This window comes from Drosophila sechellia, chromosome 3R (assembly GCF_004382195.2).
Source record: "Drosophila sechellia strain sech25 chromosome 3R, ASM438219v1, whole genome shotgun sequence".
Lineage (NCBI taxonomy): Eukaryota > Metazoa > Arthropoda > Insecta > Diptera > Drosophilidae > Drosophila > Drosophila sechellia.
Window position 1 is genome coordinate 24573326 of NC_045952.1, and position 126856 is coordinate 24700181.

Below are 126856 nucleotides of genomic sequence, written 5' to 3' on the forward strand. Positions count from 1 at the left end.
GATTAAGAGCTGAAGCCATTCCAATAAAGTCCATCCTCTGTTTGTAGCAACAAAGTATCTTTGATATTGGGGCAGAATATTTCTATAAAATCGCCTGTGTTTTATCACAACAAGAGTTGCCTTCAATCTTTTGAATATCCTTTGCTGCATCAACAGTCCCAAATTATTGAATTACTTCCAGGAAACTGACCTTTATGGCCCTGGGCGATTCTCCCAGTTCCTCGTATCGTTTTTGGTTGACTCATGCTACCGCATTATTCGGCCTTATTATGCACGGATTGTGTCGATCTAATTGTGTTTTGGTCCTTTAGTTTTTCGGTTGACTCATTGCCCCCAGTTTTCCCTCTGATGGTTGTTTTTTGTGTTCGTTGTTTTTTTTTCTGCACTTTATTGTGTGCCCACGTGCAGGGGCAAAACAAATAAAAATAGTTAACCATTTGGATGGGAAACCAAAGCCCCGCTGGGGGTCTTAAATTTTGGCTGCCCCTGCAGTGGTTTTTTTCTGGGTTTTCGGTGACTACTGTGGTGCCTTCTTTTTCTCCAGCACTTTTCTATCTTCCAGGGAAATCTTTGGACGAACACGTGCACTGATTTCTTATCTCAGCTCGATCATTAAAGGTTCCAAAACTGTGGATTAGCCCGACGCACACAAAAGCGGAGAAAGAGGAAAAAAAATAAAATAAAAATAAAATCAACCTGACCCTGGCTGTCCATTGTCTCCCTACCAAGTGTTCAAAGGGGGGTGGGAATGATCGTGTTTGTACACGTGACGACCTCGTTTCGCTCACAGCAGGGTGTTACGATCGAAACTGTGGCCCCGTCACGTCCCTCGTCGAACCACCTATCCATCCACCTAACTATCCATCCAAAACCCATGTATCTACCATAACTACTCATAGTGCGGCAACGTGATCAACTTGCGAACGTGAAAATTTCACACATGTGCGTTCGATTGTCGGCGGGAAAAGCCCACCGATCATTGAGGCCTTCCCTCCTCCACCGGTTTCCGCAGGTCCAGTTACACCGGACAGGACCTTCCACACCCACGCCGACCGCCGAGGATGTGCTAACTGCCCGAATCTGTTACGGTATTTCCGTTTACATTTTCCGTGGTCAGCAGCGTGAACATCAAACGAGGCGTGCGAAAAATTCCGTTGAACGAAAGATGATCCCTGCACTTGAGTTGGACAGACGAGCTAGATGAGCTAAAGGGACTTAGTCGGAGCCATGTGCACAACCGTAAGCATAACAATAACGAGGAATCTATAGATAGATAGGTTCTAAGGAACTGAGATAATACGAATACTCGATAGCTTGAAATCGAGCTACATATTATATATTATCAATATCAAGGTGTTAGTTTTATAGAAATATTCTTGCCTTATAAGTTTAAAACGATTTATTTTCATATTATATTCTTTCATTTCCAACAAAGAAGATATATCCAAGTCTTCTTCTTCGATCTTATATATGAATAAGAGCTGGCGGACCTACGTGTCGGTTTCTTTGGTTTTGTAATGATAAAATAACACAGACAGTAATCAGTGTGGTGATGCACCACACATGTGGGGTCCTTTGGATCATCGAGTTACACAAAGACATTGCACTTGACACGAGACAGGGAGACATGTCTTCTTATTTTTGGATTTTATTTTTTAGTTTACAAATTAGTATGTGCGATGGTATGTCGCATATGCGGGAGGCGAGTTCCAGGAATGCCGTGGCCATTGTCATTGTTGGTTTAGGATATCAACGATCCAAGCCTCAAGGAGTCCCGTTCCTCGATCCCCGCCCATCACTCAGCACGCACGTGCAGGGCACAAAAGCGGTCGTAATTGACGGTTTAACTCGATGTGCCCGGAACCTCCCCTGGCTGACAAAAAAAAGTCCCAAAACGATATGTGAGCCCTGTCCAGGGGTTCGAGGGGTATGCAGATTCGACAACACTTTGCAACACGTGCAACACCACAGTGTTAAGCTGTTGATCGAGGCGCAGACAGGTCTGTGTCTTTTTTTGTCTCCGGTCCTCGGGGGCGTCGCTTGGCCAGGGGTTTGACTGGGTTTATGGCCACAGGACCTCCTACTTGGACCCGGGGGAGTTCAACTCTTCGTCGAGGAGGTCGCAGCTGGGTTGTCAAGCACGGATCTTGTTTAGATCGATCATCAGGTGGGGGAGGTACTGCCTAATGTGTGTCTTTTACACAAAAACTGTGGAATTATTCTAATGAATTGCCCAACAAGGGTAATTATCTTTCAAAAGAACAGCACAATAATCTTGAAAATCTTATATCTACACAGAATAGGATTACTTTTACTTGACATTGTCTCTGTAAATATATTCGGAATTACAATTACTTGAATGTTCTGCAAAGTTTATTTTACTAACATCTAGCCCATATCTAAAATCTAATCAAAATCTACAACACTCGTCTATATCATCATCATACAAAAATAGTCCTTTGATTCGATATTTTCTCTTTGTTTAAGATTTATGACAAATAAATCATATTAGATTAATAATATACCTGCAAGCCGAAGACCACAAAACCAATTGGAATCTTTGCCTATGATTTTTGTTAATTTTAGTAAATAAATAGACCAAAGTATTTAGGTTTTTGTGTGTTTTGTATTTTATAACTATTAAAGCTGTTTTTGTTCTCTTAAAATATAATCCTTAATAAACTAGTAAAGCTTGAGGTGTGCTTATGATCTAGGTAAAGCTGTTATCACATGGTTAACGATTCAATTGGAAGACATGATTCGTTGCAGCAGAAGTTGCTGGTGGAAGACAGGATTCAATGTCGATGCTGAAGAAGATTCCTCAGCTGGAAGACTGGATTCGATGTCGATGATGATGGTGATGGTGATGGTGATTTACCAAGGGCGCCACATGGTTTCTTCGGCTGGCTTGGGGCTGGCGGCGGATTGGGAGTCCTCGTTATCGCTGTGGTATCCCGAGGAGGCGGGGCTGAGTGGGCGTGGGGTGGAGGTTGGAACCGAAGTCTGAACTTGATCGGCCTGCAGCATGCGCTGGAACTCGACGCCCAGATGGGTCATCACTGTCTTGCCCACATCCACACTCATGGCAGGAGTGCAGGCCATCACACGGGAGATCTCGCTGACGGCGTTCATGTAGCCATTCTTGAAGCTATCCATGGGAAGTGGGGAGACCGGCGCCTGCTGCTTGACGACCTGTTTGCGCATGAAGACGAGTGCCGCCTCCAGCATCTCGGCCTTGTCCATTCGCAGGATGGCATCGTCGGCCTGGAACTCGGCCACCAATGTCTTCAATGTGTCCAAACACTTGTTCATGCGGGCCCGGCGCTGGCGCTCCAAAAGGGGCTTCTTCACCTTCAAATAGTGCTGGGTCTTGGAGACGAATGTGTTGCTGTTGTTGCTCTGTGGTGCCATTTTGTAATGTGTTTTTTTTTTTTTTGTTTTGGAAGATTTGTAGAAATGTGCTGAGCTGATCTGAACTGCTTGCAGGATGCTGCTCGAATGATGCTGGATTCCTCGACTGCACCGGCTTTTATACCCGCAGCAGCCGCAGCAGCAGCAGTGTGGAGAAGGTCCTTTCTGGAGGACCTGCTACCTGCGAGCACCGTGAAGATCTCGAAATCTTATTGCTATGCTGTGCGTGCGTGGGAAAGGAAACCAAGGAAATCGTTGTGCAAAGACTGAGTTTTCAGGCTGCTTTCCTTGGCTCCCTTTGTGTGTTTTATTCCTTTCAATTGTCTAGCCAAGGAGTGTGGGTCCTGGCGACGCATTGTAACTGCAATTAAACCGTAAAATGCTGGCCAAGACGTGGGAACGTGGTGCTCAGAATTGGGCCCAATTCTCTGCGACAAACTGATTCGGTTTGGGCCAGCCAATGAAAATCAAACTCGGTAAAATTGTAATTGTCTTGTTGTGGCTTACTGATCATTGGATCGCTGAAAGGAAAGAAGGAGGATCGTTTAGATCCTTTAGCCAGTTACATAACTAAGTATGGTATGTTAAAGGTGGATGTAATCATGTTCTCATACAGAAAGTACTTAAAATTTTAAGGATTCGTCATCTGCTCATGCAAGTAATTATAAAATCCAATTCATTACAAACAAGCACTTAAATATATGTTCTAGTCATGGTTTTTTAGGGTCCCTTCACCATCATCGCTGCCCCATAAATCCTGACCCAATGCTCGCCCGATCCCCATGCACACTCCACTGACAACCCTTAACGCTAACCCCAATCCCCATCCCAGATCCAATTCGAATCCCGAGAAAGTGGCTGTCACCGTTGTTAGGGTCTTGAGGGGTCTCCCGGTTTGTTTTGCTCGATTTTCATATCGTGAGAACCGCTCGAGACGCGTCGTGTGTTTCCCACGCGATGTGCACACCTGCCATTTAAGACGCTTATATGGTTACGATTACAGGCACGGATACACGGAAAGCCAGCGAGACACAGATACTCCACACAGACAACCACTTGGCCGTAAATACACAGAAGCAACAACCAGATGAGGGCACACATTTATCTGTCGGCACACATTTATTGCGCCGGCGCGACGCTTATTATCAGTCCAAGTAGCAATCGTCGTGTGACTGACTGATGCACTGACGGATTGACTAAACTGCTCGACTGAATGACTGCCAGACGGACTGACTGGCTGACTGACTGACTGGCGAACTGAGAAACCGACTGATTACTGCCTGCTTTACTTTAGTTTTTCACTCTTGTCGCCGTCATTGACGATTGTTTAATTTAAATTGCCGGCTACCAGTCGGCGGGCTTAATGATTATGGCCGGGCCCATAGCCAGAGCCAGAGTTGCCATCCAAGTTCCGTGGAACTTGTACGCAATAGTTATTTGTACTTTACGACATGGGCTAATTGAACGAACGCACCCGCAGAAGAAGTTTAACGAGCAGTCTGTCATTGATTGAAGTGGTGAATGGAGTTGCGGGGACGTGGGGATTTGGCCTGCCAATGGGCAATCAAATCATTAACGTATCCAAGGTGAGTGAGAATCCCCAGTAGCAGTGGCCAGCCAACTGACAGCCACTGGATGGATTTCAATGATACCATCGCCTGACTTACATCGTCCGTTCGTGGGCCAATCCTTTGAGGGATTTATGTATGCCGGTCCACCAGTTTGTTTGTCAGGTAAATGTCGCCGGCAAATGTTTGCGCAGCCATAAATTAGCCAGACGATAAGTGGACAATTGTTGGCTGACATTAGCTCAGAGCCCCCAATCCGTGGGATGCTTAGAATAATTCAGAGTTAGCTTTGTGAAGAATGGCCACTTCCTGGTGTTAATGCGATTGTTCTGGCATTATAATACACATCATGGGAAAAACACCCAAGAAGTTAATGGAAGGGGAGGGTCTTCAGCACTTTTACATTGCAATCAAGTACCGATTTCTCTTGTAATATTTTTGGTTTTTAGTTAAATGATATTATAATTACTAATGCTTTTATAAATTAACTCTGTCTAAATGTGAATACTTATCCTTCTTAATTAGCAAAGTATATCTTATCTAAAAGGTGTTTTCAACAGAAAAGATACCCCTTTTATTATTATCTCTCTATAACAATACCACACAGTCAATCATTCTAATCGCTTACCATTCAAACTCAATTGACTCCCCGCCAGCAATCAACCTCAAACCCACATTGCAGCTCGTGCCGAGGAACAACCCTCGTTCGAATGTCCAACTCCCAAACCCTGGCCCACAGACAACAAACACTCAAGAATTATGAACCCATATAAGTTGAATTAAAACGCTATCAAAAGACGCCACCACATGTGAAAGCACCTTGCTCTGGCGAGGATTAAATTTGCATCGGTGCTCCACACACGTGACCAACCGACGTCCAATCAGAGGAGCAGCACTTGTTCTCCGCCACGCGTTTGGCCCACCGTCAAGCTTTCCAGGCATAAAAGCAAACATCAATCAGGTGGAAAGCGATTGGGAAGCCAACGCGTGACCCAGCGGCGGGCGAAGCAATTAACCAAAGTTGAATCAACTCGGCAGCAGCGGCAGGAGCAGCAGCAGCAGCAGCAGCAACAACATCAGCAGCAAGTGCAATATGTGTCAAAAGGGGCAACAGCAACGGCAACAGCAACACCAACAAGAAGCAACCACCACCACCACCAAGGCAACGAAATGAGCGGGGCTGTGGCCTAAATTGCAAACAGCTGCCACTCGAACCGTGGGATACTTTTTCCCCTAGCCTCAAAAAATCGAGATATACGCTCAGGATAGGGGAAGGAAGGCCCTTTGCTGTCGAACCTTATCCATGGGAACCACAACTGCTCAACGCTCTCAATATTTATTCTGTATTGAAATGGAAAAAATGAGGATGGTTCGAGAAAAAAACAAAAAACCAAAGGGATGCACCACCGGGAGTGGGGGCAAACGAGATTATCCTGCACGTGTTGAGCTTGCTGCGGGGTTCCTTGCGCTGAAAGCGTGGCAGGCGAACGTTGGGCTGATACTTGGGATGTTGTTGCTGCTGCTCCTGCGCGGAGTTTGGACATGTGTCCGCCACATGTGGCACTTGTTGTGTTGGGTGGTTGGACTTTTGGGTGGTGGTTATCTGGCGGGCTATAAAAGCGCGGCACTTGCCATCAGCCCACAACAGTTGCAAATCGAGAATCAACGCGCTAAGAACTCTTATCTGTAAAGTGATACAACACTCTTGTCATAACCATGTCGAAAGTAAAGAACTTATTGGCCAAAATGCTGCAGCGATTTGGCAAACACAGCTCACATGCCGACAGTCAGCGGTACGATAGCCTGGAGGAGATTGCCCAGAACCAGGCAAACGAGAGGATGTTGAGGGCAACTCAAGTGGGATTGGAGGAGCACCTAGTTATCTGCTTGGAGACGGAAGCGGGCAGCTTCTACTGGCACTCGCAGTAGCGGCAAACGGAGGAGCAGCAGCAACACCACCTGCACGACCAATCTGAAAGGAATCATTGCTGAGAAGCAAAACATCCGATTTCGAAACTGCTAGCATGTCAACAACCGCAATTATAGTAAATAGTGGAGAAAAACCACCTGAGGAACGCTAAAAAGCATCAATAACTACTATTATTAGTAGGATCTTCAACGTCGATAACTATACAGCAATAAGGAATACTTCGGTTGAAACACCCAACTGCAATTATTATTGCAATGTCAACCAGCCACACCTCAAGTAGCTAAAAAGCCAATTGCAACATGAGTAATGACTAACCACGAAGCAACCGCAAAAAATTGCCAATAAAATCTACAACACCTTGTCAAAAAGCGAGAATATTAACAACCGAAACAGTAGCAGCCACATGAACAATTGCAGCAATGTCAACAGGGGCAACATCTCAAGAAATCAAGCATCGATGACAACAATAGCAGGCACCACAACAATCTCAACATCATCCAAAGCCACAACACCATGGGCCAAAAACCGGTAGTTAGATGCGACCAAAGCGACTGAATGGATGGATGAATGAATAATACAAGACATATCATTCGATGAATGAATGGAGCTGACGATCGATCGATCGTGCGAATCGAATTGCGTGCCAGCAACAAGCATCCAACTAGGCCGAAGGATGCCACTCAGACATCGTCTCCAGCTGGAGACCCTCGATGGTTGCCAATGATCAGTAATAAATACATTTGTGATATCAACTCAAGCTAGTTAGTGTAGTATAAACGTTATTACCTTATAAGAAAATAAATTAAAAAGAAAATCCTTTAAAATCATCGCTGTTTGTTACGTGGGAAGTTGGGTTGTTAGCAGGAAAAGCAACCAATTGGATTCTAATCAAGCGTATGGCTTCGTCAAATATTTTAGGCGGCTTAAAACAGCTCTTCAAAAAGGCTTTGAACACATATTAATTAGATCGATTGTTAGCTTGTTATATTCACCTTCCCACATTAACTAATTGAAGTTTGTTAGAAGAAGAAAAACCTTACCAAACTAACAGTGTAGCTAATTGAGATCTAATTATCAAATCAACCATCTTTTAATACCTTCGAATTGGACATAATCGGATTAGATTATAAAGAAACACTTTTCTATATTAAAATTCCAACGAATCCAAATGCAAATCAAAGCCAAACCCTCTTAAGTTGAAAATATCCCCGCATATCCGGGGCATGAAAGCCTAATCGCAGCAAATGATAATCGCCGCCCTGTCATTCCGCACAAAATGATAATTTCCTGTCGCCGATTCTCAAGCTCCAGGCCTGAAAAAATTAAACTCTTTTTATTTATTTTTTCTTTTTTTTGCATTTCATGCGATTTTATTGCGCATGCGTGGCGCGCAGCAAGCTTCTGTTGGAGCCCTTTGGCTTTTGTTTTTAGCTGCCCGCGTCTGTCGCGCGTTTGGCGTGCCAAGCATGCGCACACACATATTCAATTACACGGCAGCAACATCGGCTGCCCAGCAGCAGCAGCAGCGATTATAGCGATGCATTGACAATAAGCCAACCCCGATGCGTGCCCAAATGGTTGCCCCTACTTAATAAAAAGTGGAAAAAACAACAACAGCAACAAGAGCCCGGAGCTGGCCATGTGCAGCTCGAGAAATTTTCTCACAGTCGCCAGAAAATTGTAACGGCCCGTTGTTCAGCACACTCTCAGCACGCAGTGCAGCGCACACACTTCCTGCCGCAGCCAGCGTTCCTCAAACCGGCCACGTATATTGTTTATATAGTTAACGAATGCGATACATTTAATCTTTAGTGTGTGTCAATTTGCCGTACAGACATTTAGTTTGCATGTCCCTCGTCGATCCATCGAACAATCATCCCTTTTTCTGGGCCCTGGGTCCCACGATGATGATGTCCCGACGTGAGCAGGAATACCATACGCGTATATGTATGCCACTTAGCGATGGACGATCCCAACCGATGCCATCCGAAACGAAACCCAGGGCCCAAGTGTTCAACAGAAGCTACAATTCAGCATTCATAATTGACAACAGCAGGAGCGAGGGAGAGGGCGATATGTGTAGGGCCCACGATGGACAAGAAAAAATTAAATAAAATAAAGGGCAGGTGGTAGTTTTTTCAGCACTACCCGTGACTCGCACTAGCAGCTCGGTCAGATTTACAGTGGTTCGAATGGAACGAAAATTGTGTGAAAATATTTCAGGGTTTTGTCAACATCTATACATGCTTTTAGCTAGTTGATTAAACTACAACATGTTTTATTTTTTTAGGAATTTCTTTAGAATGATAACCTGACAAGAACATCTTTTTCAAATATTTCTTTTATTCACCCATCTGGGCATAGTTATCCCATACATAGAGATTCTGTAAAATGCCACCTTCACGAACCTTAATTTTTTCCAAGACTCAGGTTCCCACACACCGTCACAGCTAACAAAATTATCCGTAGCAAGTAGAAAACACCTTCCACAAAAGTCCCTATATTCGGACCATATACTCCTTGAAAAACCCCTAGGAACAAATGTATCTTTCTCGCATAGCAGATAGTTTAGGAAAAAATTCTTTACAAGTAGAAAGACATCGAGAAATCCGTAAACACTTACACTAAAACCTGTAAGTCGTAAAATTGCACGCATGTTCCGTTCGGTAAAACCCCAAAAATTACATCCGAAAACTCACATTCTCACGACTTTGAACAGAGGTTCTCAAATTAACCGTAGCAAGTTGAGAACAGGCAACAAAAATCCGTAAGGTACTGGTTTCCAAACCTGCGAGTCCTAAAATTTCACACATCTTCCCCTCGGAAAACCCCATTTCCGACATCCCAAAACTCGCATTCCCACGATCCCTACAAAAATTTCTAAAACTTTGTCTAGCAAGTAGATAACAGGATGCGTAAAATCCGTGAACCTTAAACTTCACGTAGTTGGAAAAGCCTTGAAGACTTCATTCAAGCAAGGCACCCTCAAAATTCCCGCATGTGTTTCATCGGTTTGGCCCACTGTGCCATGTGCATAAGGGCTCGGAACTCGGAGCTCGGACTCGGGACTCGCACACGGGCTACCTCCGATTATAACTTATAACACCAACGAGCGAGAAAAATCTTGTGGGAAACTTGAGGGCAAAGTGTTTCCCACGATTCGAATGTCAGTGGAAAGGAAAACAGAGAAGCAGCATGTGCAACCACCGTCGCACCACCACCACTGCACCATCGCATCTTCATCCCCTGCCGAGACTCACTTACACCGAACACCAGCGGCCACAGCAATAGCACTGAGAACATATTTGAAGTTCGAGAAAATTTGTATAGTTTTTTTTAAATCACTAGTGGATTTCGTTTATTTATTAAGAAATACAATGCCTACAAAGTGCACAAATTAATTTTCTAAAGTGTATTGCTTAATTCTATATTAACTACTTTTTGCTTTATAAAACAATATTTAAGTACTGTAAATTAAGACCATTCAAGACCATTAGTAAAATATAATAATATAATAATAATGTAATATGTATATTTAATATGTCTTAAAAACGTTCTACAAAACATTTTATTCACTCAAAGAACTATAGCTGCATTAATCACATTACTCATACTATTTTTACCGCAGGTGTGCTCCAAACTTGTTTGTGGAGAAAAACCCACCACCGAAAATGCAGGCGAGAGGATCGTGTCCCAGTGACTGAGTAAAAGTAGTTTGCTCCGCAGGTGGTGGTTCTTCGGAGGCTCCGCAGCTCTCACTTCTCTCTTTCTCCGAGCGGCGTGCGCTGAGCACGAGACGCTCTCGCGGCGGCACGTGCATCTATAAAAGCAGCGGTAACCGGAGACGAATGCAACATTTCGAACGCAATCGTCTTGCAGTCAACATCTCAGGATAACCTCCTCCGAAAGATCGAAGAAGTTCTTCAACAAGTCGTTCTTCCCGTTACCTAAACGCAACAAATAAACAAAACAAACACACAATGGCCACCAAATACGAGATGTCGAAAACCTATCAGTACCGCAAGGTGATGAAGCCCTTGCTGGAGCGGAAGCGTCGTGCCAGGATCAACAAGTGCCTGGACGAGCTCAAGGATCTGATGGCCGAGTGCGTTGCCCAGACTGGCGATGCCAAATTCGAGAAGGCCGACATCCTGGAAGTCACCGTTCAGCATCTCCGCAAGCTGAAAGAGTCTAAGAAGCAAGTTCCGTCCAATCCCGAACAGAGTTTCCGTGCTGGATACATCCGGGCAGCCAACGAAGTGTCCCGCGCCCTGGCCTCCCTTCCACGAGTGGATGTGGCTTTTGGAACCACACTGATGACCCATCTGGGCATGCGTCTCAACCAACTGGAGCAGCCCATGGAACAACCGCAGGCCGTCAACACACCACTCAGTATCGTCTGTGGATCCAGCTCGAGCTCCAGCTCCTACTCCAGTGCTAGCTCCTGCTCCTCCATCAGTCCCGTTTCCAGTGGATATGCCAGCGACAACGAATCTCTGCTCCAGATCAGCAGCCCCGGACAGGTGTGGCGTCCCTGGTAAACAGAGATCCACTTGGAAGGACTGAATTCCCGACGGGCAATCACGCAATTGGAACCGCAGCTTTAGGAAAAATGCTTTACAATGATACTCATTTATTTGTTACGTTACCAAGTTTTAGGTTTCTAAGTTAAGTCTGTGATAGGGCACGCTTTATTAACTTTTGTCTTAAATCAATCGAGCAGAAGTCAGTTTTTTACTCTACATATATACAAATGTTTACCAGCTAAGAGATCTCAAGAACACAACATGAAAAGATACAAAATGAAAAACTTAAATACAAATCAAAATATGAAACTAATTTATGCTATAATCTTATTATTTGGGGAATTTCTTTTACAGCACAATCCAATGGTGCAACTTGAACTTGGATATTTTCCTTTAAATTCCAATAGGAAGAAGATTCCTCTGAATTAGTTCATTGAACATATTTAATGTTGGTATACATGAACTTTAAGGTCCAATTTAATGAAATCATCGTGTGCACTAGCTAATTTAGTTTTTATTTCCATAAATTATGTTCATTATCTTAAAGCCCATCATTATCTTAAACGAGCTATATTAATAACAAGTTTCAATAACAGTTAAACATAATAGCAAAACATGCTCCACTAATGTGCACTTAGTTGTCAAGCATGCATTTAATAATAAAAGGGAAATTATTCCATATTTTTAATGGTCGTTATTTTACATTTCCACAATGTGCTTATCAATATTCTATTAGGGTAACTATTTTGTCAACAGACTACGAATAACATCAATACAATAACACAATACAATACATTGTTATAAACCCCAAATGCCGCATTATAAATTTTCCACCAATAAAAGGCCAATAAGGATGGTCAAAAAAGATACATATGAGTTTCACGTCTAGATTACTTAATGTACAATATACCCTAATATATTTAATCCCTCTAAATTTGTCCTTTTACAATTAATCACTTAAATTACATCACCTATTGAGGGTTGCAATAGCATTACGTAAAATGGCTAGGTAAGTATTCAATTCCAAGTTCATACCACATTATTAACCTCTGACACCCAAATAATATAAGAAGTGAGAGCATCCCTCCCCATTACAATAATCAATGACGTTGTTTTCCACCCATAAAATGTCAATATTAAGAACCCTCAAGATTTCTAAGGGAGATATACAAATCCATCTCAATTATTAAGTGAGGAAGTGTCATATCCTAGGCGGTTGCAAGGGAGGGACACAAATACCATAGGTAAGCATCGAGGTCAGAGGTCGATTAGTTTCCTATTAGAAAGTTAACTCCAAAGTGCAATTATTCAACGCAAGAATCCCATAATAAAACCGCCTAATATTATTATTAAATTTAGTATTTAATAACTGCAAAGATAACCATTGTATCCTTTGATTACATTAACAATCAATAAAATATTACTACCTATTAGAATGAGTCACACATTCAATAAACCATATTTTACATATGTAAAGCTAATCGAAAAGTGTTCATCAATTAACCGGTGAAAAATTACTAATTACCAATTAGGGGGTTGCAGGGAGTCAAGTATGTGCATCCCATAGGTAGGCATTCCGGCACAAGGCCCACCTCACCTCACCCTGAACATTGAGTACTCAACCTCAGCCACGAGTGTGGCACGCGGGGCACACTTTCTGCGCCCGTTTGACCCACGTCCCCCTGCCAACCACCCAAAAACCCGAGATCAGACAGCCCAAACGATGGAACGATCGAACAACCAAGGCGACCCGGCACGAAGCCAATATGCCACATCCACTAATTGTGTCCAATAAACACTCGTCGACGGGGCACTGTGGGAACGGAAAGAGGAGATCTCAGAGTTCGCAGTTCGGAGGTCGGAGCAGGAGTAGGGGCTTATACAATCATCGTCTGCTGGCATTGATGAAACAATAAGCGAGTAGATGGCACGGCAGGATAACAATGCCAGAGCGGCCCACGCACAACCAGATCGTGTCCCCTGCCCCTGCTCATCATCATGCTTCGATCCCATGTACCCATATATGAACGTTCCCATTCCAAACACGACAGGATGAGGCAGTGAAGTATGCATTAAGGATAATAACACCGGCCCAGAAAGCAATGCGAGCAGCCAAAAACAGCGACAGCTGCAAAAATGTGCCCTGATCCTTAAACTCGAAAAAAAATGAGAAGCGGAGCGGAGAGAAGCATGTGGCCAAAAGGGAAAACAAACGAGAAAAAATTGTGTGAGAAACTTACTTTCAGCTCGGTTCCCACGCCACGAGCCACAAGGATTGTCCTCCGTCCTACGAAGTTGCAGCTGTTCCTTGTGAAAGAGACGGCAACAGCGGCTTTCAGCCGTGCGAGCGAAAGAGAGGGCAGGAAAGGTGCGTATCAGAGGGTGGATTTCAGGGACCAGGGAGCGGTATAAAAGGACGGGACTACGCTGAGCAGAATATCACTCACGATTACGCCGTCGAGCAGGCAACAACAAGCCGAAAACAAAATTTTTCAAAAATTTTTAAAACTACGTAACCTACTACCAAAACAAAAATGGAATACACCACCAAGACCCAGATCTACCAGAAGGTGAAGAAGCCAATGCTGGAGCGCCAGCGACGTGCCCGCATGAACAAGTGCCTGGACAACCTGAAAACACTTGTCGCCGAGCTGCGAGGTGATGATGGCATCCTGCGCATGGACAAGGCCGAGATGCTCGAGTCAGCGGTGATCTTCATGCGCCAGCAAAAGACACCAAAGAAGGTAGCTCAGGAAGAGCGATCCCTCCCCCTGGACAGCTTCAAGAATGGCTACATGAACGCCGTCAACGAGGTGTCACGTGTCATGGCCTCCACACCTGGCATGAGCGTCGACCTCGGCAAATCGGTGATGACTCACCTGGGACGCGTCTACAAGAACTTGCAACAGTTCCACGAAGCACAGTCCGCCACCGACTTCCTCCAGAACGCAATGGACTGCTCCTCAATGGACAAGGCTCCGCTCAGCCCCGCCTCCTCCGGATATCACAGCGACTGCGACAGCCCCGCCCCCTCACCACAGCCCATGCAGCAGCCCCTGTGGCGCCCCTGGTAAAAACAAGGGGTTAAGTGGCAGGAAGGTAAAGGTGGAGTGGCAATGGAAGAACCAACCAACAACGCATCTGTGATAGCCCAACTGTGATGGCAACAAAATAGCAAAATTAAAAAAGCAATTAGCAAAACAATTAAAACAAATATAAACCAATTTAAACGAATATCAAAACAATTTAATTTATTGGGTTCTTGGGAGGGGGAAGTATTTACAGAGCCCTAGTTGGTGGCAATTGGAATCCTTATTGGTAATACCAATTAGGAAATATCAATTAATATATTTCTGCTCTTCATATAGAAATTAATATTGGCAATGACCGAAATGAAATCCATTTTAATTTACTTAAAATAATAATTTTAATATACAGAGGTGGTCAAAAGTATTTTCACTTTTCACATTTCACTCAAATGCACTTTGTGAAAATAATTTTGACCATGACTGTATTTCATTTAAATAAAAATATAGTTTAAGAAAACTATCACTGAAAGTTTTCAGAATTGGTAATGTGCTTAATGGTTAACAAGATTAAAATTTGCAAATCAGATTAAATAATAATACACCAAATAGTTATTTATTTATTTATTTGAAAAAGCGCGCCAACTATACTTAGAGAGCATGTACAGTACTAGGTAACGTAGTTTTTGCGGAACTTTTTTCACTTTTTATTCAAGATCATGGCTAAAAACGACCGCTAGAACTGAAACTATTTAATTAGTTGTTCTGCAACCGAAGTGTTTGTAAATAAATTATTTTATATGTATAAGTTCATTAACATTAGGCTTAGTATTTCGCAGAGTGTAACTAGTTCGATTACACGTGCAGCGCAGACACTTCCCAACACTGGCGCATGCAACACTGCGCCGCCTAAGCGAGTGGCCCGCGATGGGAGCCCCTCGATACATCGATAGGCGATAGCCCAAATTGCATACCTGAGACCGACGCGGTCTGTGTGTCGCGGATAAGAAAATAGGAAATTATAAATAGAAACGGGCCGTGCCGATGCCCCAAAAGCCACCCAGTTGCCAGCTGCCCCAATCGGCGAGGATACCAAGTGCTACCGAGGTGAAAATCAGCGTGCCGAAATTGTTGCAAAAATATTTGAGGCGAGAACGCCATTTACAAGCCGCGTTTGTACAGCGAGTGCGCGTGTAGTAGAGCCGGAGAGAGAGCCGCTGCCTGTGTGTGTGCCTGTGAGAGAGCGAGAGAGCGCCGCCGCCAAAGCTGCCCAACACATACACGAATGTCAGACACTTCGCGGTCGGTCGGCAGAAACAGGCAATTTTATACGGGCGAAAAGTTACAAAAAATAATTTACCCACTTTTCGGTGGCGAAAACGAAGAAACTGTAAAAAATGGACCAGAGATTTAAGTGCAAAACATAGAAACATCTTGCGATAAAGCGTGCTAATCCGGGGCATAAAACTGGTACTGCCATTATCTCGCTTTTTTTAATTGCTTTTGTTTATTTTTTGTATAGGACACAGTATAATTTTTCTTTTGCGCTGCGCGTGTGAGTGAGTGTGTGTGATTTGGCCACTCGCTAGTTTCTATGTATGTGCCCGTATCGCCGAACAGAGTTGCCGCCTCCAGGGCAAATCATAAAAAATATATTGGATGTACAATTGAAAAATATTGAAAAGGGCCAATCAAGTGAATTATATGCGGATACGCTGAAAAATAGCAAACAATAAACATCAAAGAAAAGTGCGAACTGTGTTTCTGCTGCTCTGCGCGATTCAAACGGCATGGCAACCCTGTTTAATTGCAGTCTGTCTGTATATGTTCGCATGTTGTTTGTGCGGAGTGTGCTGCCTTTACGAAAGAAAAGTGTTTTATATTCATTGGATTAAACCCGCCCCGCTTAACTGCACAATCGGATTAGTGCGTCCAGCGGCCCCCAAAAATCGAACAATGATTTTGCGTAACAATTTCATGGGCCACATGCAACTGTGCGCTTGATTTTTCGGCGGTAAACACTCACACTCGTACCCTCGCTCCCGTTTTCTGCGCCAGTGTGCGTGTGTCTCGCTGGCTTCGCGGGCCTGTGTGTGTGCGTGTATGTACGTGCGTGCGAACGTATCGAAAAAAATGGTGCAAAAATATGAAAAAGCATAACTAAGCAAATATGTTGTTGTAAAATTCCATTCGCAGGATATGTAAAATGCGAAGTAGCCCGGACATGGAGAGCCACTAAGTGCCGGTTCCATTTGCGGGAATACCAATAAAGCGGATCAACTGCCATCGAAAAATATTATAAAAAAAAAAAAACAGAAGAAAAAGAATAGCTAAGAAAAAACAAGTACCATAAAACACTGGCAAGCAGATCTTAGTCCACGTTTTGCGAGGAGTTTCTGTGCAGGAGTGGAGTGCTCAGGGATAACCGGAAGGAAGGAAGCGGCGTGCGTAGCAGGAGGAGCAGCAGGACTTCCGCTCCGGCAAATCGGTGTCCACCTCGGAACTATCGCTCTTGATCTAGCCGGCAACATACCAGCCTAACAACATGTATCCCTCACCGGTGCGCCACCCCGCCGCCGGGGTAAGTTCACCCGCCAGCGGGTCCCACCTCTGACCCCGAATCCGTGCTAATTGTGTTTATGTCTCTCTCCCCCACGCCGCGCCATGTGCCGCCCACGCACGTAACACCAACCACCTCTATTCACGTCCAAATAGGGACCACCACCTCAGGGTCCAATCAAGTTCACCATCGCCGACACACTGGAACGCATCAAGGAGGAGTTCAACTTCCTGCAGGCGCAGTACCACAGGCAAGTATCCGATGGAATAATCTAAACACACGTCAATGTTTACACATGTAAAAATTACTCGAATCATATTTACAAGGGATATACAAGGCTTATCAAATTGGAAATACTAGGCAAATTATAGTAAAGATTTGCAAGGAAATATTTGCCTTCATAATGACATTCTCTGCAAATGTCAACTTTGTAAATGATATTTAAAGAAAAAACGACCAAAAAAAATTTAATATTGCCACTATTGTTATTTATTGTTATTGTTATTATTTTACTAGCCATGTTATGATCAGTAGTACGCAACAGATAAAAGTAAAATTCTTCACACTTTCAAATAATCAAATGGCATAGTTTTCATGGTTTAAGCAATAGGCATTTATAGAGATTAGTCTCCAGAATCAAGTTGAGGTTAAACCTATTAGAAGCCTCTACAATAACATGCCCCAAAGAAATCACATTTTAAGCCTTCGCCTTAGCCGCCATCGTATCGAAGTGTGCGAGTGTGAGTGTGGATGCTGCGTCTGCGTTTTGCGAAAAGTAAAACAAAAAGCTGAGCAAACCGGTTTGGCGCGCCATATGCGCCGCTGTCATAGGATTAACCTGCGCCGCCCAGCCGCAACTCAATGCTCCATGCTCCATGCTCCACAATCGCCGCTTCCTTGCGTTCTCGAATTCAGTTCGCTTCCGTCGCCCAACTAATTTGCCCGTTGATCACTTTTCCTGTGAATTCCAGCATCAAATTGGAGTGCGAGAAGCTGTCGAACGAGAAGACGGAGATGCAGCGCCATTATGTTATGGTAAGTCGTCATGATCCGCAAATTATCGAGATCCCTTAGCTAATGCCACGGCTTGCCCTCCAACTTTCAGTACTACGAGATGTCTTATGGCCTTAACGTGGAGATGCACAAGCAGACGGAGATCGCCAAGCGGCTGAACACACTGATCAACCAGCTACTTCCATTCCTTCAGGCCGACCACCAGCAGCAAGTGCTGCAGGCGGTGGAGCGGGCGAAGCAGGTTACCATGCAGGAGCTCAACCTGATCATTGGGGTAAGTCGATCGAGGACGGATGATGGATTCCGCGGCAGCAGCAATACGGTTTCAGTCATTCTCAGATAGACACGAATAGGGGCATGGCCGATTGGAAACGCGGTTGCCACAACGGAAAGGGAAGGAAATCTAATCCGTATTTAGTTTGCAGGGTACTTTGTAAAGCAGTCTTTCAAAGAATAACAAACATCTTGAAAATTGTATACAAAAATAAGCAATCGAACGTATTGGTACATATGATACTTGGGGGCTTATCGTAAGCATAATTATTGTGAAGATCACTCCTTAAAGTAGGAGCCCTTTAGTGGAAACTTCGTTTCGGTTTAGTTTGTTCCTTGGGCCGCATTTGATTTGAGTTTGTTTTTCTACTTCCTAATTTGTTATGATTTCGCATTCGTCCAATCCAATCCAAACAACGTTGTGCAGCATCAGCAGCAACATGGAATTCAGCAACTTTTAGTAAGTTTGTTTCGTTGCAAGTTAATTTCTTATTGTTTGTTTACTGTTGCCGTCTGCCGCTGCATCCGCCGAATGTGCCACTGCCACAACTACAACAACTGCTCCAGTGCCTCACTACCTCCTCTTCCTTCTCTGACTGTCAACGTTTATATTATTTGAATAACGCTTCAAATGCCGCCAATTGTTGTTGCTGTTTTTATTAACCCCAGATGGTCTTTGCTTATGAATCGAATGATAAATAAATAAAATTTTGATACAAAATAAAAATAAGGCAAATACCATTTAGTGTTAATGTCGTTGTTGTGTTTACACACATATGTACACACATTTCAATTTTTCCCACTAAGCACGATGTTCATTATTCCGAAAGCCAGCAACGCGCACGCCCGATTTCATACGATCTCATGGTTCCATTGCAGCAACAGATCCACGCCCAGCAGGTGCCAGGCGGACCACCTCAGCCGATGGGCGCACTGAATCCGTTTGGCGCCCTGGGCGCCACCATGGGCCTGCCACACGGACCGCAAGGTCTGCTGAACAAACCGCCCGAACACCACAGGCCGGACATCAAGCCGACGGGTCTGGAGGGGCCAGCAGCCGCCGAAGAGCGATTGGTGAGTACCACGCCCTAGATCATAATTCTGCATATTTCGAGCTCATTTTCATGCTGATCTTGCAGCGCAATTCGGTTTCGCCGGCCGATCGTGAGAAGTACCGCACACGCTCGCCGCTGGACATCGAGAACGACTCGAAGCGTCGAAAAGATGAGAAACTGCAAGTGAGTATCGAGCTTTTTTCGGTGTTAGCATTATACACTGGTAGTATCATAGATCATCGCGTTGATGGTGATTGCCATTACCGATTATTGTCATCTCATCTGAGCTGTTGCTGTCTCTCAACTCACCAGAAACTCAATTCCGTAGTTTACCCATTGTTGTTGTTCTAATTCTGCTAACACTCTACCCCAAAATCATGCTAAACAAAACCAAAATTGCTAATTTATAAGAGACAAAACAAAAACATCACGATCTAATGGTGCCTGTTCCGGTTTTCAATTTCTAGTAGTTGGTTTAAGGTGTATCTCAATTGTAAAGCTAACCATCTTTTTAGTAAGAAGATGCCTTATAATGATTTACTTTATTTTCGATTTTAAATTTCAATAGTAGCGTGGAATTTGTATAAACTATATACATTTTCTATGCTATTAACTGGTTTTATTTCTTTGATTTTATTGGCTTACTTAAAGAAGGAACACTAATCGTAACTTCATGGTTTGTTTGAGTTTTTAAATTGTTAACCATGTAAAATGATGTGAAAACCAGAACAGGGCCTAAAATTTAGCTACTAACTATTTCTATTGTGGTTGTTGTTATTGCTGTTGTTCGTTGTGGGTTTTTGTATGAATTTTGATTTATATTGTTTTTGTGTTTTTTTCAAAATTATTTCCAGGAGGATGAAGGCGAGAAAAGCGATCAAGATTTAGTCGTAGATGTTGCAAATGAAATGGTGAGTTGAGTGTCGGCCCAGATTCAATGCAACCACTCCCAAATTTCCCCAAAAAAAAAGAAACAAAACCACACCTTTGCTATTACATTTATCATCAAATGCGAAAACAATACTAAATGCATACATGTGCCTTGCAGGAATCCCACTCACCGCGTCCCAACGGCGAGCACGTGTCAATGGAGGTGCGCGATCGGGAAAGCTTGAATGGCGAGCGCCTGGAGAAGCCAAGCAGTAGTGGCATCAAGCAGGAACGGCCGCCCTCACGCTCCGGCTCCAGTTCTTCACGTTCCACACCCAGCCTCAAGACAAAAGATGTGAGCAAAATGTCAAATGTCAAACCCAGAAAGTGTTGGAACTAATTGAATCTCGTTCATTTAGATGGAAAAGCCTGGTACACCGGGCGCCAAGGCACGCACACCGACACCGAACGCCGCTGCTCCGGCGCCAGGCGTTAATCCTAAACAAATGATGCCGCAGGGACCACCGCCAGCCGGATATCCGGGTGCACCGTATCAGAGGCCGGCCGATCCCTACCAGCGTCCACCGTCAGATCCAGCCTATGGACGACCGCCACCAATGCCGTACGATCCGCACGCCCATGTGCGAACCAATGGCATTCCACATCCCTCGGCCCTAACGGGTGGAAAGCCGTAAGTTATTTATGTCAATTTATGGTCCGAAAAGTAGACTATAGGAATTTCGTCGTTCATTGTTATTAAGTTAAGCAATTTAATGTAACTGATGCAAATGCATAGTAGTCTATTGGAGATGATAATATTGTATATTATTGCTCTTTCCCCTAACGTTGAACGTCACTATCGATCACTATTAAATCACTATAAAATTTTACCCGTTGCAGTGCATACTCTTTCCATATGAACGGCGAGGGTAGTCTACAACCGGTGCCGTTCCCGCCGGACGCGTTGGTGGGCGTTGGAATTCCGCGGCACGCCCGGCAGATCAATACGCTGTCGCATGGAGAGGTCGTCTGTGCGGTAACCATCTCCAATCCCACAAAGTACGTGTACACGGGCGGCAAGGGCTGCGTCAAGGTATGGGACATCTCCCAACCGGGCAACAAGAATCCAGTCAGCCAGCTGGATTGTCTGCAGCGCGACAACTACATCCGCTCGGTGAAGCTGCTGCCCGACGGCCGTACGCTGATCGTGGGCGGTGAGGCGTCCAACCTGTCCATCTGGGATCTGGCCAGTCCGACGCCTCGCATAAAGGCGGAACTAACATCGGCGGCGCCCGCCTGCTACGCTCTGGCCATTAGCCCTGACTCGAAGGTGTGCTTCTCGTGCTGCAGCGACGGCAACATCGCCGTGTGGGACCTGCACAACGAGATCCTGGTGCGCCAGTTCCAGGGCCATACCGACGGCGCCTCATGCATCGACATCAGTCCGGATGGCTCCAGGCTGTGGACGGGCGGATTAGACAACACGGTGCGCTCCTGGGATCTGCGCGAGGGTCGCCAGCTGCAACAGCACGACTTTAGCTCTCAAATATTCTCGCTCGGCTACTGTCCCACAGGTATGATGACGACTTCCTTACGAGATAAAATCATCAAGAAATAACAATTTGTATTATCCTTTAGGCGACTGGCTGGCTGTGGGTATGGAGAACTCGCATGTGGAGGTGCTGCACGCATCGAAACCGGACAAGTATCAACTGCATCTGCACGAGAGCTGCGTTCTGTCGCTGCGCTTTGCCGCCTGCGGCAAATGGTTCGTTTCCACCGGCAAAGACAACCTGCTTAACGCATGGCGAACACCCTACGGTGCCAGCATATTCCAGGTAAGCACACATACTCATCGTATTAAGGGAAATCCTCATTAAAATGATGCACATTTTTCAGTCGAAGGAAACATCATCCGTACTTAGCTGCGACATATCAACTGACGACAAATACATTGTGACGGGTTCGGGCGATAAGAAGGCTACTGTCTACGAAGTTATTTATTAAATTCACAAAACCATGCAGTTTTTTCATTTTGTAATAAGCTCGTATAGTTTTTATTACAACAAAAAGCGATTAACTACAACAAACAACATGTTCGAAATCATGCAAATAACAACAACAAAAACAACAACAGCAGCAGCAGCATCGGCAGTAAAACGAAAAAAAAAGAAAAGAAAAGCGGCAGTAGCAACGCATCAAAAAGCGAAGCAAAAATGAAAATTCTATAATATATATACAAAAAAGGAAAACTAAATTTTAATCGTAATTGTAGCTACTAAGCCTAATCTAAGTCCAATAAATAAAACAAACCAAGTTGAACACACACAAATTGCAAGTAAACAAGAATTCAAGTAAAATGAGAACCAGAGCGAAATAAAATGATAATGCATGCGAGCAACAGAAACGAGTATGTTATAAAATTAACAAAATGAAACCGAAAACAGAAACAGAAAAAGTCGGCGATACCTACCTACGTTCATCTTAACATAAAAACAAATAGGAGGATAAGTGGAATAGTCATTGCAATTGCAGGAGCGTTGAGATTATGATTACCAGCTGAGCAAAAGGAGTTAAATACAAATACGATGCGAGTGCTTTTAGTTTGTTTTATGTGAGCGTAAGTTTTTGTAATTTAGCTGACAAGTCAGACAGCGAATGCAACAACAAATGTAATTTTAAGTTGTCAGTTTCCTTACCTCCCAACGCCCCTCCAAACACACACCACACACAAACACCCACACGAAAAACACATTTGCATAAAAGAAGGTATATATATATATATATATATAATTATAAATGAATATACTTAGTAAGCATTTTAGTTAAGAGTTTTACATTATAAATTAAACACGGAAACCACTTTCGAAACACTCACTCGCATTGGGGGTCAGTAGTTAGAAGCTCGAGCAGTCGGCTTGCTTGTATGTAATTTGAGAAAATGTGTAATGAGTAAATCGAGGAATTAATTGTGTGAATCAAACTCAACTCTTCAGAACCAAGTGTAAAATCCTATATTTTGAGCAGCTAAAACCAACACAGAGAGAGCCGCATCAACAACCGAAACCGAAAAGTAGAACACAGCTAAATTGTTTAGTGTTTAGAGTATATATGAAAAAACAGAAAACGAATCGATTTATATATATTTACAATTATATATATAATGCGAGCGGCGAAATTGTAATAAGCAAGAGATAGAGTGCAGCACACGCTTCGATTTTTAATTTTACAAATATTATTATTATTGTGGTTATATATGTATATAATTATATTATAAATAATTGAAGCAAAACGAAAAAATAAAAAATTATATGTAATCGAAAGTAAATCCCACGGCCTGCATCTAAAACACATCGGTGGTGTAGACGCTGCGCTGGCGCGGCACTGGAGCACCCTGCTGGCGGGACATTTTCGTGTGCAACTCGCGCAATCCCTCGCACTGGCGTCCAGAAATCTGTCGGAACTTGTCGATGGCGATGGGCAGCAGATTGTCCACCAGAAAAATCTTGTTCTTCATCACAAAGTTGGGCTGCAAAATGGCATGCTTGAAGAGATCGGTTTCATTTAAGCTGCTGTCTAACTTACATCCACGGCCATGTCGCTGGGCGGTTTTAACGTATGTTGGGCAATGAACAGCTCTTTGAGAAGCAGTTCCAGGCTCTGCAGCAGGGTTTCGTACTTGGCCAGACATCCGCAGTACTCGGTGAGCTGCAGGAAGTGTCTGATGAAAACCACTGTCGACTGTGTAAGATTAATCCAGGTGTCGCCCGTCGCCTGGGCTCGGACATCGATACCCAAGACATCGAGCTCCAAAAGCAGACGCTTCAGATTCGACTTGGTCTGTAAATTATACGGCTGCCAGCTCTCCTCAGTGCGACCCACGGAGTCCAGCAGTCGCTCCTTGGATTCCTCTATAAGCGACTCGAGTGTAGTGCGCAACAGACCTTCCAAATGATAACTGATGTCCAGCCCGATCTCTGTGAGCTTTGTCGAGGGCTTGCGCACTCGCTCCACACATTTGGCCACCGACTCCAGGGAGGTTCCCTTGGTCAGGTAATGCTTGATCAGTTGGCTGGCAAAATATTGCAGCTCCGCATTGCACCAAACCACGAGCGCTGCAAGAATTAGATAGTAGTAATACTTAAATGTTGACAGAATATGAATGAAGCTTACCGCTAACGCACGCCGGTTGCTTCTCAAAGGCAGTGAGAAAATCACAGGCCACCTGTGTCAGGTCACAGAAGAAGAGTTCCGATATATCCGCATTATTCCTGCGCGCCTCCCGTTGCGCCACCCGCAAACTGACGGCGCAGACCTTCAGCAGAGTGGCACTCGCCTGCCGATAGCGACCCATCTCTACAAGAATCTTAAGGGGCCGTTTGGCGGCTCTCAGTGCGATCTGCAGATTCCGATTGTGACTGTTGGACAACTCCTTGAGCAGCACATTGATCAGCTTGAGCTCCTGCTGCTTCACCTTGGTTTCAATGGCATCCGCTAGTGGCAACTTCTTCCGGTTCTCGTTCCGCAAGAACTCCTGGGTTCGCTTTATCAGCTCCTGGGCATCCTCGAAATGTCGCTGGGCTACCAGGGTCTGAATCTCTTCACTGGCCGTGCTTAGCCACTCGGGCGTCTCATCCTCCAGGGATTTGGGCTCTCCGGGACTCTGGGGTGTGGTTTCCTTTTCCGGCGTCGTAGCTTTTGACTGCTGTTTGGCCCGAGTTGGAGGCTGTGGCGCCTGGCCCTTTTTTGGTTTCTTTTGCTGGTCGAAGCGAAAGGCCTCTTCGAGCTTCTCGATCCACTCCGTCTTCCCAGCAGCCGTGATACTTTGGTAGATCTTGGAACCATCTGGAGTGATGATATTAATGGCATTCTTAACGCCATCCAAGTCCTTAATGTTTATCACGGCTATCTTCTTGGGGTCGTACTCGGTGAGGAAATCCAAGCGCCTAGAAAATATTACTATTAGTTTTTGCTATATGCTTTTTGCTATATAGAAAACCCTACTTATCATGCTTCACTTTGCAGACAATCAGTACATCGTTGAAAAGGAAAAAGAAGACCCTCTGGATGGGTCGGTAATCATTGCCGTCCAACTCAATTAGAGCTCCCTCGTTGAGGAAGGTCTTACCCTCCAGATTGCCATTGAAGCCCTGGACCATTTCCTTGACCGCCCGCGTGGCATGACTATTCTCCAGATCCTCCGTCGCCGTAGTGCTCTCCGCCTCCAAACTCTCTGCCTTCAGGTGAATGGAAGTCTTGCCATCCGTCATGGTGGCCAGAATATTGCGCTGCTCAATCAGAATGTGCGACAGTTGATACATTTCCGACTCGAGATCTGCGATGGGAACATATTAACATAAATGTATATTGATATTGGGGGGCGTAAGGTACGTGATATCTCCTTGGCCGTCTGTATAAACTCCATATAGTTCTTTTTGCATGTTTGCTTGAGCGTTGCGGCCGTCGTTTCGTTGTAGGCCTCGATTTCCTTTTTTCGCTGCTGCAAATCGCTGCCACCCACACATTCTCGTGTCAGGTCCTTGGTATCTGGGAATGATGTACTTATTAGTACATATTTCTAAGGTCTATATTCCTAGACATAGGAATACTTACATTTTTCTACGCTAAAATTAAAATCGTCGAACTCCTTCATGATTCTGATTGGAATGTAAACTGCAGCTGACGCAGAGCCATTCACAACGAACCGCTGCTCATGAGTGTCGATTGTAAGGTTGCTGATGCGGTAAAAAATGTTATGTTTTCACTGCACTTTTCACTGAATTTATATTTTTCATTTCATTAATATCACTCTTAATGACATACAACTTTTTGCGATTTCAACATTAACAATAATAAGAGTACAGGCCAAAAATTAAGCATTATCTACTTGAATATTAATATTAACATGGATAAAAAACTGATTGTGGAAAAATTTTAAGTAAATGACAAAAACCCCGCCATTGGAAGTGATATAAATCTATAAATCTATAACATTTTTATTTAGTCTTAAGTAATAGGAGACAACTTAATTAATATCAAACCTAAATAAAGTTTACTTCGAACTCAACGGATACGTCAAAGATCTGTTTGAGATCAACAAATTTATTCGCATTTACATTTCGGATTTTCACTTTAAGTATGATTAGGTGTTGAAGCCATGAAAACTTTTTTTTCGAACTGAACTTTGAAATATAAACGAAAACGTCGAAGATCTGTTAAAAATCAAGAAGACATATGTTTATACTATTTATTGCTAAGTGTAATAAATTAAAATTTATTTTCCACCTGTTGCTAACTCACTAAGTTGAACAGCTCTTACAAAGTGCACCGGCAAAGCTTCTTCTTCCCACTAGCACTATTCGCATGCAAGCGCCAACACGCCTTGGCCACCTTAAAATCGCGCACACCCTTCGCTTATTGTTTTGGTTGATGAGTAATCTTTAGGAAACTCCGTCATTCTTCGTAATTAAATCTTGCAGTTAAGATATCCTTAAACATGGACTGGCTATTCGGCAAGAAGATCAGCCCCGATGAGATGCTGCGCAAGAATCAGCGGGCGCTGAACAAAGCGATGCGAGATCTGGACCGCGAGCGGATGAAAATGGAGCAGCAGGAGAAGAAGATCATCGCGGATATCAAGAAGATGGCCAAGGAGGGTCAAATGGATGCCGTGAAGATCATGGCCAAGGATCTGGTGCGCACGCGCCGGTATGCCAAGAAGTTCATGCTGATGAAGGCAAACATCCAGGCGGTGTCCCTCAAAATCCAGACGCTCAAGTCGCAGAACACAATGGCACAGGCCATGAAAGGTAGACATTGGCAGTGTAGCTGATTCACCCGCTTATCAAGCAATTATGCTTACCTTTCAGGTGTCACGAAGGCCATGCAGAACATGAACCGCCAGCTGAATCTCCCGCAAATCCAGAAGATCCTGCAGGACTTCGAGAAACAGTCGGAAATGATGGACATGAAGGAGGAGATGATCAACGATGCCATCGATGACGCCATGGAGGACGAGGGCGATGAGGAGGAGACGGATGCTGTTGTGTCCCAGGTGCTGGACGAACTGGGTCTGCAATTGGGCGAACAGCTGGGGGACCTTCCTTCTGCCTCCGGTTCCCTTTCCATAGCCGGCGGCGCTGGCGCTCAGAAAGCACAGGCTGTGGCCGCTGGTGGCGTTGGCGGCGGTGGAGCCGCCGGCGGTAGTGGAGTTGGTGGAGGCGGCGCTGGTGGTCCGGGAGCTCCCGGTGGCAGTGGTGCCTCATCGCCCATGTCCGATGCCGATGCGGATCTTCAGGCGCGCCTGGATAAGCTGCGCAAGGATTGAGCCGCTGCCAAGAACCACTGCCTGTCCACTTTATGTAAGAGCCACCACCCGTTTGTATCTCCCAGAAGCGAATGTTGTATTAAAGAGAATGCTTGTGATTTTCGTTCCCTGCGTGTTTGAAAAATCGATGAGTAATTACCATTTACAAGCTATAATGGGAAGAGCTAGGTAGTTCTGCAATGGCACAGCCTGGCTACAACAAATTCGCAATACTTGTTACTTTAGAGCTATGCAATATTCGGTATTTTAAAAGATTTGTACATTTCATGCCTGTCTTCAATAAAATAAGAAAAAGGAATTCATTAAATCATATGTATATATATATATATATATGTATATACATATATTCAGCTTTAACTATAAATGCAAAATTGTGTTTATCTGGATAAAAATAAGTACTTTTTCAATTTAGTACTATTAGGTACTATATAAATATGTAAAACACTTAAAAAATGAACATGGCACTTGTATAAATAAGAAAACTTGTTTTAAATGTCATAATGTGAACAGGTGATTTCATTTATTGTTTATTGCTCTTCAACGTTCCTAAATTTTAAATAGTTTTCAATCCATTTGCTTTAGATAACATATAATTCCAGAATAACTTTTGCCTCTAGCTCCAATTTCTACTTGATATTAAGGTATACTATACTTCATGTGTATCTTGTATCTTATCGGAGTGAAGAAAAAGTACCTTATGCATTACTATTACAAGCGTATATATTTTTTGGGAGGGTACAAATGAAAGGTAAGGATAGCACTACACACATAACCGGAATATGAACAGGAAAACTAGAAGCCGCTGGCCACCAATATCTTTTCCACCTCCCCGAACACCTCTTCCGCATCCGGACTGGCATCGATCCGCTTCACCTGGCCGGCGCCCTCGAAGAACTTGATGATGGGCAGCGAGTCGTTGTTGTAGGTCGAGATGCGCTTCTTCAGGCTCTCCAGGTTGTCGTCCGTCCGGCCGGAGCCGCTCTGGCCGCGGCCCAGACACCGTTTGACGCACACATCCTCGGCGCAGTCGAAGAAGAGGACAAACTGGAAGTCCACCTTCTCGGACATCTGGCGGTTCCAACCGTCCAGATTATCCTGATTGCGGGGGAAGCCGTCGATGAGGAACCGCGACTTTCCCGACGCCTTCATGGCGTTCTCCAGCAGCGAACACGTGACCTCGACGGGCACAATTTTGCCATTGCGAATGTAGTCCTCGATGAGGTTACCGAATTCGGAGCCCTCCCGCGACCGCTCCTCGCGCAGGAGATCGCCGGCCGAGAGATGGGTGAATTGGAAGCGATCCACGATCCTGGAGCACTGGGTGCCCTTGCCGGCCCCCGGGCCGCCCAAAACAAAGACAACCTTTGGCTTCTCCACGCTCATGATTCCGATATTGTGTTGTGGGGCTGTGGAGGTGGTGGTGATGAACCTTTTGCTGGCCTTGGAATGTCGCAATTGCTGCTGCGTCAGCGTTGATGGTGCGAGACCGACTCCTGGTGAACCGCAATAGTTGGCTACTGCTCTTAACGTCGTTCGTGCCAAAGCCCGCCACATTGACGACTGAACTGGAGGCAAATTGAATGCGTTGTCTGTGTATATGGAGTGCCGCCTGCAGTACACCTCACCACTGTTTTCCACTGGAAACGTAACACCCTGTGACGTCACGCACAAGCGCAGCTGTTCGCGGGCGTTCGTTGGGCAACACTGGGGCCGGCTTTAGCGGGAAGCGAAACAATTTGAATGGCATTTTATGCAGTTTACTTCCGGTTAGATATTAAATAAAATTTAAATAATTTTGTAAACATAACAAACATACGCTTAAACATGCAGCTTTGCAGAGTTGGTTTTTATTTTTTTTATTATCATGTATATTACCTGCTAAATAAGTCTTAAATTAGCTGCGCTTGGTTGTTTTGTATCAAGTCGGCCACTAGTTGGTAGGGAATAATATGCTGGGAGCCGGCCGCCATGTCCACCTCCTCATCATCGACTCCTACGATCACAGCGGGCACTGGAAAGCAAAAGAAGAGTTAAGCGGTTAACTTAATTATATGACAAAAGGTTATTACCCGCCACATTTGCCTTAAGAAAGACATGGCTCATCAGATTCGGCGTCACAATCCTCTGCTCCGCCTCTCCTCTCTGCTGGTTGGGCATGTACTGGGTGGCTACTTTGTGGAAGTACTCATCCACATTACTGGCAAACTCCTGGGCGAACTTAGTCTCCTCGGGAGACAGACGTTTGTCATCCGGCTCACGGCTCTCCTCCTGGTTGAGGATGTGCTGCGTGAAGGTTTCGATCTTCTGCAGGCGGCAACGCAGATAACTGGCCATTATGTAGCGCACCCTCTCCAGTTCCATGGAGTGCACCACCGCTCGGAAATCGTTCTTATCCAGATCGCGCATCTGCTCCTCCATGTGGGCCACCTGGGAGACCATCAGCTCCAGCATGTCCGTCTGGCTGGGCAGGATCTCCGGCGCACACATTTCATTTATCCACGCGGTTTCTATGATTTCCAGGACCTAGCGATATCAGGGTAATTATTTGCGTTTTAAAGAGCTCCGTTTCGATTTACCTTACCTTCTGAGCTGTAATCTGTTCCATATCGTCATCATCCTCATCCTCCAGTCCGGCGCCATCGCTGACATCGATTTCTAGCTGGGTTTCGGGCACGTCTTCTACATCTGACATGGTTTTATTTATTTGTTTATTTTGCAGATTTTGGCGCAAATTATGGGAATCGTTGGGAATGTCACTCCAGTACTACTGTTGACGTTTTTCATCACTGTTTCGTTTGCTTTTCCTCCGTGTGAATGGCACGTCTAATCGTTATCGATATCACAAAAGCATGCGATGGCAGCCGCACAACAAACTGAATTCCAAAAGAATTTTCGAGTGATTGTAGAGAAGATCTTCAATCACTGGCAGGATCTCCGGCTGGCGGTGGAGCATGGCATGGGCGGACGCAATGGCCAACAGGTTGTTGCTCGTATACCCTGAAACCGTATCCTTTTCTAACCTTATCCGAATGTCCGTTTTCTAGGTGGCCATAGAAATCATGGACTACACCTACCAGTACTGCGTTTCCAATGAAAATATCACGCAGGGCGAACTGGTGGAGGTCCTGGAGGAGCTGATGGACCAGGAGTTTAACACACTCTGCGACGACGACTCCATTCCGGAGATCTGCCGGAATCTGCTGCGCTACAAGTTGATGGCCCAGCAGAACCAGTATCCGCAAATAGAGGCTGAATTGAGTAAACTTCCTGCTGGCAAGGAGTGGCTGCGTCCGGATGTTAAGATCACTTACACGCCCATCGATGGGGACTCCTCATCCGATGAGGACATGGACGACAGCGACGAGGACGATGATGAAATGGGCCAGGGCGACGAGGAAACTCCCAGCGGCAGTGGTCGGATGACGCGATCGCAGGCACGAAAGCAGCAGGCTGATGCGTTTGTGGAACCGGAAGACGGCTGGACCACCGTGCGAAGAAAGTGAATTTTGTGGGGTTGATTAAAAAGAAACCTGCTAGTTTTTTAGTTATAATACGCTGTATTTACTTCCTGGAGGTCCAGAAAACGCAGTGGTGCAATAGGTGCACGTGTCACAGGTTGGTGGAAAGTCCTGCACAGGTTGCAGTTCACTGGAGAGGCCTTCTTTGATGTGGAATCCTGGCTGAGCTTGCCTTTTTGCAACTGCGACCAGGAGGTGAACTCTGTCCCTTTGGGCAGTGCCAGCTTGGGATCCACCACCGAGGCAATGGAATCAACATCCACTGTCATCGAGAGATTTATGGCAGGGTAGATGAGGAAGGCAAAGAACCAGGCGAAGACCAGCACCAGAAAGGGCACAAATACGGCGAAATACTTGTCCGACAGATACGAGTGCAGGCCAAACTCCACTGGCAGCAGGGCCCAAGTCACGTAGATGAGGAAGAGGACTGTGAACAGCATATAGAAGGCGAAACCATAGACCGCCCTATGCGGAGTCGGAGCCGGAGTGTGTTCCGGCATCGTCGTTGCTCTCTGGGATTAGTTTATCTTCCTTGGAGTCTCCAAACTGTTTGATGGTGTCCTGTAACAGAAGCAGGCACTCGAAGAAGGAGGTGATGGCAGTGCGCAGGCTCTTCACTTGATCCGCCTGGAAGTACACAACCAGGACATCGTTCTCCAGGCTCAACGTTTTTTTCACGAAATTCCGGCGCGGCTCCTGGTCGACACTGACGACTTTGTAGGCGATCTCGGCCAATCGTGGCGTCTCAAACGGCACTCTTATTATGCTGATGAGGCGAATATTACTACATTTATGTTTATTTCTTTGGTAAATGGTAAAACTTACGATTCATTTGGTTTATTTGCAATTTGTGACATCATAAAAGTTTTAACCAATCTGAAATGCTCACATGTCAATGGAGAAACTGAATGGCAATTTGTGAAGAAGAAGCAATCACCGGTTGTTTATCTCGCGAACAGCTGATTAAGGAATTCAAATGTTTAAAAATGAACACTCTTCATAATCACACTTGTTTTAAATTAAGCGCTTAAGTTTTTGAAATTATTAACAATGCGATATAAGCTGTCAATTAAAACGTTAACTTCTTCAATTTGTGGTTTCTTTATTACAAAAAAAGGTGTCCCATATCATTGCTCCAAACAAATCCTTCTGGTAAATGGTTACTTCTTGGACTTGACGACTCCTTTAGGAGCGCCTTTGGGAGCAGGCTTCTTGCCGGCGACCTTGGCACCTGGCTTTCCAGCCGTCTTTCCCGCGGGCTTCTTGGCGGCAGCCTTCACCGGCTTCTTCTCCACAACCTTCTTGACGGGCTTGACCAAAGCCTCGCGCTGACTCTTAAGAGTCTTGACGATCTTCTGCTCCTCAATGAGGAAAGCGCGGACGATTCTCTCCCGCAGGCAGCTGTGGCACAGAACACCTCCGTAGGTCCTGGAGACGGTCTTCAAACGCTTGGACATCCTGGGACGCTCGCTGGGCCGGGAGGGGGTGATGCCGTGGAGCTTCTCCTTGCACTGACCACAGCGTGGCACAGTGGGGTTCTTCTTCACGTACTGGTACACCAGACGGCCTCCGGGAGTGCGCACACTGTAAACAAATGGAAAATCCTTAGTAATCGAGAATATACAGCATATCCCCTGCTACTCACATGCGCCTCTTGTTAGAGCGGGTGTTGTACGACAGACGTCGTCTCAGAGTCAAGCGTTGAACCATTTTAAAGCTTCTGAATCCAATTGACCACCCGGAATAAACGCCATTTCCAAGGAATTCATGGAAAATAATACAGAACAAAGACGAAACATCAGAAGTGCGTTTCCACTACATGGTAGCTTAGTTTTGCATGGCAATTAACGCCACTAAAGCGGTTTTTGCAATCAAAATAATCATTACAATTAAAACACAAACCTCTCCGGAAATCAAAAGAAGGAAGAAGAGAAGCTAGAGCTGGAAGAGAAATCGATGATATTATTTGCTATCGATAATTTAAAAACATTTATCTTGAACACATTTAACTGACACAATATATATTAATTAGTACCAAATTCAGTTGTTCATTCGTTTTAGTAAACTTTTTAGTATGTAAACTTCCAAAAAGTACAAATATGCTTTATTGGAGTTTGTGCAGCCCTGACCCGCCACTTTAGTTAAATTTATCGATAGCCTGTTGATTACCAAACTTCCATCTCTATTGCTTAAACACGCGGCTATTTTGTAAATAAAGGAGTCTTCTTTCGGTTTTTAACCAAAAACATGAGTTTTCTGAAACCCAAGACCCACATAGAAAAGGGCGATGTGGTCATCCTTTACTTGAGTGTCAGTTCCATGCATGCAATCGAAGCGGTTCCTGAAATAGTGAACAAAAAGGGCGAAACAATACTGCATATTTTTCAGACCAATTATGGATCGCTAAAAGTTGAAAGTAAGTTAAAGTTATAGATTTAACGGATCCTGCTAATCTCAATTCCTATTCCAGATATCATCGGCGTGGAGTATGGTAGTAAAGTGGAGCTCTCCAAGGGCTGGGCCCATGTCCTTCAGCCGACGCCGGAACTCTGGACACAAACACTGCCCCACCGCACGCAGATTATTTACACGCCGGATATTAGTATGATTATCCACCAGCTGGAGGTCCGACCCGGTTCCGTGGTGGTTGAGTCGGGCACGGGATCGGGATCTCTATCGCACTACTTTCTAAGAGCACTGAAACCCACTGGCCACCTGCACACCTTCGATTTCCACGAAGCTCGAGCGGATCAGGCACGCGACGAGTTCCGGCGACATGGTATCGCTGACTTCGTCACCGTCTATCACCGGGACGTTTGCAATCTGGGCTTTGGCGCGGAACTGGACGGAAAGGCCGATGCGGTCTTCTTGGATCTGCCCGCGCCCGATCTCGCTGTGCCGCACGCCTTCAAGGCGTTGAAGCTGTCCGGTGAGTGGCCAACATCGCGCTGACAACTAGTTGTCAGCGCCCTTTTGCGGGCAATCCGGCAATCAGGCGGATATGTTGGGTTAACTGGGATGACCAGGTACATTCACATACATGCATTAAAGCGTCGAAATGTGTACACTAAATTGTACCTAGGAGACAACTTTGTTTAGACCGCTTAGGGTAGCTTAAGTTTTAGTTAATTAACAAAAACTGACTTCCATTTTAAAAAGAAAACAAGGGCTTAAGTGTACCTAATTGGATAAGAGGTACCATACTGCTTTCTATATTGCAACACTGTCGGTCGGTCAGTCAGTTATCCATCCAAAGAGCCAAAGATCCAGTCAGCTAGTCAGTCCGGCTGCCATTTCACCGTGTTTGACATTGAATGAGCCCGCTTTTGACACTTGATGCGGCCAAGGCAGGCTGACCGGGTGAGTTTGTCATTAGGCGGATGGGAGCTTCCAACGTACAGCAGGCTTGCACCAAACCTAGGGTGCTACTGTATTGGAGGCACAAACAAAATGTGAGGCATATCCAATACCAAATAGTTAGGGAAAGCTTGCCCACCAATATATTTAAATCTTATTAAAGCTATAATATAGTAATTATATTTGAGGTCGAGCACAAAAGGCAACAAAAATGTATAACCGGATTTCCAATTCTCTTTCTTTCCAGGAGGTCGTTTCTGTTCGTTTTCGCCCTGCATTGAGCAGTCGCAGCGCTGCATCCAAGAGCTAACCAAGTTGGGCTTCAACGAGATTGTTTCCTTGGAGGTGCTGCAACAGGAGAACGTGGTTAAGACGCGCACGCTGCCCGTCATCGATCTTGAGTTCCTTAAATTGCCCAAAACCGATGAGACGACGACGGCAACAAATGCCTTGGAGAGCAAGGCGCCAAAGGAGGTGAAGAAGTACCTGACCTCCAGTAATCCCCAAACCCTGCCCGGTCACACGGGCTTCCTCACCTTCGCCACTTTGCCACCAAATATACCCAAGGCCTGATGAATAAACTTGAATTTACTTTTATTTGACCCACGAACCACGAGCTACATCATTCGTCGTAGGAGTAAGAGTAGGAGAACTCCTCGAAGTACTTGCGTTCGCTGGTCTTTACAGATCCGCAGTGGTAGCATCGATGCGGATTTACTTGCTCCTGGGTCTTTCGGTTCCAGGACTTTCTCTCGGGCGCCCAAGGAGTTCGCTGCTCGGGTATGGCCACCTCGGTGCGTTCCGGATTGCCGCTGCAGGTGGGACACCGACCCACAACCGCCGGTTTGGGCAGCATGCCATAGATAAGTGGTCCCGGCGGTTGTTTTCCGTAAATGGTGACCACTTCCGGGAGGCTGGAGTACGGGCGGGTGGCAAAAAGCTTCTCGCGGTTAAGAAAACTGAAATAATCAGGTGAGCAGATGTAAATGAGTAATAAATACTTAAGCTCTTAATCAAATCGGCTCAAATTTAAGCTCATTATCAAAACCATTGACGTATTTAAACAAAACCGAATAACAATCATTTGGAGTTCGGCTGATTAGAGAAGGCTGCTCACTTGGGCCGCGGCTCCAGCCACAGATTGTTGATGCGCTTGGTGCGCATGATGTCGCCAAGTTTCTGGAGGAGTCTCAGGTTCTCCCGCTCGATCTGCTGCTGGCGCTCCCGCTCCACTTGCTGCTTCTTCCACTTGCGCTGTACGTGCTCGTGGGCGCGCGGCGAGTGGGTGTCGATGGCTGGGCGGGCGGACATGACCTTCTCGCGGTGCTGGGCGTACCGCAGTTGCTCCCACGGCTGCTGCAGCAATTTGTCGCGTCGTGAGATCATCTTCGGTGGTTTTCGGTTCTCGGAGGGCAGATGTTGATGTGCTAGCGCTTTTGCTTGCTTACTGTTTAATCCGGTTGAGTTCCGCTGTGTTTGCCACAACAAACAAACAAGTGACGATGTGCGTCCATAACAACCTTGCCAGGACAACGTACCCTCGCCGAATGTTGCACCATCATGCTGGGATTAAGTTCAACAACCAAACGGGCGAACGGACGCTGGAAACGATGAACCAAGAAGTCCAGGCGACGGCGGTCGCTTTGCTCAGCTGTCCGCCGAGTTGTCCATCCGCGCAGAGTGACATCTCCAGTGACTCTTGACTTGCAAATTTGCGGGCCAGTGCGGTTGTTACATAATTCTGGGCCGCTTCTGTTGCTTGTTAGGTCTCTGCCCAGTTGCCCAGGATTTCTGTGTAGTAGCCGCTCTCATCGAAAAACACCGGACTTTGGTGTGGCGGCAAAAGTTCCTTTCTTCTTTGTTGCTGCTGCCGCTGTTGCTGCTGTTGTTGCTGCTCCAACTGATGTTGCTGCTGCTCATATGTCAACCGGCAACAACTGGTTGCCGCTGCTGCCGCCGTTCTAAATACTCCTCGTTTAGTGTTTTGATGGATGTTAAGTGCCAGCACCATATTGAATTCAATCAATTTGCATCGATGGCAGTCAGTGGGTTCTCGGTAGTCATTCAGTTTTTCCTATCTTCAAAGTGCTTGCAGCTCGCTTTGATCTGGAAGTCCGGAATTTCATTGCTCCTCTCTGATTAGCTAACGATATAATATTGATTGAAAAACATATACTCCACCCATATGCTGGGTCAGCCTATTAGTTTGTAATAAATAAATATTCATTGTTTATTATCAAAGTCTTGCCTTATGACCTTTTACGTTCAATTGAATTTACATTTTCAGATTTTAGATTAAGACAATGTGTTGTGACACGCAGTTTAAAACTAGATTTGAAAATGACTTTAAATGAATTTTATTAAATTAACTTGCCCCTTTTTAGATTCGATAATTGTTACACTGACACCTTGTGCGTTTCTCTTATAGAAAAATGGGAATATTCCTGATCTCTTGTAACAATTGAAACAAATTTGAATTTTCCACGGAGATCTGAGTGCTCTTTGTACTTATTATAAGCTTGACTTATTTTGCATGGAGGTGGCCTCCTACTATTTATCCCCCTGCCTCCTGCGAGCTGACCAAACTGATCCAACCACTTGCAATTCCCCTCGATCCTGTCAAAAAAGCCGAGTTCGGCGCAATTGTTCTCGTTTGAAGTTGATTAGCCCCCCGTTGCGGCCAACAAAATGTGTCTATTGTGCTCGGCTGCAGCGGCCAATCGGTGAATACTGCGTGAGTTGGCAGTATTGGGGAAATTAAAGGGTCCACGCCGCATTATTGGTAAGTTAATTGGAAGATCGGTAATTCGATAGCCACAATGGCAACGTGTTGCTTATCACAGCTCGCCTTGTTAGACGCTGGGCCATTATAAGTGGGATTATCTTGTTTGATGAATCGACAACTGTTACGAATTTCCACCATTCAGCTCCGGAGGGAGTCTCATGGGTCGTCGCTTTTCACCTTTGGCCGACATCGAAATCGAATTCACAATCGCTGACCGCGCCGCTTGACTCGTCACTAAACACCTGCTTAGTTGTGCATAAATTTCATTTGCTTATGATTATTTTTATTGAAAGTTTCCTCGCAAAATGCCATATAATTGTGCCGGCCTGGCTCTGTGGTCCCGCTGATGGGTGTGTGTGTGTAAAGTGTGTAGTGTGCAGTGTGTGTGTTACCAGGGTGCAGCCTTACGCCCGCCAGCAATATGGCCAGTTTCTCACCTTTAGAAGCCGGCCCCAAAGTCTCCGATAGCGAGGGACGAGCGCAAAATTGATGGCAGCGAGTGCCGCTTTGTGAGTTCTGGAATAGTGATTATGGGGATACCCTTTAAAGGTATTTAATTCAATAAAAAAGTTAAGAAAACAATGCAATTTCTATAGCTAGCAACCTAGCAACGTTAAATATGTGTTGTTATATTTCATGTTATTATACATACAAGAGTAATTAATATAGAAACCGCTTTTGCAATTTTTAAAATTTGATTGGCTTGCAGTTAACAATAATTACTACTCACTACCTATACTTATAAATGAATTTTACAATTATACCACATATTAGAAAGTGCATATTTCGATGTGCGAACAAGGTTAATAAAATTACTCCGCACTCTTTTGGCTATTTAAAAACATATATCGATCCGAGGTATGGCAATTCCCATTTACCCAATTTTACAATTGACCCGATAAACCTGGCTGCATTTAGGGAACCCTTTTGTTTTGATTAGCACTCCGCACAGCATACAAAGTGTATACAGAGGGTATATGGCGATCTGGGTCCTGTCCATTTATTACAACATGAGCCGGCAAACGGCCACAACTGCGGAAAGTCAGTTGAAAACTGCGATTTGCTGTCAGCTAATAATAATAATTTCAATATTGAAAATACGTTTCCTTAGTTAGGTACGACACTAAACGATTTCGCCCAGTCGCCCGACGACGGCGGTGCAGCAGTGCTAAAAGTCAGGCAGACAATACCTGCACCACCAACTGCACCACCGACTGCACCACCGACTTGCAAGTTGACCGTTGGTGGGGGCGTGCTATTTGCTGCCGCTGCTTCTTCCACTCCGTCTACCCCCGTTTTGCTTTTGGTTTTCGTATTTCTTTTGCGGACAGGTGGTGTGTGGTGTCGATGTTGCCCGGATCGTCGACTTTTGGCTCAGACTGTGTGTTGCCCATCGCCCAGTGCCCATTGCCCGTTGCCCGTTGCCCGTTGGTGTTCAATATGAGCCACAATTGAGGCATTTAATCGAGCATCTCTTAACACGCCTTGGAATGTTGACTTATTATTGGCCCAGGCAGCACCATTCGCGAACCTCCCGCCGCATCGTCCTCAGCCTCCGTATCTGTATCTTTACGCTGGTGGTGTTGCCAGCAAATGTATCTGGCGGGTCTGCCATCCAGAGTTGGCCAGCCGGAGAGACTTGCGTCGGTGTCAGGAGTCTGTAGTTACCTCACAGTAAAAGCGTTTATCATCATTAGACTCAATCTAAAGACGTTTTCGGCCGGGGTTATCATGTTGATTATGTTGTGTGAAAACAAATTACATTTCTTCTCGCCCTCGCGCGTTTTAGCACCACTTGGTGGTTCTTTTTCCGCTGCTGGCTAATTACGTAGATGATCGCTGATTTCAATTGTGCTTATTGACAAACCAATTGGCCAATGCCAATGATGATTTTTGCCTTGGCTTTGGCTCTGGTGAAAGGAAAGCCTTTTCCTTGAGCCGTGAGAAAAAAATATAGCAAAGTCGAACAACAGCGGAAAATATTTCCAATTTGCTAATGGCAATAATTGTTTCTACGTTTTGTTTTTACCTCAAGTACCAATACTTGGCTATAAATTGTTCTTTTATTTTTTTTTATATTTTGCTTTGCACAGCTGTGTTCTATATAGTTGCTGTTGTTGCAAGTGCCATTGCCTGCAGCTGCAACAACAACAGCAGCAACGTACAACTGCAACTGCAACGGCAAGAATAACTGCTTTAGCAAGGTTAAGTTGGGCCCTGACTGCCTAATTGCAGTGAACAGCAAAGTAAAAGTTATGCATTTAATTCAGACACCATGTTTATGAAAAGAAAATTAAATATTTACATAAACGAGTGTTTAGTGTAATTATTGTACTTGAAAATACCATTTAATAAATGAATGTGCTGGTTTTAAAAAGAAAAGAATAACAACTGAAAATACATACTACATTTACAATTATATACAATAACTTGTTAGTGATTTATATTTACAGCTTTAAAATTTTGTAGCTCAGTGTAGTTCATTTGTCGTGGCGTGGAAAACCGAAAACTCCAACTCCAATAAACATTTTATGCACTTTTAAATGCAATGCTTTATTGTAGTTGCCCCGATAACGTTATAATTTTTTTTCAGATTTGTTTCTTTAGATTTGTGCCACACACAGCCGGAGTAGAGAAACACAAAAGCAAATATAGTGGCACCAGGGTCAATGTCGCACCTTGAAGCTGCAGCCAATATATAGATTTTGAAGCCGATTTTTTTTTTGTCACAATTTATTGCATTCGGCTTGGAGTCGAGCATTTGCCATTTTTATGTGTATTATTTTATTTGCCTGCATCTGTGTGGCTCGACCATTTTATCTTGTCAACGCAATCGCCTATGAGTGTTTCTTTTTAATTAATTAACAACAATCGCATGGGTGTCAATGGCATGCTTAGGTGGCATACTTGGCTCCCATGGACTTGGATTTTAGTGTCCTCGGAATGTCGAAAGTGAGTGGGGGATAATGCTCCTTCTGTGCTCAATCCTAAGCACCGAAAAAATGCACAAAAAGTTTCTCTGGCACAAAACAACTTTGAGCTATGCAGAAACTACAACTCAACAGGTATGCAATGCCAATCAATAAACTTTCGCACAGAGAAGCCGCAGGCAGCTCAATTCTCAATTCTCGGGGCTTCATGAGAACTAATTGAGCCATTTCGAGGTCTATGATAATCGTTTTTGATGCAGCAGCCGGCTAAATCCAACTGGCATCCAAACGAAGCCAACGCCTTCACATTACCCAAGAGTCAGACTATGTCAACTTGAAGGTACACAGTAAGCAAGATTTAAATTTTAGAAAAATCGGATAAACAAATAAAACTTTATGATCTAAAGAACATTAAACAATTGATCGTCATTTACATTTATAGTTTTATAGTAAATTAGCATTATTTTAGACTTTTTTTTACAGTGCCCAATAAAATTAAAGTTTTGTTTATGAATGGAATTACACGACGACATTTAGATGGCCAAAAGAGCAGCTTGGCCGAGCCAACGCAGCTGGAAATCGAGGGGCCGCCGACTCGGCTCAGATTCACAGACACTTCATCTAAATGTCAGGCCATATCTAGCGACACTCGCAACACTCGGATTCGCACTAGCCGGGGATCGGATTGGTCTTTGGTACTGGGACCTGGACATCTCTCGGTTACTCCGGTCTCCGGTTGTCGGCTCTCTTTGGCGGCTGCTTTGGCCAAATCAATTGAGCCGCCTTCCCCCATAAACGAGCCAAAACAAATGACTCCGACTTGCCTCTAGAGGCTGCGACTGCGGCGGAGACTGCGCTGCTCTTGGGACCCGGGGCAGCTGAAGATCATTAGTATAATTTAAGTAAATTAAACGCAGCGATTAGGTTCGGGATACAGCGGTCTGTATCGAGTGAAATAAAACCAGGCAGGCAGGACGGACGGCAGGCGCAACAAACGGCACCAAGTATTCCCCAATCGCCGTTGTCGGCAAAATGCTTGTGTTTATTTAAATTTATTGTAACATTTTCATTGGCGATTTCAATTTGTAAAACAAGCGAGCAAACAAGCTGTTAAAATATAATGATTGGCACCAGTGGAGATGCAGTCGAAGCCGGAGACGGAGTCGGGGCAAATCGGACTCCAAGATGTGGGTTAAACTGGCCGCATATGCTTATCCGATTCCCGGGAGATGCTTAAAGTGAATTTATGCGGCGTTTAAGCATTGTCCGGCCAAAGTATTTTCGCTTTATGATTGCCATGAGCAGTCGAATGCATAAACCATTTGGCATTGAAAACTATCGGTTAGCATACATTGTCTCTTTGGTTTTCCTTTTATTTGTTTTTTTTTTTTTTTGGCCAGCCAGTAGAGTTGCGCGCTTTTTCCCACACAGACAATGGGCCAAAACGGCGACAACTGAGTCTGGCTTGGTCGGTCTGGTCTCGGGGCTTGAGCCTTGTGTCTGGGATCTCTCCGCATCGTGTGCAATATGAGGAGCGATGCTGAATCGACTCCCAGTGCAACTGCAACTGCAGCAGCGATCACAAAAGCTCGCAAGGAGCCAAACGGAATTACCAGAGCAGGCTGCGGAACAATGCCGAAATGCAGGCAGTTCAATTGAATACAGTGGGTCACATAATCGTAAATTTATTTGAAGCCACCCATCTTATAATTAAAACCTTTCTCATCTCAATAACATCAGTTGTATGTCTTTTATTATTAGTAGCAGGTGGTCGAAGTTGTACCCTAAAGTGCGAAAGAAGGATAACATCTAGATATTTTATATTTTATTGAATAACACTCGAATTTCATGCAATATATATAATAAATTCAGTAAACTTTCTCTCATTTCCCAGTCTCTAACCACTGTGCCATAGCAATTGACAAAAGCCTCGAGTACTCCGGCACCAACAGAAACAACAACCACTGCAGTGAAAAGAACAAAAAGCGAGTAACAAACAAATAAACAGTCAGTAGAGTCAGACACAAACAGCAATTCATATTTGCTCTGATTTATATGGCGTCTAGAAGTTTTCCATTTTTATTATGTATCATTATTATTATGATTTTTTCCCAGGCCAAAAGGCTGTAGAGCAGACTGGCTTTTTTGTGCCCTGCTGGCCGGTGTAATCAATCAGCTGAAGGAGCTGCGGAATGGTAGAACTCCCGGGCTGGTTTTCGGTTAAGGATCTCTCTGTTGCTCTCTGTGCGCGAGATGGGCGAAAATTAATGTTCTTTAATTTGCAAGTTTGTGTCCTAAGTCTTTCGTTTCGGCCTGCCACACACAGGCTAAATTGAAGTCGAAAGGGGGCGGAAGGGGAAGGGTGGGGTTGCTTGGGGTTGTCGTAGCCGCTCTTGCTGTTGCTTTTGTTGTTGCTGATGTTCCCCAGAAATGTCATTAAAGCGCCACACAGATCTTCGTTGCGGCTGGGTGTGCAAGCGCATTTTGATCTCCTTTGAGCCAATGTCAATTGCTGGCATCGCCCGCGGATCGCTGAGACAACAGAATAAGATCTGCATAGCTTGATATTCTAATTGCTGAAATTGTTTGCCGCAGACAAGTGTGCTTGTGTGCGGGCTTGTGGCAGCCATGCCCAATGAATAATCATTGAAATCCGTTCGTTGACAAAAGCAAACAACAGCCAAGCGACACTAAGAGAAATTATCTCTTTAAAATTGTGGTAGGGCTTTTTTCTTTAAGAAAGATTTCCTTTCTTGAAAGTAATCTTGTTTAATTCACAAGTGGGAAAATTCTAGCAAAAACACACATATTTTTCTGAGTACCTTTACTAATTAGTTAATTAGTTTATATGGTAACTAGTTGTTGAGTATAGCTGTAGGTACTTTATTGCCCAGTATTTTCCATATATTTATGTATGTAGAAGTAATTTTTTATATACATTTATGTAGATCTGCTAGTGTCAATTGGCCAATGATCTGATTTTTCTGCGTGGAGGACAAAAAATGGGATGCCTGCGCTACATGGCCCTGTGCCTCCTGCCTCTTTTGGTGGTCCCTGCCTCATTGGCCTCCTCATTGTGTCGCACTGATCCAAATCGCATCAAATTTTTCGCTGCACTCGTTTTCAGCTCAGTTTTGCTGTTCCCCTCGATTTTTTGTGCCTGGCTGGCTGTGTCTGCGGGTCTCCTCCTTGCTCTTTGCGCTTTTCAATCAGATATGAAAGCTGGAGCGCGTCTTCGCTGTTGTTGTCGCAACGCAGCTTTACTTTACTTAAGCTTTTTTTTTTTCTCTTTTTTTTGGGCCTGTGACTTGATTTTCTTAATTAAATTTTTTGCTACGCCGCTGCCAAGGCTATTCCCGATCCTCCGGCTCCTGCCGATGATGATAATGGGGGTGGGGATGATGTGTGTGTTTTATAAGTCGAATGTTGTTGGCTCAGTCGCTGATTTGAGGCCCTTGATAGGCTGTGCTCGTTGTTGCCGCAGTTAACACACTCCCACAACAATTCCCTTCGCCAAAAGTGCATTCACAAATTTGGCAAAAAACAAAAGCAAAAACGAAGCGAAAAAAGCCACCAAAATCAGCTTCTTTTGCTGCACAATCTTAGGAGCCATTACGTGCACTTGGCCGCTCAACAAGAACTTGAACCTCATTAACCCATCAGCCACCCGAAAACAATTTGACCCGAGCTCAACTCCAACGTACTTCCAGCATCCAAAGTTTTAGCTCGGTTCGATGCCAGCCAGCATTATTTACATCATCATTCACAATAAAATAAAAGTGCACACGCCCACTTAAAAGGGCCCCATAAATTGTATGGAATAATCAGTTTCAACATAATTTATTGTAATTTACGAGTGTCGGCTAAAGCGGGCCACAAGTATATATATTTTTATGTGCACAGGCGTATAGCACTGACATTGCCAGAAGAGGAGTCGCCTGGGCTTTTTTCTTTATAGAGCAGCTAAATGCTACAAATGAAAATCCTAAACGAAACATTGAAAGCATCTTGATAAGAAGCCGAGAAACGGCAGGCGAACATTACCTTTTTTTGTTTAGCTGAAGGAGAGCCAAAGTTGAACTCCAGACAAAGTTGAAGTCGGAGTCGATTTGAAGCCGAGCGTGCAAACACCTTGGAAAATCCATATTTCATTGCCTAAAAATATTTTTGAGGGCGCTGCTTCATCTAGATGGGTTTTTGAACTTCTTCGAATTACATATCCAGTTTCTACAGTTGGGGCCATTGTAATTGAAACGATTGTTTTGGCTTGGCTCACTTATATTTCCCTTTTGTATCAATCACTCAATAAAAAATCAACGATCAATCAATATCAGCCATCGGGCGAAGCAGATTCCCATCGAAAGTTGGGCTTTTGTTTTCGAACCATCCGCATACTCGTTCGAATACCATTTTCAATCAGAATTGAAATGTCAGCGGATAATAAACTTCAAGTGTCAATGCGATCGCAGATTGACAAGTCGACAGACCGAATATCCTTTTCCTTTTACTCCTATTATCGCCGTTTCGCAATCGTTCAAAGTTTCATCGTAGCTTCGTCAATGGTCCTCGTATCTGTATCTCTATTTCTGCTTTTCCGATTTCATTTGCAGATATCGTCGGTTTGTTTTGCATACGATTGTTAAGCTCATTATAAAGTGGCTATTTATAAGGCGGCACAATACAAAAAGCTTTGGCATTGGCGTTCGTATAAATTGGAAAATTTCACTTTCTTGTTAAGGTTGAATCACCTTGTGTTGCTGTTGGGTTTTAGAAAAGGGTTTAAAGGGAAATATTAATTGTTATTTTCCGACAAATATTTTAATAGTATAGTTAACTTCTTATTGATTTTGGGAAACTCCCCTTTTCAAAGGCGTACCAATTTAATTTGAAACTCCTGCAAGCTCGACTTCATTTAAACATCAAGCAAATAGCTGGTAATTTGTCTAGCAACTAACTAAGCTGGCAAACGGTAAAGCTAACATTTTTTCTCTATTTCAGCTGATAGATCACTTCAGTTGAAGTATTGGCAAATATTTGCTTGTTTACTTTGATTAAATTTCGACGTCTAAAGCGCTTTCATTCTGCAATTATTCAGCGAGCGTAATAAGTCTGAAAAACCTTCCATGTTGACTGCAATTTCTGCGAGTTCAAAGTGCTTAGTAGTCTCTGGAAAGAATTGCAGCTTCAGCTACACAGAAAGAAAAGAAAATAGGTTTTTGGTGGTATTAGAGAATATATATGTATTTTTGGTGGTATTAGAGAATATATATGTATCCCCTGTGAAATTTTCGGAACTATCTGGAACTATTAATTGTTAATAGAATAATAATAGGACAACTAAATATAAAATGTACTTTGACCTATTTTTTTTTCGGTGCAGACTCAGGAATTTTAGCCCTCTCCAGAGTTCGCTAATTTGCCACTGAGTGGAGGACTTGACTGGGGAGTTTCCTTTTCGTTGACCAGGTCGCCGCGCATCTTCCCAGCGTAATTTAAACTAAATCGGTTCGCTGGCCGAACTGCGTAGAGCACCGAAAGATCCCCATCCGAGGTCTGGCCCAGTGTAATGGCTAACACGGACAGGGAAGCCACACACACACTCAAACACACACATGCGAATAGAGCGGCTGCGGTGGGAGCCGTTGCATGTGCAAAAGTTGGCCCCGTCTTTCGGCTCCGTCTTCTCGTAATAATCAATTATTTCTGTGTAATTTATGGTAATGTTCAGTCATGATGGATTGACTGCTCTAATGTCGCTCTAAATCTTTGTAGCTCGCTTGCCGGGGTACGCTTACCAGCCATCCTCCATAGTCATCCCACTGGAGCGGCCCCAAAAGCCAGCCAAATCCAAAACTAAAACCAAAACCAAACCAGAGCAGAGCATAGTAGCTCCAAGGAGAGGAGATCTGGCCCAGGCAGGTGCAATTGCTCAGCGTGGAGAGATGTTTCTGCGGCGCACGGGTCTCCCACTAAAGGCTGGCCCGGCTGTCTGCCACAGAGCCGAACTCCAAACAGCACGGCAGGTCGATGAACAGTGGGTGTTAACGGTCAAATATTTTAGGGATTAAAAGCAGTGCAAGAAAAATCGTATAATGTTTAATCTAAATTTGATATTTATTTTTGATTATTATAGAAGGAAATAGCAATTCCCTACTTCTCCTACTTTCAACTTCGTTTAAAATATTACTCACTTTGAGAACTATTTAGCCCATGGTGCAGCTCGCTTCTTTACTTCCGTCACCTCGCCCCATCTCCAGATGCATCACCTTCCCGCAGAGGTAATATGTAGCATATGTTTTAGTAAGTTTTTTCTTGTATTTTGTTTAATGGCAGCTTAGATTACACTGGACTCCGATGGGCAGGTGTGTGGGGCATGGGGAAAAACAGAGCTTCGCATGTTGACTTCAGCTTCCAACGGATCGTCGGAATCCCCACCGGAAAATCTGAAGTCCCCCCTGTGCCACCACAACAAGCCCATGTAACCGATGTTTAAAATTGCTCTGTGATTTTCGTGGCGAAATTAATGTTAAATAAGCTTTTAGTTTATGTCCCGCCACAGCGTTGATCAATTTCTCAGTCACCTGGTCCTCTTCTTTTCTAGCTGGTTTTCATACCGCTGCTTCTTCTTTTTCCCCTTCTAAGCCTCGTTAGGTGCAATGGATGATTGGATTTGTGGCTTGTTTATGTGTAAATTATGCTTGTACACATTTTACCCACAATTGTGTATAAATTATAGACGAATTATTATGTTTGCTGTGCGGCTTTGGTGCGGCTTACATATTAATATAGCACCATAAACCGCCTCCTAGCATTTGAAATTCAAACGATGGTAAGAGTGTGTAGTGAATGGCTTAAAATCGAGTTCCACTGTGGCCTAAATATTTTGTAAGAATTAAAAATGTATTTTAGGTTTATAACAAAAAAAATATATATAATATTTTTACCTATTTTATAGCCCATATAGCCTGGCTTCTAACTTGTAGGACATCCTAATGGTCAACTATTCTTTCCGGCTCTTTCCTTTAGTTACGACTTTCATCCATAGCTCTTGGTGAGGGCGGAGTGGAATATATTTGGCTTTTAAGAGCTGGGCATTAGTTACGCTGGCAATTGCTGTGAATAAAAATGATTTGGCATGCAGTGGCAGAGCGAAAGCACCGAAATCTCCTCGAGGGCCTGCTTAGTAGGTGGTTTCAAGTTTGCAGAAAGTAAATGGTTAGGGCCTGGGAAAGATCCATAGAAAATGGATCTTTGAAGGCCTCGGGCTTGGAAATCCTTAAGCTCGCCTTGGTGTTATGCAAATACCTGGGGCAACATCATCGCCACCAGAATCAGCAGCAGAACAGCCTGCACCACCAGCACCACTCTGGGCACCACCCTGTGTGCAGCACAATGGCTACCGTGCGCGTGCAACAGAACACGTACAAAACAGCAGCTGTTTAACATTTATTTGCCTATTTATTAATTTCATGTAACATTTTTTCCTAGGAAAAGTTCCACAATGCGAAATCAAAGCCAAAAGGCAACAAGCTCGACGCATTCTCTTGACGCCAGGCAGTCGCCTCGGGCTTGCTTTTGGCTTTTGAGTTTTGGATTGGGACTGCGACTTGGACTGGGCTTGGGTTCGGGTTCGGGTTCAGTTCCAGGGTCTTCGAATTGTCCAAGCTATCCAGCCGGGCCAACTGTTTTGGCCCAAGACAATAAGCCAAAAGCCTGGGGCCTTCGGGAGGGACTTTTTGCCATACTTCTCCCACTATTTGACTCGGTCTCCGAGCTCCTGCGACTGTTTATGTTGCTGCTGCGACTGTTGCTGCTGCTGCCACAAAAAGTGTCGTGACCCCGGCCAAGGCATTGCATTTGGCCAGGATTGTGGGAGGCTTAAAGAGCAGGAGGAGCTTGGAGGAGCTGGAGGAGGTCGGCGGTAAAAAAATTACATGTTGTTCCTGTTGAAATGTTTGGTTTTGTGCGCCCAGCAATCCCATTGTCGTCGACGTTTATTTATAAATTTCTTTGCGTTGTTTACCTTTTGAAATACTCTTCATATTCGGGTAACTAATTTAATACAACTTAACCAAGATTTTTTACATTCTGTATACGTAAAATAAAAGAGATCGTATTTCAAATATCTGGAGCATATGTTTTGAAAATATGTTTAAAGAATGAAAAGTTATTTAGAAAAAAAAAAAAACAGTTCAATTGATTAAATGCATATGTCTTCCCATTACAATCTTTCAAATTTCATATATATGTACCTTTTAAAGCTTTTACTCGATTTGGTCTTACTGGTAATATTAAGGCTCTAGGGGAAATGTGTAACAGTCCTCGTGCTGCTCCTGCAGCCTCAACCAGGAGTCGTCGTCTCCTCGGCCGTTGTCGCTTACATAAGCATCCCCCTGGCTAGGACAAAGGAAATGCAAAAATGCCAAAAATCGCACAACTCAAAAAAATCGTATAAAGAATGAAACAGGCAAAGCTGAAATACAGAAAACGCGAACGCGAATTCGAATTCGAGTTCCTTGCACACAAAACGATTCTGGCACCCATGAAGAGCAGTAGTGGCCGATGGATTTGGGGAGCATCGGACGGGAGGATCATCGAATCGGCCTGGGCGGGTGGTGATCGTGGCACATTTGCATACAATGAGGCCAGGACTGCGGCACACACCCTACCCCTCTCCACCGTGGCAACTAACCCCTCGCCACAGTGCCATATGTTATCTGCGACTGTGACCTACACCAATATTTCTGAGAATGCTGCTGTTGGCCGACGTCGTCGCCTGGAAGTGTGTCGTCGTCGTCCAGTGCCAGGTCTCCATCTGCAGCTTCACTTGTACACGGTGAGAAATTTATAGAACATGCGTAAAATACGTACGTTGAATTTAAAGAACCTAACATACATATATTTAAGATTAGAAAGATATATAGATATAATTCTTTTTAGCACCCAGGAATAAATACCTTAGCTATGTACTTTGCTGTAGAGAATATGTTCTTTGGATTTGAGGTCCGATTGGGATGGCTTTTTCTCCAAGTGCCTTCTTCCATATCCAGCTAGCCAGTCACATAGCCAGTCAGTATCTCAGACAACCGACAACGGACGACGACGAGGAGTCATTCAATCGCGCCAGCTGCGGCGTCTACATCGTCAGCGTTCCGTTCCGTTTAGCTTAGGGTTTTCACTGCTCTCTTGCCTTTTTGTTTGCTTTGTATTTTTCCTTATTTTTTTTGTTGGTTATTTTGTTGGCCATTCTACTTACAATATTTGTTGGATATCACCAAAAGATCTCGGCAACAGCAGCCGCAGCCGAAAAAAGGAGCCAGCCTCCTCAACGGGCGACTCTCGAGTGGGCCTGTGTGTGAAATCCAACTGTCTGGCGTCTGTTCTGCGTCGTCGCCGAGGTTTCATCGAGGTTTCATGGGTTTCATGGGTTTCACGGGGGTTTCAACGGCGGTTTGTCGTCACCATGAAGTGGTGCCTCCAGTACGAGTACTTTGAAATTGAAAATGTCTATGAATGCTACCCAAACTTGGAGCATTGATGTGGGGGGAGTGGCTTTCAGGCTTAAATTTTCTTTTTTTTCCGTTGGTTAGTTTCTGGGCGAAAGCGAATGATTCGAATTCGGCTGGTAGTTCAGAGTGCAAGGCATTAGTGGAGGACCCAGGAAAATCATGACATTTTCCCATCGCGTCATTATGGTAATCATGTTATGATCACTGATCAACAGACACATTGCTGAGATATTTGCTTTGTTTATGATATGTGTGGGGATGTGGGTCAAGTGAGGCTCATTAAAAGCCTAATGGGCTTATATTGGCACTTTAAAAAAATCTCCCATTTTTGGTAAGTACCTTTTGTTTTTAAGATGGAAAAAGTGCACATTTTCATGCAAATAAGTCGCAAAATACCTAAAAGTTTACGACTTAATCGGAATTTATAGAGCTTAAAAGTTTATTGGCAATAGAAATTATATAATTGCCCATTAAGCAATCACTCATTGTGTGCAGGTTTTACAGTCCCCCTTTGAATGACATAATTTATTCTTCCCACTAAAAAGAAACAACTTCTGGAATTTTCTTCAAACGAATACACTTTACAAGTTTGTTTATTCAATAGGCAAAATACGAAAGCACAGTAATAAATATGTGTATAAATAAGTGTTTAATAAATAAAATAATATAATTAACCTAGATTTAAATGTAGATGCACATACATATATCTGCGGAGTTACGAGAACGCGAGATACAGAAATACGAATGATCGTAAAAAACTTTAAGCACGCGCCATAAAAATGTCGCTAATAAAAACGCTACAACTAATAGAGCTCTCTTGGCATGGCCTATGTATTTTTTCGCTTCTGTTTCTGTATTTTGCGGGCCAATCGCAAAACTAATTTTCAAGCGCTATTTTCATAGACTCATACTTATTTTTAAGTGTTTGTTTCCTCAAGATTGCACATACAGAATGGGAATTGGAAAACAAAAGGGCTATACGGGAATCGCTTAAATTAGCTGCTGTATCGAGGAAACGAATGTGCTTTGCGTTTCCTTCGTTAGATAAAAATAATTTAAACGCTAAGATGACAAGTGGCAATTAATTTAAGTGTGATTATCACCTGGCCGCCATGGCAGATATCCCATCTCCCATCTCCGATCCCCGATCTCTGATCGCTGGGTATTTCCGAGCTTTGCTGGTCGGTTACTAATTTTTGGGATCTGCAAGATACATGTACACATGTATGTTTGTATGTGATGAAGGGCGGAGGAGGCATTAGCATAAGCGTGGCATGTGCTTGGCGGAAGCCTATAGCTTATCAATAATTAAGATGCCTTTTACTAGTTCTCGGCTTTGTTTTGGAGACCTTAATTACTTAGCGATCGAGTGCCAATTGGCCGCAGTTTTTTGGAAATCGTGCCAAAAACTTAAAAAACAATACACACTTAATACTAACCTCTATCCTCAACCGGTTCGCCGGCATCCCCATGGCCCGTGGCCGTTGGTATCGGTATCGAAATGGGTATCGGTGGCACCACCACCACCCCCTGACTTTCCCCCTCCAGGGAGTGCTCCCCACGTCCATGATGAAGTGCTAAGTGCTGGTGCTGCTGGTGGAGATGCGGCTGTTGTCCAAGTAGAAGCTGCTCGTGCTGCTGCTGCTGGAGGGGATTTTGGTGGTTTTGACTCTGGCTCAAGTGCTGCGAAAGATGCTGATGATGGTCACCGGTTGGTGGCCACTGCTGGTACGTGACCGGTACCAAAGGATCCGACATCCATTCAAAACTGAAAGCAGGTCCTATGGTCTGGGTTGTGCCCAAGCCACTTTGATGCGGTGTGGCACTTGTGGGCGTAGGGGGCGTGGTCGTGATACAGGGACTTAGCTCATGGGAGGATCCAAAACTATCCAACGAAGCCTTTTGCGCCGATTCCGACCATGGTGGACTTGGGTTCCATTGCTCTATAAAATCCGCAGGATCCGGAGGCAGTGACTTATTGGGTAACCTCGGTCTCGTCGGCACTATTGTCGCATATATAACTGAAGCATCACTACTGACCACCGATGAGGTGGCATAAGCAGCAGCCGGATGAGTATGGATGGCATAGCAATCCGGTTCCGGAGTTATCGCCGCCGCCGGAGAGCGTTCGGCGTGTAAGTATAGTGGTTCCAGTTTGCGAGCCCGCTTCTTGGGCGGTGGGGGCGTGGACGGTTTGGAGGTAGGCGGATTGGGAGTACTTGTTGCATTCGGGGGATTAACGTGGCTATTTACTTGGCTATAGTCCACGGGCTCCTGAAAGCAAAACAGCGGTTGATCCTCCTTAAGCTCGATCGCTGCCTTCGCATGATAGACTCCACCATAGGTTCCCATATGCGGATGGTGATGGTAAGCAGTCGCCGGATGGTGATGATGATGATGGTGATGCGGGTGGTGCGAGTGGTGTGGATGATGGTGCGGTCCAAAGCTACTGGCTATGCCCAAATTGGGCGTTGCGCCACCTGGAGTCGCCGGTGGATGGGATGAATGGGGACTGTAGTAGCCACTGGAGGGAGTTCCCGGTGGGACACGGATACCGCTGTCCAGCGGCATGCCGAACTGGATCTTCGACTGGACGGTATAGTAGTGATACAGCCAGGAGTTGGCCAGCATAATTGAGGCCTCCCGATCGCTGCAAAAATATAATAAAGTGTTTTCATGCTTTCATCTAATAAGTTCTACTTTTATGTTTTAGCTGATCTTTAAACTATCAAAGGTGTAGATTGGTTTAATGTGTATTAAAGATACGTATACTTACTTGAGTACTTGGTTTGTGCACACGATAACAGGTTGTTGCGTGGAGTCGGGACTATCTCGCACTTGTAAAACCACGTGTACCCACGTGTATTCCCCACTGGATCTCTGCATTCGTACTAGAAGGATACAACTGCGATCTTGTTCCGATTGGATAACTGAAAAAGTTAACATATACATATACGTTCAGAATTTATGTATAATAAATAGAAATCGACTTAAAAGAGTTTTTTGTGTTAGGGCTTTGTGGTTTTACTGGTTTAAAGTAAGCTTAATTTAAATGTATTTATTAGAATTCCAATGGAAAAATCCATTCTATAGGAAGGTTTTACCGAAGCCTATGCCCTATGAATTGTTTTGAATAAATAAAGCTGATTAATTAAATATGTATTTTATATTAATAGCAACCATATTGCTTTTACAAGTTTTTTATGGCTTATAGGCAGTTTTATTCACCATTTGCAATAAATTATTTCGAGTAAAATAATATTCATTTGAGCCTTATCAAATTATATAACGAGTTATTTTGTTATATAGCCACTTACTTAAACTGTGCTTTTTTTGCGCCTCCGTCAGATTATCGCTGTGGATCAGGTTGTACCAGGAAGTGCCTTGCAGAGCCGACTTATCATATCCCAAATGAAACTCGCCACTGAAAGTTATAAAACAACGATAAACATAATTTAACTTTAATACTAGCTATCAATTTACATTTATCGCCGCTACTCACTTTTTATCGATATGGGCTATTTTCATGTCCATCGAATGGATGGTAGTGAAGACGTTGGTGGCGCCTTGTACAACACACTCCCTGGTCTCGGGCATGGCAATCGGAGTGCAGGTGGCCAAAAAGACGGGCTCGTTGCGACTGCAGAGCGGCAGGAATGACAAATAGTGACCCTGGACCAGGACAACCTGCAAATACAGAGATGCAGCGCGTTTAGCTTTGTTCTGAGATTGCCCCTTGTTTCGACATCGGATCCCACGAAAATTGGCGCCCAACGTGGGGCAGCTGGGAGTACCTACTTTGGCCATTTTTGGGCCGGCATGCCGGCGACTCTCTCATAGACATTTTACTCTGATTCCATAATTTAAAAAAGGCAATCACAGAAATGTTTGTATGCCAACTCCTCCACAGAAAAACCCACCAGGCAGTCTCAGGCTCGTCGACTCGGAGCCATTGTCTCCCAATTAAAACGTGCCTGCATTTATTTCGACCCAACTGCAATTGCATTTTCGAGGCTTATGGGCCGCCGCCGTCGCAGCTTCTTCTGCCTAAATGCAAATGCAGTCAGCCCAACCAACGATCCTGATACCAAAAAAACAAAACCTCCCGATCCCCCAAAAAACCCGTCGGATGACGCAGACGCCACAGTCGTTTGTGGGGTTGGTTTTTCTTAATTTTTTTTTCTTTTTTGGTTTTTGGTAAATGAGACGACCTTAGACTGGGACCAGGCGCCACTGCCGACGCTGTCGTCGTCTCTTCTCTTTCCCTGGTTTTTGTTTTTTTCTTTATAATTCGAAGTTTTTGTTTTTGGGCCTTTTGTCTATGGGGTATGGCCGTCTGGTTACTAGTTCTGAACTATGCCTGACCTCATTCATAATTATTTATTGGTCCATTTTTATTGCATATTAACGAGTGCCGGCATGGGAGTGAATGTGTTGCATTTTCCGCAGCTCTGGGCTTGACTTTGCGGGTTATCGCCAGTTCAGTTCATGTGGGTCTTAAGCGTCGAGTGTGCTTAGGATTAGATTAGGTACTTATGTTCTGTGAAGGCTGGGAATGGATTGGACATTCAAAAAACTTTGGCCTCTTTAAATATTCTGGTCTTTGATATTTTTAAATGACTTTCAGTCATAGTGATTGGAGTCCATTGACTCCATTAATTTTATTTTTCTACATTAGTTCCCAGGTGTTTGTTATACCATTAAACAGTTCAGTTCCCCACTTTTTGTATAATATTGTAACATCTGAACTTTCTTCCTTATTGTGAATTGCCTTTTCCAACGTACCACACTTTTATCCAGAAAAGGGCCATGCGAAATCTCACAGCCAGCACTTCCTGCACCTCATTAAACTGCCAACACTCAACTTAATTAAAAACGTTTTCAGCCAACTGTCAACGCCTGGGCTTATCTCCATAATTTTGCTCACTGCACATCTGCGAATAGCGAGGAAAAAAATGGACGCGGCCCGGATCGGCTAAAGATATGAATAAAAGTGAAGCGACCGCCCACCACCACATGGTGTACGGTAGCAGATCCAACAGAGGCAACATCCATGACCAAAACGGGTAAGAGTTGCTGCCACAGCCAACGCTTCGCTCAACACGTTGACAGATTTGGTCTTGTCTTGTTCAACCTGCGGCTGAGATGGCTGGGAAGACAACTTCATATGGCCGCCTCGTTTTATTCACATCATCATCATCGCGCAGGGAGGCGGCCAATCAGAGCAGCTAAGAAGCCAGGTGGGATGGGGTCTGCAGCACCAGTGCCAGCAATGCCACCAGCACCCACCCGTTTCCCATCAACTGTCATCGTTTGTCAGCTTATAGAAAACCCGGCTCGTTGGCAAGATGTATGACCAGTTGGCCGACGGCTCAAACGCATGGTACGAGTTCTACTCCAAACTCGCAACTCCGACTCCATCTTCATCTCCATTTCCCTGCCCTCATGCATAATTCATTCCAGAGCAAGATGTCGATGTTGAGCGGCGGATTGAAGCGGAGCGGAGCGGAGGAGCCTGCAGTGTGGTAAAGTGTTACACGCAACACGCTTCCCAGGTGATTCATTCATCAATTTCTGTCAGAGACTTACACGCGCTTACTCATCCACGCAAGAATGCACGGAGAAAAAAATGGGAGCTTTTAACTAGTTTGTAATTCATAATTAAAAATAAGGATATTAAGGTTATTAAGAAAAAATGGAGTAGAGAACCCATTTTCTTATATTATATATTAAAAGTCGACTTTCCGGTAGCATTAAAATTAAATGTTTTTCTATGATTTACGTTTCAGTGTATTGACATTCACCTTCTGATCGCCGAAACGCATTTGCCGTCGCGCATTGCGGCTAACATTCATGCGACAGAGGAACATGCGATGCTCGCCCTCGAGACTGGAGGCGCCACCAGCACCACCGGCACCAGCGGCACTTCCATTGCTGGACGTTGAGTCGCCGGCACCGCCAGCACCACCGGCACCACCGCTGCTCGCCTGACTCGAGCCACCCGGCTGCGGTGGCACGTTCCTATTCAGCTCGGCCTGGATGTTTGCGTGATCCTGTTTGTCAATGATATCGTAAACGGAGTCACCGTGTATCAGCAGATCCTCCTGTAACGAGAACGGCAAAGGGGACATGGTTAACACGGGTTTACACTGGTCTAAAAATAACAGCGACTGGTAATCGACCACTACTCAACATCTGTCGATATAATGGCAAAGGGAAATAATTTTATTAATTTAACTCAATTCTTAAACCAATTAAAAATGGAAACTTAATATTTATTTTTCCATTCGATCTAAATTTCAATTAGTCAGCCTATTGTTGTAATTTGTTAATGATGTGTCAGACGGAATTCGCATGCTCATCGCCGTTTTGTGGGGCTTCGATGTTTGTGGCCAGTTGCCTGCTGGCCGTTTATGTCATGAGCTTTTATTATTGTTGACAATTATGGCCACAGCGAAGGAGAGAGCGATCGAGCGACCAACCAATTTATAATGGCAAGCCGATGTGGTTGTAATTTATTTATGGCCACTGTCGCTACATGACACATGACAATGGCAACTTGTTATGGGAATATGCAAAAATCGAATTCAAATTATGATGCCCAACAACAGCGGATACATCGGCAATGGTAAGAGCAACTGCAGCAGCAACAGCAGGAGCAGCAACAACAGCCACAATGTTGCCAAGATCTATTGACATTTTTGGCAGTTTGTTAATTAACTTGGCTGTTGGTAGTTGTTGCTGCCGCTGCCGCTGCTGCTGCTATTGCTGCCGTTTTTCAGCTTTTGCCGCCGCTAACTAACTCCGAGCCTTACCACAAATTAAAAGGTTGGGCAAGCCACTTTTGGGCCTGTCCATGTGCACACCAATTCCGTTTTTATCGTGCCCGTAATTATGCCAACACATGGCATACGAGCGAATTTATGAACTTCACTGACCATTTAGTTGCTGCCGGTGGGTGTCTCCCAGTTCTCCACTCCCTCAACTCCTCCGAACTCCTGATAAGGCTCGGCACAAAGGCCAAAAGGCTGTCAAATGTCATGGTTGCCAATTGGCTTAGTTGTGTTTTTTTCCTGCATATTTTTTTTTGGTTCTGCTGTCTTGCCGTTGGCTTGTTCTTGTCTAGCTTTTGACTTGTGGAGTGGGGGAAGTGTAACATTTAGTTGATATGAAAGGTTGTCTGGCCGCAAAAAAACAAGTGGAGCGTTTCCTTTTGATATGAAGCAGCTGATCAAGTTTTTTTTCGTCCACGAACATATCCCATTCCCGGGATCACAGGCCAGGCTGTGATTTATGGCATAATTTTGGTGGGGCACAGACATTGCACATACGCCCCGTTCCACTGGCTCTCGAAGACTTGGACGTCGAAGAGCCGACAATCACCTGGTCGCCTAATCTGTGGTACCTTTGTCAATGTCGGTTCTGTTATGTGTAGAACTGAGATATGTCACATGTGCTCCGGTCGGCTAGATTTATTTAAACCGTCGGTTCAAATGCAAAGTGAAAGGCCAAGTAAATAGAGTCTCATGTACATATACTCGTATATATATTTCCACATGTATAACCTTGCTATTTAAGCGGCATAAGCGTGCAATAAACAAAGCTTGAAACACGGGCAACACGGCAAACATCGAGCTGTGGTTTTTAAGGAACCAACAGACTTACATAAGCTCAATGAATCGGGGCTCTTTAGGTCTTTAGACAGTTGCTAACTTGTCAACGGGAGCAGCAACAACATCAGCAACTAGTACAAAAAACTGCAACAAATATGTTTGCTGTTGCCGCTGCTGCTGCTGCTGCAGCGTTGATGTTGCTGCAGCGTTGATGTTGCTGCAGCGTTGATGTTGCTGCTGCGCTTATGTTGCTGCTGCTGTTAGGAGACTATGACATGCTTTGACGACGACAGGCATCGTCGTTTGCCTGTTGTCGCTTGTCAGAGATTTGTATCAACGATTGTAACAATTTTGGCCCCCGAAACAGAAAACCAGCCCAAAACAATCCGCAACTTTCGCAAAAGACTTACCATGGAATGGCCCAAGTACTCCGCTGCATTATCCGATATATAAAGCAATTTGCCATTTTGTGTGAGCATCATCAAGAAGCCGGAGAGTGCCTGTAAGACAAATACGTATGTGAATACAGGGTGATTGGTAATGAATAAAAAATATTCTTAATCGAAATAAATCTATATTGACTTACTTAATATAACAAGGATGCTATTTTTGTTTCAATAATAACAACCTACTTAAAAATTCACCTATTTAAACACCCTATCATGCTAGCAAGCTGCCTCTTTTCTAACACCCCCTAGTTGAAAAAGCATAAATTGAATCTTGTGTCGCAAATGCAAATTCATTTTCACGTCTGAGCACTAATAAATTGTTAGCCCAAAAGCCTGGCCTAAACCCACGTTGACAACCGCAGCAGAGCTCCCGATGAGAGCCGAAAAGGGGGAGTATGAGTAGTACTCCTACCGTGGTTATAGTATTTAATTCAGTCACGAGTGTGCACAGGTATGTAGATCAATCTCGCCCGACTGGAGCAGTCAGTGCCAGGCAGCTTGACTGACTACTGTCTTCTGTCTTCTGTGTTTTTTGTTTTTTGGTTTTGTCTGGTGGCTGCTCCTGTAAATCTGTGGCTTTTCCCGGGCATTTATTGTTCGGCCCGCTGGCTTTTGGCTGATTTCCTCTTCTCGCTTTTGGCGCAGCAAGTGGCGGCGAGCAAAACGATTTCTGACTTATGATATGGCCAGCTTTTGTGCCATTAATAGAGTTGTTTTCCCGGGAACTTTCGGTTGAGTTGTCACCGCGTTGGCTTAAATTGAGTTGTTTCTCTCGGTTCCCTGGGAGCCAAATCGAAATGTCATCGGGATTGAAAATTGCCGAGGTTATATGTTAAATGAACGCATATCGCGCTGATCGCTTTCTTAATTACGCTCCGATTGCATATGAATTGTGGGCAATATTTTCTAGGAAGTGACCTAAACTATACTAGAGTAATAATGAACTAAAACTTAAACTCTTACCTTTGAGAAGCCAATATTTGGTGTTGCTGTCTGATGATGGAGATGATGCATCGCATTGTGACGTTTGAAAACTGCAACGAGGGGGGCAGAGAAAACGGATTCATGAAAATAATGCTAATTAAGTTAATTGACCTTTTGTGTCTTGCACAGGCGCTCCCTGCCGATCAAGACATCCGTACTTCATACGGATGAAAATTCACTAAGTGGATATGAGTATTTTCCCATGGCGGTAATTTGTATGCAAAAGCCGGGCTAATTAAAAAACTATATGTTAATAATAGACTCGATACCTCTCTAACTTGTGACGGCGATTGTTAGATGCATTTGATTGTTAATTCATTGATTATATTCTACATACAATGAGCAACGATGTTTGCCGCCCAACGAAAACAAGTGAATCACAAAAAGAAAATGTGTCATTGTCACTAAGAGCGAACAGCAGCAACAACAACAACAACAGCAACTGCAACTGCAACGATAGTGGCAACAGCAACATCAGGCTGCGATCGCCGAGTGCAATTGCTGTTTTGCAGCTGCATTGCAGGCAGCATCAAGATCAATTATTTTTAAAACACTACGAGATACTCCCGCACCTGGCAAACAAAACAAAAACCGAAGAGAAACAGCCACAAAATCAGCATCAGGCTACAATCACCACGGCAACAGCAACAGCAGCAGCCGCCGCAGCAGCAGCAACTCCAACAGCAGCAACCGCAACTGGTAATTTCATTGAACTTGAACGGAAAGGCCATGAATGCAGTCAGATTTTCGCTGGCCTTAATATTATCCACTATCCGGGTAAAATACTCAGAAATCCGTTTTGCCAAGAAGTCTGTCGTCAGCCAAAATAAAAATAAAAGGGGAGTGGCGGCCAGCTCAATGATTTTCCACTTTGCTACAATATACAAGGGCAAGGGAATGTAGCTTTATTATAAGTGATATTTAACTTGCCGAACAGAACGCAATATAAGGTCATCAAGAAAAGAAGCCTGCAAAGTGGCACATTCAGGATTTTTGGGGAGATGATACATGTATGATATACAACTAATTAGAACACAACTTGAAATTAAATGTATACAAAAATATAAAAAACAAATTTATGAAATGTGCATTTATGATTTTATAATCAACCTGCTTGAATTAGACAACTTGAACTACAACCAAAAACCTATTTTTAGTCAGTGACCACTTCACAGCTTTGTGGCTTTTTGTGAGATTCGTTAGCAAACACGACACTACTAAATGCTGGCCAATTATACGGTCTTCGATCTGAGATCAAAGCCGCCGGGCTCAAGATCTGGCATACAAACGAAGAACGTAAAGAATCTCATTGTATTGAAAACTCAATTTCGTTTTATAAATATGTATTTCATTAATCGCGACTATCGCAGCGGCCACACCCACCCACATATCTACAATGCTCAGACGGAGAGCAAACGAATCCATTGAACTTGGCGATACAAAGATACAAAGCGATTTCGATGGCGTGCCAATATTAACACAATTTGTGATTATAAATGCTTTTAAACGGTGCAATGACAATGAACAACAACAACAGCAGCAGCAGCAGCGAAAGCACACCCAAATAATCCAAAGATACGAGATCCACAGAACGCCGACTATTTCTCACACTTATGGGAATGTGGGGCTGCGGAGGAGTGAGATGGATGGGGTTGGAGAAAAGAGCAGTACTTAAGTTTAATTTTTTGCAATTTGTAGAACACATAAATCGCACATTTTGATTTATCGCAATATTTATAGCAATGCCAGGCAGACGCTCGTTGTTACCATTGCAATTGTGAAATTGCCTGGCTCGACTTGCAGTTTTGCAGTTTGCAGTTTTCAGTTGGAGGAGTTCGTCGATGAGATAGTATAGTGTAGTTTAGTATGGTGCAGGATGCTGCTATGCCACGGATCTGCAACAGTTTCACATGGGTTTCCTCCGACTTTTCGTTCCGTTTCGTTTCTGTCTGCGCACTGAGATGCGAGCCGAGAGTTAAGAGTTCCCCAGTCTGGTGTGTTATCTATGGGCCTATGTACCGCACAACGCTAATTTGAAAAACAATTTTCGTAATTATCCACAAAAAAACAAAAAATAAAGCAACAAAAAACACAAAAACCAAACCAAAATGAAAAAATCGCAGCGCAAATAGGTAAGTAAAGAGCGAACGATCTCGTTCGGTTGCGCTTGCGTTGACCTGCGCGCATGCGCATTAAATGAGGATGGGACCTCTGGGGACCGATCGGAATGGGTCCGTAGGCTTCGGTGTTTGGAGGATCCGAGGATCGGCGGATCCAAGGGGCCCCCAGCAATTTTGTCCCGCCTGGAACTGGGTGCGTGCCTAGACGGTGCGGCAATTACTTGGCCAAAAACAATTTCAGCCGGGCATTTGGGGGCATGATAGAGGGACACTCGACATATGATTGATGTTGGTTTAAACCGAAGCGCAGCCATGCGCCTAGCGGTTTTTCATTCCGACTTAAATGAAAGTCGGCGGTGCACTGCAAAAAAAAGTGGTGACTTTGGATAAGGAGTAATAGAAAGAAAAACCTATCATGACATCTCCAGTGATCTCTACATGGTGCACATAACAAACCTTTGTTTAATATCTTAAGCTTAGCAATCCAAACAGTGTTTAAATAACGTTTACATTTCATTTGTGCAAATTGAAATCATATGAAAGAGTGTAAGAGCTAATCAATTGCTTACTCCCCGACTAAGAACTTTCAGCTAGTTACTTTGTTAACACAGGGATTGTGGAAGCTATCGACATATTTTCCCCAAGTGCATGGCATTTTGGCAATTGCAGTTTTGAAGTGCAACGGCGGTGGGTCCTGCACTCGGCAGTCTCAATCTTCGCGGCTGCACAGAGTCACAATCACAGCCGCAATCTCCATCTGCTCATGACTCATGCATATTCAATCAGCGTGCAGCCAATTATCAGCATGCATATATGCATTTTTCGTTGGGTTTTGGGATGCGGGGAGGCTTTGGCTGCAACTTACCTTGCTGGAAGTAGTTGGCTTTCCGCACATAGACACAAACGAGGGCCATCAGCTGCAGTTGCGAGAGGCGCTGGCGCGTCGATTGGGGCAGCGGCAGGAGATCCCTCAGATTGGCTATCTCCGCATTTATGAGATCGCGTCGCATCTTCGAGGCGCCCTTCGTCGATTTGTTAGCATCGAATCTGCAATGGGGAAATGGAAATGGATATGGTTAAACAATTAGAATATATGGGCTCGTTCACAGCTACGGCTTAATAAGTGCGCAGAGTGGACAGACCGAGTGGAGCACAACTATCCACCACTCCGGGCATATGTTTTCACAGCCCAACAGTCGGGCGTGTTTCCACACCAAGTGTGTCTCCGTTTCGCTCTTAGGCTTATTAACCCATTGCGCAGTGGTTATGGCCATTTGGGAATTCCATTTATTGCCACCAACATTATTTGCATTTAATTGCCTTGCACAAAGTGGCAAGTAACTTCTACTGGCAACATAAATAAGCTGGCTAACATTTTATACGTACTATATTTTATTATAAAGAACTTGAGTGTATGTGTCTTAGAAAACGTGAATAATAAAAATGTAGTTTACAGATTAATAAATAATTGATTATATATTTAATTGGATAATTTAAAGGATTTTAATTATATAAAGTTGAACTTCATTATATATAAAGATGACCAAATTAATAATTGTAAGATCACAACATCTTACGCAATTTCAATCCCAATCTCAATCAGTACTTATTCAGTCAAGACCACTTTATTTGCCTTTCGATCCGCTGACCACAATGGGTTAAGGATGGCTCGCACATACCTCGCATAAATAACTCATCGCGCATTTAAAAATCATACGAGCAGCGGTATGTGGCTGTGGTTCGCTGCAGCAATGGTGGTGCAGTGGTTGGCTGAACGGCCGGTGGTTGATGTGGGGCACACACTTGCCACATGCCTTGTGCGGAAAAATTGTGCAAGTAGGTTGGTCAGCACAATTGTTGTTGCTGCTTTTGGGCACAAGCGGCAAAAGCGTTTAGCAGAGACTTCGAAACAGAAACTGTCCGTGTGTACTTTTGTGAGCATATTATTTACAAGGTTGAAATCATAAATCATAAATTTGTCTTTTTATGCAGTCGGCGTCGGCGGCTGCGGCGCATGCGGCGTATGAGTATTTTTTATTTATGCTGACGTTTTCTTGCCGGTCCATTGTTGCTGTTGTTGTCGGCGATTATTTTGCAAGCCTTTTTTATGATAAATATTGGTAATATTGTTGTAATAACAGCAAGTGCCCGCGCCTTTTTGGCTTTCCTCGTTCGACTGTCTGCCATTTTGCCGCTGTTATTGCCTCTAAATGGCCATGTTAACATTTAAAACAATCTCACTGCGTCCGTGTGACTGTGAGTTGCATGCAACCGCTTCAGAGGCATGCAATAAAACAAACACAACACACAAAAAAAAAAAAGATCTCAAAAGAAACAGAATCCGAACCAAATCGAACGCTTCGTTCGCCTTCTGGCTTTGAAATATATTCATGCTTCAGGCCTATTCACTCTTGGCCACTCGCAATCCGAATAGACCATAATAGAACAGATTTAGCCAGGGCCCAGAATCGAAATTGAGTGGTCGAGTGGCTCGCACTCACTCACTGGCCAACTGGCGCGCATTTAAGTCAAGGTGATTTGTACAATTAAAATGAATATTGATTTAAATGCTGCGATTGCGAGTCGCTCACTTGTGCTCTGGCTGACATATATGTTTTCGGTCTTTTAGCTGGGCGGTCTGATTGTGTGGGCTGCGGTGAAGGGTCAACCAGAGAACCGACAATCTAAAAAATCGAAAAACTCTATATCGTTGAGAAAAAATAACATTCGTCTATAATAAATCCAGATATACATAGCATTAGTGATTAATTAGCCAAACTTAACTTGTCAACGGATATACCAAAAGTTTGTATTATACCATTATTACAAGTCTCCAATTTAGCTGCTCTTCTCTTGACCCCCTGTTGATTGGTATCTGGCGAAGACCAACTTTGGTCATTCCACCCCAGCTAATCCACACAGATCCTCCCCCACATCCAGTTGGGAAGGTTCCTCTCCCAATTAGCTACTTAAAAATGTCACAGGCTTCTGCGATCTGCTATCTGGCTGGCTATTTGTGGCATAATTAATAAGTTTCTCAAATATTTATCATAAACAAGATGCCAGTGGTGCAGGCGATAATATGATAATGCCATCAGCATTTCGTAATGCATGGTCGAAAAGCCAAAAAAAAAAATATATAATGTGAGGAAAATAAAAATCCAAAAAACGTGTTAATGGCCAGGGAGAGATACATCTGATATATAAAGCTGTTGCGGGTGGAGGCTGTAGGTTGGAGGATGAGGAGCCCAACTGCCGGCTGTAATCTACATCAAAATTTATCTGAGTGAGCGAGACATGTCAACATTTCTTAATATATCTATCGCTACCTTGAAATCTGCACTAAGTAGCACCAACTTGTTGGCCGTTCGCCGTTGTGGCAACTACTGTACAAGTTGTTGTTGCTAATTAAAAGCATAAACACGATTCTTAGCGAGGCGTGGTGGGATCATCCAGTGGCCACTGTGTTGGTGGCTCTCATTGGATCCCGGTGGCTGAGACCTGGAGCCACATGCTTAATCTGCCACTGGGGATCCTTTGGCGCAGTGGAAAAGATCTTAATCAAGTCTGGTCCAGCCTGAATTCTGGTCCTCGGCCCTCTGACTAGATAAAAATACATCGGACTGGCGACGGAAAACTTAACGTGCTCCACAGAAATTAGGCACAAATCTTGTTGGCTGAGATTCTTCCGATTCCGATTCCTGTGATCTCAATGCCAATCGCCATCCCTCACTAATTAGCACATAAACCGACCGGGTAACATAATGCCAAACTATTAACTTAAATGGATTTTAAATGCGCATCTATGGGGCTGGCTCAGATCCTTTCTTTTCGACTGACTTTTATGGAGGGCCCGAGCCCTCAGAGCGCCATCGTAAAAATGTGGGCAGCGAATAAATCACAAGACCACTGAACTTCTCAACCCACCCCAAGCTGAACTCCACCCGCTAGGGCTACACAGAGGGAAACCAGTGAAAGTTCAATATTATGGTTTTTAAATAAATTCAAGATTTAAGTATTAAGTAAGTAATGAACTATCCCTTAAAAGATAAAAACATCATAAACGATCGATCTAAAATCATTCCATATATTTTTTATGATATGTCTAGTTTTTCCCCGTGCACGTATCAATCCAAAGCCGAGTTTTAATATGCATCAGGGGCGTCAGTCGGGTTGGAGGATCCCAAATCCGATCCCGATCCCGATCCCGGCGCAGTCCACTCGCCAGACCATCGAGTCCCAGAGCCAACCAGTCAGTCAGTCAGTCAATACCAATTGCAGGCCAAGAGAAACACGAAATTTGCGCAAATTTTTATTGCACTTTTTCCCGGAGCGTCTTGTCTTCTCCTCTGCTGACTTGACTTGTGCGAATTGTCTGGTCGCAGACTAGATAACTCCCTCGGATATCCAACAGTACCACTCCCCCCTGGGTTTCTCCTTTCTAGCGCTGTGTGTGTGTAATTTGGGCGAGTTTATTTGCCATATTCCCACGATATAGTTCGGCCAGGCTATTGAGCTTGCGGGCAGCTCTAATGATTTCTGGCCGCTCCGCTCCGTACCGCCCTTTCGCCATTCTGCCCAGATCTCTGGGCGCACACAACAAAAAATAGTGCAAAACGGCGTATAATGAATGCCAGACCTCTCAAACTGATGGCCAGTTCGCCGGGCAGCTCCAAAGTCGGAGCTTCGGGTAACCCTAAACCCAAACTGAACCCACACCGCGTTATTTTTTTGTTGTATTCGGGATGCAGGCAAATTAATTGCCCAGGCGCCGCACAATGCTTTCCATTTTGGTTCGCTTTCGAGGATTTCTCGGAATTTTTTTGTTCACTCGGATGCAAACACTTGTTTTGTGTGGCAGGACTTTGCGGGTGCCTCATTGTGTGCTGCGTAAGTCGGTGGCAGTAATCGATACCTTTTGGCAAACGCACACCTACAGATTAGCATCGGGGCGACGTTTAGCACAGAAAAAAAGAGCTGGACAAAAAGGCAAACCGTCTAATAACCATGGGCAGCTCAGCGGCCTTTGGCCAAATTATATGCCAGGCCATAGGTAAAAGTGGCCCCGGGTGAGCATTAAGTGTTATACGGCCTGCACTCGGGTTTTATGGTTATAAAATGCTTTAAAAATTACGACGTAAGTATCTTTGCACATTTAAAGCCCGTTAAAAAGTGAGGCAATTCGAAATTGCATACATAGGAATTAGATAAAATTAGGGAATAAAGGGTAATTTTAAAATGCGTGGCTTGATTATATTTTCACTCTCCCATAAATCCACTTCGGCTTAAAGACGAAACACCAAAAACTATATCCTTCAATTATCTCAATCAATTAGCTTACTTACGAGCTTGTGTGTCCGTAAATTGCGGACATATAATTTACTGCTCTCAAAAGCTCATAAAGAAGTCTGGCGGGCAGCTACTGTGTTTATTTTGACGCATATATTTCAAAAATGCGAGCCACACCACCACCACTCTGCCCCACAATGCGAATGCGGCACCACTCTGGAGCAAACCACACCGAAAATAAACCACAGAGCGACCGCAGCTGAGATTTCATTGCCTCAGAAGAAATGAAATCAAGCTGCTACCGTCTGCCGTTCGATGCCGATGCTCTTGTATGTTTGATTGGAATCTTAGCCACAATTTAATGATGGACTGCCAAAAGCACACTTCGATGATTGGCTCTTGGACATCGTCATTTGCGGGAGCTGCGAGTTGAGAGTTGCGAATCTCCTCCGACGCCGCCGCATAATTTTTCATATTTTTATGATTTGTTGCTACCGGGTACTAAACCCGTTTCTTTCTGCTGATTTTCTTCTTTAGGTTTCCTTTTTTTTGTTTTTGGCTTTTTTTTTTCGCTTTTTTAGTCTGAGCCTAACCATGGAGAGCGGCTACCGTTGCTGCATTTGCTTTCGATTATCTTAATTTGCGTGCGAAACTGAGTTTTTTCTTCCTCCGCCCGTAAGCCAAGCCCCAAATTGTGTGTGTACGGAAATTTTCCCATGACTTGGTTCTTGGATCGATCGCTGGCACTCTGTATACTTTGTGCCCGGCGGTGGCTTGGCCAGAAATTACCCCAACTATGGTATGGTCTCTGGCCTGGTCTGGTCTGGTATGGTATAGTATGGTATGGAATGGCTCATCGGCTTGGAACTCTCGGGATTGATGGTTTGCTGCCGTTGCACTTTACCGTCAGGCAATTAGCACAGGGATGCCGCAACTAAATAATTTGGTAAGCCCCAGGGCAGCAGCTCCATCGATCTTGGCCTAAACCCGCGGCAAAGGTGGCGCACTTATTTGCTCAGCTTTTCGTACGGTTTTCAATTCGAATCCGTCAGATAATGCTTGGTCATAGGGGTGCATACCGAAATCGATTTTGACTCGCGTCACCAAATATTTATCTAAAAACTTTGACGATAACGGAAGTCAGCCACTGCAAGAAAACTGGCTGGAAAATAAACCAATACTCTTAGTAAAGATCCTACCAGTAGGGTAGCAATGTTTATATATTCAGAGATATGCAGTCAACAAAACATCACTCCTAAGGTATATAGACTAGACCAGTTGCATAGAATCTTTTGCAGTGCATCCATCGTCCATACTGAGATCTAGTGCAGCGTTTACTGCACCGATAGCCGAGTTGGGCAAATAGCTCGGTTCGCTCGGCTGATCGCTTTTCTCGTGAAATGTGTTAATGAAATTAGCAGCATAAAATTGCTACCAGAGCTAGACCCCGTGCAGTGTGTTACAGATACCCGAACGAAATTGTATCTTAGCCAAATGTCCGCGGCATGCTAATTACCAAAATTAACACCAACGGCGCAGGCCCGAAAGCAAATACGAGCTCAAACTCAAACAGAATCCGTACGCAACGGTTTCGGTTAGTTTCACTCAGGAAGCATCCGACAAATGCACTTCACAAACATATTTTTGGCTTTGACTGTGAATCTGAACTTTTCCTCGGCTTCCTTTACCTTTTCTTCGATTTGTAGTTTTTTTTTTTTAGTTTTTTTATGGTGGCTCGAGTGGGACCAGGTTTGTTGACTCTACGGCTGGATGTGTTAAAAACAACAAACGCCAGGTTTTCTTCGTTTTAATTAGTGCCATTTATTATTTAGAGCATATTGATATAGTTTTCGTTGTTTAACGGTTGTTTGTTTCAGTGCGAGGCGTGTTGTTGGCATTTCTCGTTCGAGCATATTGAAAATATTTATAGAAATCCGCCCGATTTTACTACAACCAAACCACACAAATTTTACAAACTCTGCCTGTGAATGTCGAGAAGCGCGTGCTTCGGCGCGCGAACAATGAACTTTTTTTTTTGGATGGAAAAAAGTTTGAAGCTTAGTTTTCGATGGCTAGGAATTCCAACAAATCCACGTGCTAATTGATAGTTCCATGGATCACGTAAAATACAGATGAATGAACTGATTTAAGCCAGTAATGAAGAGCACCAATCTGTTGTTTGGAGAAATCATTTTCACGAAGGGGAAATTTCTGTGGCTCTTCTGAAGTACCAATACCAAACCGTTTTCACTAATTAGTTGTTCCTTAAAAACTCTTCAAAATAATTATGCAACTGGCTTAGCCTGTTTAATGGTTCATCCGAGCTGCTACTACAAAATGCTCTAATTTCAATGGTGGCACCGCATCCGGCACGGACTGGAAAATGACACCCACCCAAAGAAAAAAAAAAGAAAAAAAGACGCATGAGCAGGGTAACACCTACCCAAGAAGCTCCCACACAAAGGCAGGATATTTGCCAACTAAGAGCGAAAAAAAAGAGGAAAAATCTCAACAGACAAAGAACGAGCCATCAACAACATCACACGTGAGTTTTACACATTTCAGAAGCAACGGCAGCCAGGAGATGTGGCTAACTTTACTGGCATCTCCCCGACTTTGTCGTCGATTCCATGGGATTCAGTGCCTGGTGTTCTCCTGGTGTGGAGACGCTTTTTTTGGTGCCCCATCGTCGTCGTCTTCGTGGACGTCCGATTGCCAACGTGGTAATGTCAATCGCACTGTGCGGGTTTAACTTATGGCAAAACATTTGAAGCACTAATTAATTGGAGCTAAATAAAATGGCACAGCGTCTCAGCTCAGTTTAGCTGGCAGTGAATTTTGCGCGTTTTTCGACTCTTCGCGAATTGGCGCTGTGGGTACGGGTACGCAGACCGACCGGAGAGATTACGAGGACCAGATAACTGCGAACTACAAGTTGCCAATACAAGAGGCCATTAAAACCGGCAGCAGGAGCAGCAGCATCAGTACAGAGAGAAAAGAGGATTCTATTCGAAATGGGTGCCAATTAAGTCTACATTATATATCAATAACTATTATTTGAAGGCAATCAAAGATAGATTCTATAATCTATTGATTCCAAGTACTTTTAGTAAAATATTATAAAATTAACACTCTTAATTGACTGAATTCTCTATGAATATCCATTTTGTGCAAAGGCTTATATGAAGGCAATAAAATATTGTGGTAACCTTGTAAAAATCGAATAGCTGCCAATTTTCTTGCTGTGCATTAGCAGAGGAAGAACTAACCAGAAACAAAAGCAGTGAAAATCCAGGAGGAAAACAGTGACGAAGAAATGGAAAGGAGTCTGGATCTTGGCCCAGGCAGCGAATGGGCTGAAAGGAGTTTCGCTGTCGCCAAATGCGAACTTGGCCCCGTATTTCAAATTCGAATTGACAAATATCGAAGCGTGCGAAACAAATTGAAATTAAAAGTTTGCATGTTTGCGCTGTCTGTGATGCGTGGCTGTGTGAAAACGGAGATAAGACTGAATGTTGGCGCTAAGAACTTACCTTGTAAACATGCCGGCTGTCTGTTGCTGTTGCTGCTGCTGTTGCTGTGTTGCATGTTGCTGCTGTGTCGTCTGCGCCTGCTGCTGTTGCATGTGCTGCTGCTGCGACACTGTTGCCGGCGTTTCATGCTGCTGGAAGTTATGATGCGTATGCATCTGGTGCTGCAAGTGATGCTGCTGCTGCTGAAGGTGTTGTTGCTGTTGCTGCTGCAGTTGCAGGACATGCTGCATATGCTGCTGCTGCTGGTGGGGATGTTGCTGCTGCTGCTGCTGGAGGGCGTGGGTGGGCGGATTCGCTGCCGTCACCTTGTCTAGGCCACGTTTATTATCCGCATACATTTCGTCGATCGCACGTTTGCAAATATTTGTTATCAATTCTAAAAGCAGAAATGACAAGGCGTTTTCAGCTCTGAGTCTCGGATTGTCACGGTTATTTGGCCAAAATCTTAGGCGAATCACAATGGGAAATAATGATAATATCAATCAATATGTAGATCTTAATGAAAGTCTGCAGACTCTAGCTTTTCGATTTGCTAATGAAATGAAACAACAATTGTTGATTAGGTTTGTATTTTTCATACGTTGGAAATAGTCCAAGATATTGTTTGAATTGTCTGCGGCACAAAAAGCATATTTTGAAGGAACTGATTTGTATTGTTATTGCCCATTTGAACAATTGCTCGCTGTGCTCGGAGTATCCCCACCGAGGCCCTCCGATGAGTTGGCGCTTTTGACGTGTTTTTTATTTGGGCAATTCGATTGCATAAGGAGTTGAAAATGATTTATAGCATTTGCTCGGCGTTTCGCTCTGCGATGGCGGATAAGTAACTATGGGTTAATGAAATGTCTTACAACACAAATACTAAACACTCGTTGGGCTAGGATCTGTGTTGATCACATTTGAAACTCGTTAAGTCTTAAATAATGATCAATCAATTTATGATTTGGCTTTCTAAGAAGCGACCAAGGCTTGAAAAGGGAAATCTGAATGTCTTTGTGTAAACAAATTTGTGTCAATCTGAATTCACTGTAATACTTTATTACTTCATTACTATTATCAGGGTAAATATATTATATACTGAACAAATTAATTAATGTAACATATTTTTATTCGTAAAATAGCTATTTGTTATTAAATTTTTATGCTTTAAATGTAAGTCCAATGCTATCATTTCAGCTGAGTTAGTTGACCTCATAATAATTCTTTAGTGCTGTGACCTACATTTTTGAACACATTTTTGTTTTCCCAACTGGTGCCACTTTTCCTGGCCAATTTTGATCTGGCTAAAACAGAAAAAGGTCACTATCACTTTTCTTATAACTCAAAGCACACTCGGACCATTTCCTGGCCACTTGTGATGGCGCCAAGAAGAATCTTAAAAATCTCTTCTGGGTTCTGGTGGCCCCCGGCCGAAAAGTGCAACAATTGAAATTAGTTTTGTTGAGTGAATTTGAAATTTCCATCTCGAGTATTCACTACCGTCTCCGGGGCCGGCGTCTTGGCCTGGCTTTTTGGGTCTTTGCTGCAACTCATTGTCAAGTGAACTTATCACCGAGGAGGGAAACAAGCAGAAACGACGGAGATAAAAAATTTGTTCGAGTTGACGTTTGGAGTGTCATCGAGTCGATGCTTGAATTTGTTTGGAGTTGTTTGAATAGGGACCACCAAAAGTCATTGAATGAAATGAAGAACTCCACAGATATATCTCATTGTGAGCGACTTTGGCTGTGTGCATTTGATTTTTTCGGCTAACGGCTTTGGCTTGCTCGCTTTTAAATACTTAAGTATTTTGTTGTTATTGATTTCTATCAAAGTTAATAATGAAATTGGTAAATTACGATTTTGGTGCGGGTGGGGGTTCGGGCATGGACCTTGATCTCAACTTACCTCTCTGCTCGAAAGATTCAATTTGCGATATCCATTTGGTTATAGAGCTAGCTCCAATAGCATTTGGTATAAATGATTATTTAATAATTCACTTCGATCCGCCACAATGTTTGACACTTTATCAATAACTTGTATTTATTTTATTTATTTAGGTATGTGTAAGACTATTTACTTATATTATTAGATCCAATGTGGGACTTCTATTGCACACTTTTCGCTTTGATTATTGCCTAATCTTTGCATTGGCCTTTACATAGGTATTCATAGAATCATTGCATATTCATCACTTTGATTAAATCAAGATTTATGGGGTTTCTTATCCAGAAAAGCTCGGCTGTAATTTGCAAATCAAATGGCCCGAATGACGCACAACCTATCGCGTTAAGTAATAACTTATGGCCCGACGACAGCAAAGCCAATTGGCGATCACAATTTAATAAAATACCGACGGCTTTATGGCTCAGCACCTTTGGGTCTCTGGGGCTCAAGCAAATCCGATCCGTTTCCGATCGTATAAATCTACAAAATCACACAAGAACCTCGGATCGAGGGCCACACAACCGTGTTGAATGCGCGCGTGCACCTTTCTGTGCGGATCACCGGAGCGACACAGAAGCGGCAAACTTGATTTCGAAACAGGTAAGGTGGCTTTCGTTCAGTTTCAGCCAGTCTGCCGATCTGGCCAACATCCAAAGCCGGGCTCTGCATGTCCCTGTTTGGAACTGCTCGTGTGTTGGTGCCAAGCGGAGTGCTCGTCCAATGAGATGGCTGATCATCCACTGAAAGATAAAATTATAAACAGTTTTAATTTTCCTTAAATATATATTTTGTAAATGAATTTCGAATTTTCATATTTACTATTTAAACATATTTTATAATAGCGTTTTGAAGAGGGTTAATTCCATGATTGATTACCAATTTTATTTTATATATTTTATAAACATTTTTATTTATTTTATTTTTATATGTTACAATGGATAGGATAGGATAGGATATCTTATTTATGTAAAGATAAATAAAACAGTAATAATAGGATAACACAATATATGTTTTTAAGATCCCTCCCAATTGGGTTCAGTGCACTCCGCCTAATCATGCTCCGGTACTCACAAACAAGTTAACGCACACTCTCAACGATTTAGCCAACTGACCAATACAAGCAGCGAAGCGATCATTTTGTAGACGCCTCTTTCAACACTAACAACACGTTAACAATCAAACACACAGCGGGCGCTCTTGCCGGTTTTCGTTGCCCACTCAGCTGTAAATCTATTCAAATTAGCCATAAATCAATTAAGGCCGATAAATACTATAATAAAAAAACTTGACTCGCATGGGGAAAATACAGATATAATCAGTGAATATTTTACATATTTTCTAGTTAAGTCGGAGGCTTAGTCAGCACTTTGGCCAACTTTAAGATGTGCTGGCAACTCTGCTCATTTATTTGGTTAACACATACTTGAGTTTGTGAGTGTGTGTAGAGCTGCTCGTTGATTGGTTGCCTGTGGCTATGCTTGTTTAAAAACTATTTACAATTTTTTTCCTCTTTCGTTTCGCTTTGGCCTGACTTTCGTAGTTTGTGGTCAACACAAAAGGCGGCTTAAACTGTGCGAGCCAATCGCAAAAAGATTTTACCCGATTTTTCTTGATTTCTCATTTTAATGCGCGTGTGTGTGAGAGTAACGTAGTCGTAGACATTTTCGCTTAATTGCATTCGATTAGCTAAATGACTTTAGTCTGGGGTTGGTTCCAATGTGAAAATTAAGATTGATTATAATTGGAAAATGTAGAACGTTTTAATCACGATTGGTATTGATATGATTCTCTTGCTATAATATAATTTGTATATTTGGTTGAAGAACTATGTAGATTGAAGAAAGGGTTTCTCATTGAGAACATTGCAATGAATAATTCAGTTACGAACAGCTTAAATTTAATTTGTTACTTTGCTTATGTTTTCTTGAAATGTCTGGCCTAAATAGTCGAATAAATCACGACTTTCGAAATCATTGGCAGACGTACTTAACATCAAATTGCTGTCAATGACTTGGTTACAGGACTCGTGTATTTCTTTTTTGCTTTTCTTACCTGGTGGCTAAGAATTTTAGCTATGGAACTTGTAGGGAAATTACCATTGAACCAACCGAAGCATAAACAAGTCGTGCGTTATATGCAATGAATATTCGATTAGCCAAAAATGTTCGGTCCAATCGATTTGTGGAGGTGTAAGACAGTAAGAGTCCAACAATTGAATACAAATTATTATATTAATTGCCAGCCCTCCCGAATTGGGAACAGTTTATTGATATTTCTGCATAATTTATTGCCTTAATCTGTCCATTACTTTTAATGGATGATATTTGAATGTGTGCTTTGGTGGGAAATTTAAATTATATAAAAATCTTGAAATCCCACAGACAGTAAATATTGGGATGTAAATTGATTTTGTATAATACATAGATATTTACAAGCAGCTAAACTTACCAGCTGTGATGAGTCATTGGGTTACACATATATCAACTCGTAGTTAAGACCTTCGGCTTGCTCTTTGAACTCTTGGCGGTCGCGTGGCTCAGGAACGATTCATTCAGTTGCACTTTTGGTGACTCAAACACGTCGGGACTATCGGAAGACAGCTTGAATATTAACTAGGGTAAAAGGTAACAGAATGTTCTATCCCGCATGGAAATGTTTTGGGTCAAACGATAGACATGGCGGAAGTCAGTCAGTCAGGCACGCGCTGCATTCGGGACTTTTGATTTAACCGATCGGCAATAGATCTGACCAAATAATTGCTGGAAGTACCGTGAATGTAGAAAAATTCCCCTTTTTCATTAGCTACTTAAAGAAAAGAAGTACAATTTATTCTAGAATTAGAGAAATACAATGCTTAATAATTTTATTTAATTCAAATTTTCCAAAGTGACTTTCGCAAACATATCTAATATCCGAATATATTTTTAGTCGTAGTATCCTTGAACTACGCTTGCTGATAATCATATCGAATATCTGAAAGTAAAGTATATTCTTTTTAGATAAATACCTCATATGGGTAGATTAATTAAAACATTTTCTTCCCGTGCTGGTCTGTTGCTCCACTTTGCTTGTATGCCATTAGAGCCTTCCTTTGTTTTTCCTTATTATTTTGGCCCAGAGCAGTCCCACGCCTATAAAACGTAGGCAAGACCCCAGCACGAGTCAAATGTCGTATTTCATTAGACTCAACTCATGTTAACGCAGCGGTGTCTTGGGTCCCCCACAGCCGATTCGGATTTCGAAACCAATACCCCATTCCGGCCCAGCGCCAATAGAATTGTAAACACATCGGGCCAATGCTCGCCCACAAGAAAATAAAAAAAATAAGGAGCGCAGAGCGGGAAAATCCAGAATTGAATTACATGAAAATGCTCGATGCGTTTGCGGAAAGGAAATCGTACAAACTGGTCATGAAAAATGCATCACTTGACCAGGGCGCAGACCATAAAACGTTTGCAGCCGCCAGACGACGGCGACGACAACTTGGCCAGAACTTGGCCACAACCTGGCTTATGAAGTGCCTTTTTGTGGCTTCGGCTAGGAGACTGATCCTCTTCCCGGCCGGGTGATGAAAATGTACGACTTTGGCTCGAGGCGCTAAGTGAGCTTACAGAAAATATTTCACTTTTTATGGCAATGCGGATGGGTAAGGGTATATTAAGCTTTTCGAAGTGATGGTTGACTTATGTAGCAGTACTACTCATAACTAGCATCTTATCTTATCTTATTGCATCTATTACATTATCTATATATATCAGTAAAACTAGAGAGTTCATTAAAATGATAAGGCAAACAAAAGAACCAGAGCCTTATTATTTAGAGTTTTTTAGAAATCGTGTAGGAAACATGTTTAATTTCTGGCAATAAGATTTCATCTTTACTTATATAGGAGATCAAAGATGTAAAGCTAAGAAAGGGTATCCAGTGCTTCGCCTAACCTCTGTTATCTCATTCTTATTTAGTTACAGTTCCACACACACCCAAAGAGAGCGAGAACAAGATACCCGGGCAGACGCCCCGGGGTCGCCTGGATCTTGGGACTTGGCCAAGACAATCCTCAGATCCTCAATCCTCGGAGGCCGGCTTTCAACGATGACGACGACGACGATGGTGGTGACGACGACGACCAGCCGTCTAGGTGGTACTCTTGCCATGGTGGCTCGGTGGTGCTGTGGTGCCGGCCACGGCCCGCTCTGAAATCAATCGATTCGACATTATTATTAATTTTTCATAACTTCTGCGGCGGCCAGCGCCTGGCGGCCCTCTGTGTGCATTATGGCGCCCTGAAACCCCAGCTCCATGGCCATGTGAAACTAATCTATTTGTGCGGCAAAAAGGGCCGCCTGCCTAGTCGGACTGCGATCGCGGGGATCATCCCCATCCCCAAGCAGCGGTGGGTGCACACAGAAAATTTCATTCGCATAAAAATTAAAAATTCATATATTCTTTCGTATTTATTACCAGTTAAATGTACACAAAATTTTTTATATTAAAACAAATATTTGAGTTTCTGGTATCTTGTAACATATCTTTGGAAACCAAGTACCATTTTGTTTACCATTTTGTTTACCAAAATTTCCTTTACTTACAGTTAAAACTTCTTTAAGTGCATTTGGAGGTTGGCGAACGGACAGCAAAGCGTGTTATCTGCTATCGCTGCGCTTTGATCTTTCACCGCTTCTGCTTTGCATAATAAATTCGCTATCGATGAAAACTAACTTGCAGCCCGATGCGCAGGGCCGGGATTTCCCTGCAATTTGTTTGCCTTTTGGCCATCGGCCGTTTAATTCGATTGCCAGCGCGATTTCGGCTTCGCCTTAACCATTTTATTACAATAGCATAATTTTTTACTATGCTTAATGAGTTCTGCTTTGATTAGTTTTTCACATTGCTGTTGTCTGGGATCCGCTGCGCTGGGTTGCCCCTCCTTCGATCATCGCCGGCGGCGAAATTGATGTTTGTTGGGTGTTCAGACGCGGTTGGATGCTTGGATTTTCGCCAGGGCGATGAGGAGGTTTAATGACTTCAACTGGTCTCAGATTTCATGTTGTTAGCATTACTTATTGAAATGTTTTAATTTAGCAATTGACTTTTATACGGCCCGGCGGCAAACGGCAATCATGTGGTTTTCTGATCTGGTAATTAGAATTTAACAAGGTGATGGCAACAGCTAAGTTTGTAAATCACTTGCAAATGATCAGAAATTGTCAATATATAATGTAAGTTAGTTTTTCAATACGTAATATAGTTTACTTCTAACTCGTCTAAAGAAACTTCTTAACTTTATGTAAATAACGTTTGACTTGAATAACATAGACCTATGATAAAAATTTTTTTTTCTATTGTGAATAAACCATTCTTCGAAATCATTTTAAACTTCCCGCGCAAAACTGCTTGCTGGCAGAGAAAGCTGTGTTTAACCACCAAGCTTTTGTCGAATATCTCCGTATAAGCAGGTCGCCACAAAAAGTTCAAATCAACTGCTTGCGTACTGCTTGAACCCGCGACTTTCAAATGCAGAACAAATTTGAACTATGTTTTCAATCGTTTTATGGTTTTCTTTTTATAAATACATAAATTTTGTATTTTATTTTTGCAAATTATTATATTTTTTTTGTTATGCGTTCGTTTGACGCATTTGCGGCTTTATAATCTTGTATACAGCCAATCATAAATAAGTAATAAAACAGTGCTTTACAAATATAAAGTTATAAAAACTAATAAAAATATAAAATTACTCGTACATAACATTTGTCCCCAAAAATTAAATATGTGTACACAAATGTACAAAGTGGTTTCCGGTTGCACACTCATTGTTTTGCAATTACAGATAGTTAGCTTGCGGCTGTAGCTGGACAATATTTCAGTTAACTAAAAATATGAATTAAAATATAATTTAATATTCCTAATAACCTGTTTTACTGCCAGGTGTTCTGCGACAGGTGCGTACTTTGTTTTCGCTGCCAATATGTTATCAAATGTTCGATATCAGTGGGTATTATATGTATTTTTGTATGTTGATCCGCTGGGAGCGAGCCATCGGCTTGTGTTCTTACGTAGTGCTCCCCATAGAAAGGCGCGTGGCTGCCTTTTGTGTTCAACATTTCCCGCCCTCCATTTAGAGCAGCGACTATATATGTACATATGTATAATGCAAATATTTGTATGCAAATTTACTCACAGGCGTATTTTCGGCGACTTTTCGCGGTTGTATCGAAGAGGCCTTGACATTGGGCATGTGTGGGGAAACAACAAAAGTCAACTACGGAGAATAAAAATAATTATAAAAGGCACTAGGGAGTGAAATAACTTGAAAACAAAACAACAGTGCTATTTATATACTCTATTAGGTAAAAAAGTATTTTTAATAATTTAAACTAAGTTCTTTAAAAGTTTGAATGTTCCAAATTTTAGTTGATATTCTTGAAAATATCGATTTTAAAAACACATTAAAATAAAATTAATTTTTTTTAATAGTATTGACAAATTGAAGTACTTCTTTAAAGGGTATTGGAAATCTGACACATGCCGGGAGAAAAAACCGGCAAAAAAACAAAATAAAAAACCGAACACCATGAGTACCGAGCGTTCGGCGCATGTTACTGTTATTGTTATTGTTACCCACACAACCGCAGGGAACACGCTTGCATACACACACAGACACACACCCAACCCACACACACTCACGGTCAAGGCATTTGCAAATTCGATTCTCTGAAATGCCTAAAAATAAAACATCTCATTGCTGACCGCCGTATCAATTGATAACCGCTTTTCCGCCGAGTAATTGTGTTCCTTAGAAATTCCCAGACAAAAACAAAACAAATATGTGTTATTTTTGGCAAGTCCAATAGCTTACACTGAACATAAAAGTGTTGACAAATAAATCTGTTCACACCACGATCATTAACCGCAGAATTAAATTACAATCTGCGGTTTTTGAAGTGGGGTTAGTCAGCAATATTATGGTTTATTTTTAACACGATAAAGCTATTTTTGGAGTATGTGGCACAATAATTTTAATACTTTAGGTAAGCTAATAATCTTGTCTCTCAAGATATCTAATCTCTCTTAATCATAAAAAATATAACAATACATTTGTGGACGGCAAGATGTTTGCTGTTTTTGATGTTTATCTTATTTCGGTACAGTTTATTTTCGTCTATTTCTAATCAGTTGAAGTACGCGTGTTGTTCGGGATATACGTGTTAGATTTGATTACGCACTTTTATTTAACGGGCGTCTTGATAGGGTGGTCAGCCCACATAATAACGACCACGTTTATGGAACTCTTGCATTGACGCAAGAGAGTGGCCACGCCCCTACACTTGATGGCAATTAAATGACACTTTGGGTGCAGAAATTTAAGGGCGGGAAAAATGCAAATGGCCAGACATGTGCGTGATGCCTTTATGGTCGTGTTCCTTTTGTTTTACGCGGCGTACACGTGTCGGCAATTGAAATAGAAAAGCGACCATGGCCCAGACAACCACGAGCCCATTAAAATCACACATAAAGAACACGGCCAAATCGGGGGGAAAGTGGTTCCGCAAGGGGGCCTCCAACGAGCGTTGTCGTTGTCTCATGTGTTATGCTAATTTCTCTTTTATTGTTCGCTGCTCGGATTTTGCTGCCATTTACGACGGCAGCAGACGATTAAAGCCAAACCGTAAGTCAGCCATCGTTCCCCGTTTACCGTTAGTGTCGCAGGCTACGGCGCCGGCAACAGCCAAAGGCCATTGAATTGCCTTTTCATTACGAAAACAGCGCGAAAGGTCGCTCGGAAAATGTATCTTTCAAGACAGTGGGTCTTCGAACAGAAAAAATATATGCATACTGTACAGCAAGACCTCGCGAAGTCGAACGTTAGTACAGAGCTTTCATTTCCGGTTTTAAAAGGCTTACAAAAATAAATGAATCTTATTAATTTAAATAACACTTCTTATTTTCTATATATATATTTTTTATGGTTTAAGAATCTCTCCCGTATCTGTGTATATATAGCAACCCGTCAGCGCAAACACAACTCATTGAAACTCACAGGCATCGCGCAGAGGGAGAGGAAGCAAAAGCAATCGGCCGTAACAAAATTTCCGACACGTGCGACAAAATTGCCCTCTATTGGGACGGGGAGTGGGGTGGAAGTGGGTGGTGTTGGGGCCTGGCCCGAGGGTCCGGATTTAGGCAACCAGAAAGGCACGACCAAAACAAACCCGAACGAAACACAAAGCAGCTCTCCCCTGGGATTCCCCATTTTCGGGGCGTGTTGCTGGCAACAATGTAGCGGCAACATTTCTCGATTGATTGAGATGCGTTGGCGACTTTTGAATGCGAATGTGTGTCAACAGTTTTTCACTGATGCTATAAATAATTTTATTTTGGTGGATGCTCGAGCATGAGTGTGTGCAAATAAATCATTTGAACCGCTTCCTGTAGATAAGGTCAGCGATAGTGTTTTGGTGATTACTCTGCGAACAAAGTCAACTTTTTATTTAGTTGCTTATCGGGCTAAATTTAGAATTAAGAACTAATTCAATGTTAAATATGGTTTTAAGAATTTAATATGGTTGATTACAAATCTTATTTAACCAGAAATTAATTTATTTTTATTTTTTATATAATAATTTTCTAACACACTTGGCCACTTTTGTGGGGTGCGCAGTGAGTGCCCGCTGAGCTGCCATTAAAACGACGCTCGTTCGTCGGACCGCGTTCATTCTGCTTTCGGCGGTCGAGGTGTTCGTCTCGCAGTTTGGTCAGAAAACTGGAAAAGCTACGAGAGCTTTGTATTTCGCGCTGAACACGAGCGTTTATGTATTTCGCAGTCGCACTCGCGTATTCGCATATCCGTGTTTGTTGTTTGACAGCGTGTGTGCCACTGTGTGTGTGTGTGTGTGAGTGAGTGTAGTTGTGTGTAGTGGTGTGACGGCCACACGCGCAACGAAAGCGAAAGTTTTGTTTGGCGCGCGTGTTGCCATTGGCGTCTGCGAATTTGCACACACACGTTCCCTTACCTAGAATAGATTAAAAGCGTGTGAAAACAAATAGGAAAATATACGGAAAATAAAAGCAAAAGATAATGTTCATTATTCCCAATGAGGGTGCATTAAATTAAGGGTATCTAGAGCGGTAGAAACACGACATCAACATCATTCCCGCAGAGTCTGGGTAAGTCGGCAGGTCTCGCGAAAAGGTTTGCCATAAATCTCCCGGCATTAGCATCAGCATTTGTGTGCCACACGTGCGGTGCTAAATAATAATACAAAGCCAAAAAAAAAACACACACACAAAATTGCACTTGACAGCCGACTTCCGATGCTGAAAGCTCTCCTGCCAACTAGAGAGGCTGTCCTCCTGTTCTCTGTATTTTTTGCATCCCCCCTGGATTTCCTTTCCCCTTATAGGCGAGATTTTTTCAAGCTTCGTGCCTCACCTTCTGAAGGACGAATTTAGGTCAGGATCCGTGGGCCTTATCACATGACTCATAGCGTGTCCTTTGGCATTTGGGCTACCCTTGCTGCGCTTGCATCTGCATTTCGGCGGGCCACATGGCGTATGCGCAATATTGATTTCTTAAGCTCACTAACTGTGACCTTTAAAGCTCGTACTTAAAGTAGTTTACAAATTACGAAACAACCTTGTGCTAACCAGATTTAAATACCGCTTACTATTAAAATTAAAAACAAAAAATACATGCTCTCTGTGACTGTTTTATTTTACACTTCAAAAACTCGCGGGAAATAAAAAGCATAAAGTTCGAATAAGGTTCTGGGCTTCAGGGATTTCTAATGTTTACATGTATTGCCAGACGCACTCAATTTTCGCAAGGGAAACAAAGTGTAACCTAAAGAAAACAAAACATGTTGATGTGTTAGCCCTATATTTGTTTCTGAGCTGGTGAATTCCAAGAACTAAGATAAAAAAGTACTTCCTTCCTTTACGTAAATGTGTCTTGGTTTTACATGAGCCATTAAGAGTTCGGTCAAGTCGTGTGAAATATTCTTGAAATAGACACAAAGTAATCCTAGACTTTTGTCTGCGATTTGAAAGAACAGAAAAGTAGGGTGATTTTTCTGGGTCACTTTTGCAGCTGGTTTTTACGGCGTACTAAAAGAAGCGATGGCTCAGCTAAAGAGAATCAAACTCAAGCTGTGGCTTCCACAACCTACAGCAGTTTGTTTATTTATTTTTTACTCACTTTGAAGTCGCATTTGCCTAACTATAGTTTCCGACACGACATAATTCCAAAGTCTGTGAGAAACAATGCAACAAAAAGAGCTTAAGTTCTGGGTATTAAATCTTCGGTTCATTGGCACTATTGAACCCATTTATTCTGGCCGTATTTCTAACCGGAAATTGCTGTGGGCATTCGTGGACATTAAACAGGTACCGAGCATATCTATATCTCTGATAGGTAACTCTCGCGCGTGTTTTGGGGGGGCCGCTCCATTCATGACACCCCATGACGCCCATAATCGTAGATTTATCATTTTTGCTCGAGCGCGCGCGTTCCGCATTACAGCAACAAACAAAGCGGTAAAAAATTGGAAAAAAAATTAGCCCCATCCGATATATAAATATAAACAAGCAACAACACGGGCGAAGGCAAAAAAAAAAAAAAAAAATAAATAAAAGACAACAAAATAAATATGTAAAGCTGATATGCGGATCGTCAGCTTTGGCCCCAAATTTGGATAAAAGAGAGCGCGCGCAGCTCGGACGGCGCAACACGTGCGTCGTTAATTCAATAAAAAAATATACACAAAAAAATAATAAATAATAGCAGCAAAAAAAAAAGCAGAAGAACAAGAGCAACTCACAGACACACACACGTCCACTCGAGCGTTTTCTCTAGGCCACTGGGCGTGTGGGAGGGAGGGAGATAGTGATATAGCATAAAAGTTCATTAACGGCATGTGAGCTTTCCTCCGTCTGCTTGTGCTTGTGGGTTGTCTGTGTGCATTGTTTTATGCCGCTCTCTCGTGGCTTGTGTTTCCGATTAACGGGAGAGCGGCTTTATCTCCCGTCCGCACACTAGCCTAAATACACTCAGCGAAAATGTGAGTCCCTACGAAAGTGATAAAAGGGGCTATATTACAATATATACTAATGCAACATTTGTTTATGAATTGAAAATGTAAATCATTTGTTAAAGTTTTTACCATATAATAACAATGTATTTTTTTATATGTATAACTTCATGCAGTTAAATTACAATTTCAATTTTGTTATTTGAATAAAATTCAACTATAATTATTTTTAAATATTCCCTTTATTTCCGTGCAAATCACAAGTTTGAAGCATTATGTCAGTTTTTTCGTCTTTGCCTAGTCGTGGGGCTCGTGTCTGTGAAATTATCGCGAAGTGGGCTACCGCAGCCGGCTTCTGGGTCGCCCTCGACTGAGATTGAATGACAAAGTCTTCTTTGTTTTCTAGTTTGCTTGGTGTTTTTTTCTGTCTTTTTAATTATGCAGGCAACTACAATATTAATTCTCTTTTCGGTTGGCTTTTGGTCATGTCGTTAGGCATCTGTCTGTGCTTTTTGGTCGCATGTGTGTGGGGGGCTTTATTTAAAAGTTTAACATCTGAAAATACTAACGGCTTCTGTCGGCGCTCATGAATGCCAAATGTGAAACATGAGACCAAGATATAACAATAAAAATTGCCTAATTGCCTAATCTTCTATGGTATAATTAATTTGGCTAATGGCTTATTAAGAGGATCACACTGTGATCCATAGTGATTTGTTTAAATCCCACGCCATAAATTACCCGCTTCCGGTAGGAACTTAATGTTTATTTATAGGCCAAACGATTCTGTGGGGAAAATATATCAAGTAAATTTATACTCCAGGTCGTATACGTAATGTTTTTTGGTTTGTAACGGAATTTCTACATTCAGTTACGAAATTACAAAAACGTTTAATTTAGTATAGTACTTTACATACTCTTACGGCGTGATGGCTATCAATCAATGTGGACTCTTGAACTGCCCTACAACAGCTGTTTGCACTTGGCCAACTCACTGGCAAACACTTGATTCGTTACCGGGCGATATAACTAATTGCTGACCCAATACCGAGGGACATACGACGCCTTAATAAATATAAATGTTAACGTAAATGAGTGCACGCGCCACTATTTGTATGAGGAAACACTCGATTCGGTAAAAGTAAACCGACGCTGCCCATCCCCAATATAATATATATATGTGTACTTATAGTATATATATACATTTATCCAATAAATGAGCCACACGTGCGGCTGAGACAAGCAATATGCGCTCAATGTCGGTTGGCATCTATTGTCTTTACTTCTCCCGTTCCGCCATATATTTTCCGCTCGTTTTATGACCACATTAGAGAATTATATTTCACTGCCATTCAAAGCGTATAGATAGAGACTAGGCAAACATGAATTAAACAAAGACGGGCCAAAACTTTTGGTAGGTTTTGGCCAACACGCGCCGCTTCTGGTTATCCCCTGTTTTTTGTTTCTTGGGGATGCCCCTTTGGCAGACTACTGACTACTGTCAGTGAACTGTTTTGGGCACTCTTTTGTTATGCCAACTTGGGGTCATGCTAGTCACTTATTTTCAGAAAAGTTAATTTCTGAATCACTACCGAAAAAGATCTAGCGCCACGAGCGCCACAGTTATTTTGATCACAATCAAATGCTCGAGCGATTCAAGTTTCCTGGAAAAGTGTAATCGAGTAAAGTTATTTGGTTTTTGAACTTTATCTAAAATAAAGAGATTTTATAACTAAAAGTTTAATTAGGCATCCAAATTTTGTTTTGTCAGACAATACTTTGTTGCAATACGAGTATTGTATTTAATTGGTTTTATTTTACTACCAGAAATAAAAAACCGTGATAATTGCTGCGGCTTACCTGCAAAATATGATTTGTTATTAATAAAGTTAATTGAGTTTATTTAATGAACAGTTTCGTGGGCTTGGCGTATTATATATTACCGATTATATAAATACATTTTATTCATTTATTCAAAAAAAAAAAAATTTAATTCATTTGTTTTGGCCGCAACAAGTATACGCCCTGTTGCCTGGCAGAATCAGCCACACGTGCACCTAAAAGTCATTAATTAATGTTAATTGCCGCGCTTAACGTTTTTATGACGTGCCAATGAAACGAGCCAAACATAATTATTGCTGACAAAATGTCAAACCGTCAAACACTCTTGAAAGACAAAATTTATGTACGCAAATCATTAATTCAAGAAAAACGAAATAATACAATCAACGAGCTTTGTGTATCTCCTTACCCACGATCCAATTAGCCGTCACAATGGAGTCCAATAAAAGTTGAAAAATAAAATCGAAAATATTCCGATAGACATCTAAAGTTTGAAACACCACTCCGGGTTTTCGTTATGCAAAAATCCATGGCGTTCTATCAATTAGTGACGCACGACCTGTATCAATCACATTCATGTTTTATGTCTTCGGGAGATCTTGTTTCGACATGTGGGCTTAACAATAAAAATTTTATGAATGCCTTAGGTATTCAGACGTTTAGCTAATAAGGCTGTTGATTAATTTAAGTCGGTCTCAAAAGCGGAACAGTAAACAAAAGGCTTTAATGTCCATTCTACGCCAAATGAGTATCGAAATTCGATCAATTTTTAAGTGAAACTCTTGTGTTTCAGTAATGTTTTTTGACTTTGAGCTTAAGAGAGTTTGCTTACAGTCTCGGCTACCGAATTTGAATTTTAAATTCCAATAGGGTTTCATCACTAGACGGTATTTTGAAAAACCCACATTGCCCTATGATGGATGGTTCTTAGAATAAATGCGGTGAGATTAGCTGAAGATTTGCGAATGATTATTTGCTGGTTTTGAGTAGAACTGGGGACTGCGGATGGAAGCCAGACAATGTCCGTCTTTATTTCTGGGTTCAATCTGTTTGTGTGGTTCCGGGTCGTTGTTTTATGCCTGCCATTTCTTGCGTGTTATTGAATTTTTTCTATCGAGAAGTCATAATTTGGCGCACGTGTGCCTCATTTAATTGTCGGCCATCGGCACTTTTTATTGCCAATTGGGTTACCGAAATTTAATCATCTATTTATCGAGAGCGCTAATTTGTTGTTGCTAGACTTAGACCACGTTAACGAAATGCAGAAGAAGTGTGAACAAAACCTGTCACTTACAAACAAGGCGAAAACCCACAATGGGCACGTTTATTCCAACTCCAGGCGTATCTAAATACAATTATGACGCATTTTGATAGTCTTTTTGGCTCATTTTTAGTTTGTTTAGTTTGTGCTGTGACTGTTTCTGTCTGGCTTTTAGGCGCATGTGCCGAGATAAGAAGGAAAAATTAGCACTTTGATGACTTGCCAATGGGCCAACATGAGCGGTTTTGCACTGCTAATAAAACTAAAGCTAGCCGAACGGGAAATACCCTCAATAACTTATTAAATTAAACTAAATTGTTTCTTATTTGAAAGTTGTGAGACCAAGAGGGTTTCAATTATTTAGTATTATTCCATTTTTACCTAAACTTTCGGTTACTTATTATTATCTTAAGGAACTCAATACAGCGATTGTACCCCTTCGAAAAATAGAGGAAGAGTATAGGATAATAAATACGCAAATCTTAAACAAACGTGGTTCGTGCAAACAATAAATGTAAGACTCAGTCATAAAGTAAAAATGCTGCGGAAAGTTTTATTCGTATATATAGATGAGATTTCTGTTTGCTCGCGGCGTCTTTAAAATGTGCCGCGCGTGTAAAGTTGTGAGATAAGGTCAAAAATGTACGGAATTCCCCCTTAGAGATTAGAACAACAGAAATACACGTGCGTGTTTGTAATTAGAAAAGAAAGCGAATTTAAATGCAAGGTAGCAGCATTACTCAATATTAAGTATACGCCCCGAATGACATATTAGAAATATTATCTGCACCTGCGTGCGTTTCTAATCTCAGCTGCCTTGAGCACTTTCCTCGTAAATAAAAGCCGGATCATTTGGGTTATCAATATTTCAAGACCCTCTTGGCTAATGCAGTCATTGGAAGGTGATGGAACTGAACATTTAGTAAAACGAGACCCCAGTGCAACTTAAACCGCTTACGCAGCAAGCACACAAAAGACAACCACATGTATGTATGAGTTTGAGTATGAGCTTATAAGTATTTATGCACAGAAAAAAATAAGCTTGAAGTTAAGAGTTAACACGCTATTACTAAAAGGAAAATTTGTTAATTTTGGTACTTAGAGGGGGAACACTTTCATTTACTTTGACGAAACTAATGAGTTATGGGCCGACTTGAATATGTTTTCAGTGTACCCATGTGTGCTCCGATGTCTGAGAGGGAGTGCTGCGTCCTATGTAAACGAACAATGAGGGCATTGTAAAGCCCGCAGCGTTTAGCGTTACGCATGACAAATAAATTTCAAAATGGCAACGCCTTTGCAGACGGCCGCACACGTTCCTGTAAAAAACATATATAAAAAATACGAGTGCCTTGAACTCTAATTTTATGTCTGTTACACGTTGACAATATTTGGCTGGCTCATGTGTCTTTGTCGTAGCCACCGGTCACAACAAAGCCACGGCAATTTCCCAAATATAAAGGAACAAAGAGATACCCCTCTAAAAAATAAGAATTAAATCAAATTTCCCTTCCGTTCTGTTGGCGTGTGAAAAGTCATTGGCATAAGCAGATTCCATTGTTTTGTCTTCACTTCTTGCTTTGACAGCTGACAAACTGTGCGTGTGTTGTGGTATTTATTTGTGCGTTTGTTTCTCCTGGCGTTTTTTGTGGCGTGTCATGTTGAACAATTATTGGCTAATTTGTAGGCACGCATCGGGAAATCTCATCAAAGTTGCTTGATTGACTTGACCTCCAGCTTGCAGGTGGCAGAGCTACAGGTGTCTCTGGTGAAACGTGTCTGAAATTTATGCACAATCTCCTTTAAGCCTTAAATCTTGTCTATGCTTTAAGCACTGTACATTTTCCTGGCTTATGGCGTTTCCCACAGGAAGAAGTCTTTTTTCCCTGGTACCTCCTTACGATTCTGCCTCCCTGTTTTTCGCTTCAGGCCCGCACGCGCCGCATTAAATTTGCCACTGGGGCAATTCGTTGAGGCTTAGTATTTGTTACTCACATTTTGGTCTTTTGTTACAGGCATTTTCCGGGCTCCGCTTAAGGGACAAATGAGCACCGAGAAAATAAATTTAGCATACGAGTCCTGCTTATAAGTTAATTTTTAATAATATGCTTTAACTAATAAGAACTTTTTTACTTAACTTAATTTAGCTTAATATTGGGAATAGTTGTATATTTCTAGGCGCACATTCAAGAGATTAAAATTCGGAACAAAATTCCAATTCGATTTGCATATTTTTTTTCTAAGTGGACTGAGCAATCGCCTCGTCTCAGATCAGCCATCTCAGACTTTAACTATCGGATGACGGATAAGGCATAAATAATAAAAAGCAATTTCAGCGCATATTGGCGCATTGACATCGACCTGAAACCGACAGTTAGTGGCGTAGAAGGTGAGGGGTCTGAAAATCGTCTTAGCCGCCCACAAGTATTTTACATTGCGGACAAGGGCAAATGGGCTTGGGGACAGGTTGGTAAAATGCCATCAAGGGCCACAAGCATTTCATCATCGTCGCGAGCGCTTTTACCAAATGTAATTACACTCAAGAGATACACGTGCCGCCAACAGCCGCTCGTTTTTGGGGCGTTTTTCAATTTGAATTTGACTGCCAACAGGCGGGGCTCATCTCCACTCATCTCCCGGCACTTGAGCAAATTTGCCTGCCCGCCGAAATGTTCGCCCATCAATATTCCGACCCGTCCTCCCCCGCAAACCCACTTCAAGTGAGTTTTTTTACCTTTGCCGATGGCTGGTCTTTAGCCAGGATTTGGAACCCACCTAATGAGCTTCAGTTGGCGGGTGCTTCGTCTTAAATTCCGCTTCGATATCCAGACTGCTTCACAATGTCAACTTGGAGAAGGGAAACGACGTGGACTTGGGTTCTGAGCTATGAATCTTTGTTTGGCTCGGATGATTTATGTAGTTTTAATGTATTAGAGAATCTGATCTGGCTGAAAACAATGAACTGGATTTAGCGAGGATTATGTAAACAATTCATGGTGATTAACAGAAATGTGTAGAATGCACAATTTAAATGATTCATAAATCTTCAGCAAATTCTCAGGAAGACGGTGCCTTCTCCTTATCGCTTGGAATTCCCTACGCACTCATTGTTGAAATTTAAACATAATGGTGCCAGGCAGTTTCGGTTCCAGTTCTTATCGACCCCGAAGTATAAACGAATTTATGACCACGTCATATCCTGCCTTCGCTCAATAAACACAACATCTTTTCGCACTGCACTGCGGCAGATACAATTCAGATTGCTCAAAGTTAAACGAACCCAAAGGAATTCGGGTTCTCTGCATTCGAATACTCAATTTGAATTTGTTTACTGGACGGCGCGTGCAGATCGGCAGCTTAATTACGCACTAAAACGTTTTATCAATTAATCAATGCGGCGGCTAATTAATTTGTGCTTCTACATTCATTTGCTTTCAGTGTGAATACACGCTGCCAAATAAAAGAAGACTCAAGAAGATGGCGCCCACCATATGCTCGGAGAAAAAGCAGCTGCGCGAAACGCGGCGACATCATGGCGTGGCCACAGCCGCCATTTCATCAGCATCCGCAACCGCATCCACCGCATCCTCGTCCTCGTCCTTGTCCGTGGGATCCACATCTGCAGCTGCAGCCACACAAGCCAGTTCGGTGCTCAACCTTGGTGAGTAAACACTGAGATTGCTCAGTAAAGTGCACTAGCGAAAATAATTGATTAGTTTATTAGACTTATTTTATAAGTTTCACACGACTGAATTACATTTAAATTTTAATTAATTTAAGGGCAATTAAGTCCCTCTCTCATTTATAATTTATCATATATAGAAGCTTAAGCCAATTTTGTTCAGTGCCAATAGCTTGCGGTGGGCGCACGCGGCGTATACGTAACATAGCCTTACACATTCATTGCAATATCCGCCTTGTCTCTTATCTGTTTTACTTTATTTTTTTTTTTGGTATACCCCTTATATTCAGAATCCCCTGCTGATTTGCTGATGTCGTTGGTGTTGTGACTGTTACAAGTCCATTTCCCAGTTGCCAGTTGCCGAGCTGCTCACGTTACTCGGTCATGTTTAATTAATTTATGTAAACTCGGCTACCCACCTCCGTTCTCAGAGCTCTGTCCTCGTTTCCCACTTCCTCATTGCCATATAACCATGCATATGTGTGGTCCGACTAGAGAACTGGAATGCTCGAATGCACGTGCCATGGTCGATGGGCGTTTTGCGATGGGTTCGCAATTGGGTTCGCATCGGGTTCTTCACGTGTTGGTCTCCGGTGTTTCATTGATGCTAATACTGCCAATGTTGCTCCATGGAAGGCACGCGAGTTCGGTGTTATGCCACAACAATTTGCGTCAGCAATTGCCTCCAGCTGCTCTTCCGCCGGCGTTGGCTGTTGGGTAAGACAGACTCGGCTCGCGAATCTGGCTGACACATTTATATAAGCGATCTAATGCCGCATGACTGCCACCGAAATGGATATGGGCTCAGTGGGATGCGATGGGTATCGAGTAGCAGGCGAGAAGGCAAGACAGTTTATCAAGTATCTGAAAATAGAAATTTGCAGTTCAAGTCGATTTAAAATATATGGATTATAATCAAGATTAATTCGAGATTAAACAGACAACAATCCGCAACAAATTTAGAGCAATTTATATAGAAATTTAAAATATAAATGCAGAGTCTTTAGAAAATTTTACACATCCCAAGTCAAATGATGCCCACTGATTACTCATTAGCCAAGTGCAATTGCCCGAACATTTACCTAGATTTTTTCCAAGAAATATTTCACAAGCACACGTAGCCAGGGGCGTCGGCCTGGGGGGCTTCCACATAAGTGTGTGTCATAACCTCCAGTGTTGTTTTTGCTGCTGTGCCACTTTTGCCGGGGCTTTATTTACATGTTTTGCACATTTGCTTCGCCTGCTTTTAGCCAAGTTTGCTATTTTTTTTCTCTTTTCTGCTGACTTTATTGGTGCCATTTCCAAAGTGAATTCATTGAAAGCACCGCAGTTGTTGCTGCCTTTTTATTTGTGCTCGTTGCTGCCTGCTAATTTGCAGCAACACATAAAAATAAACTGAAAGAAATACATCGACACAAGCCTTAAATAAAAATGGGTGTGACGAGGCCACGTGCAAGCCTCATGACGCTACAATTTCAAAACCCCCCACTCGTCTGCCATCCCTGGGGAGGCGGCGTTCGAAATGGGCGTGGCAGCCGGAGGGTTGGAATGTTGGCCAATGCCCTCGCCCTCTGCCATCACTGAAGGTATTTAACATTTTATTTCCAAGCATCACCGGTGACTAATTCACCGAGAACGAAGCGAGGCACGTGCAATGGCGCGGCGATGATGAGGCAAGAGAACTCCAGTACTTTTATATTATATGAATAGGACTTTAATACAGCCTAAAGCGTACTATCAGTGTGGTCTTAAATGGGTTAAGTAAAATTAGAGATTCCAGTAAAACAGAAGGTATTTAAGGAACTATTTGTAAATAGTTTGTTCTAAGAATCGATTTTTTTTTTTAAATCACTTACTATCTGTCAACCAAAGTAGTAGTAGACTTTTGATTTCCTTCACATGAAAATTAAAGTACAAAACAGGAACAGAGTTTTCTTAGTCATGGAACTCGTAGAAGTTTCAAGATTGGGGGAAATTTCTACATGTGCAAAGATGCCATTAAACGAAATGGATCTCATATCCCGAACATCGAAATGTGGCAAAAGTGTTTTAGAGATATTCGACGTCGATGAGAAGGTCAGTTTCTCATATGATGGAGGTGAGGAGGAAGAAATGGAAACTCTCGATCGTTCAGAGCAGTCCGATGATCGCCCAGTGAAAATGGCCCAAGATATTGACTGCCTGATTCGACAGATTGAGTCTATGCAAATAGCGATTAGGAAGCGTCAAGTTAAGAAATGTAGTGAAGATATCAGTGAAGAAACTGCAGAAAATGAAATAGAAGCCATAGCCGATGCTCAAGTGAAGTGCAAGCAGCGGGAAAACCAAGGAATTGACATTGAGATCAAGAAGAAGTCTGTAGCCATATGTTCGAATAACCAACCGCTGTGCGGCAATGAGTTGCTGGAAGCCAGGAGTCTTCGCCAGGGCCACAATAGCATTCAAATGCAAATAGACGAACTGATCTGCAGGTATAGGAAACTGCGCGAAATCATCCACCAAATGCGCGAAAGTATTCGCTGCATGGAAGGCAATCTTATAGATTTAAATTCTGAAGCCGAAAAGTATGTAGCTTGGTCCAGAGAAGTTTCCAAGGAACTAAAGGTGTGCCAGGAGCGATACAATTACCTAGTCAGTGCCAAGATGTCCAAAGCGGAGGGAAAAAAACAAGACCTCGTTCAGACCACACGATTCCTTAAATATAATGCAGCTTGCCTTACCAAAAGTCGTCTAAAGCGCGAAATAGCTGATTTCAATGGCGAGGTGAAGGATCTTGTGAATCTCATGAGTGAATTACACAAAGAACTGGATCGGAATATGGCTTTTTTCGAATCACGACATTCGAATTTTCTTGATGATCCAGAAGAGTTTCTATCATCCTTGACTGTGACAGTTAGACTATCCGATGAGTTCCGGAAGTCAGGAATGAAACTTGAAGACGGCGCCAATTAGCAGTTGATCATTAAAATAGGTTTATTTATGGTTAAGGAAAATATTTCATATTAGCAACATTATTTCGACAAAAAATTACTAATAATAAAAATATATCAATCGGGTTTCGTAATAAAAACACTAAAATCAAATTATACATTGCTGGACGTAAAATGTTTCTGGCGCAGGAAGTCCCTGATGATGTCTTAGTCCGCTTCGCACAATACGTCATCGACTTTCTCTCATTTCCTTTCCCCTTTCACGAGGGCGTCATTAGTTGGCTGCCACCTTCACGGAGCCAATCTCACGTTTCGCTGCACTGGGGCAAGGTGTCCTTATCGCGTAAGCTCTATTTGACTAACCTGGGAACGACTTCGTTCCAATTTGAGCGATTCCATGTGCAGCGTAAACTTCTAGGCGATGCGTCATGACCCTGACCATAGACACAGTCTATTTCCTGCACAAAATATGAGTACACTCGGAAAAATATACTAGCGGCTGGAAATGAGGTATCCATGACATATTCATTAGAGAACTGTAACTATATACCAAATGAATTATTGCGTTGTGTAAAGCCAGCTAATGAAAATTAAACTATATTCTTTGTGCATTACATTTTTTAACTACCGTAATATTTTTGTTTGTATGCCCTACATTTCATTTTCTATATGTAAGGCACATTCAGCTTTATATAATTTTGGTTGTGTTTCATTTTTCGTGACTTTCAACAGCTGATGTTTGCAATGAGCGTTGCGACTGCTAATTGGTGCGAAAAGCGTTGTCCGTCGCCGGAACGCTTAACCCTGGTGCTGGTCACGTTTTTTGCCCACACGCGATGACCACATTTACATACCAGAAACCCGCACAGAGACACAGAGACATGCACACAGACAATGTTGTAGACATCGACTGATTAGCTTAGCACTTGACCACACAACTGCACCGTGGGCTCGGAAAATCGCTGGGCTTTTCGTTTTTTTTCTAAATCAGGAAATGAGTTTTATTTTAAACTTTATTAAATGGGTCACAATCATTGTATTTCGCATACGTGGAATAATTTGTAGACAATGTATCAGAACGAGGTCATGTTATTAAATTACCTGAGCTCGCTTACGAGTGTTGAGCTGCGAATTATACACTGAAATGATTAATTAAATAAAGTTAAGTAATACTTAATTATTTAATTAATTATTTAATTTTTTACAAAACTTTGACATGATTTTTATTCACTGTACGACTTTCTAGCTTTTTCTTTGTTCACTACTTAACTAAGTTTCTTTGTTCCTCTCTTTGTATTTGCAGTGGCCAAAGGTTCGATGAACTCGATGAGCCGCCGTCGACCGGCGCGATTGCAGCGCAGGATGCCTCACATCCTTGCCCGCGTGGCCTCCTTCTCCACGGACACGAGCAGTGGCGTGGAAACGGAGGTGCAGATGGACTCCGAGCAGCGAATGCAGCTGAACGAGGACCGCTACTCGGATGCCAGGATCCAGGGCCTGCAGCAACAGCCACATTCCAGCAGCGACAACATCAAGACAGTATTACAGCCGACGACTGCTAGCGGATATAGTAGCAAGCAGAATCGATCGGCCAGGGCCAAAAACTGTTATCGAGAGGTGCCGCTCCAGATAGAGGACGACCACGATGGCGACAGTGGGTACGAGTATAGCCAGGATCCCATAAAGGAGCAGCACTTGTACCACCAGAATAGCGAAGGCCTGTTGTCCATTGCCATTAAGACTTTCAAGCTGGTGCAGCGCAACAAGCTGCTGCAAAAGCGATTGGCCCAACTGCAGCTGGAGACCTCGGAGTTCATTGCCTCGGTGCTGGCCAACCCGGAAAACCGCCAATTCCGGGACAAAATGTCGCCAAAGGCGGAGGCCAAGGTCAGCAACATGCTGCTGCGCCACTAAATTGATCTGGAAAAGTCAAAACATTTAGGCCCCATTTCTGGACGTGATAAGAGTTTTATTTGAAAACAAATTTTAAGTCATAGTGAATTGTATTTGATTTTCTATGTATTCGCTCAGAGCATTTGTATTCTGTCACTTAAAGATTTAACGTATTTATTCGCATTGCTCGGCATGTTGCGGCAACATTTTGGGCAACATGCAAAAAATATTGCCAGCTTCTGGGCTGAGCGTGTAAATTACATGGAAAATGTATGTAAAATCCGAATATGAATACACGGTTTGTATTAAGTTGTAAGTGCTTCGCTGCCTATATTTTTGAAATTCCTTGTTACAATTTTTGGCTTTTATATGCGTTAAGCATAAAAAGAAATAAATTATTAATTTAATACCTTTAATTTATTATTATCATAATCGAATAAGTTCCTTTTTTAAACATATTTTCAAATTTGACCACAATACATTTAATACACGTCCAGAAATCCCATTTTCAATGGGCTTCGTTTTGAAAAATTCGTACTGATTAAATTTACAAACATATTCATCAAAGTTTAGCAACCTAAATATACAAATAATGACGAAATCGCTATGCTAACATTTACAAAAAAAGAAAATATTTATACGAATCAAAAAGTCCAAAAGTGTATCTGTAGTCGTTAAGAAAATTTTATGTTTTTCAGTTTCTACACTCAAGAATTAATTTATAATAAATCTATCTAATACATATATCTAGAAAACCCCAGCATAATCAATGGAACCCTACGACGCTTTTCGCTTTATACAACAAATAGATATAGTAAGAATTAATTGATATGCAAAGCAATTGGTTTGAACAAAATACTTAAATTTGTTTCGGTATTATTAAACTAACCGATATATCAAATCGCTACAAAAGAAACACAAATCAAAGCAAAACCAAAATACCAACTAAAAGCAAATCTTTGCAATTCTAAATCTTTTTATAAACCTCTCTGGCATATTCCTCCTACTTAAAGGAACAAATCATCCAATTCACAACAAAAGAATTCATCAATAAAATTAGTGACCAATTAAACATATTTTATCTTATTTCTTTTTGGGGTTTCTTGGCTCACACGCAGCCCGACATAAAGTAAACAAGTCATGGCTGTGTGTACTTTGGTCGTGTCAATAACACCCAATCAAAGCGTTGAAAGACCGTCTCGGCTGCACAGATTTGACATGGAGTCTGTCATCGAGTTGGTCACGAAGGTATGGGTGTTCTGAAAAACGCTGAAAAAGTGGTGTTCAATATCTAAAAAGTTTATTCAGCCATTTTAATATAATTAGGTTTAATATTAGATAAAAAGATGTAGAAGCACTTCGGTAAAACATAATCTAGATTAGCGATTTTCGGAAGTCCCCATCAACTTTATAATGCATATCCACTCAATAGACATAAAATTATTCAGCAATTGTTTCAAGTTCATTCAATTAAGTCGGTCCTCTTTAGCCTGGCTAAGACCTTTTGAGTGTCATTTGTGGCATGGATTTTGATGATGACGGTGGTACACCCTTGTTTGCACGTCGACCAAGTCTCAACTCAGCTCTTAAATATTATTTTTAACCGCACTCTTGACACTCGAAGCACTCGGCTCAATTTCAGCCCTCAGATGCAAAATCATAATTTTACCAAAGAGCCGGTGACGTTGGTCAATCATCGTGCTGCGTTTATGGCATTGTGGGTGCTCCATCAGCGGGGCTTTTATTATTGTTAGTTTACAATCATTATATTGTTTTATTGGGTTTTTTACGCACTTCGGTCACGTCTTCATCTGTTTGAGACACGTGATTTATGGGGCCCAAGTGCTGGGCGACCCGGCCCACTTGACACTGAAGAGTTTTTATTGCCCGCCCGGCAAGCGGTGCAGAAACTGTTGATTTGGTTTATTTTGATGCCGTGATACGGATTCGTATTTGGTAATTTGTATTATTTGATATCCGCCTGAGCAGCCACCGTTTGTTGTCTTTGGCTGTCGAGCGTTAAATCGCCAGCGTTTTTGTATCAACTCAGATTTGTGAGCTTGTTGTTTCACTGACAAGGTCGTTTATGAAGTGCGATTGGGGAGTGTTTGTCCAAGTGATTAAAATTTATAATATTAGTAGTGAGTCACTTGAAGTAGCTGGCCTATAAATAACTTTAGCACTGGCACCACAACTGCTGGGAATAATGCACTTGTGTTACTTGTTTGTTTGAGCCAATTTTTACACTATGCGTTGGCATTGGAAACTATTTGAGTTTGCTAATTTGCAAATCAATTATGTAAAATGTGAATTCGTTAGCAAACATTTCATATATTCTGTGCTAATTATGAGAAGGTTCTTTTGAGAGTAGTGCAACGCATAGGCAGATAGCTTATTTCAAATTAAAAAAAAATCTCATACACAAATCTCAAAAATTGCAGTCTCACTTTCTGCCCTGAGCAATTACTTTTTGGAAATTCCAGTTTTGCGATTATCCATGTATACCCTTTGTTTGGCAGTTAAAATTTAATTAGCAAGACGCATTGTTTCCTGATCCATAATCAATTATCAGGTCACCATTTATTTGATTAGTTGAGCACTTGGTGGAGTACGTGTTTAAACTCCATAGAAATGAGTCGAGTCATGCCAAATGAATATGCATAAAAGCTGGGCAAATATCGAATAAAGCAATGCAAAATGCATTCATGCCCATATGCTCAGATTGTAGCTATAAAAAGAAACACATGTATTGTACTCAAGGTCACTGATTTTACGATTCACCAAAATCGCCAAAAATTAGATAAAAAATGTATTGTGAAAGTAACTGCGAAATCGGGCGAGCTAGAGCCAAAAAAATGTGTTCAGTTGCCCATTAAAGAAACGATTTGGCTGTTGTTTGTATGCAAATGAGTCTGGGTCAAACGTTTGTAATCCGCTGAATGCCATCTTAATGATCAGCAGACCCATGTAACCAAGACGATCTGTTAAGGTAGCTAGCGCAGCCGGACAAGCGTCTCTTCGATTCAAATCTTGACTTGAACTTCACCAGAGGCAGTCCAATGACTCGTTCCATTATTGTGGTTCCAATATTAATTTAAAGATCGCAAACCGTAAACAGCGGAAGCACTTTAATTCACCTACTTGAGCGTTCGCACCTCCGCGCTAATAAGTCGGCGACAAATCGCTGATCATCGACTTGTCCAGCATGATTAGGCTTACGATCTTTCGATCAGCGTGGTGCTAATCAACATGCAGCAAATTCCCCAAAAATAGCTCGTAAAATGGACAAAAAAATTTGCAAGTTCACCCGATGAACTTGAAAATAAATGGTCCATCGTGGATCGGCGCTCAAATGTATCTTGTATCTTTCTTTCGTGATCGCTCGAACGTAGCGCGTTGACCGACTAGCCCGGTAGCTACCCGTGTTGTTAACTCAGTTTTTAAAACTTTTTTTTACTTTTTTACTTTTTGATCTCGCATAGGCTTCAACGCTGCAGGCCGGGCAGCAACGTTTCATTTAAGCGCCGGACATCAGCGGGCGCGCATGCGCATTCGTGAAGTGAATTGGTGAATCGATCCGGAGTATCTGTGAATTTTAGTGGCCCATTTTTATACAGAGCATTTCGTAAGTGCATTCTATCGCCAATCAATTTGCATGGATTTTGCATTGGCAAACGTGTTTAGAATTTCATAAGAGAATTTGTGACGATCGGAGCTGCAACGTGCGTGTGTGTGTTTCAATCTGGTCTACTGACGTAAACTCTAAAAGCATTTAGCAAGTGGTTTTTTAGTGAGAACTTGTCAAGCTGCTAGACCGACAAAAAATGCAGTTCTGCGGTTTTTGGCTAATGAAATGTATCTGTGTTGCAGGCTTAAAAGGAAAATATGGTGCACCTTTGGAATTTTGAATCAATAGTTTTAGTTCCCGAAAGAGATATATAATAATACCTATATTTTCTGAAGTTATGAAGTTAATATATAAAATTTCAACTTAATTAGCTGGATGATTTCGTTTTGAGATAATTTTTGAGCAACCTAACCGCAATGTGTTAATCCCTCCTAATGGTCAACTTAATTACTCATAAACATAATTATTTTTCAAATCAGATTAAACAAATTTTATGTTATAGTTATCATGATCTTCAGCTTGTTCGTCTCAGCCAATTAAGTTCGGCTTAATGACCAACATTGATTGGCGTGGTGTTGATAGCCAGAACCTTAATGAATACATCGCCCTTCGGAAGGCGTGTCTAAAGTGAAATCGGCTTTAAGTAGTTCTGTAATCGTCGTAACCGACCGACGTAACCGACCACAAGGCCATGGCCAAGAAATAGAACTTAACTGAACAAAGACAGAGCCGTGGAATCTCAATATTGTGGTTTATTTTAAGCGTTCGATGAACCAGTTTTCAACTTGGCTACTGTATCGTCCCATTCAACTACTTGCCGGCTTTATTGAGGTTAATTGAAATGATTTATTAACATTTGTGCAATTTTTGTCGTCGCTTCGAAAATGCCCAAATTGAGATAATTAGCATAAAAAAACATTTGGCGCCCACAACTTCAAGTAATTTAATTTCGACCTTTTTTGAGGATTTTTTGAGCAATATTGTTTTTTTTATGAACATCCGTGTGCGGTTTATGGGTCAACGCTTAAATATTTGCTGCGTCTTCGCGATCGATTTATTTTGATTTTATTTGCAATGTTTGCTTTGATTTGGTTTCTTCTTCATTTTAGTTTTGTTTTGACCACGAACCGGTTGGCTAGCATTAACTTAATTTCGCTCCTTTTGCCAAGTCATTATTTTTATTGGCACTTTTGATTTTGGTTGTCTTGTAACCCCAAAACCTGTTGAACTTGAGCTCAAAACACGTTCGGGATGAATCCGGAGTGCATCGGGTTGTGAACAGGGCTCAGAACATGAAAAGGAAAAAATGAGAAATCGTTCTCAAGGTCGCACTCGCATGGGAATGCTAATTTCCTCAGAATGTTCTGACTTTCTATTTTCTGAACGTTAATTGAAATGTTTTGAGTAGGAAGTTTTACTTTTTATTAAAAATGTCATAAACAGTGTTCATATATATGTGGTAAAATAACTTATGTCGCAGCAATGCAAAAAGTTTTTAAAAAAGTGCGCTTTTGACATTTTAACAACACGCAACAAATAACGAATGTTTTTAACAAGGTTGTCACTGAAGAATAATATATAGTAGATTTTGTACACACATGCAATCGTAAAAAAGGTTTTTTTTTCTTGTTTGTTTACATTTTTAAACGTAATATTCAACGTTGCAGGTTAAGCCAAGATGAGATTCTGTGGAGTGCTGATAATCTGCCTGTGGTCTTTTCAAGTCACCTGGTCCCAACTTCTTGTGGACTTGGCTCGTGATTTCGAGACATCTTTGCTGAACAATAGGATCCCGGACACCACACGATTCCTGCCGGAATATGACTTCATCATCGTGGGAGCAGGAAGTGCTGGATGTGTGATGGCCAATCGGCTGAGCGAGATATCCTCGGTTAGTGTTCTGCTCCTGGAGGCCGGTGATCAGGAGACCTTCATTAGCGACGTTCCTCTGACAGCGGCTCTAACTCAAATGACTCGATATAATTGGGGCTACAAGGCGGAGCCAACGGAGCACGCCTGTCAAGGCTTAAAGGGCGGCGTTTGCAACTGGCCCAAGGGGCGTGGCGTGGGTGGCACCAGTCTAATCAACTTTATGTTATATACACGTGGTCATCGGAGAGATTATGATGAGTGGGCGGCGGCCAACAACTCAGGTTGGTCGTACGATGAATTGCTGCCCTACTTTCGAAAATCGGAGAGGATTGGAATTCCGGAGCTGTATAAATCCCCGTATCATGGACGCAATGGCCAGTTGGATGTGCAGTATACGGACTACAGGTCACAACTCTTGAAGGCTTTTCTGAAATCAGGCAGGGAAATGGGTTACGAAATAACGGATCCAAATGGAGAGCACCTCATTGGATTTGCTAGATCACAGGCCACCATCCGGAATGGCAGGCGGTGCAGTACGAGCAAGGCCTTTATACAACCAGTTGTGCATCGCAAGAACATTCATATCTCAATGAAAAGTTGGGTCACTCGACTGATAATCGATCCGATCACTAAAACTGCCACTGGAGTGAAGTTCGTGAAACAACGTAAGCGTTATACCGTGCGGGCCAGAAAAGAGGTGATCCTCTCCGCTGGCACCATAGCCAGTCCCCAGCTTCTCATGTTGTCCGGAATTGGACCAGCGGAGCACCTTAGGGAGCACAATATAACGGTAAGGCAGGACCTGCCAGTTGGTTACAACTTACAGGATCACATAACACTTAATGGTCTTGTGTTCGTGGTAAATGATTCGACGGTAAACGATGCTCGACTGCTGAATCCCTCGGACATATTCAGGTACATCTTCGCAGGACAGGGACCATATACAATTCCAGGTGGAGCTGAGGCATTCGCTTTTGTGCGGACTCCCAGTTCCAAATTTGGTAAGAATGAATCTTGACCAAATGTGTAAATTTGTTTTAATCCTTTATAATTTCTATAGCAAAGGACTATCCTGATATGGAACTGGTCCTAGGAGCTGGATCCTTAAGTGGAGATCGCTTTGGCACTATGCGAAATTTGCTAGGCATCACCGACGAGTTTTACGACTACATGTTTGGAGATCTGCAGAGTAAGGAGACCTTTGGTCTGGTTCCAGTGTTACTGCGACCCAAAAGTCGGGGCAGAATATCGTTGCGTAGTCGCAATCCCTTCCACTGGCCCCGAATGGAGCCCAATTTCATGCAACACCCGGATGATGTGAGGGCCATGATCGAGGGAATCGAAATGGTAGGATAAATAAGTTTGATTCCGAAACATAATTAATTTCGTTGGCATTTTCAGATTATAAAGCTTTCCAGATCGAAGCCTATGGTGAAGATGGGTACTCGTTTCCACGACCGCCCATTTCCGGGCTGCGAGCACCTAAAATTCGCCAGCGAGGAGTACTGGAAATGCTGCTTAAGAAGATATGGCTCCAGTTTGCAGCATCAATCAGGCACCTGCAAAATGGGTCCTGCAACGGATAATACTTCAGTGGTGGATGCCCAACTGCGGATCCACGGTATCCGTGGATTGCGGGTTGTGGATGCTTCTGTGTTACCCAATGTCCCAGCTGGTCACACCAATGCCATTGTGATCATGGTCGCCGAGAAGGCTTCGGATATGATCAAGGATGCTTGGCGCATGCCGATCACTCCCTTGAGCTCATAGATTTACCTTTAAGATCGTTATTTATTATTTAGTTGTCGCACAAGCCATAAGGTTAAGTTCGCATGTGATAGCTTATAAAGTAGCTAAGGGGTTCCTTATTGTCTCAATGGGTTATCTTTTAAACAATTTATTGTATCCACTAAAATGGAATATTTTGTAAGCTTATATATTTAAAAAATAAGATTTCTCTTCTAAATAAATATAATTTAAAGAAACCGGTTATTTTGCAATTTTATAGATTTTTTGTGGCTGCAATGTATTTTGGTATTTTTTAAATTTCGCGCCAGGCTAAAAAGCTTTTGAAAGCCTTGACCGAATACTTTTCATATCAGGCATCTTTTGTAACTTAGGCTTCAAGCTTTTTGGTGTAAATTAAATTGTCAAGACTATATAGAAAAACTCAATATTAATACACTATTTTTATTTATTTATTTTCAAATTACAATTTGTTGATTAAATTATTTAAAACATTTACAACTTTACTTTCGACCTCACGTTTTTTTTACATGTAGAGAACAGTAACGCTACATTTGACAAACGTAAGAGATGGCGTGTTTAACGTTTTAGCTTTGCGTTTTATAATGCACTTCGTAAGGTAAAGTAAAGCACCAAAATTCCGCCTTTAATCATAATATTGAATACTTGAATATTCGCTAGCTAAGGCTAACCCAAAATTTAGCTTCTTCTGTTACTGAAATAAGTAATGTCACGCAGAGGCATATTTTAGTTCACATGGGAACCGAGACCCAGCAAGAGGCTAATACCAATGGCTTTGCGTGCTCCGCTGAGGATTGTTTTTAATGACCGCTGGCCGGGTAATTGCTGACCTCCACGTTTGGAAAAATAGAAGACATAGACAACGCTCCCGCCTAGCAACCGTTGCGTTTTAGAGGTTCCTTAACCCGGCCATAAAGCTAACCCACTTTGTCTGGTCACATACTCGTTCGTATTCGTATGTGCGGCCATGGCCACGTGGCGTATGGGAAATAAGCTTAATTAAATATTTAAAGCGTAGGCGGGAGCTAATGTTTGTCATTAAGGGGCTCATGGTATTCTATTATTTGAAGATTTACAAATGCCACAGACAACTTCTAGTGTATCTTTTTCTCTTCTATATTCTTCGCAAATAGCTGACCCTTTTAACGGAATTATTTGATTAATGCATACTTTAAACAAGAATAATTGAAAGTGAAAAGTTCGCCTTTACCTTCTTTCGACTGATTGGCATTGCTTAAATATTTAAGCCAACCTTAACCGACAGGAATTGTCGAGCGCTGGTGTGGGCAAGATTTGGCGTATTTGCGGTGAAATATTTCTGCGGGTGCGGACCGGGATGTCTGCTGATGCCATACGCCCACCTATTCAAATTACGGCGTTGCCCGTGCCTGTGGTCATAGGTCAACAATGCGACATTTTAGAGCTCGAATTCCCAATACACACTGTCAGCCGCAAAACAATCCAATTACGCGCCTGGTGCCTGCGATTTTCGAGCTAATTGATTTCGAAAATACCGAAATAATAAAATGGAACCCTAATGAAAAAGAGCAGGTGAATTGGGAAATCAGTAAAAAACAAAAATAAAGTAAATTTCAGGGCGTTACTGGGCTTATATACCTACATTTCACACGGGACTTTTCAAGTCTTTCTTTAAGCCCACGTTTCATACCTGTTTTTTTTTTAAGTTGCTGCTGTAAATAGCGGAGGTAAAACAACGGATGTCACTCAAGTGGAGTAACTTAAAGATAAGACTGGAAATGTTGCACTTAAAAACGGAGGGGTAAGCGTCTGTATCTTTTCATTGCATGCAAAGCAGCTCACTGAGTTTCTGCCCTATCTTCCATGGCTGATCTAATTAGGAATCTCATGACGTGAGAAGGCGACGCCGAGTGAATGGGTCATATAATGTCATGCTCCATGAACTGTGCAATCAGGACCAGCTATTTCTACATTACAAATTTGTCCATGTAGTGAATCATTTTCCTCACATGCTTCATTGACCATCGACCAACGTTTCTTTTGGAAGGGCAGACAAATGATTTTAAATAAAATAAAAGCAGCTAAAGTGTGGCATAAACTATTTCCTTTTTGTCTTTTATTGACAGCGATATTGCATTCTACTTAAACAATTACTAGCATATAAAATAAACTTATTGAGAGCCTCTTAGACCGAGTTATGCATTTTTTTTAGAAAAACTCAGCAGTTGAACTATTTCTCTTATAGTTGTTAAACTTTCCCTTGCAATAGCTTGTCCTTTTTTTATTGTTTGCCTGCCTTATTTGCAAAAGAGCTCGAAGCCCTCGAAGAATGCAACAAAGCCTGAGAAGTTGTAAACTTGGAATAAAAAAGAATTAAAAGCGGCCAGTCAGGTCTCAGGAACTGACCAGTCAAAGGTTTAATGAAAGGGGGTAAGGCGTTCCGACTTAGTAGTTACTTTAAAAATGTTTCGCTTACGGAAAAGGAAAAACTTGCGCCAGTGAAAAAACCTGCTAAAGGAGCAGGAAAGTTGGCAGAAAGTTTCCTGCTTTTGTGTGCAAATATTTAGCACGGAAATTGCACTTGCAACAGGAGAAGTCCTTGAAAAGAATCCAAAAGGATTCTGGCGCGATAATTAAATGCGCACAAGAAGCGAAACTTTCTCACACAAGTTGCGGTATGTTGCGACTAATTGCATTAAAGTGTAATGGATAAAGAGAAAGACTTTTCAATTTGTCACAGTGACTAAATGGGTGACTTATTTCCAAGTGCTTCTGCATAACCAAATCGCAGTCAGTCCTGCGTTCCATTATAATAAATGGGCCATACAAAACTGAAACTTTGCACACTTTCGCAGAAAGTTTTCTCCTGATTTCGGGCAAATTGGCCAAACATATGTTGGCGTCAATGTCTGCTGAATTTTGGCGAGTTTACGAGGCATTTCAAGTCGAAGTCACTTGGCGAAGTACACGTCAAGGCGGTAAGTGCTCGCAAAATATGGCCTCCTAGGTTAGGTGGGCGTTATAATTTATGATAAGCCAATAAAAATAATTGAAAAACATTAATGCCATGCCGCCTGAGACTGGCAGCGGTTAATGGCGAGCATTGAACCCAGAGGCACAGAGCCCGGCCCAGAAATGTCCTTGTCTGGCTGAAACAACAGGCAACTCCTTGGCTTCCTCATCGATTTCTTCGCCGGGGAATCGAAGTGAAATCGGAGCTGGCACTAACCAGGCTACCGGAATATTCAAGTAATGGCTGGCAATAAAAAACGGAGCCATAAAATGGCGAAGAGAGCTGCGCCTGAGAAAGTCAAAGTTGAAGGAGGCCTCCTTGGGTATCGGGATTGTGTGAAAGGTTTGAAATAAATAAAATATTAGATGAGGAAACTGCTGCTTGTATCGATTTCGAATAAAGTGAGTATAATGGTTAAACGAAATTTGTCGCCACGTTGAGAGCACAACCGAACATGATTTAAATTCTAACCTATGGTGAGATTAGGATTAGATTCAATGATTAGGATTGGCCTAGATTTTAAGCTCGAGCATCCTATCTCAAATTAAATTCAACTTTTTGAAAACAATCCTACCCTTTCAGCTGGCCGAAATGACAGTCACCTGTCAGAAGGTCGAAGGGAATGACAAACATTTTGGCGATGCGTTGGGAGAAAGTTTTTGTCTCCGGCGACCACATCAAAGAACATTTTGTTCCACAAAAACTTTGATTGAGAGGCCAACAAAAAAGGCGTTTTGTTTAGCTTAAGCAAACTGGCTGATTGAGTGATTGGCATAGGCTTGTCACGCTACTATGAAATTGATTGTGCTTCAAATGCAAAAAAATATAATTGAAGACTTTAAGTTGAGCTTCTACAATCCTAAAAAACAGCAATTAACTAATTAGAATTGCGTGCAAGTTAGAGAAGATGCAAAAAGGGATGTCACCACTTTTAATCTAATTTATGAATAAAAACCTTTTAAGATTTTGCGAAAGGCATGTGGCTTTTATCTTGTTGGCGAAACGAAAATCATGCTTTTAAGATATCACATTTAAGCAGAGTCAGCAAATTGCGCCATCCGACTCCAAGCCCATAAATCAAAGCCAAAACATTCTGATACCCTCTGCGGATATTTGGTTTTCTTTTTATTGTTGAGTTTTAAACTCGGCTAATGCAGAGACTCCTTTGAGTATTTTGGCACGCTTGGAAAGAGATTTTCCGCAGACACGTACGCATATTTTCGGTGCTTTTAATGGTTATATTTATTAACTCCATAAAAAATGCGTGTCTGGGATTACTTTTGAATTATTTATGACTGCCCTTGGTGGCTAATAAATGCCAAAGCCCTAGTGAGCACATGATAAAACCCATATGATTTGCTTGACGAGATTTTGGGTGATTAACAGCATATCCAATCCAATCTCACTCGCTTGTCTAATTGGCGAACATTTGACTAAATTAATAGGCGGACGTGTGGAAAACTGGTCAATACCATCGTCGGACTCTGGGGCAATCAACAAATTTTGCTATCCGCTTTTACGCTTTGCTTCTGGTGTAGACATAATGCAATATAAATGGTAATTTCCTGTTTTAATTCGTCCCGTGTGTCCATATTTGCCGTTCCGACTGTTGCCATTTGGACATGGGACATGCAGTGTTGCTACTCCAATTAATTTATGGCTAATTCATGGTTATAGCCTTCTCTTATTGAGATGCGTTGCCTGTTGCTTTTGAATCGGATATACACGTAAGAGGAAATCATATAAAATTCGAATCTTCACAACAAATTTAAAGTCTAATTCCTTACAGCATTCTAAAAATGCATAGATATACAGGTGTAGAAGCGTCCGAATAATAATAAATTCAAATTTAATAATCCTACATTTCTAAGTATTTAGCTTAGTAACAGGACTAAAGCCTTCGAATCCGAAACTCAGCTTTCATTTTTTCGACGGCGGATTGTTGACATGAAGGCCCAAAGCTAATATTTACTTGCCGTATTTTAAATTAGGGATTTCGGCTGCATGTTTACGGTAGCCACAACTCACGAACACGTGCCCAAATCCGTCCTGTTTTCATTTGGGCCCAGGTGGCGTTAACCCTTGTAGGTCCTTTGTTGACTCGTCGCTCGGCTCCTTTTCATTAATTTCCCGATGCAAATGCATCCTTTTTTTGGGTGGGTTTTGCCCGAAACGGGACCAACATCCATACCTTTTAAGCCTTTCATCAGCAAAGTGCGGTTGCTGACAGGTCTGAAAGCTGGAGGAACGACTTTGAGATGTATTTGCCTAACACTCTAGTTGGTCAAATCTTTAGTTAAAATGAGAAACTTATTCTTTAAAAAATAATCAGATTGCCTATCGTTTAGGTATAATTAAGTGCAAGGGGTCTTTCATTTATGGCCTTGTCTATTTAAACCTCTTTCACTTTTGTAATTTTGCAGCGCAATAAAACGTCTATGGAAAAATATTTGATTTTTCTACCATCTCATTGTGCTGACATTACCTGTTGTTTTGTCGATGGGCCACTAGGCTTAGTGTCAGTTTTAGGTCATTTTATTGCGGGCTTTGGCTATTGACTTTACCACGCAAAATTAGACGGACGAAAAGCGCATTCAGGAAGTTATCAACGAGCATTTGAGGAAATGGAAAATCAGGAAAATCGACCAGCAGATAAGCGGATCGATTGAAAATGAAATTGGACAGTGCTGCGGTAAATAAACTAGGTGCGTTACCTAATTTGTTTGTAAATCAGTTGCACTCTTGCAACATTTGATGGAAAAACAAGACAGTATAAGAAAAATAAATTGTTAGTAATACTGTTATCATTTGCGTCGGCAAAATTAGGATACTTACTGCGCATAATGGCGCACACCTTATAATTAAATGTTTTAATTATGAGTATTAAACTGATTTAGCATTTAATTTGGCCATTAGTCAGCCAGACACAGTTGTTCCCGACAGGTAAATGCGACATTAACTGCCTGCTGTTAAGTGAAGCGGCTTATGTGGTCGTTAATAATGGTTGAAGAGAAAGGATATTTCACTTCAGTTTACTGAACTCTTGAGTCTGCTTTGAACATGCATCAGCCATAAATATTTTGAGGCACTTACTGGCACTTCGTGATTGTGCTGCTGGCATCCTAATTACATTTTAATGCCCCAACACTTGGCAAATTTTATGCGAAACGGTAAAGAGGTCCTTACACCCTCTAAAGATGATGATGTGTTATTTTTTTTGGCAAAACTGTGAGATAAGGAACGTAGCTATTTGCTCATCAAAAATGTCAAAGATATTAGAGCCTATTATAAGCTTTGCCCCTTTACCACTAATCGGACTTAACAATCGATAAATGAAGCTGCGTCCTGACTTAAGGATTAAATCGATTACTTTAGAGTGCGATTGCCCAGAGCCACCCAATAACGAAAAGTAAAAGCAAAGTGCTGTTAAATTATGAATCTTTATTCAACTCGCATACAAATGAGGTGCAAATATAAATCCCCCGAGATGAAAGCGGATTTTCCGGAATTAGTTCCGAGTGCTTGATACTGTCTCAACAGCAGGCTGAAAGTGATTCCGTGTTCAAATTTGTTAGGTTTCTGCGCGAATAAATGAAAATCATTTACCTGAAGGCTGTAATTAAATATGCAAAATAAAGTTGAAACAATTCGCGAAAAGGCTGTCGCTGAATGCAAATTGGCTTCTGTAAGATGTTACCAACCGTATGGGGTAACCACATTTTTATTAAAAGGCAACATTTTCCATTTCGTTAAGCGGAAAATACTTTTAAATGTATAGAAGCAGCAAACATACTATAGAAAATAATTCTTACTTTACCAGAGCTTCTCTTTTAAGTCTTGAATATATGTTTATAAATATTTGCGACACGAAATAAGACGTGCTTTTCTAGTAAATGAAAAAAGTACTCTGTGGCTCCCAGTTTACGTTTCAATTTGTTTTAGCCTGCAGCAATTGAAAATTGGAGCGTTGAGAGTGGTTGAGAGGTTGTTTGCAAATACGTATCATGTTTAATTTGCCCAAAAAAGTGAATTATTTATTAGAGAACAGCAAATAAGCGTAAATTGCCAGATATGCATAATTTTAAATTGACTTAAAAATTTCATAAATTAAATTTCAGTTTTGAATTTAAGTTCGACCCAGATGTGATGACGTTGCGTTCTCTACGTTTATTTCGGCCAGCTCTCAGCCAAAGCAAAGCAACATTCGTTGGAGTTGGAGTCCGTTGTCTGACCCACTCCACTTGGATGTTCAAACAGACGCCGCTGTCAACGGCCGAGAGCCTCGGAGCTCCGAGGAAAACTGGTGCACTGCGGGTGCTGGAATTTCTGGCTGGGCTATCTAGGAGCTATGCGGGATTGGAGGTTTAATATGGGCCAAAAATATTTCGGCAAGAGGTCGCATAAATATTTGTCAAAATCAGAAACATAATTGAATAGCTGTTTCGTCCCTGCGGATATGTTCGGCTGTGTTGCTTGTTGCAGGCCTATAATGTATGGCTAGGTATGGGTATATAAAGATTATTATTAGTATTTTAGTAATTATTTTTCCCCTTGAGATCGTTTGACACTGTCTGTCAATGGGGTTCTTTTCGCCCGACTTGAATATATTTATTAGTGAATCGACTTTGATAATCTGCACATTATACGAATTTTTCCTTCCGAAAAGAGGACCAACGATTAAGCACTAAACAATTGATGGCATCAGTTGAGTCGCCTCCTCCGCCTTTCACTTTCTTGACCAGGGTTCACAAAGTCCGAGTCAAGGGCAAATCTGTTTATATTTTTGTTATATTTGTAGCCTTAACATGTCGTCTATTTAAAGATTGCGCATAAATTAATTTCGGATTTAATAGTATAGCTAAATAGCAACATTCTTTGTAGGACGTTCCTTTTTTCCAGATATGTAGATCCATTTTTACTTCTGTTTTTTCGGCAAAGCAAGAAATCTGTGATTATTATTAAGAGCTTTGCATTGAAAATACATACAATTGCTGCCACAACAAAAGGCCATGAATTGATTTAAATTAGATGCGAACATAACTTGAGCTTGATTTTCTCGGAAATTGTCAAAATTCTCACTGTCTGGAATACAAATGAAGCGCCAAACAGCGTCCTTCAGCAAATATCCTGTTGGCAGCCAATAAGGCGAAGCCCTTCAAAAAAGTGAATCCATTGTAATGCCTCATTATTCTGAGTACAGTCTGGCCGGGACTTTTATTATGCCTCGTGATTGTGGTAACATCTGGCCAAAAGACATCGCACAATGTGCCTGTAATTGTGGCAGAAACGGTTGAATGGAAATGGCAATATGTTCTGTCGCTCTTGGCTTAAATCCAGCTGGCAGCAGCAAATGCAAAGGATGGGTCTTTTGATTGGAACTAGCATTAAACCATTTTAATATTTAAAATATCGTTTACCTTTCGGCAAAGGCCAGTTGGGTTCTCCCCGGTTGGGGTGGAGTTGCTCAACTGAATAATTCAACAGTCGACAAATGGGATATTCCTTAAATTCTTTCAGTATGTCCTGTCGGCAAAGAGAAGTCTAGCAATACTTGAATATTGGATTTTAAAGATATTTCAATTTTTGGTAAAAAACAATAGTCTCAAGTTATCACAACTTCATTAATTATTCATTCAATTTTATGTACTCATTGTCCCGGGACAACAATAAAAACTCGGTCCGGAGCCGAAAAGACAAGCTGGAACCGCATGAAAATAAGCTAAATTAATTCTCACGTTGTTAACCTCCGCGGAGGAAGAACAAACTCAAGATTGCCGCTGAGCATAAAGCAGATTAGGGTCCCTGACCTCAAAGAGCAGGGACGTGCTCGTTAAGTCCCACGAGGCTGATGACAAAGAGCTCCTCCAGACAGCAAGGACATTCCGGTCCCACTCCAGTCGTCATTTTCGGGCATTGTGATTTTGATTTGTAATGGACTGGATCCCATCCTCTTTAGATTTTTCCTAATCGCCGGCTTACTCGACTTACATCTTCAGCCACTTAATTGCAGATAATAAAGTACTTTAAAAACATTAAAATGCTGCCAACAAGGATGTTCAATCACCTACAACCGGAGTCTACCCGGAGGTTAAAGTAAAACCCAATTTGTTATGTGTCACGACCAAAAGGTTCTCATATTCAATCTGACACTGATCAATGATGACGATTTCTCACCTGCACAAAAGCAGCGAGCTGGAAACACGCATTTCTCGTAAAATAACTCGAAGAGAATCAGAAAAAATATGTATGATTATGTGCAGAATCTATTTTAGTATTATATATTTAATATATTACTTAAAGATATGTTCCTAGTGTTGATTGGTTATAGCAAAACAATTTAGTTTAGATTAAGATAGTGCTTCTTGTTCAAAGTGACCTGATCCAAATATACATATTCACGAAGTTTCAACAATTGTTTGCTTTATCTTAGCAAGCATAACTCACTTGCCAGTTACATTATCAAATGTTGTTACATTATATGATGTTTTGGACAATTAACAGCAATAACATTTGTGAAGGCTTAAAGCTAAGTTGTTAAAATTTCCGTACAAGCTGGCATAAATTTAAGGATTCAGTCGACAGTCACAGAGCGCAGCAAACATGCCCCATCATGTACAATGTGCATTCCATCGAGCTGTCTTGACACTGAGCAATGTGAGCAAGTGCCGGGCCAAGAAACAAGGACATTATCGTCGGGGGAGCAGGGTCCTTGGAGAATTTGGCATTCAGGGAGCACCCGCAGCAAAGGCAGCTGTTATGAATCGGGGCGATAGACATTCCAGGACACTATCTCCTGAAATCTGTGTGGCTCCCAGCCGAAAGCCCCACCTTTGTCGGGTTTTTGGTTTGTTGGGTTGTCGGTTGTCGCCTGTTATTAATGATGATGACAACCAAAGTTGGTTGTGCTCCTGTCACCATCCACTTGACATGTTCAGGGCCCGCTTTGTCCTCGTACTGTCCGGGGTCATAATGCCACAGACATATGTCAGTCCAAGTCTGAAGTCACACATGTCCTTGGATACGGATGTGGCGACACATGCCCGTCACGGACTGGGAATAACATATTCCTGTGGCCACATAACACTAATTAATGTTGGTATCAATGATTTAAAAATAAGTGGAAGTTAATTAAGTGATTTCAGAATTTAATTTTAATATTTTAATATTTTAATATTTTAATATTTAATATTAATATCTATCAGCGGTTTATCTTGATAATTCAATATATTTTGCTTTCAAACTTATTCACTGAAAATGTAAGGCACCGTAATCGGGTTAAAGGTGTTATGGTTTATTTTTGATATCTTCTGCGCAAACTCAGGATTCGATTCAGTCGGCAGCGCTGCTAACGAAGCAACAGACTATACAATCCATAGACCCAATGAGAATCTTAGTATTTATGCGGCTTTCTAAGGAAACACAACGTGAAGGAACTCAAATGAAAAGAATCCTTGCAATATTACGAGTTTTTGACACGTGGCTGTGAGCACTTCATTTATTTTTCACATTATTTATTTAAAGAATTATAAATAATTTAATAAAGATACTAAGTTTATTGTGCCTTAATTGTAATAAATGACAGATTTAATATGATTAATATTGAATGTGTAATTACTGTATTTATTACATTTTAATTTAATCAACGAAACGACGAAGTAAAAAATGTATATATATGAAAGTAATTACTAGCACACTTAGCTGTCATAACAAGCAAATTTGCTGAAATGTTTTTCAAATGACAACATGATGGGCATTTTGATTGCCATCATCCACATGTTTTTGCTGTCCGATTCGGGCTGGATTTTCACTGTTTTCTATTTGCAATTAAATTTGCATACTTTCAGTTTAACACCGTATCGTTATTTGCCATGCATATTTGATGCAACTAACGGCGGCAAAAAATGTTGCCGCAAACCACGGCATAAAATGTCGGAAATGTCCACTAAAATATATATATACATATATGTTTCGACAGCATTACGAACTTAATTTATTTTTGTTCGGTCATCACAGCTGGTTAAACAATGGAAAAAAATATGGCTCCGACTTTTCCGACTGATTGGTTGCATGATTGGAGCAATCAACGCAGTTACAAAATTAAAGGACATTTAAGATATATAATTTAATATAAATGTAAAAGAAAGTACAAATATGATTTTGAATAGAGTCGTTTTAAAGGACGAAATTCCACGTACCTTAATTTCGGTTCCAAGAATGACTCGTAGACTTTTGTCACCCGAGACCGCATTTATTTGATAGCTCTAAAAATGCCAACTAGCTGGTGACAACCCGACAAACATTACCATCAGCGCCACTACCTGTCGCCCTCATCATCATTAACCACGGGAACGAGAAGAAGGTGTGGCAGGGAGCAGCGCTGATTTGCCACATTTCAGCTCAATCGCTCCGGCACAAGAAGCTCCTGTTCCTGCCCCGCTGGCTTGTGGCATCTAGCCCGCGGATCCTTGTGCCACGGAACAGCTGTGGCTTTTTTCTGTGCCGTAATGATGATGTTGCTGCATGAAAAAGCAAAGCGAGGAGTCACGCAGCCCGGGAAAAAAAAGCACGGAGCACCCACAATGCCACATTTCTCAGTGTCAAGATGGCTTGAAGGAATGTAGAGAACGTTTGTTGTTCAGTGCGGCTGTCATTGCGTCAGTCTGTCACTGTGCCAGTCTGCCCATCTGTCCGTCTGGCCAGTTTCTTTGGGCCAGTCTGTGGCATTTGGTTTACGCATCCTGTTTGTGTGCTGCCATGTCATCTGATTTGAGTTCTCTTTATCTTTGACTTGACTGCAGTGCCATGCGCTGCAAAATACAATATAAATGCTTAAGTTCCATTTCTGAAATATCTTATACTTGCAGGAAAAATAACCTAATACTGCATTAGTCCGAGCCACATCTACTGTTTTTAAAATGGCTGTCCACATGGTTTTTACTGCATAAACAAAGAGAAAAGGTGGCATCTGTTGAATTCATCTAAACATTTACAGAGCTTTAGGCCAAAATCTGGTTTTCAATTATACGGCTTAATTCAATTTGAAAATAGAAACATTGCAACCCATTTAACGGCAAAACCCTTGCCGCATTTGGCAAGTTTCATTGGACTTGCCACAACAACAGGCATCACCTTGCCAGGTATTACCAACCAGACCAAAAACGTGTTTATCATTTTAACAGCCAGCCATTTGAGGATTGATGGCAAGCGCTTCAAAGTGCAATACAATTTTCCAGCTGTTCCCCCACACCAACCCCCCTCCCAACTCTCATGAAACAAAATAGATTTCGAAATTGAAACGAAAGGCAAAGAAAAACCAGGCTGAGGGCAACTGGCAGGTGAGGCTGACGGATTCCGCATTTCGCCCGCCTCGTCCTTAAAAAGGATTTTCATGCTGAATGTGCGAGTTTGTGTCTTGGCAGCAATTGGATTTCCATGTTTCCACATTGTTTGCGCCACTCAGGTGAGAAATTGACATCATTGATCGGCGTCAGATTGAATATGAAAGCCTTTTGGGACTGCCACATAACAAATTGAATTGCATAGATGGGATTTCTAGTGGTTTTCTTATCACTAAGCATTTCAATTGATTTATTTGTGCCGATTTTATATTGGGAATGACAGATGCTAGGGCAAATGAGCACAACAGGTTGTGACGGTTTCGTATGCTTTTTAAATTACCTTGAGTATTTGGTTAACGATTGGTACTTATTTACCAAGGAAGAACACAAATTCTTAGGAACCTACTCTTTTCTCCATTTGTATAATTTCCTAAAATGAAATTTGTATCTGTATATTTTTCACCTATTCAATGTTATTTATTCTAGCTTATAAGCTAAATTCAAATTTCTTTGGAGCAACAACAGTCAGTGGATTGCGGATGTTTTTTCTAGTTATTTTCCTGCAAAGCCCTTCCTTGCTTCATTTCACTTCTGCCCACGATTTCTTTTTGCGAAGGAAGTAAATTAGAATTTCGCTGTGCTAGGCTAGCGAAATTTATGGCTTTTGCCTCGAACACTCACCTCGTACGAGAAGCCGCAGTCGGCGGGTTACGCTTCTTTGGGACCACGCGGCGTATGCGCAACAAACGCGATTTATCCGTTTGATGAAAATGTATGAAAATGTGTGCATACATTGCGCCGCCTTAAGCTGGCGGGCGAACCGAAAATTAGCATTCACTGGCTGCCCGAATCCGCCCAGCTGCACTTTAATTTACATATGTGATGGCGCCTTATAGTGATCCCGTCACATCTCGCTATATTCTTGTACTCCTGGTGTGGCTTAGGACCTATCCTTCGATATGTTCGCTCAAGGAATATGCAAAGCACTTTAGCCGACAGGATACCCCGGGCACATCCCTGCCATTGTTATTGTCGCATGATGAATTATTCAGACGCCTCGGCTCGTTTGCTCCCCATGGTAAATGGTATTTTAAATATTTAAATAGATCCACGTTAATGGGAAAGTCAAGAAGTAGGCCACAACTATTTTATAGCCCAACAGAAGACTCGATAGTTAGGGATTCCCTCAGCTGCTTGGAATTTTAAAGTTATTTCTATTTTACATGCAGTTCTTTAAGGAAAGGAACTTAAATTTTGAGTATATTATACAGGATATCATGAAATTATTTATATTAATGTATTAAATACTTGGATAAACTTGCACTCAGATGGAAAAAAACGAAATTTCTTACTCCGAATGTATGTTGAGTTCATTGTCTGCAAATCTTTCGGAAGTCAATATGTACGAGCCATTACTCAAAGGCTTGGACACTCTGCAATAGGAATCCTGTCCTCTTGTCCGTCACGTATTGAAATATATGACCGGAGACAAGGTCTCGGAATTACAGCTGCTGGCCATCAAGTGGGCCAGATGCCAGAAGTCCATCTGGCACATTGCCATTATTAATGACGCAATTGACATGGCCAGCATGCAGTGGCCAAGAAATACGGCAACACTTCAAAGGCAACTACAGAGTCACGAATCGTTTGTCAATGCGCGAAAGCAGTAAAGAACTCGGAAATTCCATTGGAAATTCAAATACTTCAATGACAGTTTATTATTTAAGTATACTTGTCAAGCTTATGGCTTAAAAAAAAACAGATTAAACATTCTTAAAGATGGGTAATGCATAAAAGATTCTATCTTATATAAATTGTTTTAAATTTTCTGTGCAGCCACAGGTTTTCCATCTGAACTTTTCGTTGACACTGTTTGCTTTTGTAATAGATTTTCTTATTTTCCTGGCTACCCCAAAGGTACTTTCTCCCCTTTGCGACTTTTCTCTCGGGCGTCCCATTCAATAAAAACTTGGTACGTGTTGTTCTGGGTTAATCGATGGTTGTTGCCATTGAATGCCTATTCCATTGTTTTCTGTCCCTCTACTGGCACAATGTTTGCCTAATGGAAACACTCAAGAGACGGCTAATAAGATCACATGTGACTATTAAGTGGACCCTAATGGTGAAGCCGAAACTTGGATAGAAGTATGCTAATCTTGGCCCGGTCAATATTTGCTCCTTTTTGGATGATAGCCAGTTGGAAAAAAACGTATATCGCAATTTATACCCTTCACTTGTAGGGTATGCTAGTTGAAGGAAGTTTTTCCTCAATATATTTTTTATCCGTATCATTGGCCGCGTCAACGAAGACTAACGGGTATCTGATATTCGAGGTACTTAACTATAGCATTTCTGCTTGTTTGTTTTGTATCTCTGTGATATGAAGCGCCCCGGTTTTCTGGGCCATAGCCTCGCCGGAGGGCGTAAAATTTTACATGCAGGACATCAATTCAATTTGTCGGACCAGAGGACAAACGGGAAAGTCAAAATGGAGCAAAGTAATATATTTTGCAGAAAGATGCTGATGGAGGAACGGCGAGAAATACAGCACGAGAAGTGGAAAATGAGCTGCAGCCTAGATAAGTGAGGCTGTTAACACTTATTCAGGGCAATGGGGTTAGTGCGCCTCGCATAAAACGTAACAGGATTACAACGGTGTCGATGCTGCTGCAATGTTAGTCCTGCTTAAAAAAACCTTTACTTTCCCTGGCGAAAAGCAAACATATACATGCCAGGAAGGCCAAAGTTGTTGCTCAGTTGGCAGGAGACTTTTTCTCATCACCCGCGCATACCCCCTTTGGAAAAATCTACAAGCTGCAGTGGCAGAGCAAACAAACAGAAAAGGAGGAAAAGGGAAGATATTTCTCTGTGATAAGAAGGTTCTTCTCGCTTCAACGATATAAAGCAAGGTGTGTTTGCTTGACATTGTTGTTACTTCGGAAAAACCAATACCTTTGTACTACAAAAGACCAACTGAATAGTTTCTTAAATGTGTTAGAAACTTATTGCAAACGTGAGTTCGTATTATTTAAAAAATTATTAGAAAAGCTTATTATATTCTTACTGAAAATGATTTAGTTGAGCTGGAAACGATTTAAGTGTAAGTAATATAATGAGCCTGCAACCAAAGCCCTTCGCTAAACGGGACTTTAATTGACTGTCATTATCTTTTTGCCAGGTCTGTCAAGCAGCCACTTCCGTTTGTCGCCAATTCCCGTCACGTTCTGGCCATAAAGCTTAAGTCTGTAAGCCATTTGCAGAGTGTTTATAATTGAAATTGAAGGGGTGGGAACACGGAAGTGGAGCCAGGTCGAGAAAGTCAGGGTTTCGGAGTGAAAGCGGATATAAAGCGATTTGACTTGGTGACAACTTAATTTCCTACTCTGCGCTTTATACCGGCAGTTGCTACAAGAACAAGGTAAAACGACGGCTAAATTACCAACATTTATATAGCCATGAAAATATGGTAGACTTGGCAACGAAATTTTAAATGTACTGCTCTATATCATTCGGCAGGAGACTGGGAAACTCATTAACTATGAAAAATTGTTGACAAATACAGTCTTTGTTAGGTAAAATATATGTATTTCTCAACTGGCCTGTGGTCTCCATAAATATTTTCCATTAAGTGTAGGAAATTTTCGCAAGACTACAAGGAAGAGGAACAGCACAAAAAGGGTTCGCATAATTTGCAAGCCTGGAAAATCAAGGAAATGGCGGTGGAAAAAGGAAATTTGGAGCTGACTTACAAATTTGCATTGTGCAGATTGCTTCCGCCGGGGGATGTGTTTTGTTCATCATCAGTAACATACATAACGAGTCGTCATTTTTCATGTCACTCGGTTTGGCCCTTAACGGCGGAAGAGATAAAAAGATTTAAATTTGTACGGAAATTGAACGAATCGAGGTTGAAATTCAGAACAAGCGAATCTGTTCCAGTTTGTAATTAGGTAAATATCATGACTATAAAGACATAAATAAGAGCAGTTTTTTTTTGGTATGCAGTGTAGACATTGAGTATTTGGTTGCTAATAATTATGTGAGTCCTTTAAGGACCTCTTAAAGGAGATATATTGTGCAAGTATATTTTTATGTGTATTAGAAGACAATTTTGTAAAATTAATTGCGTCAGCCGGCAAAAACTTTACAATTTCCAGAGGAGTGACCATGAATTTGAATTATTTGTGATTCATGAAATATGACTGAGCAATTATTTTAAAATTCAAATAGCTTAGCCGTGAAGTGGATGTAGAGATTGGAGGGAAATACCATGGCCACAAAATCTCGGTCGGAAGTGCAGCTGCTTTCCACTTCATTGGCTTAACTGCAGACCGTTCCGCCAGGGCAATATTGTGGCTGCTAAATATAATATACAGTTGCCGGGGCAAAGAATGACTGTGCCGTAAATTGTCCTTGCTAAGTATAACCCCAGGTCCTGCCGTGCATAAATTCCGACCTCAGATATCCTGTTGAAAAGCATTTAATTTCTGGCAATATAGAAGCCCTTTACCCGTTGCATCCTTTGGCCTTTGCTTGCCTGGGAGCTTGCAACTATTGGATTTGCATTTTGCCGGGCGGCTGTCAAAATGGCATGAAATTGCTACAAAGCTCGAGTTGAACCAATTGTATTTGTTTAGCATGAAATATATTTATTCGAGCTGACAGCTGCACTTATTGGCTTAGATGAATTGGGTTGGAAAAAGTTTCAAGTTAGTTGTACTTGAATATTATATTTTCTTTTTTTACGATATTTACTTATATATATTTACTTGAAAATGATTTTCATATTTATATTTTGTGTATTTAATCTTGCGATTAATTTAATTAAATGGAAGGAACAAGAAAATCTGTAAGAACTTTATTTGGTTTCCTAGATATCCTTTTGCACAAGCTCATCTTTCTTAATGGACAAAGTCCCTTAAGCAAAAGGCACAAATATTTCCCAACGTCACTTAATTAATTAAAATGAAAGTTCCACGCCCCACATTCTCCGATGGTTTTATACTTTTTTTTTTGTCAATTAGCTGAAAACCGCATCTGAACAAGGAAAGGCAACAAAGTGGGGGAAATAAACATCAACAGGCAGACCATCGCGATGGGAAAGTGCTGGGAATGAGCAGAGGGGAATGGGAATCCATTAATTTACTTGACCAACAGGCAGAAGAGCTAAGTAAACCACCCAGGAAAACATAACAATTAAATGTGCTTTCTAAGTTGTGGATTCAACGGAGTGAAAGGTGAGTGGGCTTCCTTCAAGTTCACCTGTTTGCAGTTGTTTTTTATGCTTAATCCTTAAAGCATTGAAAGCGGAAAAATTATAATCAAAAGCTAAAGGAATAGCTTGCTAATTGTTTTTGGTAGTATAAAAACTGACATATGCTCTTTAAATTTAAAGGGCGCACACAGTATACCCAATAGACACGAAAAACATTAGACTTATTTTGCCCGGGTAAACTTTGCAACAAAGAAAAGGAAAACCCATAAAAGGAAAACGCAGCTTGGGCATGAGGGACACGAACGAAAGTTTTCCGCTATTTTGGCAAAAATTTAGAACGGAAATTGCACTTGCAACAGACGGGCTCACAATGTTCGTAGTGTGATAATTAAATTGCCATAAAAAGCTGGTCGAAAGTTTTGTAATCGAGTTGGGAAAGCAATGCGGCATGCGAAAATGTTTACCAGCAAAAAGTAATTACGACACTGAATATCAATTCAGCCCAAAGAGTAGAAATTTTAAGCGATAAAAATTAGTTCTATGTTTTTGGTTAGCTAAAAAGTACTCCAAACTATTCAAGAAGCTTGAATAGAACTTGAAGAATATTGTTCAAAGTTTTCCTGCTACAATTTTTTGTAAATCAATTTGTGTTGTATTATAAAGTTTTTGCCATCAACCACATAGGCAACTAGTGGCTGAAAAATTTCTTCACAAGTGCTGTAGCAAAACACAACAATGTTTTTCTTCAGGCAGATCAATCCATGTGATTGAGTAATTGGCCTGAAAGTGACAGGTCGAATACAGTCGATTACTCAACTCGATTGTAGAATAATTTTTGTTTTGGCTTTCAACGAGAATACTTAAACAAGTTTCTGTTTCTTTAAAAACGTTCGCATTTAAAATATGGGATTCAAAGCTATAATAATTGAAGTAAATTAATCAGAGCTCATAAAAGTGCCTAAAAGTCCCTGAAGGACCTCTAACTTTGCCGGAACGGAAACCAAAGCATTCAGGATTCTAACTGGAGCTGTTAAGCCCAGTTATATATAATTTATTTATAGAGGTAGCAAGCGGATAATAAATGAAAAATAAAGGTCAGATTCACGTGGGAATCAACCAATTAATTCGAAATGCGACTCCCGTTTGGATGTCCGTCAAAGTTTTTTTTCGTGCAATTCAAGTTTTTGGGAAAATGTTAATTGAACTTGATGTGATACCAAGATAATGTTGGACCTGTTTTAATTAAAATCTAGATTTTCCACACGCTTTAATTTAAGCAATCCATATCCTTTTCATCTGGCATTTTGTGCCTTTGGGTGCAAAGTAAATATACATGCTTCTGCCGAATTTTAAATTAATTTAGGATTCCACGCTTTTTCCAGGATTCATTTGGGACCAGGTGGCCTAACCCTTTTACATTTTTGGGTTGATTGTTTGATAAGCCCATTTCTCTTAAACGCCTTTGATATGCCTTTGTACGCGACCTGTGCTTAACAATTTATTTAAATAATCTAAAAGCAACTAATGGTAAAAAATTTGAAAAATGAATTCCACTTTAGGCGTTACGACAGTCAAAAAAGTTTCCACATTCAATCAGACGCAAATCAATAATGTCAATTTGCGAGACTTGTTAGTGGTAAGGTAGCAAGGTAAAAACACTCAAATTCAATTGCTGCCAGAGGCATGGCTAAAGGAAAAGGACAATAAGCTTGTGCACTGCCACAACGAAATCTTTTTTGAAATAAGAAAACCTTTTATGACAAGCAAGAAAATCATGTAACGATATACGTATATAGTAGTCATGCGTTACTTTTGATTAAAAGGACAAAGTAATTTTATCAGTATTTTCCCTTTCTATTTCACATAACCTTTCAGTGGTCGCTTGCCGCTTTTTGTTTGATTTGATCTTGGTGGCCTTGTGATTTTCTTTGTCAGTGCTTATATGTGATTTCCTTTTGTAAAGTCAACGCGGTCATAAAATAATTCGCTTGACACTTGATCAGCTAATGATTTTGCAATCAAGATGATATTTGTTGATTTCAATCGGGATATTTGGCTTGTTTGACTTGTTGGAGCCAGATACATATTTGAGCTGCTTGTTATACAGATTCAAGTTTGTTTTGTTATCACATCAGCAAATTGATTATACGCCCTGTCGGCCCTGTGACATTGTGCACTCAGTCTCCCACCACTCTCCATGTTTGTCTGACAATCTGACATTGCCCGCAGCAGCAAGTTGAGATGGAAAATGAAAAACTGGGAGGGAAGGGTGTTAGTTGCGCAAATGTTTGCCATTAAATGCTGTGGCGTTCTTGTTCACTTTGTTTAAATTGGACAACCAGCAGACAAAATTACATTACTTCTACTGCTTTTATTTTTAAATAATATGTATAAGTTTTAGTGTTTTTCAAATAATTACTTTAAAAGTTTACCATGTATCATATATTAATTTAATTTAATTTAATTTATATTAATATTTAGTTTAAATCAATGTTGGTTCTCCCCTTTTGTTAACTTTTGCTGAAATTAATTAACTTTTCCTATTTCTGACACACTCTAATGTCTGTTTTCATATTTCATCCACTGTTAATATAAAGCACTGAGGACTCATTTGACTGGCTTCCCAAAATGGCTTACATTGTTCTCAGTCTCAGCGTAGATCTTACATTCCAGGTTGAAGTATAACTTCAGTTCTACTTATTTCATTTTCTGGCTTCTTTTTATTATCAGATAAGGAAAAGTTGAGTAGCCTGGACTACCCACTCTATTGTCAAGACAACACAGGCATGAAAAAGCGAACAATGTGATAACAAAATGTTTTCCCTAGAAGCTTTGTTTCATTCTGTAGTATTCATGGTATTAAAAGCACAATTAAATGCTTGGAACACTGCTGCCAGGAGTCCCTAAACAAACATAATTTTTCAAAATTATCTACAATCTGGACATTACTGAACAGCTTCCAGCACGCATTAATTTAAAGTGGATTCAGTTTATAACAACTTTTCATATTTCTGTGCATACCTTATGGTTGACCATATTTGGATTGTTGTAATTTTGTGTTCTGCCTTGAGAAATGGAAAAAACTAAATGCTTTCTGAGCAGCTGCACACTTAATTTTAAGCAAAGCAAACAAAATGATACATTTTCTAAATTTAAAGGTGAGAGCACCGCACATCTCATGCTAACCAAACAATCCAATTAATTTTGTGCACTTACCACATGTGGATTTCTTGGGTATTCCCAGATGGAATCGAGTAAACTTAAGCTAATTAATGCCCTTGCTCAGATATTCTCTGCCACGTGTGTGCGTGAGAAATTAAAATTTCACACAGAAGTTTTGAAAATTATGTCTAAGCACTTAAGTAGGTGTTTAGTGCCCAGAGGATGGGGAGAACTTGGGGTTGTGGAGTGTTGTGTGAGCGTGTTAGGATAAAGTTTGCCTCATGTTTCCACAAAGTCTGTGGTTGAGATACGACATTTCCTGTGGTCCTGGTTATCATTTTGCATATTTACCCTGACATTGTGTATCCCTTTTACATACTTTTGCACAAGCTTCTGGAAAGCTTATCTGAAAAGTGCTGTCAAGCTTTGTGTTTTTTTTAATCCAAAAGGGCTTATCTAATTAAGTTAATTGCCTCGCGTTCATTTACTGGGATAAGTAGTGTGCTAAATACTATGTTTAATATTACTAGACCAACGTACTTTATATAATTATTTTTTTAGAAACTTAAATTTAATATATCCTTTGCTTGTGGTATGTTTGTATTTCTTAAGTATCAGCAACTAAAAATTTATGTGACCACAATTCAATATGCTGATATGAATTAATGTCACTTTGCCACCTGTCACAAAGCCAACAAACAAAAATCGATATGTATTAATTACTCACATAAGATGCCCCTTTTGCGGATTGCTGTATTCAATAGCAATTAGAGTCTTGCAATTTTACACTTTATTTTCCAACGGAAAGCTTTTTAGGCATTCGAAGGAGTAAACTTTTAAAACCTTTAGTGAACCACCCCAAACTTTGTAACTGCATCTCTTAATTTGTTGGATGTTTCTAGTAAGGCAATGTTTCCTTGTTATGGTTAGTTTCAAAGCAATTTAGAGAGTAGCAATTTTTTGTACAAACAAAATGTAAGCTTAAGATTTATAAATAAAGATGTTTAAAGTATAAAGTAGCTCAAACGGCAAGTGACAATAAAAATGAAGTGCTAAATTATCTCCTTTTGCAATTTTTCCGTTAGCACGTGATTTATAACACCTCGCATAAAATATCCATTGTGATGTCTCATTATTCCGAGCTGAAGCCCAAGTGCATTCAGAGCTAGACTTTTATTACTCGTTATGATTGTGCCAGCATCTGGCAACAGGATACCGCACATAGCAGCCGAAATTGCCCCGGTTTCTGCTGAAAGAGGTTTCAATTTGGCTTCATTCCAGCTGGTGAAGCAATTTGCCCGCTCTATTGATAACGCCACACATAGAAATTTCAAAAAGAGGCTAGTTTTTAGTCAAACTTATAGGAAATTTGAATCTGTTTATTTTACAAAGAATATGTACGATTTCTCATTTACCAAGTTCCTTTCAAAGTTTTCAGTAGTTTTTTGTATTACATCTTGCAAAAGTATTTCTGTCAATTTCAACCGTGCAATATTCATGCTCCAGTTGTTTGACATGTCTTCCATATTCCTGACATACCCATGCCAAATGACCATGTGCACAGTTTCACACTTTTCCACGCCCTCAGCCATTTTATATTCGCACACATCTGTCGGTCGTGGAATGGCATCTGATAGTCGGGGACGCGGAAAATGTCAAGTACTCGCATAAGTGAACACATAACGCAGACGGGGAAACATTCCGTGACATTATCATTTGCCAGTATGATGTAGCAGCAGAGGTGTGGCAAGAAACTTAACTGATTTACGGAATACTTGCAACATCTTGACCACTTTTTCAGATCCACTTGTGCCTGAAAGGAGCAGGAAAATGGCTCGAGTCGGTAATGATGACGCTGCAGTTTGCTCACTCACTTTTTGGTGGTGAAATCCAATTTAAGTTGATATGGATGTTCTACCTGTTTTCTGATGTGAATAGACCTTTAAGGAATATGAAACTTTGCTGTCATTATATCTCTTTGTAATTCACCCTAAAAAAATCGAATTATCGTCACTCAAGATAAATACTTTATCTTATAGCTTTAAGGATGTCTCTAGCAAATTGTTTTTAGTTAAAGAAAATAGTTTTTTTAATTTCGTTAAGGCAAACATGCTTTATCATTTTGTATAGACTAAATTTAAATATTCGTTTTTCTTTTCCACATACTTCATCAGTCTCGTTCTGAGGAGGAAATAAAATAGAATTTCGACATGCTGGCTAGGAAAATTTATGGCTTTGCCTGCATAAAAGGCATGCATGTGCTGGCAGCGTTGGTGGCTTACGTTGTCCCTACGACCACGTGGCGTATACGCAACAAACGCCCGTTTTCTGCTCTTGAAAAAGTTTGCATACATTTCGCGGCCCTTCGTTGGCAGGCGAAGTAATATTAGTATTCAACGTCTTAATTTAACCAGCTGTACTCCAATTTAAATTCTTGGCGGCGTTTTACAAGAATTCTACTTTTCAAGACATATATTTCACCCTTATAATGTTATTGTTAACTTCTGCCAGACGACATGGAAAAAAAATGTGAAAGCTTTTACACATTTTTAGACGAAATGTAATAAAGCTTCATTCAGATAGTGCACATTTTCAAGGGTTTTTCCCAGGCCACTTGCCAAATGGTCGATATCAAGAGGCTAGTGAAACAATTATTTTAGCAAAATACCCGTTTCCACTTCACCAAAAGATTTTCGACCTGCATGTTCCAACCATTACTCAAAGACGTACACACACAGGATCCTTGGACACGTTTCGTAATATATGAGCGGACGCCAGGATACGGAATGGCCAGTGGCCATCTGCCGCATTGTCATTATTAATGATGCATTTGACATGCTCCACATGAAGGACTTCGCTCAAGTCAAGATACATGGAAGTGCGTTTGGGGGATCGTTTGACGATTTGCTTGTAAAGCACTCAGAAAGCGTTTAATCAATATCATGTGACATGCTTTAAGTACAATGTGCAAGCAGATACAACAAATAAAAAATAGTAGATACTAAATACTTTCCTACATTTTTTATATTCATTGTTACTTTCTTAATTTCGGACTGATGCGTTTATTGCTCGCGAAATCGGGCGTATTCGCGACAACAAAGGACCAGACGAAACCTATAGTATATACCGTAGTATTAACCACGGCACATAAATTGATCGTCGGCTTCTGTTGGGTTCAATGGCCTGAACTCGTAACAGCCGTAACTGAATGGATAAAAGTGGCTTCAACTTTTCTGTACTGTCTGGGTTTTACTGTTTGTTTGCTCATCGTGACCCAGTTTCCATGACATGGAATCGATTTGCACCCAATCAATGACAACAAGTGCGGGGCTTGACCCTTTCGATTCCTTAAAATCCTGTTATGGCCATAACTTTGTTCGCATTTCATTCAATTATGCCCTGCGCTGGCGGGAAACTAATCCCAGTTCCCTGTTGCTCGAGCTCCATTTAAGGTCAACTAACGAGTTCATTCCATTTGAGCACTTCAAAATGAGAGAGAACTTCAGCTCAGTCAGCTCATTAATTTTACTCAACCGAAAATGAATAATGATGCCAGAGGATCTGGGCGTACGATGAGTCAAAAGTCTCCAGCCCAAAACTACGGCGAACCAGGATTGGGGAAAGTATCTGGGAAACAATTTCACAGGATATTTTAGTGGTTCCAGCTCTGGGCTTGATTGTTTCCCATTTGGCAGCTGTTGCTTGTTTTTCGGCTAGTTTGCGTTAGTTTGCTGTAGTTTGTTGGTGTTTGCTCCGAGGAACTACAAGTAAAATATTTATATTTTTGTTTATTTCTTTCCACAACTACTACAGCAGCTTCGAAAGCTTGGTCCTGTCACCATCAAGGGGTCTCGATTACAAATGTTGGAAATTTTGCTGTTGCATGGAGCGCTTTATGCTTTTGCGCTCTGTTTGTTTATGCCTCTAGCTGTGTTTTATGCTTTTGCCACAGTTTTGTTTTGCTTTGCCTTCAGCAGAAAGTTTTTACGGTCAGCCTGGGATGGCCAGACGGTTTTGGGCTTGCTTTATGAATTTGGGTTCGGTTCGGCCCGGTTCCCTCTGCATTCGCTTTTCCACTTGACCTGCCATGAATTTTATCACGTTCCTAGAAATGGCAGGCGAATATGTGACGCTTCAATAATAATTTGCAGATTTTTTTAAATGTCTGCACAAGCAACAAAGTATTGAAAGAACGATTTTGTTATTCATGACAAAGAAAATTCTAAGAACCTAGAATTCACAGCTCAGTATATTTTTAGCTAAAGAAAATTCTTTATACATAAGGAAGAAGCTGTATTGTATTGTAGTTTAATTAGCAAATTTAATTTTAATTTACCCAACATTACACATGAAATACCCACAGGGCGACATGAGCAACACGATTTTACTTTTCATTTCGGTGTTTTTCTCTTTCTGTCCTTTTACTACAAAATAAAAATGTTGCCTGTGGGCAAATGATGAATGCATGCTCTATAAATTCATTACATTAATTCAATGAAAGGTACTTCGCCAAAATTGGTTTTAAAATTTGTAGCAAATGTAGTGGCAAATAAAAAATGGCTGAAATAAAACGAACTTTCCCATTAGCTCGTCCAAGTATTCAAATTGGATATTGACTAGCGAAAGGCCATATTGAAAGCCTTATATTACCTCGCACACAACCGATTCCCA

At 41.9% G+C, this 126856-nt stretch overlaps 19 protein-coding genes and 1 long non-coding RNA gene across 27 annotated transcripts; 11 read left to right on the top strand and 9 right to left on the bottom strand.

Annotated features, from left to right (window-relative positions):
* Positions 1–2619: 2619 nt before the first annotated feature.
* Positions 2620–3488, bottom strand: LOC6617011 (enhancer of split m5 protein). The gene has a single exon (XM_002041303.2). The coding sequence runs from the start codon at positions 3409–3411 to the stop codon at positions 2875–2877; it is 537 nt and encodes a 178-aa protein (XP_002041339.1). The 5' UTR covers positions 3412–3488; the 3' UTR covers positions 2620–2874.
* Positions 3489–6479: 2991 nt separating this feature from the next.
* LOC6617012 (enhancer of split m6 protein) lies at positions 6480–7716 on the top strand. Its single transcript, XM_032722880.1, has one exon. The coding sequence runs from the start codon at positions 6696–6698 to the stop codon at positions 6906–6908; it is 213 nt and encodes a 70-aa protein (XP_032578771.1). The 5' UTR covers positions 6480–6695; the 3' UTR covers positions 6909–7716.
* Positions 7717–10471: 2755 nt separating this feature from the next.
* Positions 10472–11743, top strand: LOC6617013 (enhancer of split m7 protein). The gene has a single exon (XM_002041305.2). It carries the CDS (start codon positions 10890–10892, stop codon positions 11448–11450), a length of 561 nt encoding a protein of 186 aa, XP_002041341.1. The 5' UTR covers positions 10472–10889; the 3' UTR covers positions 11451–11743.
* A 2148-nt stretch (positions 11744–13891) lies between these two features.
* LOC6617014 (enhancer of split m8 protein) lies at positions 13892–14663 on the top strand. Its single transcript, XM_002041306.2, has one exon. The coding sequence runs from the start codon at positions 13970–13972 to the stop codon at positions 14507–14509; it is 540 nt and encodes a 179-aa protein (XP_002041342.1). The 5' UTR covers positions 13892–13969; the 3' UTR covers positions 14510–14663.
* A 748-nt stretch (positions 14664–15411) lies between these two features.
* On the top strand, positions 15412–22640 carry LOC6617015 (protein groucho). Of its 5 annotated transcripts, none has more exons than XM_002041307.2 (14): positions 15412–15568; positions 16658–17042; positions 17177–17271; positions 17993–18056; positions 18127–18309; positions 18736–18768; positions 19188–19382; positions 19448–19546; positions 20218–20274; positions 20412–20588; positions 20653–20924; positions 21134–21807; positions 21872–22071; positions 22133–22640. In XM_002041307.2, exons 2-14 carry the CDS (start codon positions 17007–17009, stop codon positions 22238–22240), a joined length of 2193 nt encoding a protein of 730 aa, XP_002041343.1. In that variant the 5' UTR covers positions 15412–15568; positions 16658–17006; the 3' UTR covers positions 22241–22640. The 5 variants fall into 5 exon arrangements, with proteins under 5 accessions (XP_002041343.1, XP_032578842.1, XP_032578843.1 ...); XM_032722949.1 differs by lacking the exon at positions 15412–15568 and adding an exon at positions 15700–15931; XM_032722950.1 differs by lacking the exon at positions 15412–15568 and adding an exon at positions 16548–16566.
* A 584-nt stretch (positions 22641–23224) lies between these two features.
* Positions 23225–25954, bottom strand: LOC6617016 (exocyst complex component 8). Its single transcript, XM_002041308.2, has 6 exons — positions 25847–25954; positions 25625–25780; positions 25238–25568; positions 24407–25179; positions 23819–24348; positions 23225–23762 (listed from the first exon to the last, which is right to left on the bottom strand). The coding sequence occupies exons 1-6, from the start codon at positions 25884–25886 to the stop codon at positions 23577–23579; spliced, it is 2016 nt and encodes a 671-aa protein (XP_002041344.1). The 5' UTR covers positions 25887–25954; the 3' UTR covers positions 23225–23576.
* A 670-nt stretch (positions 25955–26624) lies between these two features.
* Positions 26625–27867, top strand: LOC6617017 (charged multivesicular body protein 2a). The gene is made up of 2 exons (XM_002041309.2): positions 26625–27042; positions 27103–27867. The coding sequence occupies exons 1-2, from the start codon at positions 26730–26732 to the stop codon at positions 27558–27560; spliced, it is 771 nt and encodes a 256-aa protein (XP_002041345.1). The 5' UTR covers positions 26625–26729; the 3' UTR covers positions 27561–27867.
* Positions 27868–28053: 186 nt separating this feature from the next.
* LOC6617018 (UMP-CMP kinase) lies at positions 28054–29178 on the bottom strand. Its single transcript, XM_002041310.2, has one exon. The coding sequence runs from the start codon at positions 29112–29114 to the stop codon at positions 28353–28355; it is 762 nt and encodes a 253-aa protein (XP_002041346.1). The 5' UTR covers positions 29115–29178; the 3' UTR covers positions 28054–28352.
* A 222-nt stretch (positions 29179–29400) lies between these two features.
* Positions 29401–30384, bottom strand: LOC6617019 (DNA replication complex GINS protein SLD5). Its single transcript, XM_002041311.2, has 3 exons — positions 30142–30384; positions 29630–30083; positions 29401–29571 (listed from the first exon to the last, which is right to left on the bottom strand). The coding sequence occupies exons 1-3, from the start codon at positions 30250–30252 to the stop codon at positions 29450–29452; spliced, it is 687 nt and encodes a 228-aa protein (XP_002041347.1). The 5' UTR covers positions 30253–30384; the 3' UTR covers positions 29401–29449.
* Positions 30385–30386: 2 nt separating this feature from the next.
* On the top strand, positions 30387–31111 carry LOC6617020 (pre-rRNA-processing protein TSR2 homolog). Its single transcript, XM_002041312.2, has 2 exons — positions 30387–30540; positions 30605–31111. The coding sequence occupies exons 1-2, from the start codon at positions 30415–30417 to the stop codon at positions 31061–31063; spliced, it is 585 nt and encodes a 194-aa protein (XP_002041348.1). The 5' UTR covers positions 30387–30414; the 3' UTR covers positions 31064–31111.
* On the bottom strand, positions 31095–31597 carry LOC6617021 (phosphatidylinositol N-acetylglucosaminyltransferase subunit P). The gene has a single exon (XM_002041313.2). The coding sequence runs from the start codon at positions 31576–31578 to the stop codon at positions 31102–31104; it is 477 nt and encodes a 158-aa protein (XP_002041349.2). The 5' UTR covers positions 31579–31597; the 3' UTR covers positions 31095–31101.
* On the bottom strand, positions 31529–32004 carry LOC116801737. Its single transcript, XM_032722956.1, has 2 exons — positions 31904–32004; positions 31529–31844 (listed from the first exon to the last, which is right to left on the bottom strand). The coding sequence occupies exons 1-2, from the start codon at positions 31936–31938 to the stop codon at positions 31544–31546; spliced, it is 336 nt and encodes a 111-aa protein (XP_032578847.1). The 5' UTR covers positions 31939–32004; the 3' UTR covers positions 31529–31543.
* A 156-nt stretch (positions 32005–32160) lies between these two features.
* LOC6617022 (60S ribosomal protein L34) lies at positions 32161–33004 on the bottom strand. Of its 3 annotated transcripts, none has more exons than XM_032722953.1 (3): positions 32981–33004; positions 32724–32798; positions 32161–32662 (listed from the first exon to the last, which is right to left on the bottom strand). In XM_032722953.1, exons 2-3 carry the CDS (start codon positions 32786–32788, stop codon positions 32239–32241), a joined length of 489 nt encoding a protein of 162 aa, XP_032578844.1. In that variant the 5' UTR covers positions 32789–32798; positions 32981–33004; the 3' UTR covers positions 32161–32238. The 3 variants fall into 3 exon arrangements, with proteins under 3 accessions (XP_032578844.1, XP_002041350.1, XP_032578845.1); XM_002041314.2 differs by having other exon boundaries at positions 32724–32795; positions 32981–33003; XM_032722954.1 differs by having other exon boundaries at positions 32724–32795; positions 32966–32994.
* A 248-nt stretch (positions 33005–33252) lies between these two features.
* LOC6617023 (tRNA (adenine(58)-N(1))-methyltransferase catalytic subunit TRMT61A) lies at positions 33253–35045 on the top strand. Its single transcript, XM_002041315.2, has 3 exons — positions 33253–33494; positions 33549–34007; positions 34683–35045. Exons 1-3 carry the CDS (start codon positions 33326–33328, stop codon positions 35006–35008), a joined length of 954 nt encoding a protein of 317 aa, XP_002041351.1. The 5' UTR covers positions 33253–33325; the 3' UTR covers positions 35009–35045.
* On the bottom strand, positions 35013–36329 carry LOC6617024. The gene is made up of 2 exons (XM_002041316.2): positions 35553–36329; positions 35013–35394 (listed from the first exon to the last, which is right to left on the bottom strand). Exons 1-2 carry the CDS (start codon positions 35819–35821, stop codon positions 35058–35060), a joined length of 606 nt encoding a protein of 201 aa, XP_002041352.1. The 5' UTR covers positions 35822–36329; the 3' UTR covers positions 35013–35057.
* A 13916-nt stretch (positions 36330–50245) lies between these two features.
* On the bottom strand, positions 50246–72122 carry LOC6617028. The gene is made up of 11 exons (XM_002041320.2): positions 71535–72122; positions 69648–70023; positions 61691–61872; positions 58685–58755; positions 57683–57772; positions 55464–55763; positions 53162–53346; positions 52977–53083; positions 52436–52589; positions 51099–52309; positions 50246–50862 (listed from the first exon to the last, which is right to left on the bottom strand). Exons 2-11 carry the CDS (start codon positions 69983–69985, stop codon positions 50849–50851), a joined length of 2652 nt encoding a protein of 883 aa, XP_002041356.2. The 5' UTR covers positions 69986–70023; positions 71535–72122; the 3' UTR covers positions 50246–50848.
* An 8178-nt stretch (positions 72123–80300) lies between these two features.
* Positions 80301–95287, top strand: LOC6617029. Of its 2 annotated transcripts, none has more exons than XM_032721252.1 (3): positions 80301–80741; positions 89145–89367; positions 93622–95287. In XM_032721252.1, the coding sequence occupies exons 2-3, from the start codon at positions 89184–89186 to the stop codon at positions 94230–94232; spliced, it is 795 nt and encodes a 264-aa protein (XP_032577143.1). In that variant the 5' UTR covers positions 80301–80741; positions 89145–89183; the 3' UTR covers positions 94233–95287. The 2 variants fall into 2 exon arrangements, with proteins under 2 accessions (XP_032577143.1, XP_032577144.1); XM_032721253.1 differs by lacking the exon at positions 80301–80741 and adding an exon at positions 84616–86692.
* LOC116801469 lies at positions 91002–92836 on the top strand. Its single transcript, XM_032721251.1, has one exon. The coding sequence runs from the start codon at positions 91288–91290 to the stop codon at positions 92338–92340; it is 1053 nt and encodes a 350-aa protein (XP_032577142.1). The 5' UTR covers positions 91002–91287; the 3' UTR covers positions 92341–92836.
* Positions 95288–97716: 2429 nt separating the features above from the next.
* LOC6617030 (glucose dehydrogenase [FAD, quinone]) lies at positions 97717–101661 on the top strand. The gene is made up of 4 exons (XM_002041322.2): positions 97717–97836; positions 99507–100712; positions 100772–101058; positions 101113–101661. The coding sequence occupies exons 2-4, from the start codon at positions 99518–99520 to the stop codon at positions 101479–101481; spliced, it is 1851 nt and encodes a 616-aa protein (XP_002041358.2). The 5' UTR covers positions 97717–97836; positions 99507–99517; the 3' UTR covers positions 101482–101661.
* Positions 101662–102220: 559 nt separating this feature from the next.
* On the top strand, positions 102221–103412 carry LOC116801745. Its single transcript, XR_004362196.1, has 3 exons — positions 102221–102296; positions 103164–103258; positions 103338–103412. It is a non-coding gene; the product is annotated as an uncharacterized LOC116801745 (long non-coding RNA).
* The last annotated feature ends 23444 nt before the right edge of the window (positions 103413–126856 follow it).

Bases quoted from the DNA above. Each gene is read 5' to 3' on its own strand.
- LOC6617011 (XM_002041303.2), bottom strand. From the start codon at position 3,411: ATGGCACCACAGAGCAACAACAGCAACACATTCGTCTCCAAGACCCAG.
- LOC6617012 (XM_032722880.1), top strand. From the start codon at position 6,696: ATGTCGAAAGTAAAGAACTTATTGGCCAAAATGCTGCAGCGATTTGGC.
- LOC6617013 (XM_002041305.2), top strand. From the start codon at position 10,890: ATGGCCACCAAATACGAGATGTCGAAAACCTATCAGTACCGCAAGGTG.
- LOC6617014 (XM_002041306.2), top strand. From the start codon at position 13,970: ATGGAATACACCACCAAGACCCAGATCTACCAGAAGGTGAAGAAGCCA.
- LOC6617015 (XM_002041307.2), top strand. From the start codon at position 17,007: ATGTATCCCTCACCGGTGCGCCACCCCGCCGCCGGG. The intron at 17,043-17,176 runs GTAAGTTCACCC...ACGTCCAAATAG, and splicing joins TGCGCCACCCCGCCGCCGGG to GGACCACCACCTCAGGGTCC. The intron at 20,275-20,411 runs GTGAGTTGAGTG...TGTGCCTTGCAG, and splicing joins TAGATGTTGCAAATGAAATG to GAATCCCACTCACCGCGTCC.
- LOC6617016 (XM_002041308.2), bottom strand. From the start codon at position 25,886: ATGAAGGAGTTCGACGATTTTAATTTTAGCGTAGAAAAAT. The intron at 25,569-25,624 runs GTACCTTACGCC...TTCCCATCGCAG, and splicing joins GACGGCCAAGGAGATATCAC to ATCTCGAGTCGGAAATGTAT. The intron at 25,180-25,237 runs GTAGGGTTTTCT...AATATTTTCTAG, and splicing joins TGCAAAGTGAAGCATGATAA to GCGCTTGGATTTCCTCACCG.
- LOC6617017 (XM_002041309.2), top strand. From the start codon at position 26,730: ATGGACTGGCTATTCGGCAAGAAGATCAGCCCCGATGAGATGCTGCGC. The intron at 27,043-27,102 runs GTAGACATTGGC...CTTACCTTTCAG, and splicing joins AATGGCACAGGCCATGAAAG to GTGTCACGAAGGCCATGCAG.
- LOC6617018 (XM_002041310.2), bottom strand. From the start codon at position 29,114: ATGTGGCGGGCTTTGGCACGAACGACGTTAAGAGCAGTAGCCAACTAT.
- LOC6617019 (XM_002041311.2), bottom strand. From the start codon at position 30,252: ATGTCAGATGTAGAAGACGTGCCCGAAACCCAGCTAGAAATCGATGTC. The intron at 30,084-30,141 runs GTAAGGTAAATC...TGATATCGCTAG, and splicing joins AACAGATTACAGCTCAGAAG to GTCCTGGAAATCATAGAAAC. The intron at 29,572-29,629 runs GTAATAACCTTT...TTTGCTTTCCAG, and splicing joins TCTTAAGGCAAATGTGGCGG to TGCCCGCTGTGATCGTAGGA.
- LOC6617020 (XM_002041312.2), top strand. From the start codon at position 30,415: ATGGCAGCCGCACAACAAACTGAATTCCAAAAGAATTTTCGAGTGATT. The intron at 30,541-30,604 runs GTTGTTGCTCGT...TCCGTTTTCTAG, and splicing joins GCGGACGCAATGGCCAACAG to GTGGCCATAGAAATCATGGA.
- LOC6617021 (XM_002041313.2), bottom strand. From the start codon at position 31,578: ATGCCGGAACACACTCCGGCTCCGACTCCGCATAGGGCGGTCTATGGT.
- LOC116801737 (XM_032722956.1), bottom strand. From the start codon at position 31,938: ATGATGTCACAAATTGCAAATAAACCAAATGAATC. The intron at 31,845-31,903 runs GTAAGTTTTACC...TCGCCTCATCAG, and splicing joins GCAAATAAACCAAATGAATC to CATAATAAGAGTGCCGTTTG.
- LOC6617022 (XM_032722953.1), bottom strand. From the start codon at position 32,788: ATGGTTCAACGCTTGACTCTGAGACGACGTCTGTCGTACAACACCCGC. The intron at 32,663-32,723 runs GTGAGTAGCAGG...ATTTGTTTACAG, and splicing joins CGCTCTAACAAGAGGCGCAT to TGTGCGCACTCCCGGAGGCC.
- LOC6617023 (XM_002041315.2), top strand. From the start codon at position 33,326: ATGAGTTTTCTGAAACCCAAGACCCACATAGAAAAGGGCGATGTGGTC. The intron at 33,495-33,548 runs GTAAGTTAAAGT...TTCCTATTCCAG, and splicing joins TGGATCGCTAAAAGTTGAAA to ATATCATCGGCGTGGAGTAT. The intron at 34,008-34,682 runs GTGAGTGGCCAA...CTTTCTTTCCAG, and splicing joins CAAGGCGTTGAAGCTGTCCG to GAGGTCGTTTCTGTTCGTTT.
- LOC6617024 (XM_002041316.2), bottom strand. From the start codon at position 35,821: ATGATCTCACGACGCGACAAATTGCTGCAGCAGCCGTGGGAGCAACTG. The intron at 35,395-35,552 runs GTGAGCAGCCTT...TGATTATTTCAG, and splicing joins TGGCTGGAGCCGCGGCCCAA to TTTTCTTAACCGCGAGAAGC.
- LOC6617028 (XM_002041320.2), bottom strand. From the start codon at position 69,985: ATGTATGCGGATAATAAACGTGGCCTAGACAAGGTGACGGCAGCGAAT. The intron at 61,873-69,647 runs GTAAGTTCTTAG...TCCCCATTGCAG, and splicing joins ACAGCCGGCATGTTTACAAG to ATTCGATGCTAACAAATCGA. The intron at 52,310-52,435 runs GTAAGTATACGT...ATATTTTTGCAG, and splicing joins TGCACAAACCAAGTACTCAA to CGATCGGGAGGCCTCAATTA.
- LOC6617029 (XM_032721252.1), top strand. From the start codon at position 89,184: ATGGCGCCCACCATATGCTCGGAGAAAAAGCAGCTGCGCGAAACGCGG. The intron at 89,368-93,621 runs GTGAGTAAACAC...TTGTATTTGCAG, and splicing joins CAGTTCGGTGCTCAACCTTG to TGGCCAAAGGTTCGATGAAC.
- LOC116801469 (XM_032721251.1), top strand. From the start codon at position 91,288: ATGAAAATTAAAGTACAAAACAGGAACAGAGTTTTCTTAGTCATGGAA.
- LOC6617030 (XM_002041322.2), top strand. From the start codon at position 99,518: ATGAGATTCTGTGGAGTGCTGATAATCTGCCTGTGGTCTTTTCAAGTC. The intron at 100,713-100,771 runs GTAAGAATGAAT...TAATTTCTATAG, and splicing joins GACTCCCAGTTCCAAATTTG to CAAAGGACTATCCTGATATG. The intron at 101,059-101,112 runs GTAGGATAAATA...TGGCATTTTCAG, and splicing joins TGATCGAGGGAATCGAAATG to ATTATAAAGCTTTCCAGATC.